At 39.0% G+C, this 112164-nt stretch overlaps 7 protein-coding genes and 1 long non-coding RNA gene across 21 annotated transcripts; 3 read left to right on the top strand and 5 right to left on the bottom strand.

The window, feature by feature from the left end:
- Positions 1 to 1784: 1784 nt before the first annotated feature.
- Positions 1785 to 11178, bottom strand: LOC146450608 (endoplasmic reticulum membrane-associated RNA degradation protein-like). 2 transcript variants are annotated; one of them, XM_085100180.1, is made up of 7 exons: positions 10786 to 11178; positions 9397 to 9847; positions 7277 to 7531; positions 6942 to 7074; positions 5707 to 6387; positions 4531 to 4730; positions 1785 to 4036 (listed from the first exon to the last, which is right to left on the bottom strand). In XM_085100180.1, the coding sequence occupies exons 1-7, from the start codon at positions 11111 to 11113 to the stop codon at positions 3883 to 3885; spliced, it is 2202 nt and encodes a 733-aa protein (XP_084956306.1). In that variant the 5' UTR covers positions 11114 to 11178; the 3' UTR covers positions 1785 to 3882. The 2 variants fall into 2 exon arrangements, with proteins under 2 accessions (XP_084956306.1, XP_084956307.1); XM_085100181.1 differs by having other exon boundaries at positions 10757 to 10892.
- A 331-nt stretch (positions 11179 to 11509) lies between these two features.
- Positions 11510 to 20932, top strand: LOC146450607 (uncharacterized). 3 transcript variants are annotated; one of them, XM_085100168.1, is made up of 5 exons: positions 11511 to 11877; positions 12923 to 12985; positions 14570 to 14662; positions 15265 to 15327; positions 16089 to 20932. In XM_085100168.1, the coding sequence occupies exons 2-5, from the start codon at positions 12965 to 12967 to the stop codon at positions 17022 to 17024; spliced, it is 1113 nt and encodes a 370-aa protein (XP_084956294.1). In that variant the 5' UTR covers positions 11511 to 11877; positions 12923 to 12964; the 3' UTR covers positions 17025 to 20932. The 3 variants fall into 3 exon arrangements, with proteins under 3 accessions (XP_084956297.1, XP_084956295.1, XP_084956294.1); XM_085100171.1 differs by lacking the exon at positions 12923 to 12985 and having other exon boundaries at positions 11510 to 11877; XM_085100169.1 differs by lacking the exon at positions 12923 to 12985 and having other exon boundaries at positions 11510 to 11877; positions 14567 to 14662.
- A 2998-nt stretch (positions 20933 to 23930) lies between these two features.
- On the bottom strand, positions 23931 to 33183 carry LOC146450606 (uncharacterized). The gene is made up of 7 exons (XM_085100167.1): positions 32896 to 33183; positions 30269 to 30412; positions 29336 to 29418; positions 27959 to 28119; positions 25961 to 26046; positions 24918 to 25658; positions 23931 to 24200 (listed from the first exon to the last, which is right to left on the bottom strand). Exons 1-7 carry the CDS (start codon positions 32975 to 32977, stop codon positions 24082 to 24084), a joined length of 1416 nt encoding a protein of 471 aa, XP_084956293.1. The 5' UTR covers positions 32978 to 33183; the 3' UTR covers positions 23931 to 24081.
- A 556-nt stretch (positions 33184 to 33739) lies between these two features.
- LOC146450605 (3-oxo-5-alpha-steroid 4-dehydrogenase 1-like) lies at positions 33740 to 39488 on the bottom strand. 2 transcript variants are annotated; one of them, XM_085100175.1, is made up of 4 exons: positions 39147 to 39488; positions 38127 to 38395; positions 37164 to 37314; positions 33740 to 35565 (listed from the first exon to the last, which is right to left on the bottom strand). In XM_085100175.1, the coding sequence occupies exons 1-4, from the start codon at positions 39461 to 39463 to the stop codon at positions 35499 to 35501; spliced, it is 804 nt and encodes a 267-aa protein (XP_084956301.1). In that variant the 5' UTR covers positions 39464 to 39488; the 3' UTR covers positions 33740 to 35498. The 2 variants fall into 2 exon arrangements, 1 of the variants encoding a protein (XP_084956301.1); XR_014860256.1 differs by lacking the exon at positions 33740 to 35565 and adding an exon at positions 36433 to 36609 and having other exon boundaries at positions 37092 to 37314.
- Positions 39489 to 39503: 15 nt separating this feature from the next.
- Positions 39504 to 49874, top strand: LOC146450604 (CDAN1-interacting nuclease 1-like). Of its 3 annotated transcripts, none has more exons than XM_085100173.1 (10): positions 39504 to 39660; positions 40754 to 40799; positions 40999 to 41063; positions 42181 to 42320; positions 43511 to 43584; positions 43689 to 43738; positions 44958 to 45025; positions 45826 to 45891; positions 48237 to 48342; positions 48450 to 49874. In XM_085100173.1, exons 1-10 carry the CDS (start codon positions 39569 to 39571, stop codon positions 48583 to 48585), a joined length of 843 nt encoding a protein of 280 aa, XP_084956299.1. In that variant the 5' UTR covers positions 39504 to 39568; the 3' UTR covers positions 48586 to 49874. The 3 variants fall into 3 exon arrangements, with proteins under 3 accessions (XP_084956299.1, XP_084956298.1, XP_084956300.1); XM_085100172.1 differs by having other exon boundaries at positions 39506 to 39660; positions 43511 to 43593; XM_085100174.1 differs by lacking the exon at positions 40754 to 40799 and having other exon boundaries at positions 39567 to 39660; positions 43511 to 43593.
- LOC146450603 (uncharacterized) lies at positions 49179 to 54786 on the bottom strand. Its single transcript, XM_085100176.1, has 2 exons — positions 54134 to 54786; positions 49179 to 50170 (listed from the first exon to the last, which is right to left on the bottom strand). The coding sequence occupies exons 1-2, from the start codon at positions 54273 to 54275 to the stop codon at positions 49848 to 49850; spliced, it is 465 nt and encodes a 154-aa protein (XP_084956302.1). The 5' UTR covers positions 54276 to 54786; the 3' UTR covers positions 49179 to 49847.
- Positions 54787 to 57308: 2522 nt separating this feature from the next.
- Positions 57309 to 101958, top strand: LOC146450601 (homeobox protein Meis1-like). 8 transcript variants are annotated; one of them, XM_085100206.1, is made up of 11 exons: positions 57309 to 57402; positions 74999 to 75210; positions 93594 to 93796; positions 94130 to 94271; positions 94470 to 94520; positions 94767 to 94817; positions 95176 to 95337; positions 96353 to 96476; positions 99592 to 99740; positions 100441 to 100517; positions 100792 to 101958. In XM_085100206.1, the coding sequence occupies exons 2-11, from the start codon at positions 75028 to 75030 to the stop codon at positions 101405 to 101407; spliced, it is 1758 nt and encodes a 585-aa protein (XP_084956332.1). In that variant the 5' UTR covers positions 57309 to 57402; positions 74999 to 75027; the 3' UTR covers positions 101408 to 101958. The 8 variants fall into 8 exon arrangements, with proteins under 8 accessions (XP_084956332.1, XP_084956331.1, XP_084956334.1 ...); XM_085100205.1 differs by lacking the exon at positions 57309 to 57402 and adding an exon at positions 60162 to 60282; XM_085100208.1 differs by lacking the exon at positions 57309 to 57402 and adding an exon at positions 60188 to 60276.
- LOC146450602 (uncharacterized) lies at positions 79569 to 87681 on the bottom strand. Its single transcript, XR_014860271.1, has 2 exons — positions 85300 to 87681; positions 79569 to 79791 (listed from the first exon to the last, which is right to left on the bottom strand). It is a non-coding gene; the product is annotated as an uncharacterized LOC146450602 (long non-coding RNA).
- Positions 101959 to 112164: the final 10206 nt, after the last annotated feature.

Below are 112164 nucleotides of genomic sequence, written 5' to 3'. Positions count from 1 at the left end.
AATAATGCTTCATGCCTTTGCCTCACTAAAATACTGACTATTGAATGTCCGAAGCTTTGTCGTACACACACTCTCCTATTAAGGGGGGGGGGGGGGGGGGAATCTTTTTGGTCTGAAATACAGAAATGGGTATGGATATTACAGACCAGATCCCAGTAGTTCAAAGAATGAATAACTCTATTGAGTGATAAATTGCTATTCGGAGGATAAAATGTACTCTAGCCCACACTTTTTTATTTTTATTTTTTCTCTTTTACACATGAAACATATTCCTACAGATCTATTATTTGGGTAACATTAGAAGATTATTATGGCCCTCACCCTAGGCCGTTCTGTATGAATGAATTATCATAATTAAAGTGTTGTGTCATGTTGTGCTCTAAAATGGCGTGCTTACTGAGACAAACCATAAAGGCACAATTAAGCCCAGATTTCAAAAGCATACATACTGGTAAACACTGACATAACAAGGCTCTGGTGCAAATAGGTAAGCTCTTGCAGTGGAGTATACCCATACTGTGTACATACATTGTACCCTCGGAATATATACTCTCGAACTAGTTTTAGAAAGCATCATCAAAGTGACCATCCCAATTTATAATAACAATAATAATAATAATAATGATGATGATGATGATGATGATGATGATGATGATAATAATAATACTAGGATGTTCATTTAAGGTCACAGTATTTAATTTTAATTTAATTCCCCAACTCCTCATCCTATCATATGAATGTGATGCTGCTATTGTCGCATTTGGTCCCAAGCCTCAAACAGGCAGCTCAGCTTGCTCGATAAATGCAATAAGGCCTAAAAAAGAGGCTGACATACCTGACCCTCATGAAGGAGAAAGTAACAGCTAGTGTTCATTAGCTTTTTAAGCAACATCATGTTAAGTACCCAAGGATACCCTTTTTCAGTTAGATCATAGCAGGCTAGGCTCCTTTTGATATATCAAAATTCAGCTTGATAATGAGGCCAAGAGGACACAAACAAAGGAAACTGAATAATCATGTTTATTCATTCATTGAGGCAGTATTTGTTCCACTTGTTTCTTTGTCTTTTTTGGTCAGTTCTTCAACAGTGTTAATCGTTGTCAAAAGGATCAACATCACGAGGGTCTTTCTTCTATTTGATCTTTCATCTGCAGTTCAAAATATATGTTTTGCACATTTACAATCATTTATTCATCCTTCACGGGTATATTACGAACTCACAATATGACCAGCTCCCAGTTGGCTTGATAGCTCAGTTGGTGGAGCACTGCACCGGCATCGCAGAGGTCATGGGTTCGAATCCCGTTCAAGCCTGAATTTTTTTCAGGCTTTCTTTTTGCAACTGTCAAGGATCTTTCTTCTATTTGATCTTCCATCCACAGTTCAAAATATATGTTTCATATATTTACATTCATTTATTCTTTTCTGTTGTTTGTGTCCTCTGGACCTCAATGCCAAGTTGAATTTTAATATTTCGAAAGGAGCGTATTGACTGCTCTGCTGAAAGCCAATATTAATACGAACATGCAAAAAACATACAGTACTTGAGTAGCATCTACAGACTAGATATCACCTCTCGATAAGAGGCCAGTTTTGGGATGGGAGCTAAAAGTTTTTGAACATCATTAGTATCATTATCATTATGGTGAACATCTGTTTGATGCTGATCTGCTTGGTGAAAAAAAACTGTCTTCCCAATTGTCTGGAAGTTCTTGACAAATAGGTGAGTCAAAGCAGCCTGCCACTGTTTTTCTAATTGAGGCAGTATTTGTTAAACTTGTTACTTTGTCCCTTTGGTCAGTTCTTCGACAGTGTTAAGTGTTGTCAAAAGGATCAACATCACTCTTGGCAACTTCCACTGCATTGGCATACCCCTCAGAATTTTAAATTCCTCCCTTGATGACTGTTGATTCAGAAACATTGTTTCATCCCATAACAGCCCATGTTATTGCCTAAAGAACATCAAAAGATGGATAAAGAACTACTTGCATCCATTTTTACTCAGCACATGAGTTATAACTGCACAGGCATTTGCAGTACAATTAGTTTATATACCTGTATTATCCTGAGGTCAAGTGGCTGCATAAAGGAAGTGGTGTTCTTATACTAAAATGATTCTGATCTACATGAATGTGCTGCCAAGTTCTTCTGGTGAAATGGGGCATTGTCCATAAATAAAGATAAGGATTCTTTGATTCTCTCTTCTTAATCACCCATTGACTTAATCCCTTAACAAATGAATGTGAATTGTTCATTCCATTGACAGACTTTCCATATACTTACACTGGAATTTTGCCATAAGCTAATTTAAAGTTCACCTACGTTAAAATAAATATTATTGACAATTTGTGGGACTCAGTTTTCTCCAGTTTTTGACAGGCTCATGAACCAAACAAAAAAGAGACAAGTTCTTTCAATTACCATATAATATATTTTTAACTTTCAGGAGAAACTCTCAGTTTGAGAAAACGTTTTCCAAACATGCATACAATTAAATCTTCAATAATTTGCAGTGTTTTGGTTTGGATTGTATAAAAATTAATAATGTAGCAAAACTTAGCCCACGTAATACAGTGTAGCTTCTGTTGTGACCTGCATAATTTATATATAGTTCTATAATATGTATAAATATCTATTTAAAAGTTGGCTCACATGCTCAAACGGATGAGAGACCAAGGTAGCCCAGTCAGTTTCTCTCCATGTAAACAGGGTCTAAGATGAATAATATTGGTGAAGTCATAATAAAATTTATTATCAATTTCAAGCAAAAGTAAGGTCATGTAAAAACATTTTATTCAGTTCCTAGTCATGTTTTTAAAGAACGGACAAGAATTTTGAACTGTTCACATGTGTTAAATTACTACTGACAACATTTTCTTCCTATGGAACATTTGGTGTTGACAGTGTCATAAGGTTGTAAACAACAGACCGATGGCATAAAAATTGTATATGTTTAACTTGTCAGTTTGTGTTTGATAGAACCAAGATTACGTAGAAGTACTTTGAAGACTGCTTTGGCTGGTAATCACAGACAAAACATTGACATTATTGAGAAGATGGAACATTCTGATAATATATATTTAAAAGGGGATTAGAGTATAAAATTTAATATATATTTATTGAAGTTAACTTGGAAATATTTTTTACATCATTTAATGATAAAATCTAAAATATAGTAGTTGACTGTTACAACTGCTGTAGTGTTGAAGTATTTTAGCAGTGCTATTTGAGGACACCACATATAAATCACTGAAAGAAAAAAAGTCCCAACTGATGGGAAGCAGACCAGTTGGCTAAGTATTTACTTAGCATGGCCTTAGATTTAAAAATGAGTTTACCACAAAACAAATCCAAGTGGTCAGAATGGGACTCGAACCTTACAAGTCCTGCTCTCTAACCACTAGGCTATGGCATCTCCCATACTGACATAATTTTCCACATAAGGTCCTTGAGTAACAATCATTATTATTATTTGATGCATTTTCCTTCCTTTTCATTGGCCGAGAACAAACCACGTGACCTGCAAATAACTGCCTAGAAATAATGGTCTGCTCATGCGCAATACTGTCCAACTGTGTTTTGCTGCGAACAATATTCTGCTCATGCGTAATTGAAACCACGTTCTCGAGTGAAAATGACAGATTGCCACCCTGAGCTTAGTACTTACAGCTTCCCGAAAATAAACATGGAAAACATACCCGGTGATCGAATGATAAAACAGTTATGGTATTGAACAGTCTCGGTTTTCGCAAATATCATGATTCGTCAGTGTCTCGCAGATCAATTATGATATTTTGCTCAACCTCATTGAATAAATGTCAATAATTACATGTAGTATGCATGCACGGTTATGTTACTTTGTTTTTCTCAAGACCATTACCATCATAATACTGATTCATGTCTGTATTTAGCATAGTAATGTTCAACACTTTCCACCAGTGTTTTACCACCAGTGCTACATTCAACCCATCGGTTTTTGGACATACTGGACAAGGATTCCATGTTCTCACTACACTGAAGACATCGCTTTAAGAATCTGTTTTTAAAAAACAAGATAAAATGCTAAATCAATCAATCAATCAATCAATCAAATTATCAATCAATCAATCAATCAATCAGTCAGTCAGTCAGTCAATCAATCAGTCCTTTTTTTACCCATTACCCATGTAACGTCAAATGAGCTAAAAGCTCGTTCAAACCACATACTTGCTGAAAAAATATAAAAATTAAATGTAAAAAGAAAAAAGTCATTCCAGTTCTGCACACTGGCCATACTACTGACAGTTTAAACCCCATTCGTATGGACACTGACATTAAGAGGGGAATGACCTGGACCAAGACAACCAACTGCATGTCATAACAAGGGTGTCAGTAAAATGGGGTTCCATTGCATTGTCAAAGTAGTTTTTTTTGTAGTTTTAGGTTTCTACTGGGTCTGTCATGTGCATTTCATTTTGACTGTATGCCCATGAATGTCCGAGTTTTATAATTTTTGTAAGCTACTTTTTTTTATAAGAGTAGTTTACTTACTTAATCAAAGCACTCCTGTCTGTTTGTTGTGTGCTCTTTGGGAGCTCAAATAGTTCTGTGATTACAACCACCACCAAAAGCTGTAAAGTAGCAAATATGGCTGGTATCTGTGACCATAAGCGTTTATAGTTTGCCCTCTGCCGCTGTCTAAGCTGCCTGCTTTTCCACTGCTCATACCTCAAAGTGGCTGCTTCACAGATCTGGTTGTAAACACATTTGAGCCATCAGCCAGATTTTTCTTTAGGAGAACTTACAATACCTTGTTGAGCACACATTAGCTGATTATCATTATAATGATAAAGGGGGGCATGGGTTGCTGTGAGAAATTAAATTCTTATCACAATATAGTCAGGAACTTGTAGACTTTCGTGGTGTCCAATTACAAATACAGAAATCTAATTCCTTCAAGTCTAACAATTTTCAAATTACAACAACAAGCACAATGTTTAGTTCACCATTCAGCATTATACATGTATTGAGCGATGGTCAATTTGACTACATCCCCACCCTGCAACCACCAGGTATTCATTCATAGAAAACTTGGCCACATAGGGTCAGTTATTAAAAGACTTTTTTAGACGGTGTTTAAAAAAACCACGTTCTAAGCCATTTTCAATTTTGCCAACAGTCATATCTAAATATCTTCAGCCGCTGCTGACCTAACAAGAAGGCTTGCATCCCAGACTAGAAAACTATCTAGTAGTAAGTAAAATCAACCACTTATGAACACATTTCGAGGCCCACCGATTGTCTTATTAAGCCGCTCCCTAAGTCAGACTTTGTTTAAATAACTGGCCCGTAGTCTCATCATTAGTAATCAAAGGGTTTGGTGTATAACTGACTAATAGTGTAATTTAGAACACTTTTTGTTGTTTTAGCTCACTGATCCACCATTTTTTTGCATGTTTTGGCCTTCAATTCCTTCAGGAAATGTATGTTACCCCTATGTTTTATCCAATGCTTTACACTTCATTTGAAAAATAAAAACATATTATGGGCAAAAGTTCTATTTATATGAAGTGTAAAACAGTGGATAAAACATTGGAGCAAAGTTTTCTTGAGGAATTCAAGGCCACATGCAAAACTCCAGTTATGCACTGAACTCTTCAATCACTGTTGATGATGATATTTCCTGTTCATATTATATCATATTATTATTAAGATGTTTCTTCTTGCCTGTTCAGAAACTACTTTTCCATGCTGTGCAATGCTCCTAAGTATGAGTGTTATTTCCATTTCACCTTTTGGTCTAAACAAGGTAGGAAATGTGCAGGTGTTCAAGATCTGTGCCACAACTTCAACAAATGCATTAACCTGATCCACATCAAACTGGCATGGCAACAATTTGAACACATCATCTACAGGTAAAGAGACTGATGCCATCAACTCTTGAAAGGCTTTCCTGGCACCTGTTATTAATTGACCTTTCAGTTTATTGCCACTGTTCTCCAAAATGTCAAATTCTTCCTCCAATGGTCTAGGTAAATCGTTCCATTTTAAGAAAGACACAGCAACTTCCCTCAATGTCTTTGTCAGAAGAGAAATCGGGTGAAAGATTGATTTGTAAGTCTTTGCAGCTTCACAGATTCTGCCAGTGACTGGAAATGGGTCATTCCCATCACAGCAGGTCTTGTCTGGGTTGATATATAATCCAGCAAATGCAATGCAAATACATAAAATGTGATTGGCTGATTCCTGTGATATTTCACTCAAATCCACTTCCCCATGACTGATGTGGTCTCGAATCCTTGGCCCCTCAGGATGAACAAGAACATCAAGCAACATTTCCAAGTGTCCGTCTCCTATTTCCTGTCTCAGAAGGTTTTCTGAGCCATCTTGTAAAACAGGAGAAAGGATCTAAAGAGAGGAATGTGCTTCTTAAAGCTATGGTACAAAGACGTTTAACTGGAACAGCTTATACAGGAAATTCTGGTATAAAGGGACCTGGCCCAGCCACTCCTAACTTCAGATGTCAATCAGCCATGCATCAGAGTGTAAACAGCTGACGAACAACATGCATCTTTTCGTCCTAACCTTACTGATAAAATTGGCTTTAGTTAGTTTTCAGAATAAATCCAGGTTGATAACTGAACTAAATTGTTAAATATATTTCTGTATAATAATTGAAGGAACTCAGTGCATAACTAACCTGTCACATTTCAGATTGCTTTGTGTTACTTTAGCTCAGATTCACCAGAGTTTTTACATGTGGCCTTGAATTCCTTCAGGAATAGGTTTTCATTGCAAACAAAGCACAAAACAACAGATAAAACATTGGAACAACGTCTCCTGAAGGAATTTGTGGCCATATGCAAAAACTTCTTTGAATCAGTGAAATGCAACATAGGTTGGTTATGCACTCAGCCCTTCAATTATAAATTATATTATGATGAGGAGATGTGAGGTTCTACCTCATCAAATGTTGTGTATAACACTGTAGACTCTGCCGTCAGTGCTCTGTCTGGACAGTTATTGACACAGGCAAACACTCTCCTTAGGCCATGCTCAAGTTGAGGAAGCAACAGTACAATGCACAGGTCAAATCTGCAGTGAGATAAAAACCATAAGATTGTAAACAGTATGAAAGATAATTGTGCGGCTTCAAACTTCAATCTGATAAATAATATAGAAGCTTGGCAAAGGAAACAAAAAGATATGTGTAGGTCCAATGACGAACTGGTCATTATGTTTTGAACCATGGAGCACTGGCATGGCATGAGACAAACTGTGGCTAATGCACATTTACCTTCTTTGTATTAAATAATTCAGTGCTTGGAGCCATAGAGGAAGCATGCTTGGAATGATGAAGAAACTTGATTGAAATAACCTGAATATCTCTGGCATGTCTGATGGATTCAAAGGAGAGAAACCATTGTGTCGTTTCCCAGTACAAGTGGGCAACTTCAGTGAGGGTCTTCTCTTTATTACCCTCGAGCAAAATGGTGTATCTTCCAACTTGTTGCTCATAGATGCAGTAATGACTAACAGCAGTGAAGCATACCTAAAGATATTAGACAATACACAAACTAATTAAACTCATCGTTAGTAGATGAGCTTGGGGGTTGGTGCCTGAAAGACCGGTGGTGCCACAGGTGAAGTGAGCTAAGCGAGGTGCAAAACCATGGCAACCCTGTGAGCAGCAACCACCCGGCACCTTCACACTGAAAGATCAGTGGATATAAAACAGAGAGTAACAGCTGAGAATACAAATAAAAATACTTACCACACGCACCACAAACCATACTTACCAAAGGGTGGGAGGGACTGGGAGCAACAAACTTAGATAGCACAAGCTCCGGCAAGTGAACAGATGCGAAATGAATTGGTACAAACATGTGAGCTGTAAGAACCCAGGGGCCCCTACGAAATGGGGTGGCCGCCCCCGCATGTCCCGGCCATGCGGGCACCGCTGACCAGCACTTGCCTCGATTTTAACTTTGCCTAAAATTACATTTAGCCACATTTAAAAACACATAGAAATCAGTGAATTATTACATGTACAAAGTCACGTACAATGTAGGCCTAGGACTGCGAAACCTAAAGACACTGTTAAGGCAATCAATATTTTCTGCAACTTGCGATTATATAAACATGGAGAAAAAAGCATTGCCCTGCAAGTTGCAACATCAAAAAGTAAACTAGTCAACTTCTCCTGCAACTCAATGCAATTTTCGGGTGTGCGACAATTTGCCAAAAGGAGCTGTTATATACACATTTTCATTTCCATATTGTCCTGTTTTAAAATCTATAGGAGGTACAGTGGTATAGTGATGGTTACAGTAAGTTATTTTGAAATCATAAACACATTCAACCACCAAATGCAAGAACTAACTGCAGTAAAAAAGTAATGAGGGTCATTAATTCAACAACAACTTCATTTCAGTATTTCCATCTGTATATAATATAATATCCGATTTACTTACAGTATTTAAGAGAAAGAAGAAAAACTACCTGGTAATATTGTTAAGGTAAAAATAGTAAGTTTAAATTTTAGAAATATTTGTTAAAATTAAAGAGTAAAATAATTTAATTTGCTCTTTTTTCCATTGGTTGGAAAATAAAAGAAGCAGTTAGTCTGCTAAATTATATAGGGATAAGCATTGTTGAAAAGAAATACAATTTTTTCATGAAAATTAAAGTTTGCAAATAAGCTGACTACAGTGGAACCTCAGTTTAACGAAATGCCAAGGGACTAGGGAAATAGGTTTGTTATACCGAGGTTCTGTTCCATGCATTCTAAAAAGCCAGGCTGGCGAGGAAAACTGTGAGCTTCGAGCATATTTTTGAAGTCAAATGGAGGCTATTGTGGTTATTATCCTTCAGATATTTTTTGCAACATGTAGCAACGAGCTTGAGTATTTGAACATTTTGTTTAAGAACAGTTTACCATCAAAAACGTTTAGAGCGTATTTTGTTTTCTGATACTGCTTTATCGCCCAGCAAGTTTATCTCTCGTTCAGTCACAAAAGCAAACCGTTCCCCCATCTTGACATTAATTTTAATTGTAAACTTGACGCGCCTTGAAGTTTTTGAAATTGGGGAATATCACTTGAGAAATATCATCGGATATTCGAGCGAAAATATTTGATGGATTATAATGTTCGAAATACCAAGGACTTTGCTACATAGAGGTTCGTTAAATTGGGGTTCCACTGTATTATGTTCATTGATTTTGTGAAAAACAGTATTTCTGATACCGTCATATACCTGCTATAAAAAGCGCAAATAAAAAAAATAAAAAGTGCATTTCATTTCATCTTCAACGGTATCAAGTGTACAGTGCAGGCAGATTCTTAGATATTCTGGGGTTTTTGGAACAGTTAATCTTCCAGTTTCAAAGAACAACAGTTTTAGTTTTATACTCACTGGATGGGAACCTCACTGGGAGCTGCAAATCCATGCCAAAGAACATTTCTAAGATTCAGACTGGAAGGCAGACCAATCAAAATGTGCAACAGGCTGATAACAGTTTCTCCAAAGACATCCTTTAGCTCACACGTTGCCAACAAGTCTTTAAGTAAAGATGGACACTGTGATGCGCCAGAGTAAGAAAGATATACATCACCCAGAGCATGCTCCAGGGAGGATGTTAGAAGTAACAAGCATAAGTTATGATCGGCAGGGTTTGATGACTTGAGAAGACTAAAGCAGTTGGCAAATACATCATTGCATCCAGTCCACTGTAAACTGTCTCTGTATTTCTCTTCAAATCCATGTTGCTCGAGATTTATGAGCACTTGGTGGATGGCTTCACACATTGGTTGCAATCTTTTCACAGCATCATAATAGTCACCATTCTGAACATTTCTGATTATACCTAAAAAAAGAAATCAAATTGGGATTATTTGGCCTTCACACACTCTTACCTCAATCGTTACATAGTGTCTTCTTTGACTTTATGCAGAGTGAAATTTCTAATAGAGAAACTAAAAAGCTGTAATTTTCAGGGAGATGTTGGGGATAAAAACCTATGACAAGGCAAATTAGTATATAAATTTGTTCACCTAAACTCAGGGGATGATGATGATGATAATAAGTGGGATTGGAGTGAGCGTGGATATTGAGTTACTGCAGAAGGCTATGTCACTTGGGACTGCAAGGGTTTTGAGAAAAGTTCTTGTGGGCTTAGGGTGTAGGTCACAGCCTGCTCTCAAATGATGAAATATTGGAGTAACGACCAGAACAATATTTATAACAATAACTAAAACTTGGCTAGTATTTCCCCATTACAGATCTCATGCTGCTTCAATAAGACATGTAGCTTCGGAGTAACTATAGCAACTAGGACTACTTCTTACCATATACCAGATGAGCCAGCTTGTTAGGCTTGACAGTGTCAGAAGGTATGAATTTGGTGGCTTATTTGGCTCGTTTACTTCCTCAGCATCAACTAGGCAAACAAAGTGGTCCTTCATAATCATGTAGACAGAAGAGGAAGTGGGACAAAAAGAGTAACTAGTGCAAACTAGCCAGTCTCTCATAAAATAAACAGCAAACAAGCAAAATGAGACAGCCCAGTAAAAAGTGGTCCTGCATGCTTCTCTCACATCTCTATTCCCTAGGCTTGATTTCCGCCGTTCCCTCGGGACCTGCTTACCCCCCATCCCCCCCCCCCCCCCGGCTGGCCCCATGTCTTTTATCACTCTTCTACCTTCTTACTCCCCCGAAACCAATTTACGACATGCATCGTGGATCACTGTCAATGCCTTTTTGAAATACACCTTACCCTCTCCCCTCCCAGATCCAGATCTGTACCTTCTCCCAGCGTGCTTTCAATTTTCTTCCATATATCCAAAACCTCGAACTCATCCTTAGTAAAAAGAGTATTCTGATTTAGGATTCCGTGGGCTGCAACACCAGAATCAATCTGTTTAAACGGTTCGCAGATTAACTTATGAACATTTCCAGAAAGTGAAGTCTCGCTGCGGCTGATAGTGTCAGCAAACCTGTCCTTCAATGACTGTGGTGGTGTCTTCTCCATCTTGTAGGCCGTTTGGAATGACTTTCCATACCAAAATGACTGAACTAAGGTACTCTGCGATTGCAGTTCAGATGAAGGGTTATTTCTGTAAGGATTTTCCATAATTCTGACGGCTAGGAAACTTCAAAACGAACTACAACAAATTCACGAATGTTTGACCGCCATATAACCCGCCATATTGAAAATTGAACTTGTTCCCAGGGTCTCTCCGGAGGTGAACGGATAACTGGGGCAGAACGGGGCTTGACTTCCTGCAGGAGTAGGGTAAGTGGTAATTTATCTCGAGTTAAAAATTTGTTTTCCTCTGATCTGATATCTATATCAATATGGTTATTATAAAATATTTCTACCCTAAAATATTTTTTCAATAATGTGCGGCAATGATAACAATAAAAGAATTGACAGAAAGCGTTGTATAATAATTCCTTTTTTTTTTTCTTTTAGTTCCCCTACCCTACCCCCACTTAGGCTCAGCTCAGTAAAATATGCCGAAAAATGCAGAATGATGGGAATTTCAGTGAAAAAAATTGCTATCAGTTTGTAAATGAAACGCAGCACGCCTGTTTCATTTATCGTTTCCCATGGTTAGAATGAACAGAACAGAACAGAACAGAACAGTTGACCAGCATAAGGTGGTGCTATTTTTGAGGACACAGGCTAAATCGTTTAATTTTTAAATATTTGATCACGCGAACGAATTCCTCTCAAATGGGCGAGTTTTGTTTGGCGTGTTATGCTAGGCGTGTGTTTATCTCGTGAGCGCAAACGACTTTTACAAACTTGACCGATTTAAACAAGCTTTTGATGACGCATTCATATTCTCAACATCGGAGAGGCAAACAGGAATTCCCATTAGGGACAAAAAGGTGAGAAATATTTGACGTAACTTTCAGTACTCCTGAAGCTAAACAACTTGGTTTATTTCATCCAGCTGTGGGCATTTCGCTAGACAACAGAACTTTCCGAATAAGCCAAAGTCTTATTTGATCGAAACTGGAACGTAACTTTGTCTTTCCCTTAACTTGCCACTGGGTCTTAATTGATCCATAAACCGAAAGAATTTTCAGAAGTCTGTGGTTCGTAGACAGAGCTGCGTTTTAATTTCGTGATATTGGGCAAAATGCTTTACCGGCTTGACTTAATTATGCAAGTCTTTATGGCTGAAATGTACACAGGAACACGAAAGTGGTGAAAGTGAAAGTCTAGCCAGTGTCGTATATATAAGTAAGATAATTTCCAGCTTTAGCCGTAGTTGATCAGCTCCCACGAAGCAGTTGATTAAGGGCCTTAAAAAGGGTAGGTTGTGGTGGGTATTGTCATCGGTCGATATTTGTATTTGAAATCCTACAAACTCTTAAGAAAATGTGGACAGGAAGCATGGAGTTTATACAACTTTTTCCGGTCTGATGTTGTTTCTTCCGGATCCCGGCCCCTTCTTAGTAAATTAATCAGTCTGAAGCGATTTTTTTGGTGATTACTCAGTGCAAAATAACCAGAACAACTAAATATAAGAAAAATGAATGACTAAATTTATACAGAATAGCAGCCACAAAGGTCTTGCATCGCCCGGTATTTGAGAAACACGAAAATGAAAGTTATCCACAATGGCTAAATATAAGCTTTAAAAGAGGTTTCAGATCCTCTCAAAACATTGAATAAGGTGAAGAACATTGAACAATTTTTGGTGGGATGGATGATTTTATATAATATTGGAAGAAACTGATCACATTTCCCTTCTTGCCGGAAATTATGTATCCACAAGAAGAGATTAGGACTACCAGACAAACTATGTGTTTTGTTTTTGTTCCAGAATAGCTCTAAGAAGTGGATTTTTTTATTGAGTTGATTATAGAATTTACAAATGCTCAATTAATGCTTCTGTATACTCCTTTTGCTCTGTTTATTTATTAGGGCATGAGCTGTTTATAGCAGTTGTGGTGAGGGCAAAGAAACATGAATAATCAACCAGGCAGAGTATGTTTGGTTTTTATAGTTAATAGATAGTAAATAATTCCTTTCATGCAGCTGATTATTATTTGATGATAATGCCCAAGGTTGAAAGAGAGTCTACAAAATGAAGAGTTGGCTGAGATGATGATGATGAGATTCAAAATTGAGAGGCCAACTGTAAAATGTAGAAGATAATTTTTCAGTCAACCGTCAAACCTCTTTTTTACGGACACCAAGGGGACAGGAATAAGTGTCCGTATTATAGAGGTATTCGTTTTCGAGAAATAGGCTTTATATAGATTTCGGTCTCTTAGGGACCAAGTGGACTGTCCGTTATACAGAGGTGTCCGTAAGGAGAGGTTCCACTGTATTAGCATTGTCTTTCAATACTGTGTTTAAGCCAGAAAGGGGCTTATTTTATAAACCTCCAAATAAGCCTTATCAGAGTTTTTTGACGTGTAGGCAAACACATCTTGAAATGACAGTGTTTGTATGGAAATCCCTTAATTGTCAAATAATTTTCATAAAACATCGCTTCTGTAAAATTTCTGAATTGGAAACTTTAGGCACTGTGCAAAGGATTTTACAGAAAATAACTGAGGAATGTAGCTGTGCTAGAAAGCATCTACGCTGTAGTTTCATTTTGACATTTTCATGCATTTGTCTGTATAACAAACCAGCCGTGAACTGATACTAAAAAATTAGTTTGCGGGAAAAAAATACAGGGAAATGTATGGAAAGTTCAAAACACGACTAGACACTTTCTGGCACAGCAAAATCCCTCCAATTTTTTTTCTAAAAATCTCCTTTTTCTACTGCCAAAAGTTTCCAATTCATGATTTTTTCAGAAGCCATGTTTTATGAAAATTATTTGACATTGGATTTCCATACAAACACTGTTATTTCAAGACGTGTTTGCCTACTCATCAAAATGGCTTCCAAAACCATGATGTAAGGGCCATTTATGTCTGTGTTATGTATAATTTTCATTCTATAACCCACATGTTTCAGGCGTTGATCCAGACCAGTTTCCATCGTTTTTTGGAACATGAACACGAATAGCAGAATATACAGAATTCATCAGTTCCCAAAAGAATGCAATTCCATCTATATTTCCCATTAACATGAAAACTTGCCAAAAGAACGTAATTTATTCCGACTCCTAATTCTGAGTAAACTGTATTCTGTTTGTTGTGCTATCTGAGGCAGAATATTATTCTTTTCATTTCAAAAACGGAATAGACAATTTATACTTTACCAGCTATTAATAAAATAAATTGTATTCATGAATATAATACAACTGCTTACTGTACTTCACCACATTTTTCACTAGATCTATAAATAATTATATCCGTTATAAATACTTCAAAACCTTTGACACTGTCATTTTCAACTTGACATTGCTGTCATGAGGAGGGCAAAACATTGTTCACTACTAATTTCTGCAGCAGTTTTTATTTTTATTTTGCTGCCCGAAAATGTCGTCTTTTCCATGTATTCCTTTTCCAGAATATTCCCCAAAAAACATATCCTAAGTTAAATCACGAAATATTTAAACTGGTTGGATTCAAAACGTCAACAACACACTTTCCTTTCTATACTGAGCAGATGGCTGGGAATCATTCAAAACTTACTGATAAATATATCGCTGGACGAGGAAGAGCCCTTAAGGAATTTGCAAGGAGAACTCTGAAAGCAGAGGTGAGAAATTTTAATTATTTTGAAATATGGAAAATAAAGTTTAGGAAGGTTAAATAGCTGTGTGCTAACAACATGCAGTCCATATAGATTTCAATAAGCCATTTTTATGATGGCGTCATTTGACTACAACTATTAGAATTCATTTCGTTTTCCTTTTCAAATTCAAATTTTGTAATCCCAGTGGACAGCAAAGAACAATGGCTCTAATTAGCACGAGAAAACAAAAAACTGTCGTATTTAATCTTAAATCATGCATGATTTGATATAATTTATATAATTTATAGTTATGTAAAAGTGGCACAGCAGCAATCAGGGCATGCATTATTGATTTTGTTCAAATTTAATAGCAGTTCTGCAGTTCCAGAAAATATCCATACTACCCCCATAGCAGGTTTTTTTGTTTTGCACCCCCCCCATCCCCCCAGAAAATTCCAGTTTAGCTTCATATTTTCCTTTTAAAATTTTGACTTTTTTTAAGACCCCCCTCCCCCTAGGAATTTCCAATGACCTTCCATGCAGTGGGTGTGAATTTTTTCTTGAACTGCACATTGTGTGTTACTAGCTATTCTGAACTAACAAACTGCTTATTTTTGTGTTTGTAGGAGGTTGAAAAGAGAAAACAAATACAGCAGTTAATACTGAGTGGAAAACTCACGCTTGACAAGGTAACCAACATTTGTAGAACTTTTAGAAAATAGCCATACATGTCATGGTCCAAGGGATTTTTTCTTCTTCCTCCAACTTGAAAAAGGTACCCCTTTTGGACAAAGCCTTCAATAAAACCCATTATAGAGAGTACCCCACACCCCATACAATCCATATAGAGAGTACCCCACACAATCCATTATAGAGAGTATCCCCCTCCCCCCACAGCCTCCCATATAATCGATAGAGTTCTTAAGTGATGACGTCTTAAAAACTAAATTTATGAAATTATGGGATTTGTTAGAATACTCGGAAAGCGCATGATGAAAAATGCCTACTTGCCAAAAATCAGCGTCTTATTGCAAATTGGGGGCGAGATATTAGCTCTGTTATGCCCTCATGACTCCATACAAATCCTTTTAATCTTGTCTCAGTTCCAAACTGAACTGAGACAAAATTAGAAGGATTTGTATGGAGTCATCACGACATAACAGAACTAATTTCTCTCTCCCAAATTGCAATAAGATGTTGATTTTTGGCAAGTAGGCATTTTTCATCATGCTCTTTCCGAATATACTAACAAATCCCATAATTTCAAAAATTAAAATATTTGTGATGTTACACTTTAGAACTCTATTGTAAAGGGCTATCCCCTCCCTTCCCCGGGCTTTTATGTCACTTACATGTAGCAGTGGCCAATTTATCATTCAACTCTGTTGATAAAACCTTGATCATTTGCTTTAGGTAGAGGTTGACTGTATTTTCTTGGTAATTTTTGCAGGAGACAATTGAAAAGCACCTCAATACTGGCAAAAATGGAACTAGGTCTAATTACACAGCATCATCTTCAAGCCAGTCACAACTTGTAGAAGACAGTGAAGATGATAATTGGTCAGATTTAGCCAGGGAAAAGGCATGCTCAAAGGCCCCAGTAGGATATTGCCAGTTGCAAGGGCAACTGCAAGCTGAGGCAATTAATCATAACCTGGAAAACCACGTGCAAAACTTGAATGTTGGTGACGAGAACACAGATTCAGGTATAGATGATAGAATTCCCCCAAGATTCCGGAAGACCCAGTGGAGCAAGAACTTCAAGAAGCAGTCAAATAAACCCTGGATAAAACAGCAAAAGGAAGGTGACAATAATAGCAAATCTAAGATGGAAACAGGTTGGGGAGTAGGCCAAGCTGATAAGGTAGTGCGTTATGCCCAAAAACCTACTTCATCTTCATCTGGCACCCGTCAAAATCAAACGGCAAGTTCAGATCCATGGAAGGACTGGGAAGCGTCCGTTGTTGTGCATGGGCCGATTGATGACGATGATCTGGAAGAAATTGTGCTTGTTGACGATAATGATAACTTGGATGATGTCATGGTACAACAATATGTGAATTCCTTACATGAAGAAAATTCAAACGGCAGCAAAGAGACTGGGCCTGCATCTTCTAAAGTAACCCCCAGTCGCATTCAAGAGTTAGGAAACCTTAAATCAACAACAAATGCAGATTGTTACAAAGTTCCTCCGGGTACAATTCCGAATCCTCCAAAAGGCCCTGATCGCTGGGGCGGTAGTGAACTCAAAGATATCAGTGAGCCAACAGGGTGGGGTGATGTCGTTGAAGACACAGGGAATTGGTATGATGATGGGACATCAATGCTCTGGGGGGCTCCGTCACTGCCGTATGGCCCCAGTGGCGGCTGGAGTTGGAACAGTTGACGTGGTGCTCAGTACTTTGATGTTTCTTCCAGAGGGCTGATTTAGATGGTACAACTTTTGCTTACAGCTGTGATGTGCAACTTGTGTGGTGTACGTGTGCTGTTTTTTTTTTTTATGCAAAAGAATCGTACCTAATGTTCATTCGTCTTTCCATGCTGTCTAACCAAGTAATTACGTTTCCTGAGTCAAATCTGGGCCTGAGTCAAATGGCTGAGCCAGTCACGTGCTTAGCCATTTTTAATTTGTTTGAAACTGTAAAAGATGCCAGCTTTTTTTTACATTCAGCGTAATAATTGCCTTGCAAAGCTTTAATATTGTTCCAATGTTTTGACACTACTGTACGTAACTATTGCCTGTTGCTTGTGGTTAATTTCAACGTTACTGTTAAAGTCATCGCCAGAGATGAGCCTTGGGATTCAAGGTGCTGCAAGGTGAGGGGGCATGCGGCATCCCAGGTGCTTGGAGGTAACCATGGCAACTTAGTCCGAGCCCCCACCCATGCACCTGTTACACTGAGAGGCTCGGTAGAGAACCTATCACACTTAGCACCAAGTTATACTTACCCCACAGTGAGGGAAAGCAGGGTGCAAAAAAAAACTCAAAGGAATAGCAAGCAGGAATGCAAGCAAGCAAGCAGTTTTCCCTGAAATTTCCTGAGGACACCCCCATAAAACTTTGCAGATGGACGGCTGACATGATCCTGGCTCAAATTTAAGTTACTAAGCCTACAATGTAAATGATATTTAGCCACAACAAAAAATTACTACTGGAAGCTACCTAGCACTATCAACAAAAAGTCCATTGTGTAATTCAAACTGCGGCAGTAGTTTGACTAATAAAGTGAAATGTGACCAGAGTTACATGTTAAAGGTAAACTTAAATTTGCCTTTAGTTTATTACTAAAAGTCTGAGCAATTCTACTTCAGTTTTTTAAAAAAAATCCTTTTTAAAATCTTCATACAGTCTGCCTATACTTTTGCAGTTTGAAGGTTTTGTAAAAATTATGCAAATTGTGCTTTGAATGTAAAGTCACTTTTAAAATAATGTAAGTTGTAGATGTTGTGATTTTCATGGACAAAATAGTTTTTTCAACTGGATATAAAATAGAATCTGTGAGAGGTAATGTCATGCTGCTCATTTCAGCTGACCAGCCTCTGGCTTGAATTTAGCTTAGCCTAAATGATATTTGGTCGGAATTAAACTCATCGCCAGGAGTACCGTGCTGTAAGGTGAGTGGTGTGCAGTTTGTAGTATCCCGACAGGTGTTCAGGGGTAACCATGGCAACTCATTCCGAGCCCCCACCCAGACCATGCCTCCAAGTAGCTTGGAGAACGAAGGAATCAGAACAGAGAGCCATGGACCTCCGAAACCCCCAAAATACACCCCAAACTTTTGCAAGAAGGTAAAGTAATGCAAAAGGAATGCATGGTCAATGGCAGTACATACCAGACACGGCAGGAACCACCGGGAAGCCAAGCGTGCAGAGAGATGAGCAAGGACGTCCGCAATAGAACGGTAGGTTTTACTGCACCTAATGGCCCAATGCCTGAATCTGGTGATTGGGAATGCCATTGCAAGTGGTTGTGTAGCAGCCCTGTTCCAGAAGCTATAGCTGGAGAAATTTCCCGCAATGCCCACAGCTGAAAGGATCTTGTGAAGCCAAAAAGTCAGGACAGAGCGAGTCAATGGTTGACCAGACTGAAGGGGAAATAGAGCTCCAGGAGAATTACCCCATGCCAACAACCTAAATGCAGCATCATTGATTTAACTGTATACAAAGGAGGTGATCCCTGGTACAACACCCTTCACAAAATGGGTTGGGTTGGGTTTTGAAGCCTTTATCCAGACATGCATGGATGTGGGTAAAGTTGCACTATCAACCTCAATGTGATGAACAGAAGCTAGCCAATGAAGGTACCATGAACTTGGCTGAATGCAGGAAACCAAAGAAGGTTAAAGTGCAAGATGCCCAAAACCTACAATGTTCTGGGAGGGAAGTGTCCAGCCACTCAAAGATAACCCTCATGATGTTGTCTGTCACTGCAACTGCTGCCGGTTAGTAGAGCCCTGAGTATTCTTAAATGCCATGCACCATGCGTTGTAAATGAAGGCATCCTACAAAGGGGTCAGGTAGCCCCTGCTTGATATGAAGAGGGCAAACTAGGAACGAATTCCACAGCATCCAGACTGTTCCTTGTGGTACAAACCATGGTGCTTCTGTATGAACAGCAAGAGAGAGAAAACAAGAAGGCACAGGGTATCCTTCAGGATAATTTTGAGAAAAATTGTACATTTTAATCTTGTATGTGGTGAATTTTTATTTCTTCATCAGTTGGGTGAGTTCTCAGGACTGAGAACTGTAGATGAGCAATAAGAGTGAGTTTTTTTCAGTATACTTCTGTGTGGATAACAGTAGAGGGAAATTTTCTGTTGATTTGATCATTTGAATCACATTCAGACCTGACTCAGACTCAGATTTGACTCAGTCATCCAGTGAACTCTTGCCTAACCAATGGCTGTCATAGGAATTCAAAATACTAACAGCATTTTGCACATCATGTGGGGCAGTGGTAGGGAAATTGTAGGTTTGATTTCACTAATTAATTAAAACAAGTTGTATTGTAGGCTTCGCATGTTGCAAATACAACAAACTTGTACCTTCTAAACCAGCCTTTTACTGGGTAAAAAAGGGTCACAGAAAAGTACAGAGGTCAATGTAAGATTTTGTCCAGACTCAAAATTTAGATACACCTTTTATAAGAGAGAGGGTAATCTTTAATGAGGATGCAAAAGTCACAAAAGTGGTTTACAGAAGGGTCCTCTAGCATATAAATCGCACCACAGGAAAGTATTGCTTATTTATAGCTTTCATTTCAATGGCCGCACTCTTTGGGATTTCACCAGCACATTCAAAATTAAGCCACATTTTACAGCATAAAAACAATACCACAGGAAAGTACTGCTTAGTGGCTCTCATTTGAATGGTCACACTTAAAGAGCCCTAGTCAGCCATACCTTTTTTTTTGTTTATATGCGAGAGTTTGGCTATTATATTTTATTCGAAGCATGTCAAAATGAGCGAAATCACTGTGAAACTACTAAAGATAATGAAATATACTTTCAGGAACACAACTTACAGTAAAGCAATAAGATTTCGCTTCACCATGCAATATCAATAATTTCGACAGCATCGAAGATGGCGGAGGCTGACTAGGGTCCTTTAAGGATTTCATCCACAGACACAAATGTACAGCAAAACAAAAAGCACCACAGGAAAGTACGGCTCAGTAGGTTTAATTTGAATGGTCACACTTTAGGATTTTTCTCTTTGTGTGGCATTTACTCTTTATTAGATGTCATCTGTGGACGCAAGAATTAGAACCATGCTGCATAAGACAATGTTTATCTCAAATTATGAAGAAAGGTGTTAGGAATTCTAGGGGTTCTTTTTGTTCCTTGAATTAGCTCAAGTAAATAATATTAATATTTAGTACTGTAACATTGGAGATGCTGTGATCCTAAAGGGATCATCATCGACAAGCGGTGAAGGCATCAAAATAGAGTTATAAATAATAATAATTTTACAAAAATTTATAGCTAAATAAGTCGTATTTTTTATGCAATGCAACATGTATTAATTTTTTTCAAGCTTGTCAGAGTTTAATGGGGCTAGTGCGCCTCACTCTTGTTCTTTAGACCAGCAGTCTATAATGCACATTGTTTTCTTAGATCAGAAATTGCATGTTGTTGTGGAGACCATTGTCTCTCGCCCCCAGTGGGAACTCCCTTCCATAACTAATAAGCTATACTGATATGTGCTCTTTTAAAGGGTGTGATGTTTGACCCATTTTAATCTGAAAATGGTATTACCATTTTGGTCTGAAATATGACTGGTTTTGACATCTGGTCTGAAGTTGGGAATGGTTTTTCAGCTGCAGGTACCTACAAGAGTTTATATGGATAGTTGTCACTTTTGGATTTCAAACTAAGGAAAAAGAGGGAAAAAACAGAAAGAGAAAGACCAAGATTTATTAGAGCTTGATTTGTCAGCACTTTACCAGCTCTGAATTTAAATACCTGGCCCCAGTTGTTCAAAAGGCGGATAATTTTATCCACTGGATAGTTCGCCATCCGGCAGATAAAATGTGTGCAAGATTTTCCCGATAATCCTATAATTTGAGAATAGAGTAGAAACATAATTATTTTGTTTTGTTGAAATGCATTGTCAACGTTCCAAAACGTGTTGACAACGTTTTCAAAACGCATTATCAACGTTTGAAAATGCATTGCCAATGGAAAATGGTTCAACGGTCATTTACGTTAAGGGTCGTTTTCGCAAATAGGGTCACATATGTCAAAATTAAGAATGGCATTGTGTGGAAAACTTGCCAAAAGCATTGGTTGGAGTACATTTGCTCTGCTGGATAGTGGCTTATCCAGTAGATAAAGTTATGTGCTCTTTGAACAACGGGGGCCTGGGTCAGATTCACAAAGCCGCCCTTAGTTACAGTCAATCCACATCACGCGTGAACGATATTTTTGAAATTTGAATGGAGTTTTGAAATTTACATGTCAGTTTTGAAAATCACCAACGAAATTTCAGAGTTCCCGAAGACATTTCCCTAGTTTATTGATGGCATAAAGCTATGAACTTTTCTTTACATTTCAGCATAAAGTATTTCATTTTTTTTTTTTCGGAAAGATTTCCAGAGAAATGTTCAACATTCCATTCACATGTCAGACATTACAAAGAGAAATTCGAATGTTCATTTCATTCCCTGAAATACTGGTCACGCGTGACGTGGATTGACTGTAAGATGTGCCCTAAGTTTTGCTTTTTGACAAACGTCTATTGGACTCGCAATAGCCTATTGTTATTAAGAAAATTGGTATGGAAAATGACAGTTTATTGTGAAATATGGTCAGGGGCACACACCCATCAATGAATCCAAGGAATACCTCCCTTTCCCCATTCTACATGTAACATTAAGTTTAATTTGTGACAAATAATGAAACATTGGAAGGATAGCAAGCATGACTCAAAATGCACGAGAAAGAAAGACTCAATAATATTTGCCTCTGTCCTCCCTTGACCATCACGTCGTATAAACTCTAAAATCAATGGGAATGTGTTGTTCCTTAAATATATATTTATACCTCCCCCTCCCCCATGGAACGCTTTTTGTATTGGACCCCACCCCAGTCCTCTTGAAATTCCAGTTTAGCTCAAAACTTTCCTTTAAATTTGGCTTTTCAGACAAACCCCTCCTTTTTAGAGTTTCCAGTGATCTTGTGAGGGGGAAGTATGGATAATCTAAGGAACCACACAATGTAGTGAAAATGCACGGTACTGCCCTATTTAAATAGCTATTAATAATAGTATATGCCACCTCAAAGAGTATGGTTTATAAATAAATTTTGATGTTTCCAAGACTAGAGGATACATTTGTACTGATCTTAAATTAGGTAGGACAATTTAAATTTTAGTTTTAGCCTAAAGGTGGAGAAGAACTTACTAGGAACTACAGTAATTCCAATTTTTAAAATGATACCGTTTGCTCTGAAAATAGTGTAAGGGTTTTAAGCTGTTGGTGGGGGTACTACCACCTAACATTTTAGAGGTACGTGACTGTATCCCCCAGCAGGTATAAGGTCTACAGAAATGTATTTAAGGTCATAAAGTCAAAACTTCCTTGTGATACAATGTGTTATTTTGATTTTTTATTGTGTTGTTTATTTTTATGATGTAAGTGAAATAAAGATTGTCTCATGCTTGATCGACTGATATATCATTACTTACTGTCAGAAAGAAACAAGGGACAGATTCACTGACGAAGCCCTTCTAATGTTAGATGTTTCATAAGAACTGACTCTTAAAAATAGCCCATCGTCATTCCAACAAGGGAATATCTAATTCATAACTTAGGAGGGCTTGGTAAAGCTGGCCAGGATTTTTTGGGCTGGGGAGGAACCACCAGACCTTTGTTGTGGCAAAACCTGTCTATCAGAACTGATAGCTCTGTACATAACAGACGTCAACAAAGACCGTGCCCTCCTTAAATCGTTGGCAAAACCGTATAGATATATGACAAAAATCTAGCCACTAGTTAGATTTTTAAGAAATTTTTTGGCATTTTCTACTACTGTTCCAACTTTCGCCATTACGTAATGGCAAAAAATCCATACCCTTTTAAAGACTGAAATGGTTAAAATCTATACCCTGTTTCAGACCAAAATGGCTCAAGACCCATACCCTTGGGCACGCACATATCTATATGGCTTATATAGGGGAAGAACCCCTCCTGGGCTCTGTACATAGCAGACACGGACGAAGACCACATTTTTCTTCTCTTAAGGACGGTGCCTACTAATACCGAAGTATTTTTGTGCGGTTTATGACTATGAGGAAAAAGCAGATCTTAGCAAGGGCTATTGGAATCCAAAAAGAAAATTGGGGGTAACCATGCATTTTTCAGAGATAACTAAGCAATAATATCTCTAAAAAGCGCCAAAATATAAAGCAATGCATGGGATTTTTTTGCTAAATTGAAGCTTAATTATCTCTGAAAAATGCATGGTTACCCCTAATTTTCTTTTGAGATACCAAAAGCATTTGCTAAGTTCTGCTTTCTTCGTATAGTTTTAAACCGCGCAAAAATATTTCTGCACTAGTAGGCACCACCCATAGGAAACCCGAGTATCTCAAGATGCGCAGAACGTATGCGCAGTAACAATAGTAGGCACCGTCCTTAAATCGCCGCTGGCAAAACCAGGCCAGGGTCAAGGAGATGTGAACTGTTCGTTGATAGAGCAGGTTGAAGAGTGACTATGTTGCAGCAATAATTCCGCCCCCACGAGGGATAAAATGTTGTGAAAGCAGGAAGAAAATAAAACTCATTAACGCCTTCCTTGTTAAATCAACTTCATTTGCCAGTAATACAACTTATGTACACATAGACCAGGACATAAACTTTTGAATTCTTTTTACATGTTATGTACACTCACGAGAACAGAACGGCTATATAAAATAATGATTTCAAAAGAACAGTTGAGAGTCTACTTTTGATTCTTCTGTTTTTGAGCCATTTTCTGCCTACGGCGATTCTGAGCTTCTAGCTTTTTTCTTTCAATTTCTTCCTTCGAGTATCTGGACGGCTTAGCAGCAACAGTTCCTTCTGCAAAGGGAAAATCAACACATTTAATTAACAAGTAAACTGTGACATCTTTTATAATGTTTGAAGACTGAGTGAACAGCCTTTTTTTCATTTCTTGAGATGCGGAAATATGGCACAATTGGTGAGCAAGACACTAGTAATGATGCTGAAAGGCTTATGCCTTGCTTCTCTGCCTAATAGTGCTATACAAGACAGTTAAACCTGGCTTAAGTAGAGAAGGCACTAATCTTGAAACATTGACGTCCCAGTAAAAAAAGAAAGAAAAGGACCAGAACTATGTGTTGTCTTTATGCTTGTTCTGGTACCTACAAGAACTCTTTTGTTCCACCAGAAAATTTCTCACCTAAAAAGTCCCCAGTTCCTATTAAATTTCAAACACAGAAAACACCTATTAGTAAGCAGCTGCCCATCGCTAACATACCTGAGCATCCCCTTGGCAATAAAACCAGGGCCTGGCTGTTCAAAGAGCAGATAACTCTATCCAGTGGTTAATGTACTCCAACCAATACATTTTACCCACTGGATAGGGACTTATCCATTAGAAAAAGTTATCTGCTCTTTGAACCACTGGGTTTGCGTCATGAGTTGGCCATGTGTGCCTGTTGTCTGCCTTTGCATTTTGACAAAAAAATATATTATTAATGAATTTAGGAAACAGCAAAGCCATAGATGCCTTTTTTTCTCATTTGAACTGGAGTTCGACAAGTGCCTACTTACTTTGTGGCGTTGTTTGTTTAACATGTTCCTGCTGCCGTTCTCTCCCGGTTCTCTGGGGCACATTGTTCGATGAAACAAGACTGTTGGTGCTCTGTAACTCAGGATGTTTCTCCTGTTCTGCCGTGCCTGCAGTAAAAACGCTTTGGAGCGTAGAGCGAGGTACAAAAGAAAAGTTTCCTTTTGGTGGACACTTTTGGCCTGCCACTAAATTCTTTTGAAATGCAGAAGAGTTGTCCTTTGCTCTCACCACAGCTGCTATTGTTTTTGGATTTTCTGTGGATAACAACTCGGTATTACACGCATTTGTTTCCTTGTGGAATGCATTAGGCTTTACATGCAAATGCGACACCCTTCGTACAGTAGGAACAGTCACCTGTTGCGACTTTTCAAAATCCTCCAGAGCAATTTCAAGCATGTTTTCGTCATCGCTTCCACCAAGTTCATCTACAAAATCCCAACTCTCTGTAACAATGCTGTCATTTGTGTCAACAGTTGTGCAAGTCCCTTGGTCTTTTGAGAGTAATGTATTCTGCGCAATATTTTCTTGACCAGTTTCTTCACCACTGCCAAGCAATTGAGTATTTGTCATAATTTGAGTTTCTGCGATGCTGCTTGTAAAGCAAGGGATTTCCACTTGGCTGAGAATCACGTCTTCTTCATCCGTGTCCAATCCATCAAAAAAGTTTATAGCATCTCCAGATGTGGAAATGTTATTGCAATTTTCCTTCTCAACATCTTCCTCTAGAAGAAACAAGAAAAACATTCACGTAAACAACAGTAAAATGGCTAAAGAGAAATGGCAACATAAAATTTAAAAATATGCCACCTTATGTACAATCATACACGTACATGTATTAAAGGTGCATGATACCATTTAACAAACTTGTGAGTACACAAGCAGCGAAAATTAATGCCAAATTATCTGTTAGGAGTCTTGCAAGAAGTCATACTGAATGATTGAAGTGAAAAGTACATACGGTCTGGTCAGATAAGTATCAAGTGATATTCTGTGCAATTTTGCAGGATAATAGTTAAATATTTACCTGTTTTCTCCCACTGATTACAGAGTAGTTCAATGTCCTGTTTCAGCAGTTTCATCTTTGACTTGTTGCATTTGCGGAGAACTCGTCTGCCAAATACAAATTACACGTAACACTTGTAAACAGACTGTAGTTTCACAAACATTAACAGCCAGCCGGGATTTCTTGATCACAAATTTTCCCAAGTTGGCATGAAAAGGATGCTGTCAGTTTAGGACAATACAGTTCAATATTATGGAACTTTCTTGGGAATTTTCAGCAAATTCCAAAGGAACAACCTGGGCTTGACATAGTACTGCATGTTCAAATAACATATGAAATGAGGTTTTACTATGCTGCAATATGCGGAAGTTAGTTACTTGTAAAGTCAAAACTGGTTTGCTTATTAAAAAGGCCATATGTTCATCCTCTTTGTATTCTTCTTACAGTTTTCTTTTTTACTTACCTTAGTTGTAAGGTTAAGTTGGTTCAAATAAATCTCTCATTTGATGTTTTGGGGTGTACATGTAGTTAGGAATTTTTTACACGGAATGCCCGCAGGGCATGACGTGTCTAGGTTTCGGTCGGGTATCTTTTTTTTCATCGGTGTCGCAAATGTGCACATTAATTTATGCATTAAACTCTGTCCTCCCCTAGTAAGGATATTTTGTTCTGATTGTCTTCAACAGAAGCAGCCCAATCAAAATCTATTTTTCAGGCACATATCACGAGAGAGGGGACCCACTCATCACTTCTGTGTGACGTCAAATTATCATTTGATTTATTCATTAAAACTAGATTAAACTCTTCCCTCTCCCAGAAGGGATCTATTGTTTTGATTGTCTTGAACAAAAGCGGCCCAATCAAACTCCATTATCTGCGCGTATATCACGAGGGAGGGGACCCACTCATCTCTACTTGTGTGACGTCAAAGCAAATCATCATTTGGAAAAGTTGTTTTCGTTCAATGGCGGCCACATGTCTGAATTTAAGACTCCGGATCTGCCGTTTTCAGAGAGAAAACCAACCTTTTTCAAGCAGTAAATCGAAATAATAACTTCTAGGTAGTACTCGACAGTTGAAACGGCGGAAATTGGGAGAGTTCACAGCAAAGAAAATCCGCTTTAAAAAACAGATCGAATGATCAACGCGAAGGATTAGAGCTAGAGGAGGCCAGACCAGTTCAGCGGGGTCATGACGTTATTGCATAGTTATTTCTGGTATGATTCCTAGTAACACAACGATAAGTATCACGCAATATATCTGAATAAAACCATTCAGACAATTATTTCAATGGCCAAGGGAGGATATTTTTTAAATATCTACGAAACATACAATGGGGAATAATTGGGGCTACATTAAGCATTCCGTGTAATGCCATTAGAGGGGCATCTTGTTTTGGTTTTGCAATATGGCTTGTATATAGGTTTCCATTGTTTCCATTGAATCACAGCAAAATAATATAATAATTATTATAATCAAGTATTTACAAGTCAGAGGTCAGATTACCAACAATCATGCTATGACCATCACTGGAACAGCCATTTTCTCTTTTCCACAACAATGCATACATGCACATTAAAGAAATTAATCAGAGAGCAATAAAATTAATCCCTTTATAGTTTGCTGTATGTCAAAATCAATGACAATGCTCTCAGCTGAAGGATTGCCCTAAAATTTACTGTAAGTTACCCTTGCTTCTCAGCCAGCTGTTTATTTTTCACACAATCTTTCAGCCTTGGGCATTATGCTCTGATATTCCAGGGGTTTATTCACCTACTACTCACAATATTTACCTGTCTACCAGGCTATGAACTCACAATATGACCAGCTCTCAGTTGGCTTGATAGCTCAGTTGGTAGAGCAGTGCATCGGCATCATAGAGGTCATGGGTTTGAATCCCGTTCAAGTCTGAATTTTTTTCAGGCTTTCTTTTGGCAACTGCTTCAGTTGCATAAATAACTGCAAGTGTCTTCTATTTAGTGTTTTTACCTAGAAAAACTGTTAAAGTAAATAACCAACCTTGGTCTTCTGGACGGTGTTTGAAATTCCTTGCTCTTTTGTTTTGTTGTACTGTTTTCAGTCACTGTTCCATTACCACTGACCATTTGTACAGTTGTATTTGTTTCTCTTGCCATCCACAATGCCAGCAAGGGACGATTAGCATCTGGTGTCTGACCGGACTAAAAGAAAAGGTGGAGTTTATACAGAATAAAACTATGAGGATTTTTTTTTAAACTTCGAGGCTAATTTATAATTATGTACAGTCAAACCTCTGTAAAACAGACACCTCCCGTAGGCACACACCTCTCATGAGCGGACACTTTTCCTGGTGGTGTCCACTTACGGGAGGTTCAACTACTGTATACTTATTTATCAGCCCAACTAGTAGGTTCGGTCACATGAGCCAATTTCCATTTTACAATAATTGGAGAGGTTGGTGCATAACCGACCTACATATAGAGTACAGATTTTAGATCGCTTTTTCGTGTTTTAGCTCAAGTTCACCAGTTTTTTTGCATGTGGACTTCAAATCCTTCAGGAAACCTTGCCCCTATTTTTTTATCTGTTCCTTTATGTTTTGTTTGCAACAAAAACCAATGATTATGGGGAAGATTTCAGTTTTTTATCACAAAACAAAGCAAATTTGAATTTTTACTGATGTGTGGCTAGTTGGCTACTGTTAGTCTCAAGCCCTGAGGATGTGCCCAGAGACAAGTTGTATAAACTTAAGGCTTTAATCCCCATTATTAATACACAAATTCTCCTTTGTTTACCGTATTTATTTGCCCACCTTTGAATAAGCGCCCACTTTGAAAGCCCAAAAAGTTAATAAGCGCCCACCCCACCCCACCCCCTCCCAACAAAAAACATTCCTGTACTGGTCCAGCATGAAGTAAGAGAAGCATCACTTGTGTTCCAAAATTGGTTTTAGATAATGGTAAGTCAATGAACTTTTATGTTGTTTGTTAGATTTTGCACTTTGTTTTGTCTTGCTGAAGTGAAATGAACTTGTTATCCCTTGTTTTCTTATTCTCTAAAAATGTCCTCGCCTGCTAAAAATGTTGGGAAAATAATATGCGCACACCCTTGAATAAGTGCCCATCTTGAATCAGCGCCCACCCTCATGGGCCCAAAATTAAATAACCACATTCAACACAGTTGTTGAACCAAATGTCGGGGGCATTTGAAAAGGTCGTTCAACATTGTCGATAGCTTGCGTAGATAAACATAATTATGATTGTTAAATTAACATGTAAATACTGGTAAATAATACTAAATTTATTTAATACTTATTTACACATACATGTATTAAATGCACGTCTTATTTGGAATAACATAGTTATATTGATTTCTTTCTTTCAACACATTAAAGAAAGTGAGAACAGTTCCACCTACTTTGTCAGCTAACTTTTGCACCAGATCTGAAATTTCCCCGCCGCTACTGCTACTATCACTGCTATAATGCTTCTTTCTTTTACCTGTTAATATAATATTATTGATAATTGATTACAAAGCTGCTTGTGTTTATAACTCTGACTTTTCAGTAACTTGAAACAAAAGTACACAGCAGTGAATAAAGCCTGGTTTATAAGACCAAAAAAACAGAACAGCACAGCACCCTCAAATTTAGTACTGTGCCCACATTACCCACGTCGAGACTACCCCTGGCTCACCTAAACTTTCACTGAGGCATCAGTGCCATTATCATCTTAAGAGTGTTATGTTTATCAATGGAAATTAGAAGTGCTGTGCCAAAAATTTGATGGTACCAAACTGGCCATAAAAGTTGTCTCAGCCTGTTGTCTTTCTAATCCCTTGAATCAAACTTTAACTTCGATGGAAGTAAAATATATGGATACATAATTAAATAGATTACTTTTGAACTGCAGATAGAAGAATGAGTAAATGAGATCATCGCAGTTATGTACACAACTTTCAGAGCAGTTGTGAAAACAAAAACCTGAAAAACTTCATGCTTCAACAGGTTTCAAACCCATGACCTCTGTTACCATATACTGGCAAAGTGCTCTTACTACAACTGAGCTATCAAGCCACCTGGCAGTTGGTCATTTCTGACTTCATAATATACATGTACCTGTAGAGGTGAAGAGAACAAAATATTCACATAATGAACGGCTCCAAGTTGACTTGATACATGTAGCTCAGTTGGTAGAGCACTGCACCGGAATCGCATTGGTCCTGTTCAATCCTGTTCAAGTCTAAATTTTTAGGCCCGCTTTTCGCAACTGCTTAAGTTGCATACAAAACTATGATGGTCTCTTATTTATTCATCCACTTTCGTTGCTACATTTATACGGTATAGCTCACCTAAAGACAAAGTTCTAGCTGGTGAAGGGGAATTATTATCCCATACAATCTCCAAGGACTGATCTGAAAATGAGTTGTTGCAGCTGCTACTGGTAGGATGTTGAGGAGTATGTGTCAGTCTACCAACTGGAGATCGGAGAAATGCTGCAAAGATAATGACAAAAATAAACAGATAGATCAATGTCCCTTCACCCCTCATATTAAACAAAGCATTCTAAAATATCGGCAAGATTTCCGCACAGCCCCATACATTTATTATGCATACGGTCTTTGTTCAAAGGAAACAATAGGGATAACAATACTGCGCCTTTGGGATGACTCCGCTTTGTTCCTCTTAGTTTTTGTATTTTCTTTCTAAGTCTATGTGGGCTTTGCCAAAATCTTCAAATTTTAGGAAAAAAATACGGAAAATCTAAACAAAATTTGACAATTTTAACAATTTTTACGCATTTTAAAATGTCCACGTTTTAAAAATCTTCAGAATTGAGTGACATGTTTTTCGCATGGGCCGTAAAAAGAACGGCAGATTAACCAGTGGTTTTTAATTGCGACTGCCGTAAACTATCAAAAATAATGTATTTCGTTACCTTTCTTTTTGTTTTACGTTCTATTTTTGCTGTTGTCGTTCCTAAAATAAAGCCAGAGGTTCTCGCTTGCATAGACGTGCGGGCTTCATGTGTTACCGTATCTGATATTTCGTTTTCCTCCGGCAAATCTCGAAGTGCGCATAGAGCGTTACAATGCTTTGTCAGTCCTGGTGAACTTCGTAAAGGTTGGCATCTTACAATATATGCCAATATTGCTCGTCTTTAGGGCTTTCTTGCACCCAACTGGCGGACATTTCACGGACGACGCGTTTAGATTGTGTTCGTTGTACTATTCTGTTCACCATTCGTAATCCGCAAGGATATTAGGCGACTTTAAAAGGTGATTAAAGGCTTGGCACGATGGGCGAAGGTCAGTCAAATTACAGACGCAGTAGCATGGCATTGACGTAGGGGAAGCGATGGACGAAACATCAAAGGACACAAAAATAATAAGACGACGATTCGGAGCATAAGCAATAACTAAAAAAAGTGACGTCGGCAAAGGCTCGTTAACGCTCTACAACTCACTATAACATGGTTGCATGGGGCTATGACTAGGAGAAAGACCCAAACCAAGACTGGCCAATCAAGGGGTGAAAGTGACGCATTTTTCCATGAGAATTGCAAGGCAAGTGCAACGCACAGGAAAATTTTGCCTTTGTATCATTATGTAGATTTTTAATGGCTTTCAAAAAACAAAATATATTTATTGAGGGGTAATTTCCAACAAATTCCTCGTAGTCTAGTGGTAAAGCAGATGGACAGTGAATCCAACACTTACAGTACGGCTTCAGTTCAAGGCATGGTATGGTAGGTAGACCGAAAAAAAGAGAAAAAGAAATAGAAAAGCGTTAGGGGGCTGGGGTAGAGAAATAAAGAAAATGGGATTGGGAAAATGGAGAGAGAAGTGGAGAAAAAGTCATGACACGACGAAATCCTATTTTATTGACCCAGTAAGTATTAATTGCAATGTATATATGCAAAACACATGGGAATAGCTTATTGTCTTTAAAAACAATGAAGCGCATACATAATTAATACATCAGCATGCATAATAAATGTATGGGGCTGTGCGGAAATTTTTCCAAAATATCTAGTATCCTTCACCCCCAACACTGCTAAAACTGAATATTTGTCGTCCTTAGTCAACAGATATCCTGCAATATTAAGTCTCCAGTTTTTCTGCAATATAACTGTGCTTTGTTAGCAATGTGTTGAATAATAAAACAATCATCCTTCTCAATTTTGCGGAATTTTGCCTGATTTTAGCCAACAACGGCGCAGGCCAAGTTTGTTAAAATCAGGTGATGACCTTCTCAGACAGTTTCCTATGGAGCCGTTATAAACTAGGATCGTCACACAATCACAGAGGGGAGCAGCATTGCATGAGGAGTAATAGACTTCCTCAGCCGTAGTTAATCAAGGATTTATTGTCATTGCTGGTGAACGTCTCATTTAAACTTAGCTAGCCACAGTATCAATTGGTGCAAATCATGAGGCTGTCAAATGCCCAGCGGTAGAGTATAAACGCCTGACTCCTGGGACGTACACAGTTGAAAAATGCCTAGCTAATCGGACTGCGGGTCATCAAGTGTTTTGAGGATGTTGACCAGCAGTTGACTTCATATTCTATGCCAAGTGCAAACAAAGCGTTTGACTTGAGAACTATAGAGCTCTCTTGAATCGCTTAGGAATTTGTCCAAGTATATCAGGCTGCCGGTAATTTAGTGTTTTAGAGACCTTGCCCGGCTACCAGTCATTTAGTGTTTTGAAGACCATGACCGACTACATATGCAGCGTTTAAAATAACGCTGGAGAAATTTATGGCACAGAGCTGCAGAAAGTGGGCTACTTTGCATAGAAATTAAGCTTCAAAACTGAAAAGGGAGAGCGGTTTCAAATCAAGGAAACGTTTATCTGTATAAGTGACTACTGTAAAAAAACAAAAAACTGCATCCAACGTGTCAAAAAACCAATTTAGGGAAAGAAAGAGACAAGAACTTTTCAACACGCGGTCATATAAAACCTGATAAAACATACCTCTAGCGTCACCATGCGAACGTCCGGGAGTCTTTTCGAGCTGTCGTCTTTTCCGCATCGGAAAACACTCCGTAATATTCATATTTCCGATTTTAACTTCTTGAAATCTACCATATTTTTGGATTCAGACTGACACGACTGATATTCGACGTTCACGACATACTCAAACATGGCGGCAGATTTTCGAACAACTTGCCTCGACTCCATGCAACCTTTTGATTGGTTGTTAGGATTGCAACAAGAAACGGGTATTCACGCGCGTTCCTCGCGCGAATATTTCCAGACGTTCGTCCAGTACGACCACTTTTAGTACCAAATATGAAGAAAGTGAGTAAGGCTGATTCCATGGTTAGGGTATTTTTTCGTTCCAACGATACACAATTACCAAAATACCGTGGCTCCGGTAAGCAGGCATGATCACTTTTGGGCCTGATGTTTGAAATTATTCATTGTTTTCAACCTCTGACCTGGGGCCCGTTTCTCGAAAGTCCCGGTAACTTACCGGGCCCGATAAGTATATTTTTAAATCGTTTTTTCGCCGATTACACATTGATTAGAGACATGGTACTTGGCCAATGTTTTCATAGAATTATAAGATTTTAAAATTTAGTATTCAAAGCTAACAAAAATTGACTTCTCTTAAGAGACATTTATCACCGAAGACACTTATCCGGCCCGGTAAGTTAACGGGACTTTCGAGAAACGGGCCCCTGATCGGTGTCCTTTTACAAATTAAAAAATAGACCAAACCTTTACGAAAAGGAAAAAAAAAAGAAAACAAAACAAAACGATTATAAGTTTTCGTTGGATTTTTCAACGGTTATCGTAAAACATTTACAACAGCCACGAGGTAAACTTCATTGGTTCTGCTTTTGGTGAGGTTACTAAGTCTACTAAACCTTGATTGGGTCACTTTGTTCCCACAACACCTGAAACTCTCTAAAACGTTCATAGTTTATTTCCAAGCAACCACATCAATTCTACAATTTTTGTCCAGTATACCATATAATTAAAGCAATAATTATTGTTACAGGTTCTTTTTTCTAAACTTTTTTTCTTGCAATTTTTTTTGTGAGGGAACAGCCTATAGCCAGTAAAATAAAGATCAAAATCCTTCAGTTGTTAACAACAACAGCAAGGATTAAAATGCACCAATCACTGAGAACTATCATGTTCCTTAACGTGATACACAGCCAGTCAACAACATTTCTTGATGAAGTCTCGGGCACCCAGTTGTTTATTTTGGTGACTACTATATGTTTGGAAGCACCTCAGTGTTTGGATTTTATAGTTACAAAGGAAACCTAAAGTTTTTTTCGGCAAAACATCAGCTCAAAATTTTGCAACACTAAAAAACTAATTCCTTTTGTTTTTGGAGAAGCAAAAATGGTATTAAAATGTGGAATAAAGTCAGGTAGCATTTTTGTAACAACAGCTCATGAATTTGGAGAATAAGATTCCGTTTCCTCAAACGTTCTGCAACTTAAAGGGCATTAGTATCACGGGGTTTTGGTTTCTTTTGTTAAAAATGATGAAATAAGACCTTCAATCAGCTGCCAAATAATTCTACAATGATGAGAGGAAACAAATCAACTCAATTCTTGAAAATAACAACTTGTGATCTGTTCTAGCGCATTTTGGAAACAAAAATGCAAGAACATGAAAAACATTAGCTCACATTTTTCAAGTTTCAATCCATTCTGAACTACTCTGTCTCTGGCCAGAGGCATTAATCGAGAGTTTTATTGCACTGGGGTGATAATTTATAACAAACTCGACAATTATTTCTTTGCTTCTGCTGACAGGCAAACATTTTTGGGTTTTGAAATGACAGCAAATTTACATGATACTTCCCCTTTAAATTTCAGCTCATGCATCCGCACAGATCAAACCGTATTAACTTACAAACATACGTCTTAAAAAAGCCACAAAATGATCTGGGAACACATTCAGTGCCCCGGAAGTCTAGCAGTAAGTGATCAAAACATACTGATCTATTGCAATGTGACTGTTCCAAATGTCGTGCTACTGCCGTGCCAAACTAAATTCAAGAATTGAATTCAACTTAAACATGGCAGTAGCACAATGTTTGAAACCATTTAGTACGGCAGGCCGAATTAAGTTCAGCACGACTTTTTACAGTGTAGCATGGCAGTAGCACGGCAGGCCCTGTCGTGCTGCATGGCAGTAGCGCGGCTTGGTTTCAAACGGCGTGCTATTGCCGTACCGAACTAAATTCATAAATTATTTTAATGTATTTTGGGTTAATTTTGTCGTTTTCTATATTTTCTATATTTTAGAATTTGGCATGACTGAATTAAATTTGACATTTGAAATGGCTGCTGTGCTATTCTGCCATGCCACTGCCGGGTCAAATTGATTTAAGTTCAGCACGGCAGTGGCACAATGATTGAAACAGGCCTAAGTCGTGAGGCAATTGACTAACAAGCTACCAAAAATTGATACTGTTTTGCAGACTGGTGTGAGAATTAAAAATAATTAGGCCCCACCCGCCATCTTGTTGCCAGGGGACAAGTGAATTAATGCCCTTTCAATAATTTATTGATAATTTATCTCACTAGGTTTGTATTTTTGTAATAAAATTATAACACAAATGGAATGAGAGCTTTACGGGACTTTGGATAATCCTCAAACTTGTCCAGGTACCACCTGTAAAACAAAATAAAATCATCTGTGTATTACATCACCATGGCTAAATGAATCCAAAATGAATTCTTCAGTCAGTAACACGGGCATACTCGGAAAAAGAAATCCTGAGTTCTTCTAACAGGGGTTGAACCTACGACCTTCCAATATTATTACTAGTTTGGATAGTCAGATTTATATCATATACACTTTAATTACATGTGGGCTGTGCCTACTAATTCAGAAGTATTATTGTGTGGTTTATGACTATGCTGGGAAAGCAGATCTTAGCAAGGGCTATTAAAATCCAAAGAGAAAATTGGGGGGAACCACGCATTTTTTAGAGATAATGAAACAACAATTATAATTCTACAAAAAACAGTAAAATACAAAGCAATGTATGTTGCGTTTTTTTTTTTTTTTTTCAGATTGAAGCTAAGAAATGCATGGTTACCACTAATTTTCTTTTTGGATACCAAGAGCACTTGCCAAGTTCTGCTAAGTATAGTACCAGCCATAGGAACAACAACAACAACAACAATCTTTTATTTGTACCCAGAAATTATATAGTGTTAACATAAATGCAAGAAAGAAAAATTACTAAGGAAGAGAGCACAGCCACTTAGAAATAGCAAGCTAATTGAGCTTAGTGGCTGGGCCAAGTGGAAAAATTTGCAAATACCCTACATTAACAAAGAACGAAGGACACGTGATGAAAAGAAAAGCATTCACACACACACACACACGCACACACAAAAATCAATAATAAACAAGGGGAAGTGCACACACAAAAACTGGAAAATAAAGTACATCAATGAGCCAGTCAGTAGTTGGAGATAAGCGATTCTTTTAAAAGGATTTTGAAACAGGTACAACTCTTGCAAACCCGAGTATCTCGAGATGCACAGAACGTATGCACAGTGACAAAAGTAGGCACTGTCCTTAAGTTAACTCTTTAAGCCCCAACAGTGTTCAACATCTAATATCTCCTAATGGGATCACCGCTTGTTCAAACATACAGATCACAAGAATAGAGCTGGAAATGATCACCATGCTGATGTTTTAACCCTTTAACCCCCAAGGCAAAACGACATTTTCTCCAGATCCAAGACTACAGACTCAATGTGCATGTATGATATACCATTTTAAAGCTGCTCATGAAGGTAGTTCATAACTGATATAATTATGAATGAGAAAAGTTATGGCTTTGAGATAAATGGCCTTAAAACGTAAAAATTTTAAAGTTCAAAAACGTCCCAATCCTTGTGTATATTAGGTATACCTCTAAACTATAGCTCATTTTGCAATTCTCAACACGTTCATTAATGTGAGAGATGTACTAAGACCCACAACTTCTAGGGGAAAAAAGTTGAAAAGTTATGGGGGTGGTCAACATATCACATATGGGAGGGGGTTAAGATTTTATCCTTTTAATGAGTAGATCTTCACAAGATCATCTCTGTGTCAAAAATTCATAGAAATCTGTCAAATATTGAAAGAGTTAAGGAATTATGTGCCAATTGGCACTCTTGGGGGCTAAAGGGTTAAACAAAATCTCCCAGCCACAAGATATGCCATAAACAGTGAAGAAAATATACATGTTAATGTTGGGTTTCACTTACTTGTGGTGTTGAATTGCTCTGGGCCCAATGTTAAGAGCAGTAAACACGGCAAATGACAAGCTAGGAAGTGACCAACAGGCCAATGCAAACCCACTCCACTCTACAATCTCGCCAAAAAAATTAGCACCGGAAACATAAGTGAACATACCCCCTGAAACAGAGAAAGCAGTTAGAAAATGAACAACTTACTACATAAAGAGAGAAAGGGAGGGAAAGAAGATCAAGTGTTGATGAGTCCAGTGGCCAGCAATTGCTTTAACCTGGTTTTTTGTAGCAACAAGCAACTATAGGAGCATTGCTACTTCTCCCTGGACTGGATGCTAGTCTATCAAAAGATACCCAGCATGAAGTGATTAAGAGTATTACTACCCCCACCCCTCTCTCCCAACCTACCTCTGCCTGGATGGAATGCTAGTCCACCACAGGATACCCAAGATGGAATGACCCTCTCTCTCTCTCTCCCTGGATGGAATGCTACTCCATGACAGGATACCCAGCATGGAGTGACTAGGAGTATTCCTTCTTCCCCCAGCCCCCCTCCCCCTCCCCCGCCAAACCCGGATGAAATGCTAGTCCACCACAGGATACTCAACATGGAGTGGCTAGGAGAATTACTACTCCCCCACTAACACCCCTGGGTGGTATACTAGCCCATCACAGGATATTGCCCACATGGAATGACCTCTCATAATTTACCAGCAATTGAAAATTTTGCTATTTACACATGATGGTTTGCAAAAATCTTCCCCAACACCCCTTTGCTATTCCTGTCATACAGTTGCCTACTAGGTAGGTACAAAACAGTTTGAGAGTGTTGTAAGTGTAGTGAAACTCTTAGGTGACAGAACCCTTTGACTAAAAACTGCTTCAAACAGGACTTTATGAATGCATCCATTGTAGTGGTACACTTTCTCACAGACATTAACTAGCAACTGCATTTTTATGAAAACTGGATAAACCTACCTTTTGGAATCTTGTAGCCTGTTTCACCAGGTTTCCTCAGATTGCGCAAAGTATGATCAGAGTGAATATTAATTGCCATTCCCATGAAAAACAGAACTACACCACAGATAAAGCAGGGATTAGACAACCAAGTCATCTCATAGTAAGCAAACCTAGTCAAATATCTTGCCTGCAGGTAGCCATTCAAAAGACAAAAGACAAAAGCCATAGATGCCAGCAAAATAGGAGTTGGTTTTCCACCTTTGATGAGCCAGGGATAGATCAAAGACCTACAAAAATGGCAAGAAGTATCACATGGATTTAAACTCAAGTCCATCGATGACCCTTGGTCATTACCATTTGTTGAAAATAAATGCTTATATCCAGTGGTTAAACGAGATGTTGATTTCCAATTCTTTGTTTCTGGGCTTACAACAATTCTAATGTCAAACTAACAATTCTAGTGTAAAACTAACACTCAGATATGTCTTATTTCTCAGTATTGTGGCAGTAGAATTGCCAGAATTGACTCATTTTCCTCATATCACCTTCATTAATAGGTTTGTCCTGTGTCTAAGTACGTATGTGTGTTTATGTTATATAATTATTTTTGTATGTTTTTTTCTTTTGTTTTCTTTTTCAAAAAAAGAAAAACAATTTCTCCCTTACATCATTTAACCATCTTTGTAAGTTAAAGGCTAAAAATTAGTTAATATTCTTTTGCCCTTCCTTTTATACATTTACGCTATGTTTTTTTTTCTTTTTTTTTTTCGTCAATAATTAAGATTATTTTTGATGTAAATTATGTGTGGAGATCATTGAATAAAGATGTATAAATGATTCTGATAGCTGGTGGGAGTCCGGGAAATAAATTAATGTAGCCTTCTTAACCTAAGATGTATCCTAAGCACACCTACTTGTTGACATTTACTTTCTGAAGATAAATTTTCTTGAGACCCCTTCGGCCCCCATGGCCCCATTCCCACTCCACCCCACAAAAATCACATATTAATTAGTAAGCTCATCGTTACAGTTCTTTACCTGTGTGTATAATGCAAAAGCAGTAAGGAGAGCAAAAATATATTTGGTGTGAGCCCAAAGATATCTTTGCGAGCGTAACACACCAGTACACAAGGTACCACAAACGCCGGCAGTTCCTGCACGAACCAAGCAACTCTGGCGTTCACTCCAAAACCGTATTTTTGCGTTGAATTCGCAGAAAAGTATCGTCCGTATTCGGCTTTTAGAAAAATCAAGCAGACCACAACGATCAGTGCAGTAAACATCATCACCATAGATGTAATGTTTATAAGGTTGAGCTCGTCCAAACCTTGAAGAAAAGAGAAAAGGTCCGCCATGTTTTTTCCCCCCCTTAGGGAAGAGGCGGGGTTACTCAGTACGTCGGGAGGTTACCCAGTCTAATGGCGGGAAGTTATGATCAGTTTCACGATTTTTAATTTACAATGAAGCTTGAAATTTACAACCAGATCTTAGCCATGATGCATACTTATGGCTCAAGGGACTGTTTGAAGACCATAGCTTTGCAGTTTCCTGGGTGAGTTTGGCATGTATCTGCTTAAAATGTTTTGTTGTTTACAAGAAACATTGACGTGGGATTTAAACCCGCGAGTATCGGTCGATCCTATCCTGGCATGGTAAAAACATAAGCTTAAACCCAACCAAGTTTTCCTGTGGAGATCGGAAATGTGGAGACTTACTTTTGGAGCGAATTATCCTCACAGAAAGTAACTGCAAAGTCTTGTTTAAGTGACAATTTTATTGTAAAATTTCGGTCGTAAGCTTGGAACATATGACCTACATGTGGTGCTCCCACACTGTTGATTGTGGGGGAGGAGGGGGTAGGGGGCAAGGAGATTCTGAACTTCCTGTTTCCCGTGCCTTTTACTCCCACTTCCTGTCCCTTGCTAACAGGTTCCTGCCTCTTTGCACAAACTATTTTGCGATATTTGGGAGATTTTGCAGTTTTGTCCTAGTAACCACCCCCTCTTCCTCTACCACCCAAAGACCTCTCATCCCCTCTACTCACAGGTTTCAGTGCCACTGCCTCTCCCCTCCCCCCAACTAGATTTTTTACAATGTATCATGTGTACTTTTTAATTTTTTTTTTTTTTTACTGTACATGTCTCACTTTCACCACTGAGAAATTGAATAAAGGCACTGGAAATGAGAGAATTTCCATACACCCCCCACAAAAGGTTTTCTGTTTTACACCCCCTATCCCCCCAGGAAATTCCAGTTTAGCTTCATACTTTGCTTCTAAAATTTCGACTTTTAAGACCCCCCTTCCCCCTAGGAATTTCTTATGACCTTCCGTTGGGTGGGCACAATATTACTCTGTACTTTATTAGAATGATCTGGTTACAACATTAATGTCCACTTTAAGCCTGGTTCACAGTACTAGTGTCAAAACAACATGGTCACACAAATACCAAAAATACTTCACATTTATGTCATAAGGCAACATAACAACATAACAGAACACCATGACATAGACATGTGACATAAGGATAAAAATAAAAAAATAATCTTTTCTTTATGTCATTGTCTGTGTTGTTTTTGTTGTGATGTTGAAAGTGAGAACCAGGCTTAGCATAAAAATTATTTCCATTTTGTGATTTCTTTTGCAGTGTTACCTATAATACACTTGTTAGTATTTACTCACAAGATTATCAGGTACTACTAAAAACTTAAATTTAAGACACTCTTAACACAGGCTATTACAGTTGTATTTGGTACACGTACACGTACTTTAAGTAAGTATATACAGTCATATGCATATATGAAAAGTCTCTAGATACTTGCATTCAATTTGCCCTGCTAACAATTATTTGTTTTCTGGTTGCTTTCTGATAGTATCATTTTGTTTTGCCAGAAAAAGACTCGAAAAAACCATCATAAGCACCACAAGTTAGAAGTGATGGAAAACTACTATGAAAGGTTGAGGTCTTAAAATTACTAACTTTATGATGACTTCAACTCAGGTTGTTGAAACGTCAGTCAGTGTCACCTCAAACAGTCCTTCTCAGGACTATACTCACATGGATGATAAGAATATAGTATTATGTACTTGTGACATGACTCCTGGGTTCAAACCATTTACAGTACCTTTATGCCTACAAGAAATCATACCTCGTGCAGAAACATGCCATGATAACCTGAAATCTGCGAGCAGATACATGTACATTGTTACCTGTTTGCTATTGGGTGTGTAGATGTCCATAAATAGGAATTGAGCACTTGAGTAGCCAATGAGAAAATTGATGGTGCTAATACAGCGTCAGTTAGGCAAAGTCTCGGTAAATCCATGGCATGATCTAAGATACAACTAGGTCTTTTAATAATGTAGGACAATAACAAATGAGCAAAAACCAACAAGAGGAAAACAGCTGACAATACAGGCCCACAGAGCATCAAACTTGTACCCAGAATCCTGAGGCTTTTTGGTCAGCGGATAGGCGCCAGGAGAGACTCTGGAGAATTCGAAAAAATTTAAATTTTTTGATTGGCTGTTTTGTATAAGCTCCGTAACCGCTTCCATTGTTTAACCACAGAAATCCTGTTGCAGCAATAAAATTCCAGTACCCCAGAGTCTCTCCTCAGTCCTGGTGACCAACCGCTGGCCAAAGAGCCCAAGGACTCTGTGTATGAGATTGACAGAGCATGCACTTAACTCTTAGTACTGCTGACCGGTACTGGCGCAGCTTTCTAGAAAAATCCCAAAGTATGCCTCATTAATTTTGGATGTAGCAGTGTTCTATCCTCTGTGTGCCAATCCATTTACCATATCATGACAAATGTGAAAACATTACAAAATTTCTGTCAGTTGAAGAAATTTGCATGAATTGATTTTTTGTAAATAAAATTCAAAGAGATCAGGTTTGACCTGACAGTTTTTTAACACACTACAATGTTATTCACTATGATATCGTTACTTTTGGAAGGTTGCTTCTTTGAGGATTTGAAATTTTAAACTTACAGTTGTCAAATTTTACAGTTACTTTTGGAATAAATTACAGCATTGATAATAATATTAGTTAATCCAAACTGTTTTTAGGTATCTGGCAGGTGTGGCACAGGACTGCAGGGAGCCAGTTTTATTAAGGATAGCTGAAGAGGTGGACTTGTCTCATTCACTTCTGGCAAGAATTGTACTAGAACGGCATCTCTCCCACACCTGTTACCGCGGAGAAAATCGTAAGTGCTATAAAATTTAAAATACTGTAAGTGTTAAGTTTCAGAGGTGAATTACAGCTGAACCAACGGAGCTCCTTACTCACAAAATGAAAAATGGTTGTGCAACTGTCTTTGAATTTCCATACTGTTTACTCCGTCCATCCGTCTGTCTGTCTGTCTGTCTGTCCGTCTGTCTGCCTGTCTGTCTGTCTGTCCATCTGGCTGTCTGTCTGTACGTCCGTCCGTCCGTCTGCCTGTCCATCTGTCTGTCTGCCTGTCCGTCTGTCCTTCTGTCTGTCTGTCTGTCTGTCTGTCCTTTCTGTCCATGTGCACTTTCCTTCTGTCCATCTCTCTGTCTGGGTAAGACCATGCCAGTAAGGTTAACTGACAGTTATAATTATATTATTATATTATATTATATCACTGTAAATGGTTTGAACCCAGCAGCCAATTGTCATTAGTATAGGTACAAATTATGATCATCCAGGTGAGTGTTTCTTTTCCAGTGTTACCTAGTAACACTGACATCAACTGACATTTCACAAACATGAGTGGAAGTCCTCATCAAAGCCAAGTACATCTACTGATGCTCCACCATCTACTTGACTCTACTAGTTTCGTTTATGACAGTCGATAGGAACACACACAATTGTCATTTCTTGTGCTAATTATTGTTAGTTAATCTCTAGTCTTAATTTTTATATTTTGTAATTATCACACAGCATGTCTGAAAACCAGCTTGCTGAGCCATTTATCATGTTTAAATAAAGTTGATGGATTGATGACTTCCATTCAGGTTGTTGAAACGTTAGTCAATGTCACCTCAAACAGTCCTTCTCAGGACTACATGTACACGCCACTAGATGATCATAAAAAAACTTTACTTCATACTCCTTCGACATGTATAAGAGGTGCCAGATACTTCTGTTGGTAACCGTGTTATCGAGTAGTATCTTGTCCAGGGCTCTCTTAGTGAAATGAAATTTCTTGGTGCTTCTGCCCTACAGGCCACAGTTTTGGTCTAAAAATAATTGGGTCAGCGGTGGGGGGTGGGGGCTCTCCTAGATTAGCCACTTCTTAGTTATCTAATGCTACAGAAGTGAGTTAAGTGCTCATCATATTGACCACCTCTGGCCTAGGTGTGACCAACCTTTTTATTATAGTTGGATACTGCTAACCTGGTGGTCATTTTTCCTTTTCTCTGATCTCAGCTCCAAAAGGAATTGTAAGCCAGATGATGAAGGACCCTCTCTCCTGCATAGAGGACAAAACACTTGCTAAGGAGGTGCACCAGGTAACTATTCAATGTTAAATGATTATCATAGAAATCACAACTTTGTGACTCCTAATGTCAAAATGTTGAAAATGTGTTTTTTATTGATTCTTCAGTGCATACTCAACGACCCAAACTACGGACCTCTGATGGACAACATCAAACGGTATCCTTTACATTTGTTTGGACCACAGTAGACTAAAAGCACTCCCTTATCTTTACTTAGGGATAATGAAGTGAGCGAACCACGCGTGCGCGCGTGAAAATTGCCTCGCGCGAGGAGACGCGACACGCGGAGTACAGCGAAAAACAGGGGACCTTTATTCTTCGTTTACCGCAGCGTGTTGCGTGTCCTCGCGGAAGCAATGTTCGCGCCCAGTCGCGTGGTTCCCTCGCTTTAGCATCCCTAAAGGGCGATTTACACGGTACGACTTTGTCACATGCGACAAGCTTACGACAGGCTTACGACACGAATTGTTTCGTGTAAATCAAACCTACAACTCGCTTACGTTTAACGTGTAGGTCATAAAAAATGTCGTAGGATTTGAAAACATGTTTTAAAATGTTTTACAATCCTACGAAAATCGTACGTATGGGCAATGTTGAATGACGAGAGTTGTGTGCGATTTTTTGCATGACGCGAGCAGCGCGCGCTCTAGAAATGGCATGCGACAGTCGTAAGCAGAAGGGACTGCTCATAGTCTAGGACAAAGAGAATTTGAAAAGAAAGTTATATACGCCATTGCAAGTTTTCTTGAAACAACATTTATATAATTATGATAGACGTACTTTTTTCAGTCAGTGACACAGGCATACTCGGAAAAGGAAAATTCGAGTTCTCCCAAAAGGAGTCGAATCCGTGACCTTACGATTGACAAGTTCGGATGCTCTATCACTCAGCTACGGGAGACTCGTGGGAGCTGGGCCTTTTTTTCGAGTGTGCCTGTGTGTCGCTGACAGAAAAAATACATCACGAATCGCGTCGTGTAAATCAACCTACAACATCCTTACGACAGACGCACACAACACGAAAAATGTCGCAGGATTTTAAAACATGTTTTAAAATCCTACGACAATCCTAGTTAAAGGCAATGTTGAGTGGCGAGAGTTGTGTACGATTTTCACTTGACGCAAGCAGCGCGCGCTCTAGAAATCGCATGCAACAGTCGTAACAGAAAATCGTACCGTCTAAATCGCCTTTAGACTTCGAAGCGCAATTGTCAGAGCTCGAGAGAGTTAGCGCGGAGCGCGAGCGAGAGAAGCAATGAGCAATGAGAAGCGAGCGAGCGACTTTGAGAAAGTCTAGCACAAGGCTTTAAACATAACATCACATTTCTTTCAGCATTTGTATATGGCTTGCATATTTTCCTTTACAAATGTTGCAGGTCCGTTGGTTATGAATACGAGTTAATACTACGAGAGAAACTGCAAAACCGGGGCATACCTTTCCTTGGTTAGTCTAACAAAATAAACTGAATTTTTTCTCTAAATAAGACTGCAGGCAGTTGTCACCTCTGTTCAGAGTAATGTGCAATAATGACTCCATGATGCATTACAGGTGCTTTTGTTTACTGATATAGAGCGCATTAAATTGTACCTACTTTCTCAAATCCTAGCTACATACCTTCCGAAAGTCTCCGGTTTATTGTGGCCGAAAGAACGAAAGACACACGATTCCTTTTTTACCTGTCCCACTTATGTTTTTTCGTTTGAAAACGCAAACTTAGTGTTCATTCGTTTTTCCTGTTTCCGTACTGAAACAATGGAAAACGGCTTCGGTGATTTCAAAAGTCTCCGTTTTTAGCCGTTCACACTAAAGTTTCCAAAAGTACGCGACGTTTTCTCTCGTCCACTCTTAAACTCATCTGTTTTCAAAACGATGCTTTTTCATATAGCTTCAATTCTCTTCTTAACTCATTTTAAAATCCTTTTTTCGTTATCTTTTCGACCGATCATGTTAGTTACATTGGACAATAGGGAAAAAAGCCGCGCACGCATTTGGTGGACGGCCAAAGGTTACATAAGGAGTTTTCTTCCTGAAAACAAATCATTTGTCTAGGCGCCATGCCAAGTTGTCAGGTTTTGTTAATTTTAATTTATCATTATCTCAACCACGAGAAGTCTGTTATTTTTCTTAGGGATAGTAAAACGAGTGCACGCAAGGAAACGCAATGCGCGGGAGGCGAATTTTTGCGCGAAATCGCGGGTTTCACTCTCCAAGTAATTTACTTATATATCCGCCTCGTTTTCAAGGTGAGGATGATATGAGAAGTCGCGGATATGACAAAACACCCGACTGCAAACTTGAAATTCCCATCGGTAAGTACTCTTACGTTTCTCTTCTACTGTTGGATACATTTACCCCAACAATTTTGATTTCAGGCATTAATTTGGTGTGGCAGTACAAACATACGCCTGATGCGGTTTCTGTGGCTCCCTTGCGCTCAAAGAGTTTGAATTCTCGTCATCTCTTGTGGGCAAGCAAAGCTCTCTATTACCCTAGTTTTAAACTCTGCCCGGGAAGTGGTCAAAACTACTATACTTGAACGGGACCCGCCAACCACAAAATAGATGGTGGTCTCTGCCTGCACCCCATTCCTCAACCTCAAAAGATGATGTCTTTATTGAATAGCCACCCCTCTATCCAGCAGTAAAAAATGACAATGAGATTCAAACCTCACTTTTCTTGTTTAGGGACCGTTCATTTTTTATGAGCATGGGGGGGCTGGTGGGATTTGGTTAATTGCCACTACGAAACTGTATGACCCCCCCCCCTAGCATGCAATTTTTTTCCACATGGCCCCCCCCCCCCCAGCAGAACTATTTTTTTCTGATGACCCCCCCCCCCCCCCCTCCCGCCCAACCAGAAACAAAAATCATAGTCCTAACTTTAACAAAACGCTTATGTACTGTTTATATCAAAGATAAACGTAATTGTTACTGTGATTTCTTTACAGTACTATTAACAAGTAACCGTTCTCTACTTAGGTAAAGATTTCTCTTGTTTAAAAAAACGTTTTATAGATAGCAACACGTTTACGGCAACGACAAACCCTAAATTTCCATTTAGATTCTCAAAGAAACTATAAAAATTAATCAAGCAAATGGTTAACGTGAAATTACTCCCCTTCGAGTAGAAACAATTAATACACGTACAGATCTGACTAACAAAATACGGATCGAAGCATACCAATCAACGATTACGAGTCATATTAAACAGAAAAAAACAGCGGACGCACAGATATCAGTCGCGTAGGTAAGGGTTAGATAGGGGTGTTCGTTGAGCCCCAAATCTTGCTTACTAGGGGGGTCCGGGGGCATGCTCCCCCGGAAATTTTTGAAAATCTAGGTTCCCAGAAACCTCATTTCCTGCATTTTGAGACCCATTTTAGGCAAATCACAAATTTGTTTTACAGCAGCTTTTTGAGCTATATACATCATTCCTACGGCATAATTGTTTCAACTTAAACAAGAAAGTTCAATGTACATTCCGCGCCCTGTCGAGTTCTGATAGCTATTCGATCTACTGATAGTCATACACCAAGCTGGTAAACTGCATCATTCTCGGGTGTAGGCCTTCGAACAAATTGACTATCTCGTCAAAATTGACAGGCATATCATATTTGATATGCATTAGAACCTGGGCAGACATTCTACTCTCTCGCATGGTACACCTCATGTAATTGTTCAACCTCCTCATTAAGTGCTTTTTCTTCCGCCATTACTGATCTGTAAAGGGGGTTCGTTCGAACCCCTCGAACCCCCCCTCCTACGCGCCTGGATATTAAAGTACTGCCATTAAAAATGACAGTTACAAGCTTTTCTGAAGATGGCTTACGGCTCAGATTTACCGTCAACTGAAGTCACCAACAACAGTTCTATTATTAAAACTAATCTGGATGTTCACACTAGGCATACTACTGAGTCTACTGATACTCCTGGGTTCAAATAATTTACTAATCAACAGTCTTTATAAAAGTGAGTACTATTAAAAAGAACATTAAACAATCTATTGATATAGTTCAGAGTACAACCACTTTGTAGAAAACTACTCCCCCAAGGATGATTCAATAGTGAGACTGATACGTTTTTATATTAATTTGAACCTGTACAAACATAGGTGTCTACCTCAGTTTATATTCATTATTGCTTTTTCAACAGATATGCTTCATTTCCTCAGTTGTTGTTAATATAAAATGCAGATTTCGACCTCAGTATGTAAAACAAATTAAAAGTTGTTAGGAAAATCGCATTAAATAAAATTGAAATAATATTCAATTTCTTCATCTGTTTCTGTGTTGAACCACTTTCAATTTCCCCTACTAGCCAATTATTTCTGGTGACCCCCCCCCTCTTTCACTCATTTTTTTTTGGTAGCCCCCCCCCCCCCTTTAGTGCCATTTTTTTTCTCGTGGCCCCCCCCTAAATCCCACCAGCCCCCCCATGCTCATAAAAAATGAACGGTCCCTTATCTGGCAATGCTGACTCTTGCTAGCTGAATATTTCTGTGTCAACTCAAATTTTAAAGCCAATAAAATTTTGTCGGTAATGTTCATGAGGCAGGTGGTGTCTTCGATAACCCCCCTACCCCACACAAGGTGGGTTACCTTCGAACAAACTTGTTATGACCAGTTCTATAGTGATGTTGCCTTTTTTTTCTTCAGCTGTTGATGGTTTCGTTGTCAATTGGATTGAAAGCAAAGCGTCTTTTGGAGACGAGTACAATCATCAGACTTACTTGAAAGACCAGTTCTGGAGCTACTGGAACAGGTAATGATAGAAAGATACCATTTGTAAATATATTTTTTTTATTAGTCCAGTGGGCAACGTTGTTAGTCAAGTAATAAGAAAATCAAATGCCTCATTGTATTTTCCAGGTTTGGTCCAGGAATGGTTGTATACTGGTTTGGTTTCATAGATGAACTGGATTGCAATAAAGAGCGTGGAATCATTCTTAAAGACGACTTCCCTACAGACATTATTACTTTGGACTCTCTATTGGAGACGCCGTGACCGAGCTAGCAAACCAGGGGACTAAATCCTTCAAGGTTAGTTTCAACGGTAACAGTAACACTGGCGCGTGAGACTCGAAAGACGAGTCCGGTAACGCGACGCCCGCGCGTGAGGTCTCACGCCAGGCTGGTATCGATTCGTTAGAAAGAAAGAAACTGTTGTGTTTAAATGCGATCACTTCTGCATCGATCCCAGGCCCCACTTTTTTTTTGAGCGTGATGGGCTTGGAATAATGGTTCATTTGATTTCTTATTAACGTGGGGGTCGATATGGAAAATTAACATGAACCGCCCGCCATCGTGGATTTAACAGAAAACGTTTGTCCAGCGTTAGCTCTTGGTTAGGCCCAATGGGCATGGTGCATACGTGTCCTTCAATGCGGTTTATTCCACTAACGTGAGACATTTGCAGTTAAAACAAGTGAACGGATGGAATGAGGACGGGGAAGCGCGAAAAGATGATTGGTTAATCAAAGTGCCCTTCAGCTGACTGTGTTTGGCCCGAAAGAATTGTTCAACATGTGCGGTCGGAATGTGGAAAGAAACGTGTCACAAATCCTGAGCGAAAACAAGTTCAACAAGAACAAAAACAGCAACAGCAACGTCAAAATGTTTATTTAGACATGGTTTCTTCAGTGTTGTGTAGGAATGCGGTAGTTTGTTGCGTCTTGTTGGTGTACGGCGACGGAAACTTCAAAACCACAAGATGTGTGACTATATTACCTGCTCTATCGGTCATTCGCTGCTAAGGAAACTAAGGAGGAAGTTCGGAATGAAAGGGAGAGTGAACTCATTGACACTTCAACAATTAAGTTGGAGAAGAAACAGCTTTTTCAACGCGGACTTTTTCACAGAGTTCAGCTTGCTGGATTGTAATGACGCTCCACTTAATCAGCTCAACTCATCAATTTGGCTTTAACACAAGTGGATGGGGTTCTTTTGACATAAGAAATATTCTAGTCTTCCCATTGGTTCGTTATGTATGTGTTGTTGGCAAGCTGGGAAAATTGCAAACTACCGTTGGAACGAGTATAAAAGATAAAGAGAACAATGGTCGTGATAGTGTTGTGAAAATGTGTGACATAATGCAAGGAAACCTTTGCGATCCATTTGGTTCTTGGGTCTGTAGATGGAGTCCGAAAGTGTAATCACTCATAAAGCTATACTAAGTTTCCGGTGAAGTGTTTTTAAGTTCCTTCTATTAGGAATCCAAGACGTTTTTTTCAAAACTGTACTTTGTAATCTAAGAGTTGAAAAGTTGCATTAAACAGGTGAAGTTGGTTCCGCAAAGCTTTTTCTTTGTTTTAATCTTGCACCCTTCTTTCCTCCTCTACTGGCCGTGCTTCTGTTCGCTGACTGCTCCTGACTAGGTCCTCTTTCTGCCACCCTGGCTCTGTACCCTTTAAATTTGTCGCTGGGACTTTGTAGCAGGGGAACATATTGGACTTCCTGAGAAGGTGCCTTTCCATTAGGGTCATTCGATGGTGAGATGACGGTACGTTTTTCCACCAGAACGTAGAAACCTTTGGAGGAAAGATACTTGGTCGCGTACTCGTTTTTGTGGTTTGGGAGCTCCAAGACCAGACCTGGTGGTAGAAAGAGCTTTCTTAAGTCGCGGCTACGCGAACAATTTCTTGCCCGTGCAGAACACTGTTTTTTTTTTTTTTTAAATTCTCGCGTTGCCAGGGCGCAGTGAAAAATTGCAAGTGGAACCACCCTCGTTCAGGCGATGTGCAGCGAAAAAGAAAAAACATCGGAGAAAAAAAGATGCGAAAACTTCAAACAAACTGAACTTTTCGCCACAAACTTTGGCCCTTGACGGAGGGTGGTTACACTTGCATTTTTTGCCCCTTGTTGATGACGGAACGCGTGGCCTTTGAAGGCAAAAGAAAGAAAGAAAGTGTAGCCTCGGTCTGAACTTTCTCTGTTAGAACCTAATCTTGGGACTTGTAATTTTGTTCAAACTGTTAAGTGATTTATCAATGTGGAACCCTGAAATGGTGATCCTGAATCTTTCTAACCTGTTTAGCTGGCGGTAATGTTCATGCGCGAATATAAAGTTTTGACTCTTCTCCATACCCCTCGCGGTCCTTGCGACTCCGCTGTTCAAACTGATTTCGCCTTCGCCCATCATTCCGCCAGTTACGCAGGCTAGAATCCTAGAATCACGTGAAAGCCCAAGATATGCTTCATATTTATCTAAAAGTTTGCAGCTTAATTAAGGACGGTGCCTACTAATTCAGAAGTATTTTTGCGCGGTTTTTGTCTATGCGGGAAAAGCAGATCTTAGCAAGGGCTATTGAAATCCAAAAAGAAAAATGGGGGTAACCACGCATTTTTTAGAGTTCTAAAAAGCCGTAAGATACAAAGCAATATATGGCGTTTTTTTTCCCAAATTGAAGCTTTATTATCTCTGAAAATTGCACGGTTACCCCCAAGTTTCATTTTGGGTACCAAGAGCACTTGCTGTGTTCTACTTTCTCCGCTTAGTTTTAAACCGCGCAAAAATATCCCTGCATAAGTAGGCACCACCCATAGGAAACCCGAGTATCTCCAGATGCGCAAAACGTATGCGCAGTAACAATAGTATGCACCGTCCTTAACAGTTATTTTACATAGACTATAAAATAAGAAGCAGCCTGCTTAGACTGAGGCATGTAAGCCGTGATTTACCTGAAGGTTTTTTTGACACTGAGATTTCTGTTTGTGTCATGTTTAAATATGACAATTTGGTGAAGCAAGTCATTCTACAAATTATAGAAAAAATTTAAAGCGAAAGGGCAAATATGGAGCTTCTTGTTGTTGTTAATAAGCAGCATTGCTTATGTTTATAAATTCAATATGGCGGCAGCTGTTATGTAACGCCAGCGTTACAAGCTCTGCTAAAGTGCAGAAGAAGAAGAAGAAGAAGTTTTATGTGCTCTCTGAATCTAATGACAATTTTGCAAATAGTACTGTTTAGATGAAAGAAATAAATTTAAAATAATGCAGAATAAGGCGATACCTCGGACGATAAACGCACGCCAAAACGCGGCTTCACGTCAGCCGTAAAAGCGAACAACGCGGTGCCATATGTCTCCAGTACAAATGCATCGGGTTTAAACGGGAAAAGTGGCGGGAAAAAGCATGATTAATCACGTGGTTATGATGCCAAATTGATCATTGCGTAGCGAGAAGGGTTTTGTTTGTTTGTCGTTACGGAGCTTAGTCAAGAACTGAATTGGCCATTAGTTCACTTAATCCAGGATATTTTTGTCTTTTGATGCTTAATCCTGCCTTTTATGTCTTTGTTTACCGCGTATTAGTCTTCGCTGTAGCAGATAATATATTGCTTACTAGCGAAAGCTTACTTGTGTAAATTGCATTCAGTTCTAGTTGCTTCTAGTGTCAAACATGTTTGAAAACTTAATTAGGCTAACAAAAATGAACATCTTGTCTATCTGCGGGAAAAAAGGGACACTTAAGTGGAGTTGGTGGTTCTGAATTGGCCGAAATAATTTTCTTCTCGTTCCTAATTGCTCATAAGCTGTGCGTAATACGATTTTATACGGCTGTAAGCTGCCATAGTTTTGCTGTGGTTAGGCAGCTCCAATACTACCTTTATTACAATCGGCTTAGAGGATTAGTACCGCTAACTCATTAATTAAGAGGGCGGTGTGTACTGACGTTGTTTTGTCAGCCTTCAAACTGCGTCCGTCTTCCAAATTAAGAGGCATTTAAATTTCTTAAACAATAGTGTCTAAAATCATCATTCGAGAAAATAAATCCACAGTTTCCTTGTGGTTCACTGTAAAACAGACAGGGTCATAGAAGAGCATTTGAGCATTTGAATAGTCGCACTTTAGGATTTCATCCACAAACTCAAAAGTTGAAAAACGCCTTGTACAGCATAATAAACAGCACCACAGGAAAGTACTGCTCAGTAGCTTTCATTTGAATGGTCACAAGAAAATTTACACACGGTTCAACGTTTGCCAATGGTGGTGAATACGTTCTGATTGAGGTTTTCTCAATTTCCATAGCAACACGAGTTTTGTTTAATGGTGATCTCAGCCGAAAAAATGTCTTTATTTCAAGATGTTTGGTTGCACAGTTTACCTGTGGTGATTTATTGTGCTGCGATACCTGTCTGAATAAAATCCCAATTCTGACCATTCACATGAAAATTATGAGTCATGGAGCAGAAGTTTATCTTTAACTGTTCTTTCAAACAGTACATCCCTGGAGCTGTTGTGTTTTTGGAATCGTGGTTGGTTTACATTGTCATCTTTCATTTGATTTTGCCCAACTGATAAACATTATGTGGTTAGCGGTTTTGTGTCTGTGACATGTTTTCAAGCTGAAGACCTTGTTATTTAAATTTTGCGCACTGTTCGTGTACTCCGACAATTATAATTGAGCCTTGAGGCCATGCATGCCAAAAGCTGAAATTGAATAACATGTTTGATTAAAAATTTATACAGACGTCTAGACTACTTATTAATTCAACTTTTCCTCTATCTCTCTCCAAAATTCAGGCGATAATGTTGGTTCTTTTATCGCATATTGGTAGCATATTCGCGAAAATTTAACTGATATGGTGCTCCGTTGTAAACACGAATTTGTCATTACTTTGGCCTGTTACTTCGCGCGTTGTCGAACTCGAGGTATCGCATTTATCTCGACTTGGCATGCACATTGCAAGTACTGTAGCAAGCGTTGAAATGTTTCAGCGGACAGTAGCACCAGTTGGTTTCAAACAGCCAGTGCATGTAGCTAGCGGTATTGTCCGCACGCGATGATAATAGCGCGCTGCTTCCCTACAGAACTTAATTCATAAATTATAACTACATTTTAATTCATTTTTGGGAAGTGCTTCGCCGCCCATCCGTAGGTTAGTGTGGTGATTAGTTTGACGTTTATGAGAAGTGGTGTTATAGTTGAGCGAACTTGGCAAGGCAGTAGATCACACTTTGAAACAGGCCAAATTCAGTTTTTCAGAAAGGTCGGTTCCAATGTGTTTGTATATGATATTGGGGTTACCTGTCCACGTTATACTTTAATACTTATACAGTGAGCAAGACCTGAATTGACGAAAAAAGTCAATCAGGTGGCCTATGTAAATTAATTCGTGATGTTTAATAAATTTAGCATAAAGAATAAAACAGACTAAGAATAGCTCAAGATAATTTTAGTTATGTTTTGAGTTGATTTCAGGCTGTCGTTAACTTTTCCCTTGTAAAGTCAAGTCGGGTATAGTGTTTCTTTGGTTCAAACTGATCCTAGACTATAAATCACACCGTGATGAAAGGTGTTCAACTATACTTTCCTGTGGTACTGTTCGTTTTTGCAAATTTTGTCTATGTTTTCAAAACGGTAATCTTGAAAATTTGTCAAATTTCGCTGTACTTTAGCCTAAGACTCTAGCTTTCATGAAACGCAACTCCAGTACTTCCTGATTGGAGTGGAATCTTTGACCGGTCCGATTTGCTTACGTCTAGCGCTTTCAAGAGCGAAAGCTTTCAGGCGTTTGTCGCTCCATTTACCGCTGTTTATAAGCCATCACATACCTGTCTCGTCTGTCAAATCCAACACTCGGTCCGTGTCGCCATAACCGCACCTCTCCTTGATGGAACTCAGCAGATTCACCACCGAGCAACTTGGATTGAATAACAGTGACTTCTGATCCCCGTAATAAATCGTTATGAACATGCTAATATTCACTGAAGTCTGTCATAGGCAATTGTCTCAAGAGGCAATGAACGCAGGGATACCCCTTCTCTTCCAAAACTCGATCTTGATGTCAACTTTCCAGATTGCTGATCTTTTATCGCAGTTGCGGCCTCGAAGGCTTTCAAGTTAAGGTATCTTTCAGACGTTGCAATATGCACGGCGGCTCCTTCCGTTCGATGTCGACTCGTGCCGCTCGAGGCGATTTTTGCAAGGCTCTCAACAACAGCTGTCGAATTAAACACCAGTAAATTTCTTCAAAACCTCAGTCACGATAAAATATTCTAGATGCTTAGATCTAAGAAATCGAAGCGATGCCAAAAGAGCATTCTCTTGTGGCGTCTTGAAGAGCGCTTCGCTCGAGTTCCTGATGCGCAGACAATTGGTTTTAAAATCGCCTCGTTGTCGCGGTGAGTTTTTTTTTTGTATGGTGTGGCTAAAATTCATCCGACTAATGTGACAGCTGATTATCATCATTCCATGTTTTAGCAATCAATTTAAACCGCAGGAATAATGCGTAGACTGTGTACAATTATCAAGTGCGCTCTTCTGTACTGTATACATGTAGCTAAAAACTGGTTTCCTGCTGTGATGTGGAACAGGAATTTTGAACTTTCGTACGCGTTCTTTGTTTTAGCTTAGAATATTTTAATTACGTTTAGAGACTTTAAAAAGTAATTTCTAAGTTAGAAATAATCTCTTTGATTCTGAATGACAACCCTAGGGCATATATATGTTTATCCCCTCCAAACAAGCTAAGCGCATAAGCCTAATCCCGGCCTGTAAGAGATACAAAACCTAAATTAAAAGGTTGTATATCCTGATAGCACTTTCGCTCCTAACATCCCCTCCGGGCCGGGAGATCGGAAGTGGGGCGTGAGATTTTTGCGAATTGAAGGCCTCCAACACTAAAATATCCTTTTCGTATCATTTTTGCCGTCTGCACTAAAACTCTTCTTCATATTGTGCTCGGAAACGCTAGATAGACAGTGAATCTTGCGCACATTTAATACCGTTGTGACCTCTACGTTGTCTAAAAAGGTCCATTTTCGCTAAAACACTAAGCCGGCGTTTTCAAATTTATCAGAAAGAACCGTTTTCGGTGGGAGTTTTGGAAATCTTTTAACAACTTACTGAAATTATAGTTCCCGCGAGAAATTGTTCCCGCAAATTTTATTCGCAAAAGATATTTCATACACACCATTTCATAATAAAAGCGCGTTGGTCAATTGTGTATCAGGGGTACGTCTACTGGAACGTTTCTTTCCCTCTAAAACAAGGCTGTTGACAACACGAAGCTGTTCACTCCCCCTTGCTTTTACAAGTGACCACAAAAATGACAGAGGTATTTCTTTCGACTAAAGAAATTTTTCATGCGTCCTCTGAATTTCGTTCCAAATAGCTATGGTAGTGTTCAAAATTGTATTCTCGACTCGCTGTATCGCAGATATTGGTTCACTGCAGAAAACAGTAGTATCTTCAAATTGCAAAAATTTCCTCCCGCAAAACATGCACACACACAAAAACAGCCATATCTGTGTCACTCCCGCAACAATTTCAAATTTCATGTCAAGGTTGACTTCGGATGTGTCAGCTACCATGCAGTCGCCAACAAGCGAGTTCACAGTTGCAAGACAGATGTTTCAGTCAAGTCTGGCCACTAATCTCAAAGAAACTGTCATGTCAATCAAAAATCAAATGTCAAAATACAGGTGCGATTGCTTTCCGAAACTGTCGGGCACGGCGACAAATTGTAGCTCGTAAACCAGGCTTTTACCAAATAGTACAGCTCGTGAAAGCTCCATTTTAGTGAAAAATCAATCAAAACTTTAAAAACTGTGAATTTCTCACCCTTGTTTACAAGAAGAGTTACTGGCAACTCCTTCGTAAAGAGTTAAAATTTTACCGGGCTTTATGCTCCAGGGTACGTCACGCGTGAATACTCTCCTCAAATAAGCCAATCAGTGCGCGCGTTATATCAGCTTCCAACTCCGACCACGTGGTACTGATTTTAAATCGGGATAAAAAAAAAAACAATTGGTCCTTCAAAAATTCACTGTTTGAAGCCACATTTTCGCACTGGTTCTAATGGCTGACTGTGTTCTTAGAAAATGACAATTGTCAGTTATATTGACTTTTAGTTTACATCTCGAAATTTTGCCAAAAGCGAACGCAGTGAATGAATATTCAGCTATTCTATACCCAAGTAACGAAGCGAGATTCGGAAGAATGTTATTGTTCGTGTTTTCTAGAAGATATTAAACAAGCAAATGAGCGTTTTCTAAACAATCAAAATCGACACTGCGATTATGTGCCGTGTTGAAAAAATTGCGCCTTTACCAAAATACACCTAACATTCCTTCACCTCCACTCTGTCACACTTTTGTCGCCCAGTTTCAGCAAATAATCATAATGTGGTTAAAATGAAAAAGTTTACGCAGAGGTCGCGCTTGGAAAGTGCTTTTGCCAGAGGCGTTCTTGCTTAGATGACGGTTTCCAGGAAGGATGAGTCTGAAAAGGCCATGGAGCTCACGGAAAGCCGATCTTCCCTTAGCAACTTAGAAACGTGCTTTTAAAAAGATTACGTTAGCTATTCTAAAGTTTGTCATTTCTGTTTGAATTCTTGTAAATTGTGGATGAAATAACCAAACAGAAGTTCTTAAAAAAGTCATTCTATTGTATTGTAATCTACCGTCACTGTCAACTGAATACTGCAGGTTGTAATGAACGATTCTCCAATCATGTTAGATTTATCGCTTTGAAACAGCCATGTCGAATCAGAAGGATATTTTTAGAAATATGCCCTCAATTTCCGCAATACTAGGTCCTTTTTCAGTGCCTTTTCGGTAATCAACCATTTGGAATGGGACAAACTATTGTTTCAGCGAAGAAACTAACTGAATCATTCCTCCTTAGTAACTCTAATCAACCTATCCCCCTCTCCTCCCCCCACTGTGATGCTTATATGGTCGTGTAAGTCTTATTAAAAGTCTTGGTGTTTTGCATTTTGATAGCTGTTGATGGTGGTTTAAGTCTCGAGAAACAGCAGCGTCACGCCGGATCTCACGCAGTTTATGAATTTCCACGATACCTGGACTGCCGTTTCGAGGTTCGTATAGCTTATAAACCTAGAGCAGATTATAAATTAATCCACTGTCGCGAATGCCACCTGACACAAAAACAGAACTTGTCAAATTCTAATTAGGACTGCGTAAACACAACGGAATTGAAACGGTATCGAAATAGTTACGACTTCGTCAGTATGTGGGAGATCTGTGCCAGCTTTGTGATAGCGTTCAGTTTTAAGACCTCGTTACCGCATTATAACTGTCAGCGATAAATGGTTTACCGTTTAATCTGAAAAAATCTTTGCAACGACAGCAAAGAGCATGAAGCCTCGAAACGTGCACGGCCGCATTTTGAGGCTGAAAATTTTGACACGCACGTAAAGTGTATGTACCAAAGTTTCTGTTACTGCGATGAAGAGGTGATATACCGGTGGAATAACAATTTGTCGTTGTCTCTGAGATGTCCGCTGAGGGATTGTTCCGAAAAAGCGAATTTTATATGCACCTTTCCCAGAGCGTTTCTTTTATATCAAGCCATAGCCTAGAGATATAATGAAGTTAAATAATCAACGACTCAGTCAGCAGTGTCTCGGTCTTGGACCATTTTTTAATAAGTAGAAAAAATTGCCCCTTGAAATTAAAAACGAGGACTGAATTCGGTTTGGGGATTTCTGCAGTTTGAGAATTTTGTTATTTATTTGGACTGAACTTTAATTGTTATGCGATAAAGTTTTGGCTCTAGACCAAATGAATTCGTCCGCAGTATTGAAAAACAAAGATCGATTTTTATTCGCGGTAATGTCCCTGTTATACCTGCTTAAAAATACGTAAAAACGCCTCTTACGTGGTGAGGTTTACAAGGCTTGCGCTGAACGTTTGAGATAAACAGCTCGAAGACGCCGTCAGAAAGGCAGTGATGCTTCAATGTTATTTTATTCGACACTCGAAATAAACCCATCAGCCACCTTGGTTTATTATTATATATTTATTTATTTTTCGCTCGTTTTACTCTAATTTCTCCATATCCAAATTTGTGCATAGCTGCGTGAAGAGTTAGTAACAAATTGAAGCAATTTTATTCGTGTCTAATTTCAGTGAGACATCTCTTCCTTTCCCTGATCCATGTTTTCCATTCAGCTCAGATAAAAACCATTAAAATCATTGAAAATGTCAATTACTCTGGGTTCGCGTGCAAGCGTGCCTCGTGTAAAGTGATGATATTTTATTGTTTACGAGCTTTTTGCGTGAAGGCCCAATATTCCTGTCTGCAACTGACACCACATGTTCGACTTCGTATCACGACACTTGTGAACGACGAGTATTTTGAACATCATTAAAACTAGGCCTTGTATTTGTACGTTAATAGCATATTTGTTACCAAGATTTCTTTTTTATTTCGACTAAAATAGATCGAAGGTTTTTTTTTGCTCTACCAAAAATAGACGCTTCCCACCTGAAATACCCCTTTCCGCTTTTAAAAGGGAAAAGCTAAGAATTCAGCTTAGCACTTAAATACCAGTTTCCCTAAATGCTACGCTGAAAGCGTTTTAATTATTCATGTTGTTCGCTGTGGGAATAAAACAGTCTTTTTAGTCAGTACTTGTAAAATGCCCTTTCCTCCTTCGCGCCTATTTCTTTTTGTCTAAACGGTTGCGTATCAGAAAATGTTACACTGCAAACATTTTCTTCATTTGAAAGCCACTCATTCAAACTTTGAGTCACGGAACTTATGTATCTGTAAAGGAAATCCTAAAGTGTGACCATTCAGACGAAAGCTAGTCATCAATACTTTCCTGTAGTGCTGTTTATTATGCTGTACAAGGTGGTCATAACTTTTGAGTCTGTTGATGAAGTCCTAAAGTGTGACCACTTAAATGAAAGCTACCAAGCCGTACTTTCCTGTGGTACTGTTTATTATACTGCACAAGGTGGTTCTAACTTTTGAGTCTGTGGATGAAATCGTTAAGTGAGACCATTCAGATTAAAGCTACTGAGCAGTGCTTTCCTGTGGTGCTCATTGTCAATGGTTATGGACCGGGTTGTTTCACCTTTTGAGTCCGTGGATACAATCCTAAATTCTGACCATTCAAATGAAGTATTTTCTTGTCGCGTTGTGTATTCTACCGTACAAAAATACTGCACGAAATCTTAAGGTGTGGCCATTCAAATGAAATGAAAACTTGCGACCATAGATTCATTGTCGTGTTATTTATTATGCTGCACAAGGTGGTTTAAAAGATTTCAGTCTGGATGGAATCCCAATGTGTGACCATTCAAATGAAGGCGGTCGAGCGGTACAATCTTCTTGCGCTGTTTGTTATGATGTGCAAGATGGATCTAGCTTTCAATCATAAAGTATAGTTCCTGTGGTTCCGTAGTTAAAACTATCATCAAGAATGTGGAAAAATACCAAAAAGATGCATGACCCATTAAAATGAAAGCCATTTAATTGTACGTTTCAGTAATGTTATTTGTTTTTGTATATATTTATTTTGAAAATGATAAATGTTTAAAAATAAGTTTTGTTTCTGGGTACTCTTGGCAGCTGTTTTGTAAAACTTGCGATATAAAAGGAACAGCTCTATTCGTTTGGGTCAAGAACCGGATTTTTACTTATGCGTCAGTGACCGTTATAGGGTTCTCTTTGAGGCTAAAAGAGTTTGAATTATTTATTTATAAATGGCATAGCGTGCTAATTACAGCTTACAAGTTTCCCCTCGTGCACGCGATCAATTTATTTTCACGCGAGACAATAGACAAAGTTTGTTATGTAAATAGCATTAAATCAATGCAATCTGGAGGGCGGAGACATTATGGTCAAAACTGATATTTGGATATCACAACGAACAAACACTGGAACGTCTTCAACCGAGTTTGTCTGGTGCGACGAAATTCTAAAGGCAAAAGTTTGCGAGGTAAAGGTAAGCTTCCTTCTACGATTGATATTTTTGGTCATTCAAGGAACCTATATTTGGACGTGTATATATTTTGAAAGTCTCAGCGGGTTGAATCCCCCAAGGGAAAGTGAAATCTACTTTTACGGAGAGAGACAATCAACATAGAAGGATACTACTTTTTAAGTAAACAGCTTATTCCTTCCGTCCTTCGCCTTAATCTGAGCCGCTTCACGGAGCTGAGTACGCTTTAGCTCCTTTCTTCAATTTGCAGTAACGCTATTTATAGAGGATAGTTGTAGAACAAAGAATTTGAGGATGGTCATAAAGCGATCAAGTTAATGTCTTCTTATTTGCTATTTTGAAAGAGAATAGTGGCTTATTGTATTTGTTTAGAGCTTGTGAGCTTAACTTTATCGCGTGACTGAAAGAACGAATGCTAATCACAACCACAACTGTCAACACTGGGCTACTATAATTTAACTCCTTGAAGTGATCATTGTCTAATTTCTCACAACAAACTCAGCACATGTTCAACCAGGTTTAAGAACGAGTATATAGTATAATTATAATCATAAATTTACAGATTTCAGTCGTTGGCGCAGGCTCCATGGAGGTATGATCACCTGCGTCTTACACCAACACCAGAACTTTAAGTAAAACCTCGAGAAAAACAACGATGTCGGTGCGCAGCGACCAAATTCCTACAACTATCCTCAAAAGGAATGCTGGGCAATCTTAAGGGAGATTTGCTATTTCGATCTTTCAACTGAATAAGGGAAGATGCGAAAGCGTAAAATACACGAGAATTTAAAGGACAAGCTCAAAACTCAAGCGGGCTGAAGCAATTTACAGGCATGACCAATAACATTTCATTTTCGGTTTTTATTTTGATTGAGGTTTTCATCTCAAAAGGGCTTCAGTTTCAACGTTTGCAGTTTCCACTCGTGGATTTCGAAATCGAGGATCGAAATTTAACCTCAACCTGTTTGAGCGGGTTCTCTATTGTTAGCTATCGAAGGCAGGTAGAAGGACTCGCAAAATTGCTTGGTTTCCGGACACTCGTAGCGCGAGGAGCTTAAACATGGAGGACTATCAGTTGGAATCAAATTTGAAAACAACCTTCATGAGATATAAAAACTGTCAGTGCTTCTGACAGCACGTTCATTCAAATGGTCACAAGATATGGTTTATCTCAACACCATCCGATTTGCAAATTGCTTTGACGTGTGGAATCCAGACTGAACGTCCTCAAAACCTGGAAATTTTGAGCGACGTTTGAATCTCTCCGGGCGACCACTCCCGTGGGAGGGGAGGGTGTGGGGACTAGAAGCGGGACCCAAAGAAGCGTTTGGTTGTGGTTTGCCGCCCCATTCTACAAATCCTTTGGTCCGGCGCGTTTGTCAAAACTCCCGAACAATTTTCATGGCCTCGCCCCACAAGTGTTTCTCGTACCAGTTTTCAATCGATTGGTGGTAGTTCCATAATCGTGCAAGCTAACCTAATGTGCTCCTTAATTCGGTAAAGTTTTCAATATCTTGGCTTTCAAAGTAATTTAAAATCAAATTTGTGATAGTGAACATTGGGCTCGTAAACAAGTTTTGGGGGCCCGAAATATTCTTGGGACTTTGAGAAAATAACGCGCGTTTAATTTCTCAAACTCCCGAAGACATTTCGGGACCGAAAAACTTTGTTTTACTTACACAGTTCCAATGTTCATTACCAGAACAATGGCCGTTTTTATGCTAGAGATGTTAAAGCATCTGATAGCGGCCTTAAGCAGAGGCGACTACGGCGCCAACTAAAAACGGAACTTAAAAATGACATTCACGTTTTCTGAATAAAGACGCGATATTTTTCTACTCATTTAGTTTTTGCAATGTGGCCGTACTATCCAAAAACTAAGTCGTAGGGGCGGCTTTAAAGTTCAGAGAGAGAAGGAAAATTAATCAACATGCGTTCACGTTCTCTTTAAAACCTTGATTGTGATCATTTCAAGTTGTTGTTTTGCAGAGGACGTCAAAGAAACGTACTAAAGTGTATAATGCACCTGCAGAGCTAGTGTTTTGCTAATTGAAACTATTGTTTTCCGACGTTCTCATTGCCGTCTCGTCGTCGCTGTTTGTCTTCCCTAATGTCGTCTTACGACAACAGGAGCTTAAGAAGCAACGACGGCAACGGCAACGGCAGCGAAAACGTCACCTGAAAATATAACTTTATTTCATTCGTGCTACTTCGCGATTATTTCAAATCGCTCAACTTCTACAGAAACGGCGAACTATCCAGGAACCATATTGATAGGAGTGGCGTTGAAGTTAAGAAAGAAAGTAAAAAATTCACCGTCATGTCCTCAAGTTCTCTAAAAAACTTACAATTTGGTCATTTCATGTTGCTGTTTTGCAGAGGACATCAAAGAAATGTAACAAAATGTAAAACGCACGTGCAGAGCGATTTTTGCTCATTAAACCTGTTGCTTTGTGGCGCTGTCGTTATCGTCGTTGTTTAAGCTCCCTATTAACGTCTAGCATATAAACGGAAAATATGTCAGACGCATTTATCTTCTGACGACTTCAACGTCCTCTGTCAAGTTCGTCCCAAATGTATAATGCGTCTGTCATAAAAAACGAGACGCCCTTATCTGGGACGAGTTTAGCCCTCCTTTGCTCTCTTGTTCGCCACCACGCACAAGCCAAGCTGAGTGCTTAGCTCATATCGTGTTGGTAATTTTCGTTACATCGATAATGGGGGTTAGTTTTTGAAGAAACTGTGGGGCTGCGTCGATGGAGGAATGAAAACAAATGTTTGGTGTTATCAACAGATTTGACGGCAAGATAATTTGGAGATTCGAGCGTTAGCCCTTCGTCAGGGCGCATACCAATTTCCTCGGCTGATTTTCCTTTTGATTTCTTGTCTTTCTCGCCTTCTAGAAAGACACTTAGGAGCTGCGAAGTGAGCAAAGTCTGGCCATGTTTTCATGTATGTCGATTTGAAAATTCTTCTATTTGGCGCCGATTTTATCGCAAGTCTCTTCCGAGAATAGGAGTCTGTCTTTTTTTTTTTTTTTTTTAAGAAAAACTTGCTTTTTTTTTCCTATTTTGCCGTCTACTTTTAATGTCCAGTTTTAGCACTAGACGACTTTCAGCCCGAGACGTTAAATGCATCAAGATGTGTTATACGTCTATAGTATAATCAAAGCACTCTCTGAGCGAACTCGTGAATTAAACATATGAATGAAATGATACAAATTACAAGGCCGAGGACTTGCCACGACACCAACCCGTCAACATTGTCCAAAGGTTGAAAAAACAAACAAAAAAAACGTGACAAAGTGGATGATATATGCTTACTATACTTGCAGTACTAACAATTACACTACTTACAATACAGTACCTACACTACTTACAATACCTACAATAAATACACTTCTTACAATGCTAACAATATTTACAATACTTACAATACTCACAATACCTTGATTGCCTAACTATTCCCTAACTGTACATTGTATGGATCACAAAAAACCGCAATTGCAGTTGCAACAACCAAGATGCTATTTCGTAGTTAACACTAAGTTATTTTCTTAGGTGTAAAATCCATATCTGTTTTCAGATCCGACGTTTGCCTATCAGAAGCAGTAAATCGCGCTAAAATTGTGTGGAATTATGTCTTTTTGACTGTACTTCTCGTCTCTCTGCGCTCCAGTGAAAATTTGCATTTATATCTTTAAGTCCAAATTTCAACTCGCGTACTCTCCTTACTGATATCCATGTATTCCTTATAGAGCGGTTTCCAATTGAGTGTCGTAACACCAAAACCAAAGTAATTACTCTGGCCAATCGCAACAGATGTAAAGAACACAACGAGCCAATCAGAATTCGAAGCAAATACATGTAACTGGCGCCAAGCGCGGGAAAACGCGTGCGGCCAAAACACGATTGGTTTTGGTTTGGATTCCCATTGGTTGAGAAAGTGGCGCGATTTTTGTTAACCAATCACAGAGCGTAGTAATGCAAAACCAAAGCAAACGCAAAACTACTTTCGACACTCAATTGAAAACCGCTCTAACACAAGTTGGAAGAATTTGTTTAATCATCATAAGGCATTTTTTTCTTTTAATGATCAAATACTTCTTTCTCATGACCAGTGTGCTTGATCAAGTAGTGATTTTGTATGGAGAAATTAGATTCTGGTCACGATTGGAAACTGTGAAGGTTAAAATTAGATGAAATAAAAGTGCCACGTTTTTGATTAAGTGAGGGCCAATAGGCCATTTCCGAGTTGCTTTGAACCTCATTGTGAAAGCGAGGCTAAGTGCAAAGTTTTTATTATGAAAATTAGTTTTCATTCATATGCAAACAAAACTAATTTTCACATCAACAGCTTTGCACTTAGCCTCGCTTTCATAATGAGGTTTACAGCAACTAGGAAAAGGCCTATTGTTTTGAGCTTTGCTCTTAAAAATCAAGCCCATACTCAGCCAGAAGTCAAAACCACACCTAATTTAAACCAAAATGACAACTGTTAGGCAAAAATGGCTCAACAAACCATACCTGTGGGACGCGGCACATACTTGTATAGGTTGTCGCTACAAAGTTTACGTCCGGAGGGGGGTAATCAGGTATATTAGTGACTTGGGGGGAGGGGTGCTCCAACCTTCCTTGGGTTAGAAATTGGCGATTGGAGACTTTTTCGGGGCTAGAAATTTTCTGGTTGGACATTTTAGCGTGGGAAGATTTCGGCAGGAACAACATTTCGGTTTTATTCAGTGAAGAATAGACTTTGGGGTTTCGCTCTAGGTCGTTGGATGTCAGTCTAATGGCTTTTTTTTGAGAAGGGAGTGGTCTAAAAACTTGGCCTTATTCCTCGCAGTCAAAAACTTTACTCGGGTCTATCCTCCATGTCGCTAGTAGGAAGAACTGGTACTTTTTTTATAGCGGTGATTCCGCTGTCATCAAACCTTAAATTTTTTTTGTTGCACAATTGAATCCCGAAAAGTGCTCGTTTACAAAAGATCTAAATTTAGAGTCCGGAGACAAATACCCCATTTGCTTTAACGGAATGAAATCGTATACGAAGTCCTATAAGTGCATTCATTAAAAGGGACCTTGGCGACTATACGAAAGCCACAGAACGAGACTGAACGGCGTAAACAAACGTATAAGTGAGCTAAACAATATGCACGTGCGTTTACATTTTAGGAAATCTCTTTGCCATTCTCTGCAAAGTGACCACGCGTTCAATAAGCAATTTTGAGGCTTAACGGAAAAGGTGAACAATCGATGGTAAAGTTTCCTTGCTTCTTCTAAACTTGAATGTCGTCCCATGCATTCAGAATTCATCCTCTGGATAGTTCGTCCACCTAACACAAATTGCTAAATCGCTAAACCGTTCTCTGAAATAATCTTCCCAAGGAACTTAGAACAGTGCGTTTTAAAATAGGCTTTCAGTTCTACGGATCGGATTCCAACACGGCCCCTGCATATGCAAACCATGCAGGTAATATAATTATTTTCAGTGCAAAAACTGATATTTTGTTTTCAACGTGTGTAAATAAAGTTTTTGTTGTAGTTTATAGAACGAAAACTGATGCTTTCGATTGCGTTGCTGACGAAGGTCCACAATGTAAGATGTCGAGCAGTCCACTCTTGTATAGTCTTTTATAACTCTTGAAGCCTTCTAGTCCTATTTTCAAATTATAGATAAATGTTCCGCTTTTTAACTAGTTGAGAGTAAACAGGTCAAATAAAATGCAGAATAATTAAATCGCTATTCTTTAAGCCGTACTCATTTCTACCTTTTGTGTCCTTAATTTGTGGGTCTTGTGGTTTAGTCTTCACTGTATAATTGCAGTGTTTAGAGGCAAATAGAAAATGTTTGCAACTATGGATCTTGTCCACTCTACGATGAACTAAAATTTTATTCAGTTATGCATTTGCACGGCTTGCCAAGTCTCCTTGCATATTACTCCTAGCTGATATGTTTGAAACATCCTTTCCGCTGATTTCGTAACAAAACCACGCTACTATCGTCAAACAAATTCTTCATTTAAGTTAGCCTAAACGATCTGAAAAAATATTTCTGCAAAGTAAACAGGAATTGTTTCTATAAGCGGAAGTTTTAAAATTTCCATAAGTTGTTGTCTTCATCGTGTTTGTCCCTACAAAGCATCAGGAAATGCACAAATTATCACAAAAATATGAAAAATTCGCGGCTTAGTGTGGTTAATTTCTTTTCTCCGTGAATTAACTTTCTTGGCTATATTTTCTTGGCTATATTCCATTCAATTAACATTTAATAATGGTATTGTTGCGCTAATATTAATATCCATTAAACATTTTGATGTCCAAAATAATTTACAGTTACAGGTAAACGTGATAAAAATAAATAAATCATGGTAGTCCCGTACGTCTACTAAATAGTTCTTCTTTTTTCTACTCGAAAGCCGGTTGAATCAGTTTTAAGCATCTTCCAATCGAAACGATGTCCATTGTGTCAACTTGAATCAAGTTATATATATCCTCTTCTTTGTCTGCTAATGAAACAATTTGACAGCGGAAGTCGAAGGGTTATTTATTCAAATAATTGTTTTTCGTATCAACTCATCGCTTCGCGTGCAACATAACTTAAGTCTTCTGCCGAGTAATACGTTGTCACAGAATGTTCTAAGCAGACTGATCGGTAGTTGACCAACAACTGAAGAAAGCAATCTAGACGCGACGCTGTCACTTGAAACAGTCGAGGTTTGTTTCTTTCTGTCTTTCATTCCAGTATATCTACAGTTAGATTTTAATTCAGCGTATTTTATAGATCTTTGAATAGGCGGAAGCCTTCGGTCGAACATATCAGTAAGGAATAGGTCAAGTTTCAAAATACGCCGTTAGTAGTTTGAGTGATTTAGTTTGTCCGTTTCTCAGAGTACTAGAAGATTATGAAAGATCATCTTGTTGCATCATTTTATTTCAAAACGAACTTGACCACAGAAGATTTTTACTTGGTACCTTCAGTTCAACTGGGGTGAAACGTCAGGATTTCAACCATAGACTAAAAACCTAGCACCTTTCACAGCATAGCAAACAGTACCACAGGACAGTACTGTTTAGTAGCTTTTATTTGAATGGTCACCCCTCACGGGATTTCATCCGCAGACTAAAAATTTAGAACTGCATTGTGAAGGGTAACGAACGGCTACTCGTGAAAGTATTGCTCAGAAGCTTTCATTTGAAAGGCTAAGAATTAGTACACAGACTCCATCCGCACAACATTCCTCTGGGATTGAAGAGAAAGCATTAAAAGGCCATTAATTTTGGTAGCATTCGTGACTATGGTGGCCGGACAGTCATTTTTATGCTCTCTTCTATTTTTGAGACTCACAGCTTGTTATTTCGTTCTGTTTGTGCTGTTGAATAAATGCACAACCAGCTAGTTGCGAGATTTCAAAGGCGTTCCGGCTTCTCGGGGTGATTTTTAGCGCGACAGGTGGAAAATAGGTATCATTTCAGATATTCTGTTCAAGGATAGGAATGTCGCAATTATTGCTGTCGAAGACATCCGAATCGTGGAATAATTGAAAAGCTGGTGTGAAGCATTGCCACTTGAGCCTTCACTCAACTACACTCTCCAACAATTTCGCCGACATGTGACAGGTTTTTATTGTCAATCTTTAGATTCTTGATCCTCGTGTATTTAGCTTCGCACAAATCAACCAAAAAAACAAATAAATAATCACAAATATATCAATGAATACTGATATTCGATGAAATCCACATTGGTAAAGGTTCGTCTAAATTTTGTTTGGTTTCAATCTATCTATCAATTTGGAGACCTTTTTCTTAATAGATGACAGTCTGCTATGTTATGTGCAGGCACGTTTTGCATTGCGGAAGTGACAAGCAGATGGCCTCAAAGTGGTTAACATCCCTGTATTTTTCTCTCCATATATTAATACTATGTTACGTGGGCAGATGGAAACAAAAATTGTGTTAACATATCTATCGTAACCAGAAAATCAAAGGTACAATGTATTTTCAAACCTTTTTAGATGTATTTAGAGGAGAAAATCAGAGTTCTTCCGACAGGAGTTGAACTGATATTTCTTATGGATGCAGATGCAGTAAATGTTTGTAAATTAAATAATACTTCTCACAAAGAAAGATTGAAAACTAATATTTTATATTTGAAAGCCTTGGAGGATGAAAGTGCATTTAAAGTCTGCTTGTCTCCGAGAAAAGTAGAGGGGGTGAATATTTTCAGATCGCAGATAGTAATAATGATTAGTGTTGCGGGGTAAAGAATAAATGGCATCGTTAAGTCATGTACAGGAAGATACGATTTATTGAATGAGACTGAATATTTTTTATTTGAATTTGTAACATGCTACTTAAGAAATTTAACTGTTGGGAAAAAAAGGAATGAATAACTGCCAAAAGAAAACTGAAAAAAAATGAAAACTTGCATTTTCTTTTAAAGTTTGACTTTTATTTCTGACATTGACTTCATTTATTTCTATCACTTCGAACTTGATAATGGCGTCATGACGACCCCGAAACGTTGTTCGGTTTTATCGTTTATTTTCACTTGTCTATGTATAACTTTCAGCCCTGTCAGGAATAACATGTATAGTCTTGGAAGAGACTCTATACATCTGAGTGTTGAATCTTATCTTGCCTATACATAAACGAAGATATAGGTTTAGAGAAAAGCAACTTTAGTTAGAGATTGTCATACTGTGTTACCTTAGTCATGAAGGTAACCTTTTGCATGCTGTTGTAAACCGGCATGTATCTTTGCTTCTTAGCACGATTAAACACTGAAATTCGCGGGTTTATTAGCAGAAATCTTCTAGTGTACTTTCCTGTGGTTAGCTGTCCTTTCTGTCCGTGCGGAAACCGACATAAACTTTAAAAAAACCTAGAAGTGATATGTTGCCTTTTGTTCGTTCAGTCGGGCGTGATCAGGGGTTTAAAATATTTTCATAACCAAGAGCAGGGGCTTGAATAATTAGTGTTATTTAAGTGGAACATGTTTGGGAGGGAAGAGGAAGTGCTTTCGTCTCCAGGAACAATTGACATTTGCAGTGCGGAGGTGTCTTGATTGTATATCCCGCTTAGAGAGAAACCTTGATTGAAAATGGCCTTTAAGTTTTTGGACCAAAATCCTTCTCTTGGTTTTTATTCGAATGGTGACACTACCGGCATGTTTTACAAGGTACTTTTAACTTTTGAAGTCTGTAGATGAAATCCCAGAAATTTGACTGTTCAAACTGTTTAAAAATTTGAATAGTCAAAATCTTTCCAGAAGTTCTTTCCGTGATGTCGCTATTTATTTTTATTCAGTATTTTTCCATCAGCTTTCTTAGACAGCGAGGTTTTTGTTGCTTTAATAAACCAAAATGTTTGGGCGAATAAACTTTCGGACAAAACCAAAGGTCAGAAAATTTTTCCTTCACTGAATAAATTGAAAAAGCGGTCATCCGAACATTCTCGATAACCGGTGTGTATATTTGAGTAAATGTGCTAATTGCCGCAATTTTTAAACATTTTACAAAAAGTGGCTAAGGCTTATTAAAATGTTCCACAGTGTGACTCCATTCGTTAAGGCTAATTCACAAGTACTGATCAACCGGGCCTTTTTGGCCCAATTTGACAAAGAAAATGAGTGCCGGAGCTGAGGAAAATCAGCCCGATTTATAATAATCTCTGCTAGTACTATAGATGTCTCTGTTTTTGAATGTGGCCGATGTAAACCCTCGCTACACCAAAAGAATAGGAATTGAAATGGGCCGACAAATTGTAACGTGTTCATGGCCAATGCGACTGAACTACTATATCAGGCCTTGGTTGTTCAAAAAGCGGATGACTCTTATCCAGTGGATAAATCGTTCTCCAGCGGATAAAATATCCTCCAACTAATGCATTGTATCCGCTGGAAAGTGTTATCCGCTCTTTGACCAACTGGGGCCAGGCCGGTAAATCGGTACCTATAAATCAGCCTTTTGGATAACAAGTTTAATTATCGTCTTCTTCAATCTAAATACCAAACCTTAAAAGTCGGCTTCAGTTGTTGGAGTATCATCCAGGGTTAAATGTACAGGCGTTAGAATTCACACACTGTTCACTTTGTGTTTTGTTTTTGCTCAAAGTATATTGTTTAGTTTGTTGCATTCTAATTGAACAGACTGTAGATGGAAGTATATTTAATAAATTTATACGCTTTATGATATCGTCTCAGTGTTTCATCCGAATTTCAAGAAAACTGAGTCCGAAGTTTGATGACAAGAAATCGCCTTCCGTAGTTTATCGTTTGAAAGTAGTAAACCCAAACATTTTCGTTGTTAATTAAAGTGTACATTAAAGAACGTTAGGGCGACTTCGAAATGCTCTAGTAGTTAATGAAAGTAGTAAACCCAAAACATTTTCGTTGTTAATTAAAGTGTACATTAAAGAACGTGAGGGTGACTTCGAAATGCCCTAGTTTTTCCCGCTTGGCACACGGAAAAACTCGCCACAAATTGTCAAACAGTGTTTCACAAGTGATGGACCAGAGCATTAGCTCAGTAGTGTAAGTTAGAGTGCTTAATCCCAAGAATTTCCTACTGAGCGTTAGCTCTAGTAAGGAAATGTGAGACCACACGAGGCAAAGAAAAAAGTCTTCCAGCTCGGCGGGAATCGGACCATTATCTCCGGATTTTGATCAACCATTGTTCTACCGACTGAGCTATTTTACTTAGCAATTTAAGTTCACACTACAGAGTCACATTCTCTAGTCCATCATTTGTGTCGTTCGTTCTAGCGGCAAAAGCACTCATCAGTGCTTCACAATTGACAGAAAGCTGTTCTACAAAAAAAAAAAAAGATTGTTAAAGATGATGTGGGTTAACTGTAAAGGATAATTACCGGACCCCTTTGACCAGCTGCATGGCACATAAGACTAAAAGCGTCGAATTTTCCTTTTTCCAAATTTAGCTGGGAACACTTACTTACCTGCAATTTACTTTTACTGTGAATACATGAGGGTTCAACTTCCACTCCCACTCTATATAGGTTTGTTCTCAATTTTACGTGCCGTTAGCCCAAAATCGTATTGTAACAAGGAATTGCTTAATTATTTATTTTGAGTCACCCGCATTTTAACAATTCTGAACGCAGTTAATTGAATAGCAATTTTCTTGACACAGACACACACACCCTCCCACTTGATTTTAACGTTTCTAAGTTTGGCTTGGAACTGATTTAGCCTGGTGTGTTCGCGTTGTCACACGGAATTATTGAGTTTAAGGCTACAATACAATCACCAGTCACCTTTACAAAGTCGTTTTGTCACGAAGAGTTAAAGACCTGTAATATGTTAGGTTCAACAATTTCCTTGCTGCTACTTCGTCTTAGTTTTTTCAAATTGGAAGTTTTAACTTGCGACGATTTTTTAAAAATCTCATTAAGTTTTTAGTTTATAAACAATCTCACCCCCCTGCCTTCTTATTGCAGAGGGCCAACCTCTGTACTACTCTTTCTAAGTATGCTTATTCATTATCATCGTTTTCAAAAATCCATATCTTTACTTTTGCTACTTTTCAAAAGCGTATGAGTATTCAATCTCATATGTAGCATATTTGGAGAACGAATGACAAACTCTAAAGCCAATCACTTTGCCTTATTATTTTAACGCAGTTTCCGCGCGAAAGTTCAGGCGCGCTTTGTTCAAAGTGGCGGGTTTTTTAAATCTGGTTAGCAAAAATGAAGTGATTCGCACGCCGTGGGCGCGTGTTACACGTGACATCTCTCATGAGTTTCTGTTAACTTTGTACAAGAAATCCAAGAGTTTCCTTGCAAACAGTGACCCCCACTTTCGCCCAATTACGTTTTTCGTCTCTAAGTTTGGTTCACAACTGAGTTGGCCCAAGTCATGTTGCCAGTAAGTTTAAATAATTTAGTAAGAGGCTACATTCCAGTCATCGTCATTTTACAATTCTGGAAACTGTCAGTCGAAGAGCATTATTCTACATTCTCACCTCTTAACTGCTATCAAGCGTTTACTTAGGTCTTTGTTTTCGCTGATTCGCGTGCCTCTCGCGCGTCAGAAAATGACTGCTGTTATCCAGTGTATACGTCCTCCCACACACAGCAACTTACCTGCTGGGCGTTTAATACTCAGTAGGGACCCCTCGCTGGTGGTCATTTTCAGCTTGTAAGGTGAAGGAGAACAAAAGACACTGAAGACACTAAAGCAGCAGCACACTTCTGACCTTTCATTCTTAGAGTGCAACATACCGGCTAACGTTGGAGCGTTTCAATGTTTTCGTTAGTGTAAAATTCTGAAGTGTTCAAGTGTGAAAAGCCTTAACTAGGGAATAATTGCCTTGATCTACCTTCAAGCTCTCAGAACCAAAATCTAAAGAGACATAAGGTAACCAGAGAGGAGAATTTAGTTATTACTTGTCAAGTTGAGTTGCTAACTGAGGTAGGTTGTGGAGAGTGTGTGTGTGTGCAGTCGAACTTGTTCAATTAAGGAGGCAAACTATCCAGTTCAGCTTCACTTGTTTCTTTTTTCTTTTATTTTTAAACGGGAAACAACTGCCGATAGCAGCATCGCTGTTCTCCGCTATCATTTAATTTTACATATCTTTACATCTATCTTTACTTTATAGTCTCTTTTCCTAGGATACAACGCTGACTCAGTTTCTTCAGCAAAGGCAAAAAAATCGCCGACCATTCTGTGGAAGTTGAGTCAAACGTGCTGAAAGCAAGACCAGCGCTTTCTTCTTTTATTCTCACAATTCGATATTGGTCGAAAATTGGTTTAAGCATTTCAAAGATCCTACTATGTCAATACTACAGCGGAACTCCATTCCTTCGCGCGCCAAGTTGCATTTCCCGTCGAAACTGACTTTGGAAGTGCTCTATCTATGAATCTGTTGGCAAAATGCTCAAGTGTAACTACTCAATCGAAATCTGTTGATAACTGCCTAGCGCTCAAATGTTGACAAAATATGTATGTCGTGTGCATGCTTGGGTGTGGTGATGTGGCCCACCAACTGAACATGTCGAGTAACGTAAAAGTCCTGAAATTCAAACCTCAAAATCGTTCTCGATTATTAATCAAGACTCAACGAAACTTCACAGTCTTCCTTAATTTAGTGAGGCGAATCTACAGTATTCGCAATAATTATTACGTTTTACACTTAATCTAGTTTTTGTTAAGTGAAGGGGGGTAGAAAGTGCGGTGGTGTAGTGGATAGCACGCTGGATGTCGGATGTGGAGGTAGTTTAAAGCCTGACCTCTTCTGTTGAGTTGTTTCGTTAAATAATTAAGAAGAGTTTTAGCTCCACATTGTCTGTCTCTACCCAGATGTATAAATGCGACGTAATGCTTGGGGTAACCTGACAGTTGAACACCTTTATTTAAACGGGGTAGTCCCTTCAGGACTTCCCTGCGACGGACTTGCATCCTATCCAGGAGGGAGTAGCAATGCTCCTAGTTGCTTCATGCCTGGTATCCTGTGATAAACTAGAATCCCATCAGCCAGGTTTAGCTCCGGCCGTGTTGGTTGCTTGTGGGTTGTGCGCGACTTAACCTTTTTACCTACCAGTATGGCAACAATTCATTAGGAGCAGTATACAAGTGGTCAATAGAGTTGAACAGGCTTTGAAGCGCACGGCAATTGAGTTGTCACTGATCTTCATCTCTGAAGAACGTCAAAGGAAAACAGTTTCGGACATAAAAAAAGGATGTCACCAAAAACTGGAATAAGAAAAAGCTGAGGGTAAGGCGTCAGGAATCCTGGCCTACGCTCTAACCCGTTTGCCCATTTCTGGTTCTAGCAACGTTGATAAAAAAAGCCAAATTGACCGAACTGGAAAATTTGCAAAATTTCTACAAAAGAATTTGCGATTTACATGGAATAGCTACATAGTAAAAGGTTCTCTGAATTCAGTTTTCAGTAAAGGTAGCTTGCATTTGATCAACCACACTTTAGAGTTTCAGCTTCAGACTCCAAAGTAACCCCAATTGCACGAGTACTGGTCCATCTCCAGGAGAGAACGGAGTTTGCTTTATACCTTATTGTATAGTATAAGTGAACGTCACACCTAGTTGTTTCACACTTTTAAGTTTTAGCGTGGTAAACGTATCTTTGTTCAGTTTGTCTCCTTTGTGGTCTGTTTCAATTCAAGTTCAAGTTTTCCAAGATTTTTTTTGGAGACGGGGGGGGGGGGGGGGGGGAGGAAAGCCTAAAATTCATAATACTATTACTGTTTGCTTTATTTAGTCACGGAGCGAGGATCTCAAAGATTGAGTATCGTTAAACCCCTTACTAAAAACTGAAAGGTTTTAAATGAGAGTGAATAAACGAAATATGAAATGATGAAAGATGTATAGACACTGAACACCATCGCAGTTATGTACACAACTTGAACTGAAGTTAAAAAAAAGCCTGGGAAACCTTCAGACTTGAATGGGGTTACAAATCGTAACCTGTGCGACATAATACCGGTGCAGTGGCTGTGCTCTGCCCGCAACAATAGGAATTCAAACCTTTTCATTACTGTGGGTTGAGCAAGACCGAATGTCTGAGGTCCAAGCTGTTGGACTAACTCTACTAGGTTAAGTGTCTTCTTGAATAGCTTTCTGCTCTTGTCTTGATAAATGTACCTTATGTTCCCCGCTTGTCGCAGGTAAATAAGTGGCTGCCAGATGTACATCTGGATACCCCTGCCATAATGTCTGTTGATATCGTTTATTTTACCCCCAGGTAAATAAGCGGTTCCTGGTTCATACGCCATGTATCTTAACATTCCTCCCGTTGGTCCCAAAGAAGTGTTCAGTCATTTTAAAGACCTTTCCTACCCGCTGGGAAAAGGCAGCAGTGATTGGTTCTGCAAAGACCTTGTTCAGCGATGCGAAGAACTAGTTCACAGGAGGTTAACAGCAAAAGAATTTTCTCCCAAGAAAAATGGAACAACGGTATGTTACGTAGATGTTAATGTCAAATAATTTAAAATAACCTAATGAACGTAATTACTCTGACCTAGTACGCTACAGCTCACTCTGTTGCTCAGTTTTTACAGGGAAACGCAAAGAATTAGTATTAAAAAAATATTTTAAATGTAGTCTTTTTCCACGATCGTTTGCGGGTCTTTACCAGGGATGTTAGGGACCTTGAGTAGAGACGACGACGATGCCAGCGAAAACGGAACATAATAATTACATTCGTGGGTCGTAACTTTTAGAAAGAGAAAGGAAAATGTAAACTCACATTGGGCAGCAATGTTTTCTATTTTAGAGTAACACTTTAGACATGAAATTTCTTTCGCGGGATTGTTCTTTTCTATAAAAATCTATGGATAAAACTACAAAGTGTTTCCTCCGATAAAAGCTATTGTGCGGAATGTTACAAAATGTACTTTGCTGTACAACATGGTCCTAACTTTTGAGTCTGTGGATGAAATCCTAAATTGTGACCATTCAAAGGAAAGCTATTGAGCAGTACCTGCCTTTGTTGCTGTTGAAAGTTGATTCGAGACTCCATCTCTTGATCTCACGTTGGGGCAAAAGGTGAAAACAACTCACACCAGCTGATACTCTTCCGAAGCACGTGCTCAAGTACGTCGTGAAAAATAGTCAGTGTCTGGAAAGAAGTGTTTAAGGGGAACTGTCACTTTTTGGTGATAACAGTGCAGCAATACATTCACTTAATTGCAAAATAATTCTAGGACACCGAGAGAAAGAAATCGACTGAATTCTAGAAGAACTCATGATCTGTTGAAGTGCATTTTGAGACGAAATGTGAGAACTTGAAAAAAGTTAGGAAACAATCCATTCTGAACCACTCCATCTATGACCAGAGACAGTCAGGACAGTTCAGAACGCTGGAGTGGTAATTTATAGCAAACCTGGACCAAATCTTCGTGACACTTCCCCTTTGACAGTTTTGCAGATGCTCAACTCTCTTTCTCTCCAGGGATCATCTTCATGAAACCCTCTTTATGTAAGATGTATCCAAAGTTTTGTTGGTTGACAATAGTTGCTTGTTGGCAAACAATAGGGTATTGATAAGAAAGAATAGTCATACGTGGAAGGGTTTCGTGAATTTGGCCCCTAGGGTCGAATTTTAAGTTACAAGTGCTTAACAGTCCTTGGAAACATCCAAAAAGCGACCGGTTAAATGAAAGCGATCAGGACTTGGGCAATACATTTCCATGACACTGGTTAGTTTGCTGAGCAAGACATTTCCTACTTTTGATTCTGCGGCTGTAGACTATTCCACCATTCGTACTGTTCAGTTTGCAGTGTAAGGTATCTCTTACTCTTGATTCTACGGGTGTAGACCATTCCAATGAAAGCTATCGAGCAATACTTTGTTGTGTTGCTGTTTGTTATGCTACGCAAGTTGGTTCTTTCTTTTAATTCTGAGGATGAATTCCTTAAGACTGACTATCGGTGGGAATTAGGGAGAAGGGCTTTGCTGTGGCACAGCTAATCATGTCGTACAAGGTGTATTCTATGGGTGCGAACATTAAGTGTGACCATTCAGGGGCGGATCCAGGAATTTCGATTTGGGGGGTCCAAAGCATACCTTTTACGCAGTAGACACTTCGGAGAGTTCCTCTTACAAAGATGTATTAGCAGGTTTTAATCATTTTTGTACACTGTGCGAAATTTTGTCACTGTCAATGTTAGCAATAAGGTATATATTTATCAACTGAGGGAAACTTTTGTCCAATGCCAGAAGCAAGGAGTTCAAGGAACTCGATTAACTTTTCTGGTAAATTATAAATGGGCTGCATGTTGTTTCTCTTTAGTATGGACACATTTGATCATTTGATAACAAAGTTCAGATTTTAGAGTGGGGGGTAGGGGGAGTCCTGAACCCCAGATCCTCCCCCTGGATCCGCCACTGCCATTCTAATCAGCAAAAACTATCGAGCTGTTATGCTGTATAAAGCGGTTTTAATGAGGTTTCACCAGAAGAACGACCTTCAATCGAGTTTTACTTAGTTTATCTTACATTTAAAAGTGATAATCCACTTCCATCCTGGAAATCTGTAGCCAGAGACACTTACAAGTAGTTCCAATGCACTAGTTATAGTTTTGTAACTTGTAACAAAAGTGGGCTAATATTTTAAAGTTTAAATTGATGCACGTGTGTCTTTGGAGGTCGGTCGAGGTTCTTGGCAGATGGTTCCGTAGACATAACATTGAGGCATCAGGTGGATCCTTGAAGTGTTTCAGTCGAAAAGTTGAATCATAATTTTTTATTGCTGTTTTGACCAATCTGAAAACGCTTTTGTCATTGATCCAAACTACGAGTTTTGTTTTATTATTCTCAAATGAGAATTCCTGAATCGTTTTGTTTTAGCCAGTATGAAGTTGCATTTTGCTACTTATTTGGAGAAAACGGAGTTCTCTGGACTGTTAATTGTTTTGGACAATTGGAAACGTATTTTGTTACTAATGGTTGGGTTGTCATGTTTTGTTTTATTAGCTGCAGTTATTAGTTCAAAGTACGAATTTTTATCACCAAAATTGAATTTTTTTTTGCATTTGAACGTGTTTGTTTTGTCCCTCAAATTTGCACGGTTGTGTTGCCACGTTTCGAGTTTTGCAGCTCTAACTGTTTCGAAATAGGAGTTTGCTTTGCAGCTTTCAAAACTGGAATTCTGTAGAACGCGTATCTCCAAAGTTAGGTTTTTGTTAACTTAAAAGATGCATTATTAATGTGGGAAAACAGTTGACGACCTCGTCATGAAAATATAGTAGCCGTTTTCACAGTTCAGTATAAACTGCTTCCCAGTGGTGAACACTGAAACCCTTTGGTAAATGAAAAATAAGCGATGTTAAGCTCACTGAATTATAGTGCAAAACACCTCTGAAACTTCATCCACAAACTCAAAATATTTATTTTGTATCGATTACCATTCATTTATTTTTAAAGGTCTGACAATTTGATGTTATGCTGATCAAACAATACCATGTAAATGGCGATTTGAAACGATTTTTCAATGTCACTGTATGCTTGACAATATAATGTATTGACGGTTCGAAAAGAAAATTGTAAATCAGTCTTTCACTCTAGGAGCTGTCTGTTTAATTTCCATCGCTCTCTTTGCTCTAAGAAATCCACCTGCCTCAGCTGCTTTCAAAATTGCTGAAACATGGTGAGACACGAAGGCGACAATTTCGTTGGTGTGTATTTCAGTACTGGAATTTGCACGACAAATCCGTGATGTAACGGTTAAACTAGTGGTTTTTGAATTTACATTCTTTCTCTTTCTCTTACATGACGGGTTCTTTCGAGTCTCTCGCTCTTCTTGAACGGAAACACATTCCCCCCTGGATACTGTAGTACGCAAATTTTAACCGATTGTCCCTTATCCCCATTTTTTCACCACTCCTTCCCTTGAGCGTTCCAGATAGAGGTTCAACACTGGTTTGAAGAATTGCCTTTTCGCGAAGGCCATGGTGGACAAGGAGCAGATTTTCATGTCACTAACTGATCACGCCATCTTTTATGACGCTCATCAATCCTTGCCACTAAATCGAATTCAAATCTTAAAAGTCCATCGAAAGCTTGGACGACAACATCAGAAAAAACTTAACATGGAAATAACAAAAATAAACACTATACTTTTTAGCTCACAAAGGGCACGCCTTAACTACCTTAGCTTGTACATGTCTTCCGTCGGCCTAACCGAAATTCAAGCTAAGATTGACAGAATCCGTTACTAGCTTTTCGACTGTGTTTAGTCTGCAATTTCAGCACGTGCTATGTTGCATGTCTTCGGTCGACTTTAAAACCAATTTGTATGCTATAGAATCACACACACTAGCTTGGACAATCCCCTTTGTTTCCCAATACCAAACTGAAATGCAAACGGCAGGAAACTTGTGAAAAAGCTGTTGTTTATCTGGTGGGTACGATAACAATAAAGTGGATAATGGTTGGTATAACGATGTAGTCACTTCAATCAGTGAAACGTAGATCGCGGGTCTCAGTCCAGAATGCTCACTGCTAGTCATGCCGTGAGAGAAAAAAAGTAATGCCGCTGGAAATGAGGAGCTTTCTCAACTTAAAACCATTGTAAAATTTAGCAGAGAATCTTTTGCCACCCATCTTTTAGGTGTTTGTTTTGATGGCTATGTTCAGCCCGACTTGCAATCATTACTTTAATGCAGTGAGGAAGAAGTTACTTGGATTGTTGACTGGGCGTTTCTTTTGATAAGTGCATTTAATACAAAACTTTTGATTACGAGAATAATGTTTACTGCCGCGTTGTAGTACACTCTAAAAAATAAAAAAGCAAAGAAAAGAACACAATTGCTCAATAATTTTAAGGTTTATTACTCAATTTTGCTCAGCTGGCTTTACCTGGTCCACAGACCAAGCTACGTTGAGTTAGTTCTCACGTTTTTCGGGTAAATTCGACTGTGTTCAGACTATTTTATTGCCAGTTTATTTCACCATCGCTTCACTGCGTCTGAAGCCTCGCTGTGCTTTTCATGAAGTGCCCGTTGAAGCGGCAATCGTAGATTCCTTGGCGTACACTGAAAAGTAAAGCAAAATGTTATCCTTGGTTTTACAGTCGTGAATTGTCTAGCGTCTCAACTAAAAAACCTTGCCTTTCGCTTGGTGTAAATTAGTTCCTCAGTACAGTAAAAAAAATTTCAGCGTTCTACAAATGAGTTACTTTAAGTTTAAGAAAATTAAACTAAGATAACTAATTTCTTGGCAATGAATGACCACATCCGCCCAGAAGTGATTTTCTAGTGAGAATAGTATTCTTCAGGCTAAGCAAAGAAAACTTAAATGTCCATCGCCTTGTTGACAATGCATGCTTGGTATATCCATCCCTTCAAGATACTCGAACAGTTCTTTCCTTCTGGATTGAATGTTCGGCGGTTTTGGTCAAACGCTCCGGCCATGCAAGCCTCTCTCAGTTTTTACTATAATTTCAATTCAAATATAAGCTAGAGGGGACCGCCCTTTTAAACAACAAATCCATTCTCACAGTATTCCCATATTTTACGCTTGCATGAGAGAACATGGCTTATGTGTTCAAGAAATTCAAACAGTTCTTCCCTTCAGCTCAGAATGTTCGTTTTGATCAAACCGTCTCATTTTGGTTCTATCTCAACTCCAACCAAATAGGCAAGAAGAAACTACGCTTCCAAAAACACCAAACCATTCTCGCGGTCTTCCTATATTTCATACTTCTTAAACTTCCAGACGCGGTTGCTAACTCAGTCAGGCTTCAAGGTTTTTTTTTTCTTCAGTCTGTGCGCGTTTATAATTCAGTTAACGCGAGGAGTAAGATGGATATAAACGAAGTATTATTACATTGTGTTCAAATGTAAAGCTGAAAGCATTGCAAAAGAGTTGCCACTGTAGAAACGTGCTCTCATTGAGTCATTTATACTGCGACTCGTACTTTTAGTGAAATGCTCAAATGTGAACATTGAAGTAAGGAGTGTCGAACAGTACTTCCGCAGGATGCTTAGTTTTCGATTTTTTCGAAGCGAAATGTTAAAAATTTTTCTCAATATATTTTTTGTCACTCTCAAGAGCTTAATGGTTTAAGACAAATTTATCGCAGATAGTTCGAGGTTAGACTGTTTATCAGAGATATTCAAACGAGCTAAAGTTGTTTTGACTTATGAAAACGAATTTTTAGATCATATCGCAATCATCCGACAGCAACGACAAGGAGATGGTAAACTGCTCCTCCCAACGAGAAAAGCTAAGTCAACCGCAAAACCAAAAGTAGCTCGTATCTTGGAAAAAAGGAAGAGCGACCCAGACTAGACGGCAGCGCGGAGTTTGCATTTTTTTCCCGTAAATTTGTTGATGTCTATTTTTTTCTCATCCTTCAAGGCTTCCATTCATACTAACAAAGTAAAATTCAGTGTCAGGCGACTGAAGGAGATCGAAAACACTTGATCAGTTCAACTGAAGGACAGTCAAGTAATTTTTCCCCTCAGGACTCGAATAGTAAACTCATTTTAAAATGTAGGGAGGCGAATAAAGATTGCAGCGACCAGTGTGATTCCATTTTGGTCTTCCTTCAAACAATAAAACTTCAAAGCAGAACTTTCACTCAGTCGAGTGGTAAGTTAACCAGCGCTAGCTTCTACGAATTGAATTCGCAAACATAACTACGACCAGTTTGGCTTTCTTGTTTTCGTGTACTACCTCGATATTCGCATACGTATTCCTCACCAATAGATCTGTACATTCATCCTTTCATTCACCATGGTTCTCTTATTTGGCCCTCTAGGCGACTCACGCAATTTCAACACAAGAGAATTCCGAAGTAAAAACACTTCATCTGGACCCAAACGTCACCCAAAAATCACAATTCCTTGACATAGTTTTCTTTGAAAACGATTTCTAGTTTCCATAAAGAGTAAGGTTATGAAGAAAAAATAAACTTAACCCAAAGACACGCCTTCACATTATGACCAAACACCATTACTCTGACAAGTGTATTTACGTTCTTTCTGTTGACAAGAGAGACTTCGACCACAAGCAGTATTTCTCAGTTTTACTCAGTGAGACATGAACATTTGTAAACTATCCCGACTACATGAACATTTCTGTTTAGCCAATTCCCTAGACTGAGTCTACGAATTTGAATGACTGGAAGTATCGTCGAGATCTTTCAAGATGAAAATAAAGCAAACTCTAATTCGGATGGACGAATTTTTCTCTAAGTCATGTCTAACTTACTCGGTCACTAGAGCTCAGACGAAGAAGACGATTTCTCCGTATTGTTTTGTTCTCATATTGAGTTCATGGTACTCTTCAGATATAAATGTTTTGGGGGGAAATTTCAAATTAAGAAAAATTATTGACAAACGAGTGACATAACGAGTAACAGTAACGCTCGATAGCTTTAGGCGTTTGTATGTTCTACCTTTATAGAGGATTTCGTTCGGACTCAAAAGATAAAATCAAATTAATTACTAGACTAGAGATTTTGAATCAAGAAGAAGAAGGGTTTACGGCAAAAGAAAAAAGGAAAGAAAGCTGTTTCATAGACCGAGATTGCATCCTAAAACATCTCAAAGCTGTCGTGATTCTGTATTTTTAATCTAAACTACAAAGAAACAAAGGTATTCTTCATTAAATAAACAAAATTTTTATTTATCGATGCTTGAGAAGCGAACAGACTAAACCAGTAAACCTCTAACCAGGCGCCGAGGAAAAGAAATAGACACTAACTGAAGTCAGGAACAATTCTGGCGCCAAAACGTTTGATATGAAGTGGAGGCGCATGGATGAAATCCTGCCTGTGAAAAGAGATATCAATCAAGGGTGTTTTTCATATACACGTGGTGACCAGCTAAATACACAGCTTTCTTTTGCTGCCGAAGTTTTATCTTGAAACACGATCCGAACGTTGCATCCCAACACAATACACTCCTGCTTAAGCTTTTAAAGTGTTTTCATCGACTTATTGGCTACAAATATGATTCCTGTTTTCACACGTGCACTTGAATTTAAGGATACCGATGTCACAGTAACTGTAATCAGGAGGTTTCGCACATCCGATGCCTTGGATAAGTTCTGAGAAGAAGGCGAGTAGATTCGCTAACAAGACGGTGTTTTTGGAAGTATTTTGATAGCTTAAATGCTTCGAGTGAGATGACTATCTGATATCGAAAACACTGCCAAACTATCCGACAGTCACTTTGAAAACGGATTTACAGTTAAACCCAAAGCACACCAAGTAAAATACTCCAAAATTAAAAAGCACACACAACAGGCAAAAGATTACATTATAACAGTGCTACTGGTTAAATGTAAGCCTCCACATTATTTGAACCAACTGGTACTAGCATAGCTGTCTACAGAGATGAGACAAAGACATTTTGAAATGTTCTCTTTTCGCTGACGTGGATTAAAGGTTCACTTCCTAAGTAGGCCAAAGTACACATCCGACAAATGTTTTACAGTTTCGTCTTGAGAAAATTAAAACAGAAAACACTCCTGAAAAGGGTCATTCTCACCAGTTTCACTTGAATTTTTTAAACTTTTGGATTTCATCCAAAAATTCCAGTTTCCTAAAAATATGTTGCATGAGTCAGCGTTTCACTTAAGGGAATACAAAAGTACTGAGATTCACACTCCAAGCAGTTCAAGTATCAAACGTTTAACTGGCAGCACGAGTAATTTCCCAAATACCCAACATCTTTGTGTTTAAGTTTCCTTCGCTCGTAATAATATTGAAAATCCGTTTGCTATGATATTTTAAACGAGAAAACAACACGAGCTATCTAGAGAATGCTCCTTATTAAAGATTCAAAACTGGGCGTTGGAGAGGAGACATCGAGAGGCAAGTTTACCGGTAGCAGTCACTCAAGATTCCTTCCTCCCTTTCTTGAGCGTTTATCAGGGTCATTTGGTAAAGAAGAAAATTACCGACCTGTTTACGTGTAAGTCTAAAATATTCCAGTCCAAACCACCAGTAGGTTCTCTTATCGAACTTTCAAAACACAGGCACCTTAGAATTTCATGTCATGTCGGAGGGAAGGATCAGTTTATTAACCAAAAATTGCATGACTAGTTGTATCATGCGTGATAAATCCAACAGTTCTTCAAAAATAATTTTAGGAATTCACAAAACATTGCTCAAATCCCAGACAAAAATAAAACTATAAGGTGATTAGTAGAAGACACTCGAATTCTTTGCTCATGATTTGTCAATGGACTCTTACTCCCAATTGCGGTTTTTGAGTTCGCGTGAAGAGTCATCACCTGAAAGTGTTTACGACAAGAAAACTTGGCAACAGCTGAGGCATTTGATCTCGGTTGTTGACCCATTTTTAGCGAAACAAGATTTCGATAAAAATTATTGAAAGAAACAGAAGACTTTAAAAAAAATGAATACGAAAGCAAATCACTCCAATATATTTTGAATTAACAGATGGGCGAAGTCTCTCTTCAACAGCTTCGAAACCAAAACATATCAAAAGCAACATGCTTCATCAGCGAATACGTAGAATATAAATGGAAAGCCCAAAGAGCTATAAATGTCTCTCGAGATTCACCTTCTTTAGAAGAGTTCAATCGGGCTCTGAACGGGGATTCGACAGGACCCAGCGGGGCCTTGATTCAAGCTACCCAATCGCCTCTTAGTCACGACAATTCCAGTAGTACCCTCCGTGCGTTGGGAGCGCGGCAGTCGTCCACCAGACTTCAAATATTACGGCTCAAGAGAAAAACCTTCTGTAATAGTGATACCTATTAAGCAGGGTAACAAAATGTCGATACTTCCTTTTCAAGATCTTCAAGCATTGCAAAGTTTAACAGAATCTTCAGTACAGTTCGACGACAAGGGGGTGAGTCTTAAGATGGCATCTAAATCGGCAAAGCAAAAATTGTTTACATGATATTTGGATAACACGAAAACTTCCCGCAACGCGAGGAGGCAATTACCCTCGCAAAATGTTCTTTATTAATGCTTATCCTTGTTGTGGTGGTATTATATCGGGCATTAAAAAGCGCGTAACTGACTCGTGAAATGAAAAGATGGATAACATTTTCATAATATTCTGGTGTCGGATAATACTGATTTACGGTTTTTCCCTCGTTGGGTCCATTACACACTTGAGCGTACAACTCTAAAGTACAATTGTCGAAGTATCACTTGTTGTCTATGATCAAGAATTTTTCGGGAAATGGTTCCGTGACGCATGGCGTAGATCCCTCTTGTGTAAAGAAGACAAGATGGTGGAAAAATTAGCAAGTTTGAGCCGAAACATCCACCGGATTACCTCAACAAAGTAAAACAAAATTACTTAAATCTTTTACAGGTTTATAGTACACAAAGCACAGACTAATAAACACTAAGCTGACAAAGCATTCAAAAATGATTAATGTTAGATTGACTTGCTCTAGAGCACTGTTCATCATGTAAGCGAACTCAGTTCGAGGTACTTTGATGGAGCTCCAGCTAAAATCAGTTGTACTCGAGAACGAGTGCTAGCTTGAGTTACTGGCATTGCCTAGACCAAACAACCCATTATGGGCCAAAAGGAATTCTTATTTACCTGACTTTATGGTTATTTCTTCATCACATCAGTGTCGCTGTTGCGATTTCAAGATGAATAGCTGAGAACAGCTAAGTCCTTTGGTAGCATCGATCGATTCACAAAAGTTGACTCAGTCTTACTACCAATACATGTTGGTTGAGAAAAAATATCTCAACTATGCTTCAAAAGTTAAAAAGCAGTGTGCACAGGTTCCAGTTGATTGCAAGATTATTGTAGGTGAAAGGGTTGTACAAAGAGCAATCAGTGTAAAAGCGAATTCATATTTTCCACATTTGCTTGGTGCTTTTGGTATGTTAAGTTTGTTTTCGGTCGCCTTTCATCCGCTTTCTTCAAGCCCGTGTTCTGATGGACAGATGTGGACACTTTGGACAGCTAGTTCGCTTTCCATCGCTATCAAATGACCAACCTCTCGAAACATACAACGTTTGGACTGCCTATCCAGTTAAACACTTCAAGAAAAGGAAATATACGCCGCCAAGCCATTTCGCGCCCACTGTGAAGGGAATAAACTAGATTGTACTTCAGAATAATTAGTCCATATTTGATGCTTTAAGCTCTCCAATTTGATCCGAAAAAGTCTTGCCTCCGACCAAGCTGCATTGGAATAAAGACAGCGAAACCCCTCCGTCGCGAATTCGTGTAATTTACGTAGTGCCGCTAACATTTTCTTTAAGACTGCCATTTTTTATGAGCGTGATCTTTCCATTAGTGTTTTTCCTTTTTTTTTTTTTCCTTCTGTAAACAACACCGGCGTCATATATTTTTCGATGTCTTCAAAGTTTTCCTCTGCTTCTCTTCTACACGAAAAAACCGACAGAATGCCTCGCGAGGTTCGTTGATTTAAAATACACACACTCTCCGAGTCTCGGGCACTTTGTGATTGTGCGGTAAATGTGCCGATTGATCGGTGCTCTGAAGAAATGTCACAGCTTATAACTCAAGGCCTTTTCAAATTTAAGTCAACACAACCGACACACGGCATATTAATAGTCATGGCGGCATCGACAGTCGAATAATGGAATAAAACTATACTTGAAAAGCGAACTCAGACGCTTGAAAAGGACCGCGTGTTTTTTATTTACTTACTTCAAGGTAGTTTCTACAGCGCAAGGCATGATAAGAAAAATCAGAAAACGAGCTAGGGCGAAGACACAGATGCAAGAGTTACAAGGAGGAACGCCGGAGCGCTGTTCGCTGAAGTGCTATTCAAAATCGATGTGCACTCTTTTTCATTCCCCTTTTAGGGATTATAATGAAGACGCATCACTTAATGTAAAATTTATGGCGATATTGGCTCAGGAAAGTGGACTAAAAACACTTTGAGAAACAATTGCAACAGGAAGGAAGGGATTGTGCCTTGCTGTAAGAAAAAGAAAGAGTACAAATTGGAAGCCACCTGCTCATCCGTATGCAGAAGCCGTGAAGATAAGAGATAACTTCTAGCGAGCCGGCTTTCGTTCCAGAGGTAAAACTCATTCAGGGCCGCAACCTAAAAAGATTTCCGATTTAGAGATTAAATTCATACCCAAAAGACCTGCAGCATTTAAAACAAAGTTCATTTTAGTGCGTTTTTCATAGCATTTTCAGAAGCATGTTTTGTTGACAGACATCTACCCACATAGATTAAACAGCGGCCAAAACTAATTATTCAAAGGAGGCCCACCAAAGAGCCTCTAAAAACTTTTACAGATTTCGAAAAAAATCAGTTTATAAAAAACTACAATTTTTAGAGGTGTCAGTGAAACTTCTTAATTCAAAGGGATAGGCATACTCTTCACTTGTTCCTACTGAAATTTCTAGGCAGCTTTACCCAGTTGGTTATCCCAAATTTACACAAAGATTTGCGCCTTGCTACTTGTTCGTGTACAAATGAGCCAAAATGACCTGAACCGACCATAATAAAACATCCGTAAACGATAAAACACTCAGCCAAGGTTCGGTGACAAAATACAACATGTATTGTAGCTCAGTTTTTTCGAGAGCTATGATGCGGAAAACGAACTGAAGACGGACCGATACTTGTCACGAACGCTATGTGTTCTCAGTATCCTCCACTTGCGGTTGCCTCTCTAAGCTGTTTAGCAGATTTATTATTGATCGAAAAGCAAACCCGTTAATGGTATTAAAAGTTTGTTCGATTAAAACATGCTTTTGTAAAGTGTGTCATCCGGTTCGTGGACGGCTTATGTGTTTGACCGTTTTTGGATGCACCCCGACCCGTCGTTGATGATAATCGTCTGGTGCTAAACGCTCCCGGACAGTAGATTGACAAGTCCAAAGCTTTTCAAAATAAACCCAAGTTAACCTTATGTTTTCCGCCTGTCCTCACTGGGATATTAAATTAAATGGGCCAGTGCAATGCTGTTAGCAGTACTGAGCAGTTTAGCCACCGAATCTAGTTGTCAAAATTTCAAGACCAGCTGATTGAAATGGCAGAATGACGACCCAAGACTGAAGGACTAATACAATGAATGATGAATTGATTCCAAGAAAATATATCACAAACATGAAAGGTTGATTTGGCACACCAATTTATTTGCATAGTTTGTTTAATTCTAGTAACACATGAATGAAGCCTTGTATTTAAAGCTAGAGAAATATACCGAAAACAGCCACTCTAGCTAAGGACTTGAGTGTACAGGATCATGTCAGCTGCAGTCAAATCTATGAAGCATTGCATGTGCCGGATAATTCCATTTTCAAAACCTAATCTTTGTTCAGTTAGTTGTCTTTCTTCAGGTCTTTCTGACAAATAGGATTTGTGTGTAAAGAAGAAGTGCAAAGATCAAATTGAACATGCCTTCGTTTCCAAAATCCAATATGGAGGGCATATGTCAAGACTGCAAAGCATAAGTAGTCTTTTCATCACCATGATGTACATTCATCTAAGCCGTTCTGAAACACTCTTCTGAAATAGGTGCGGAAATTTCAATTTTCCGCCGGGATTTTCCATTTTAAGCTAAATCCGTGTTGATTGAAGCATGTCCACAAACGGATGGGCCTACTTATGGGCGATACTCTACAAATTCTTGAACACGGCATGGGAGCCTGCTCCCGTCCTTGGCACAGTATTGTACAGTCTGGGTATTGCATAAGAATCCACTGTTGCTTTTAGGGTCCAACGAACTGGAACACGATACAAGTGCACCAGCTTTGCAACTAAAAAGTAACTTGATTTCGAAGCACGTTTCTTCCCTTCACGTAAACGATAGCACAACCATCATTGAACAACCACATTATCCATGCACATTCACCTCGACTGATCATCACTTTCAGTGCATTTCAAAAACCTCTTTCCGTCTATACGACCTAGAGTACTTTGCAATTTTCGACGGCTTGAATTTTTCCATCGAAGACACAAGTGGTTTATTCTTAGGCGCTTGAAAAAATCTCTTTCGCGATTGAAATTCGCACGGAAAGACGCGATTGTGTAATTCTAAACCGAACCACTGTCTATAGAATATTGAAATCACATGCCGCCGTTTGAAGTATCTAGAGGTCGATTCGAAACAAACTGCAGACGTTCAAGATCAAAACACAGGCACACAAACGTAACGAAAGCCCCAGCTGATTATTTGGAAAGCGAACAAATGATTGTGTGAAGGTGAGGAAAGTTTTATTGGTACATTTTGTCGTAACGAGACTTTTACAGCCTTCGTTTTTTTGCCACTTAATATGCAAGGTTGTATCAGGGTCGTCATCACAGATTTGAAAATATGTGTGGTAAATTACTGCGGCTGCCACTGAAGCCTGATAAGAATTCAAATGAAGACGATTTGCAACAAAACCCACGTTTTCAAACAGAAGGGAATTCGCGTGAAGTGTGAATTTCCGAATTAACAGTGTAAAGTGATTTGCAACCTCACAACTTGTTTTATGATGCTGTTCAAACAAGGCAAGCAAGCGGAAAAAGCAAACGTAATGCAAAAGCACACTTCCTCGCCAAGTGAACAAAGGCAATACAATTAACGACGTATGGTAGCTAGTGAAGGTTAAACTGTATGTTGTCAGGTCAAAGTTTCGGTTAATAAACTTGCGACATCGTGTTGTTCTCGAAATGATTTTATTCGCGACAGGGAGTTTGATACCAAAACAAATCAGGGCCGCCACAATAATTCGATTATCAACCACACAAGCCATTAAATATAGCTTCTGGTGCTGCCTCTCCTTGCTAAAGCGATGTTTGAGTCGCTCTCTTAGTTTTCAGCCATCTGAAGGTATTTTTTAACAGAGAAATGCATTTCTCGTGCTGACATGTTGATACTTGGCCATCACAACATATCCCGCTTTATACTCCCGCTTACTTTAGCCAGATGTTTTCCAAAGCTTGCTTCCCAGATTGAAAGGAAAAATACGACTGACCTACTGTCTTGTCACAAGTTCCAGAGCCTTCTAATCATCCATGTCGGCGTGCAGGCTATAATTCCTAGTATCTGGACTTCAAAGAAGGCTTCGTTCGCACGCACAGACCTCTGAAACGCGTTTGATTGATGCCATAGCTAATCCCGAGATACGTTACCCGTTTGCTAACCACCAAGTGTTGTAAAGCTTTTAAATGGATACGACATAGTTGTCATGCCTTTGTTGTGAAATTGAAGTATGGGCTTTATTTTGAGACAAATCAAGGCTGTTGTGTCGTTTTCCGTCTTGTTGAATGCCGACTTCTAAATGCGCAGGCAGTTTTTAATGGCTATTAAAGGGGCAAAGGTTCTTTAATCCGATAACACAAACAGCACTGTTTTCCCCCACACGGCGTCAAAGAAAAGCGTAAGCGAAAGAAATAAACAGCATGACAAAACTGACACTTGGCCAATGCTTGTAATGACAGATTTTATTGTGCATATTGGAGAGTCATCGTAATTTCATGCATGATATACAAACTTCAAACAGTCTTTTCAGGGGCAGTCAAGTGTGGATATCGTGTTGTCACCAATCGTTTTCAGACGCTTAGTGTTGAGCGACTTTACTATCAGCCACAAAGGAAACATTTACCAATCTATGTTAATTTTTATTACACGGTTGAAATGTCTGCTTGCATGGTAAACCTTGGCCTCGCGCCCAACTGAAAGGGTCGAGAGCGCAGGTTTGTTGAAATTTTGGAAACACGCTGTTTATTCTGTTTAACATTTTGTTAACACTACAACCTTAGCAGAAATTGCTAATTCGAATAATCGTTTAATTTCCTCAAAGAGCAGAAACTGTGTTCAAAGTAGAACTGCCAAATATTTTAAGAGAGAAGAACGAATCGAAAGAAATCGAAACCCGTGGCAAGTTTGTGGTGGGCAAGATGGAAGTACTTTCTGCACTTTAGCCATGCGTGACCAGACGAATCAAACGGGTCATCAGTCCATGTGTTATTATAACGTGTCAAAACTTGCGCCGTTTTCAAGTCTCGCTTGTCACATACATCAACCTTTCGTGGCTAATAGTTGAGCAGTTATCACCCTGTCGAACATTCTCATTTGCTGTCTTTCATTTATGCGTTTAAGCAAAACAACATGTCTAACCATAAACAACAGAAAACAACCCTCTTACATTCTGATGAATGGAAAAATATCGGGCCTGATAACAATGGCCCGCACTGTAGCGCAGATAAGTTATTTTGACGGAAACTTTTTCTAGAAAGGAATGCGATTTGCGGTTTTCATTCTGTCGTTTCAAAAATGCTGTCTGTTTAATTTCAAGCCACCCAAGTTATTTATTTAAATTATTTACGTTCCTTGCTTGTCCGCAAAGTTGGTTTCTTGAGCTGAAAATTTTTCATCTCTTCCTTTGTAAAACATTGAGGTGCGTAATGGTTTTAAAATTATTTTCATGTGGCTAATGATTATGTCCTGCGTTGTGAGATAACTACGAGGATCTAATTAGCAGATGTCAGCTTTTTGGATGAAGGTTTTCGCCAGAATGTCACTTTCTTGACTGAATGCTGAAATGTTCGACATCTTTAGTGACAAACAAAATTTTAGTGATCAGATGTGATGTTTTCGTACCGCATACGAAAACACATCGGCCAAAGCCATAGCAAAAGCTTCTTAAATTACACGTTCGCTCTGTTTATTGTAAAAAATGAAACCCGATGTGCATGCCAAAAAAGCTAAGCAGTGTGTTTATAAATTGCATAACAGTTCCTCGTATTGAGAGAGTTTTTAAACTCGAAAAATTCACATCGCCTGGGATTAATTTGATAATGGTAAAAATTATGCTCACAAATTTGTCATAACTTCATCTTTCAATGCTAATGCTCGCGCCATCTGGTCGCGATGCCTGCCGTGCCGTTGAGTGTTTTGTTTTGTTGTTCATTTCAGCCCATAAGCAATCGAAGGAACGCGAAAATCGCGCGTTTATGATTCGAAAAATCATATTACAAAAAGCGCTATTTAATTAAATTCTTGATTCGAGGCTATTCAGGAATATTTTTCCTCACCCTCCGGGAGAATACAGCAGTGTCCAATTTCAGTTGCTAAATATACACACAAGCCCTGCGTTCATCTCTGGCTCTTTATACCCGCGACATCACGTATTCGGTATATAATTTACCTGGCTAAATCAGATACTTCGAAGATTAAGCGGCAACAGAACGTTTAGTCTAGGACACTTGCCGTAGTTGTAAACGAGCTTTTGAAGAGTGCTGATGATAATAGCTTGCAAAACGACAGGCAGACGTTTGGAGGACAAGCGCGTAAACATTGCCTGGCATGCGGCGGTTCCTGTCAGTAAACACACGAGCGCGATCACCTTGAATTGTTTAGGATTATGCGCGAGGATGGTTTTTGAAAAGCGCGCAACCTTAGCTCACTTTAATGACAATGGACTTCACAGCAAGCTCTGACAAGTACACAGTATCTAATGCGGTTTAAAGGAGATTCGAGTGAATGTGTTGTTTTCACCCGAATGTCGCTGTACTCCGCCCTCATGACAGCTTTTGACAAAAGGCGTCACGTTTCTTCGTTATCGAACAGACAAGGAAATTGATAGTGAAATACAATCCGTCAAAATTACTTTCAATTTACACCAAATTCAATAACGGCAACCAAGAGTTAGAAGAATGGTGCCGGTTGAGAGTTCAGTTGATTTGTAAAGAACGATTTTCAAATGCAAGCCAGCTAGCTTCGTGTAAGATTTCTTTTTGTTTCAGCTGTATTTGAGCTTTTAACACATTTATTAAAGTTCATTTTGTGTTGTCTTGGGCAGCCCTCTTCCCCAGTCAAGCCAATTAACAGCAGGTGTTAGAAATGCTGTCAATCATACACGACAATCAGTTGTTTTACATACTTCCCAACGCATCGAGACATTTGTAAATTGTTTTGTGTTCTAATTAAATGGGGGTGTGAAATGCGAAACATGCAAGCACGGAAACCAAGCCTTGAGCGAGCCTCGAGCGTGTTGTTAATAAACTGCCATTCATCTGAGGCTTAGTAACACGTTCAAAATTGCACTCGATTACTTTGTTATATGCCATTGAAAGGAACGACACGCCCCACGTCCTGCGTAAAGAACCACGATGGCTTAGACAATGGAAATTGAAATGTTTAGACACATTATTTGGCTTGGCGGATGAGCTGTCTTCTGATTGGTCCGTCAACCTAATTGGTTCCACCAGGTATTATTGAAAAGTGGCTGGTTTTTATGAACATACCCAGGAGAATTGACTAATGGCTCTGCCTCCGCTTCAAAGTACTTTACGTTGTTCTATTTTAAGAGAAAAAGCTTATTAATGTTTGAGATGCCTTGTCAAGTTTAATACTACCCTAAGTCCTTCCTGAATAAATTTGCGCGCCTGAAATCGACCACACGAAAGAGAATTCGCGGCGAAATGTTCTCTGCCATCCTGATCAAGTTTCGAACTCTCTCTCGGTCATTACGTGACAAGAGTCCATAGAGATTTTGAAAAGTGATTGACAGACCTGTGGCCAAAAGCCACGAGACAGGCTTGACAATTCGTTACTAGTTGTGTTGACGGCCGTACACATCTTTTCCTTACATTGAGTTGACGGGTTGTAAGTTTAGAAAGCTATCCAACTGTGTTAGCCCTAAACTGATTGTCACAATTCAGGATTAAACATTTGCAGCAATTTTACGATAACAATCCTCCACAGAGCGGCTCGTAACCCTGGAGCGGACTGAATACGCATCGTATGGCACAACGGGTCAGTAGCCGAGCGTTCCGTTTGCCCGTGATGCCGGCCTGTGCTGGTGTGTGCGCATGAAGTTTTGCCTGTTTAGCGCCGCTGTTGTGCACTGATTTGCAGAAGCGCTTCGCAAACAGCTGACAAAATCGTTTAATTTTGCAGCCCTATGATGAAGTGGGCCCTTACTCAATGGACGTTGCAACTTCTATGTACGATCACAGTCGTTCTGGAGCTCCAATGCAGCATATGAACCATAACAGTGCTACATCACCGTACCATCACCCGCCTGCCGCAGGAGGAGGAGTGTCGAGTGCAATGAGCGCCGTTTCTGATATTCACAAGAGAGATAAGGAGTTAATATATGGGTACGTACGTTACATACGATCAGCTCCCTGCTCAGATATTTGATTTGCATGTCATGCTAAATGTATCACTCACTCACGATCGACTGATCTATCTGTGAATCTCGGTGATCACTCCGGTGCTGTCAAACTTCGCATTAGCTTGAGTTACAGTTGATAGTTACAAGGACGCACGTATTAAAATTTCTTTCAAGCAAGACAGCTAGCGCCAGCAAGCTATCTAGCTAGTTAGCCCTACAGGATCGTGATCACCGGCTTTTTCATTGCACTGCATTAAATGAACGCTTATTAACTGAACTCTATTCATTAACATGTATGCTCTAATTCCACTGTCAGGCATTCGCTGTTCCCTCTCCTCGCGCTTATCTTCGAGAAATGCGAGCTGGCGACGTGCACTCCTCGTGAACCTGGAGCTGTCGGTGGAGACGTGTGCTCCTCTGCTTCATTCAACGAGGATATCCAGGTTTTTTCGAAACAGGTACATTTACACTTTATTGCTCAGTAGTTAGACTTCCCCCAGGCCTGCAGGGGACGGGCAATCAATGATATGTTAGTCTGACGTGATCGTTCAAAATCGTTTCTTGAACTGCTACAGTTTATATTTTTCCAAGTCACACACAGGGTGATCAAGTGAACGAAATCTCATAATGGTTTCCGTTTATTGTTGTGTTTTTAGTTCAGAAGCGACAAGACGATTTTCTCGTCCAACCATGAAGTCGATAGTCTGGTAAGTATTGTTTTCCTTTGGCCAAACCGTAAGCTATCATTTCAAAGGTGGACGTGTTAAAATATTAATACAAACCCGGTTGATTGAATTTAAATAACACAAAATGTTGCCACATGCTTCGCCGCCTTTATACGCTGATTTATACACGCACAGCAGTCACTCAGTGCCTTGTATACCGTTGATTGTACGACTCATAACATGAAGGAATCTGACTTTTGGCCGATGTTTTGGTTCTCTCGTTTCTAGATGATTCAGTCGATCCAAGTCCTGAGATTTCACCTACTGGAACTAGAAAAGGTACGAAAATGTTTATTTAGCCTGTGATGTTTCGGGTGGTGGTTTTAAGTCAGCCATGAAGTTGACCTATCGATTAAAAATAACGCTGCAAGAAAACACGACTTCCATCAGATCCGAGATGCTCTCAGTTCTGTGTATATAAGCAAGAACCTCCAGACATTTTTCAGACGAGAATTTGCATAATGCATACATTACCCTTATCTTTAGTTAGAAATTTAATCTCGCGCTGTCATTTGCTTTTATTCGATGGATTTTTAAGGTATTTCTTGGTGCTTACGCTAACAGTTGAGTTAAAATTCAGGATGCTGTTCACGTTGTAAAACAACGAAAATCCAACACTTCTTGTTTCTCCCTCAAGGTGCACGAGCTGTGCGACAACTTTTGTAAGCGCTACATTTCCTGCCTGAAGGGTAAAATGCCCATTGATCTTGTTATGGACGAGAAGGAAAACATAGGCAAAAGCAGAAGCGACAGCGATACTCTGGACATCGATTCACCGCCAGAAAGCGCCCTACCACAGGTACTGTAACCTGGTGTGTCATCATGAGTTGCGAACGAACGCCACGCTAGCGCTGGGTTATCGTTTGGTGGCTGTTCATCTGGTGGGCGATACACGTACGGTCTTAGCCTTTTGGAGGTGTAAATTTCTCTCACAACATCACATTATCATCTAAGTGGATGAATGGTTATTAAGTCTCGAGAATGATACCGCCGCACTATGACCGTTAAGTCTTCGCAATCCCGCGATAGAATTAGGAAGAGCCTGCAGCGCGTCTCAACGGCAAACGGTTACCGATGAGGTCGCATAACCTGATTGATGAACGCTGACTAGCCAGTGTTTACCTTGCGCCCCGCGGCGATGTTTTCAAAACTATCATTGTCCCACGAGTTGAATTGATCTCAATGGGGAAGTAAAAATAAAGTGTTGTGTGGTTACTGTATTAACGACGGCCCGTATAACAACCAGCCGTCAGCAGAAGTCACAAAAAGTCATGTAGTCGAGCACCAATTGGACACTTGTGATGGCGTTATGCTTTGTCATTATTAGAAGTTTTTATTGCACCTAGACAGCCTTTTTGGCGGATTGACGTGTTGAAAAAAGTTCTTTGGTGCCACATACACTGGGACATTTATCTAAGATCAATTTCACACCTCTACGTTTTGAACCTGACAGAAAACGCTAACAACTCAATGGTTACCTGTTTTCACCTAAGACAGGTAAAACAAGCGCGCTCTCAGACATCCAGCGTGCGGGATACAAAGCCTCAAAAGATTTGGCGGATGAACTTATAGAGTTATTAGCGCGTCGGGCAATTTTCTCGTAGGTGGGATTTTCGTCAATTATCCCTTCACAATCACTTCTGACAAAAATTACGTTAAATGTCGAAATTTCTTACACCCGCGCTTTACTTTTCTTATTCTTTTTATGTCAACTTTGTCGAAGGATTCCAATTGTTTTCTTTTGGTTTGTGAGATAGCACGAGAGCAGAGCACGCGATCACTTATTTTGTTTTCTTTCGCTTTGTTCCCTCCAGCCACCGAATCCTCAGACCTGGCAGCCTGGGCAGGGAGATGAAGCGACCGGTTCGGGATCCAACTCTCAATCATCATCTCGACCGCCATCGAATTCTGGGGTAGATGGGCCCACGACTCCGGAAGGTGAGGAAATGGCAAAAGCTTTTATTAAAAGCGACATTTCTATCACTTCTTTATTAAATTGTTTCCGTATTCGATGTCTTTTTAATAATGTCTTCAATAATATATCACTAAAGGAGAATTTATCGGGGGGTACTGTTTTATCTCTCCTTTATTATGCTAAATGAGTAGCTGTTGGCCATTGTTGTGATCCACGTTGGCAATTATATAAAGAGTGGGACTGAACAGTGAAATTATTGGTTCAGCCTTACGTCTATTCTTGTGGCCTTTTATTGAGTTGAAAGCTTTATGGCTCTGTTGACACAGCTGCACAAAGGCTTTCTTTCTGTTGGTAATTAAAAAGAATATCACTTTACGCGTTTTACGACGAGAATAAGCCATATGTAAATTTCGGTTCGCTTTTCTCATATGCATAAAGTTGCAGTCATTATGTGTCGTTTGCTAGCACAGGCACAACATTATGAACACAGGATGTTTTTTCCGCTGTGGCTTCGTGATTTTTTTATCCCTGCGAATTATAAACAGACAGGGCGCGATAATGAGGCTTCGAAATGAGCCGTAAAAAGTTCGTGGATAACTTATCGCGTGTTTCTCACTTAGTGAACGCCTTCTTTTGATTGCGAAGTGACAAGAGTATTTTCTAGTACAAACATGACTAATTGTCAAAGAAAAGTTACAATTAAGGCCAAGCGAACGGAATGAAATTTTTTTCTCAAAGCCCAACTCGCCTTGTGCGATCAAACAAAAGGAAAAAATCGTTTGAAGAAATTATTTTGACAATAGAGAGACGATAAAATTAACAGCTAGTAACAGATGTGCCATCTTCGTTTACAAAGTGTCAAACATCCAACCTTTGAAAAGCGAAAACTGAAGAAATCGTTTCTAATGGATAAAAGAGTATATATAAAAGTGTCTTTGCCTGTCAGAAACAAGGGTTTTCTTGAGAGCTTTGGCTTCGCCACCAATCAGCAACTTTTTTCGCCCAGGAATCGAGCCAAATGTTAATTAACCGCTGGGCCACATAAGGTTATTCGGACAATTTTGACAAGAGCTTCGTTCGTTATGCGTTCTAAGTTTTCGATGTCAAGATTTCATATAGCTCACTTAAGTTGGAAAATGTGTGTATTTTAAAAATATTGAAGCCGATAATAGCTTGCCTTTCATTTAAGTGCATGTGTACCATCCCTTTCTGTCGTTGTCTTAATTCTTGACAGTATTTCTTGATTCTTTGATAAATCTGACAAGATAGCCTCTTGCAATTTCCTCCAGTAATTTCCTGAAGTAGTGTCAACCAATAATTCATTATGCTTTTGTCGTCACTTATATCTACAATCTCCGGGGTTTAGTTTCGGGATTCTAGAGGTGAAAAACAAAGAAGAACGAGCTCTGCCAAATTAGTGCACGCCACTTCTCTGGGAGGTCCACTTTTGCGTCTTCAATCGTTAACTTTTCAAAGACTTCGGCTGTCAAGTGGTTTTGGAATTTGTATTTTCTATGCCCTCTCGAAGATGCCTCATGGAAAACAGTTTCAAGAGCTTTATTGCTGTCACGAGCGCATAACAGGTGAAAGAAGAGTAACATGAATTAGTATGACTAAGGGCTGCAGTAAGCATTTAAGTGAACCTGATGGATTTTGTCAGCGTCAAAGTGTTGGGAGTGTCAAGTTTCAAGCACCTAGCTGTTGTAAATTCTTCTCAGGGCGGTAAAGCTCTAGTCTTTTATCTGGGAAATGCTCCTTGACCAAATTAATTAAGTTCAAATGACTCGGATTTTAAGGTTGGTCGGCTATTCGGTGTCTTATCGGCTTGTTGAATGTAGTTTAAATCGTGCTCAAGTTTCCCATCTTGGTTTTTGGCGCTTTCAGAGATAGCAGACAAAGCCATAAAACGCGCTGATAGCGTCCGATTAACTTAATTGCTTCTTGTCAAAGTATTGAACCAGAAAAACCCTCCACAAGACCCTCTATCGGTTAGAAAAGCTAAAAAATTCCAATTTGAATCCGCTATGAAATTTCATCAATAAGGCAAAGCCCCCGCTTTTAATAGAGGAGTGAAAGTGATCTTTTTAATCCTAATTGATGCGTGAAGAATGTTCCTACTCGTGTGACAAATACATACGTGTACGCTAAGAAGGATTTATTTTTTCTGCCATTATTAATCCTGTTGGCTTAAGCGCGAACCTTATTGCCTTTCGGTGTGGTTCTCGGTTTGCGCGCTCGAGGCATCGCCATGTTATGTTTCGCCTGCCTTCAGCTCTTTTCAATTCGCGACCAGATGTTTGCTTGTGATTCGCCTCATTTTCATAAAGATGTCATTTCGAGAGAAAAGGAGTTTGACTTGGAGTATTTAGCATTCTTTCGTGATGTTTACTTAATCCAAGACACTGAGCTAACATTTCCTCCTTTTTCCACCCACTATTTGCATTGTCGGTTGTAAGGGGCATAATGTGGCATGCAATCGTGTGAGAAAAGCGAACGGGGTGGCGAGCGGTCCATAAATTCGTTTAAAGGGTGGGGCCTTGTATCAGAAAAACAAAATATTTTTCGACTGCGATATAATAACCGGCAAAATAAAAACCGTTCCGCCTTTTCCATTGTTTGGCGAGAAGTCTAAGTCAACAGGCTATAGGACATCGCTCTTATCGATATCATCCTTTCGATGGGAACTTGGAGTGGTTTCACTAATTTGTGTTTGGAGGAAATGGGTTGTCTTGTGTTGACTGACACCAATAACGCTATTGCGAAAAGCTTTGGAAAAGTGTCAAGTACGTCTTTGTGAGTTTTTGACAGGAAACTAGAGCAGCAGGTGTTGCTATAAGCCTCTCCTCTTTGGCATCACCCAGAGAGTGTTAACCTTCAAGCCTTCACAAGAAAATTAGGCTCTCACAGCGCTCTTAATCCTCCGCGTATGCAAAACTGCCAGTCCACGCTATTAGATCTTTTCAAGTGCATGAGGGGATAAAACTTGCAAATGTGATCGCCTTAACAACGTGTCGTATCCATTACTGTCTACTTCAATATTCTATCAGAACATGCGACGTGTAACAGAATAAGGTCTTGAAGTGCCTCTCGGTAACGACAGTATTTTCTTAAAAAACATGGCGTGCCTCTTTATTTCAGACCCTTCGTTAAATACGTCTGTTGGCTCCGAAGATGGTACGGGTGACAACACGGATGATGAACAGTCAAAGAAAAGCCAAAAGAAGAGAGGGATCTTTCCTAAAGCCGCCACCAATATCATGAAGGCATGGCTTTTTCAGCATTTAACGGTAAGCGCTACTCCAAAACACCAATGAACCTCTTTTGAGATTCTTTAGTTTTGCTTAACTGAACAAAAGTTTAGTCGATAACAGCATTGACATTGTTGACGCAATTTATGACAATATTTTACAATAAGTGGCAGGGTTGTTTAGTGCTACAAAGTAAGTAGCAGACCACAACAGGGAAATTAAAGCAGTTCATCCACATCACGAGAACGGACGTAATAATCTTTGAAGAAAGGTCTAGAGGAAAGACAAATGGCTCCAATTTGTTTTCTTTTCTTAACTGAACGGAACAATAAATCGAACAATTGAGCGAATTCTCAAACTCTTCTTAAACTGCGGGGGTGCTTAAATTCGTCAAAGCATGAAAACTCAAAATGCCCTATTCTGGTGGAAACATTCATCGTTAAAACACCAGTTCGCAACATCTTGCACCCGCCTCACGCAATGTACCTTCAGATCTCAAGAAATGCACTTTATGATTTGATCATCAGAGTATTTAACATTGCGTTTTCCTAATTTTACTCAAGTTTGTCGCCCCTGTCTTGGAGTGAAATAAATTCTTATCTACGTGTGGAGTGTTTGTTACTGTAATTCCAAAGTTTTTCTTGGTGGTTACGGTTTTTTAAAATAAAATGTATTGTTCTTCACGACAATGGCCTTTGTATTGCACTGAGTGAACGATTTTTTAATAACTTGCTTTTAGCACCCGTATCCATCCGAGGAACAGAAGCGATCTTTGGCTCAAGAAACCGGCCTCACTATTCTACAAGTTAATAACTGGTGAGTGGATTTTTAGGCCACGCAATGAGATATAATCAACAGCATAGGCGTATAGAATCTTTATCACCTCGCATAGAAATGAACAAAGCGAGATGGATTAACATTTTTTGTTAATCAGGAAAAGAAGTTACCCATTGAAGGGTTCTATGACATTCGATTCGTCATGTTTTGGCTTTTAGCTTCCTTTCTCACGCTTTCCTTCCTTAACGTTTGTCAACAAATTTCTACAGATATTCAGTAGCAGGACGTTGAAACTGTTGCATTTATTTGGCAGGTTCATCAACGCAAGAAGACGTATTGTTCAGCCAATGATAGATGCCTCAAACAGAGCAGGAAAGTCACCGGTAGTTACGGTATTCAAGTCAAGACGCCGGAAAAACTCGCTAGGTCAAGGTCTTCCTTCACCGGGGCCGAGATTTGGCCCTCCAGGAGCACCCCCAGGCTATTACCCAGACCAGCATCACCCGCCTCCACATCCGAATTACCACATGGATGGTGGAGTTCCACAGCCTGCACATTTTGGACCAAGAGGGTACATCCAAACAGGCGATCCCTCAGTAAGTGGAGTAGGCACAATCCCTCCAATGTCTGCTATGACAGCAGGACCACATTCGATGCATGCCCAAATGCCCGCTCACGCCTACAGATCGCCAATGCCTCCAACGTCAGTCCACCAAGCCCAACCAATGTACATCCCTGGACATCCACATGCCATGATGATGCCCCCACCGGGGCACCCCCACGCACATCCCCATCATCCCGGTCACCCGGGTCATCCAGGACATCCAGGATCACAGCTTATACCTTCCACGCAAACTTCACCCACTTTAATTTCCTCTGAAAATGTGTTGTCAATGTCACAGCCCGTAATGGATATGCACTCGAGTTAAAAGTTGGAAAAAACCCGAACAATGTTAACTGATAACCACTAGCTTGTTTTGTTTCGCGTTGACGGTCGATAGCGCTTAGCGAAGTATTTTTAGACACTCAAAAACCCAGAAATAGATAATTATTGATTATATTCCCAGAGAGTTTGTAAAACTTTCGGTTTATGAAGATTTTATAGGAAAAATACAATGAATAGAAATAACGTGTTATTATAGAGTTCTATTAAAGTTGTCTTCCCTTCGTGTGTTGATTGCCGCGCCTTCTTCCTTTCAAAAAGGAGATTTTGGAAATGAATGAACTCAGTTTTTGTATGATTTTAGAATAGTCTCTTCCAAGAAAGGTGTTAATGTTGATATGATGTACGATATTTGAGTAATAACGACAGTTTCTTAGTATTTTTGTTTATACATGTGATGCTATTTTGTAAATGCAAATAGATAGACTTTTAAAATTAATCCAGATATATTATATATATGATGATTCAAATTATGTATTTGTTAAATGAGAATTGAAAGAAAGAGAAATATAAATGCTCGCTCAATGCTGCACAGAACTTGGACTTTTTAATGACTTTGGGTGTCTGTCTAATTTGTAACTAAACAACTTTTCATTCTGTGAAGAAAATCCTTAAGCGTGACCAATCAAATGAAAGCTGCTGAGAAGTATTCTTTTTGGGCTGTTTTTCTGACAATTCATTTTGAGTGAAAACTGGAGAATATACTTATCTTGACACCTACTGAAATTAAAGGGCTTAGAAATTAAAATCTCTAGATCTAAAAGATTTGAACATTGAGTAGCGCAACGGTAATTTCTTTTTTCGTGGTTGTGCTTGCATGTAACAACGCCTCCTTTTCTACAATGCTTCCCTAAAACAACCCGTATAGGATAAACAGTTGGCAAAAGAATGAACAATGCATTTCTCGAGTAGTCTAGAGAGAATGTTTCAACAAAAGCGCGCAGAATTTCTAGACTAGAATACAAAGCTACTCAAACTTCTACTTTCGGTGGAAGTCAGCACGCATTGACGTGATCCATTTGTTAGGCTTCGGAGGGTATTTTGTTCATTAAGGATCGTTTTAACGAGAGCGTTCAATGTTGATAATTCGTCGCAGCCAAAATAACGCGCCGGGTAGTGAGCAATCATAAAAACCCGCGAACACGCTTTGGTGGTCATAAAAACAACACTGCTCCGTCCCTTTGTTACGCCATAGACCACGAAACTTCGCTGTTTCTCGAAAACTGGCCAAAATGTACCTATCAGTGGCTTTTATTTCAATGGCTGTACTTAAGATTTTATCCACAGGCTCGAACTGAGTTTGATGTACAATCCTGAGGAATAGACAATAAAGGACTCAGCGGGAAAGTCTGGATATTTGTATCACTGCTACAGCTGCAGTAAACAAAGCTTTACTGCTTGAGTTCTGAGAATGTGAGCACGTGAGACCTGTAGCGAGGAATTGGGTAGACAAAATGAAATGCAGTGCAAGTGCGATTCTTATTACTACAAAGTCATAAACAAGAAAACGCTCTTTAGTTTTCCAGTATAAAGGTTTATTTTTATTCAAAACAATTCTTGAAAGTTCCTTCTGGTTATTAAACAACCCAAGCATCCGATTCGCGGAACCAGGTTGTAGCAATTCACTGAGTAGTCTTGTATTTGTTCCTCATAACAGTCATTAGAGGGGAGAACGAGTGAAACTATAACGACTACACTTCCCATGCAAGGAAAGGGTGTTCTCCTTTGTGTTGTACTGTAGTTCTACCTTGTTAGCTCTGTAAATGAAATCCAATAGTGCCATTCAAATGTCAATGAAAGGTTTTCAGTGAACAGTACTTCCCTGTGGTACTGTTAATTACGATGTATAAATAACAAGTCTTTTATTCTCTTAACCACCCTCTTGGAACAAAAGGCTTAACTGTTTCTACGCACAAATAATTCAGCCACTGGTACGCCACTTTTTGAAGAGGAAAGTGGTCCAGATGGAACGCTGGTGTTTTGACCTGTCTTCCTTGTTGCTTCCCTTAGAAATGGACACCTTTCGTGAATAGCGAATCAAAAGCAAACCCCAAGACAAAAGAAAGAAATTGCTTTGCTGACAAGTTTCGAGCTACTGACAATTCTGTCAAAACAAAACACTTTTACGGTTATTAATAACGTGACAGCACATGCACATAGAATTTAACTTGCTAAAATAGCACTATGAAGAAAGTCCCATATTCCAATTCGAGTGAAGAAAGCAAATCAAAAGTCTTTTTCACATGTTCAGCCACAATATGCTACAGCTTTATTATTCCAAATCTGTTGAATTAAAATGGATTCTTTACAGGATGTTTGGTGAGTACTTTATGTTACGTTTGAACAGAAATATTACGTGATAATCCATCAGTTCATTTAAAAAGAATAAGCCGACCGTTGACAATTGTTGACGTTCAAAAGCGATAACTGAAAACGAAGATAATTAGCAAGCAATTACACAAGTTTTCAAATTGAACGAAAAGAGACCTTTCCAGCCCTTTTCCGAAGATATTCTGCTATCGAATAAAACAACTGCACTATTCAGGGTCAATAGCTTGCACGTGTTTAATTGACAGTACGTCCATAACAACTTTCATGCAAATTGATTTACGGTCTCTCAAAATAGAGATCTTAATCATGGCAAGCGTTCCCTTCAAAACTGAAATACATGATGTCAATTTCGTTTGCTAAGGATCTTAGTTTTGGGTGAAACTGAAACTGCAAAAATGTTAAGTAAGTCAAAGCGTGAATTTCATTATTGCTTAGTGAGCTTAAACCGATATAAACGACATGTCCTTGATATTTGAAGGTATGTCAAAAGAAAACAATTCTCTCTGGTTACTTAGTAGAAACTGACGTGCGAATTAACAAATGGGGTTTTAGATTTTCCTTCTGAGGATTTCAATTTCTGATCATAGGTTCTAACCCTAGAAATGCACTTTTGCGTTGTACCCTACTGACTTATAAGTACGTAAGGTCTTTAATCCCAACGGAGGGAAATTGAAAGCTGTGATAATTGTCAGACTTTTGAGGGATTTTGAAGGAAGTTAATTAGAACTTTCAACATCTATTTCTGTGAATATGCTGTAAGGTTTTACCACGAAACGACACAACTGGGCATCAATGGCGTGTCTTCCAATGTTCACTGAGGTCCAATACTTTTATACACAGGGAATCGTTTAGTTCCAACGTTTCTAAACTAGGAAACAAACATCACGTCCTTAATAATACAAGGCATATAAACTGAAAAGAGACGCAACTGTTTTGTTTTCGTCCCTTCGGTCATCGTTAAAAGAGGATTCTCTAAGCATATTTGATGGGTTAACTGCACCACCAAAATCATCGATATTATTTTTGTTCTTAACTGAAGAATTTAAAAGAACAAAGGAAATATCTGCTGGTTCTTGAAAGAAAGTAAAATACAAGCATTCGCAACGGTTTTAGCGCACTACACCAGCAAGATTATATGACAACATAACTACGAGTGAGGTTGTTGTAGACGGTTTGACATTATAAATTGAAATATTTTTGCTCTAGCGATGTCAAAGTCCTTGTTGACATTTTAAAAGCATCGAGGACAAGACTATTCACAAACTTTTTTACGACTGAAATTTCAGACGAAAAGAAAACGAGAATTTCAACAGTTCAAGGACGGTGTAGGGTACTTTGAAGATGTCATGTTTGATTATGAGAAGGTATATAATTTCTAGTCTTCGACAGCGTGTCGCTTGAGTCAACTTGGCAACAATCAAGCGACTCTTTTTCCAACAAGCGTTATACTATTTAATTTACAAAAAGCTAGTCTTTCTCTAGTGACTGGATTTGATAAATACCGCACCTGTTTTCATCAGTTCTTGAAGGCGCAAAAGCGCCGGCAAAAGCACGTAGCTTTTCACCTAGTTACAATGACATATCAGTTAAGGAAGTCAAATGTTTTCGCCCGACCCTTGTTTTATTAAGAATTCTCTTTCGTGTAGGTTATAATGTTTAGGCTTATAAATCATCACAACATATCGCAATTGTCTTGACCTTTTTTCTTTCAAACACTGAGACAACTGAAAGCCTACCATTAGGGAACTTGTAGTTATAATAAGTTTGTTCGAAGAGGACCCACCTTGTCTGGAGTAGTGGACTTTAAAATTTGAGTTGACACATATATTTAGCTAGCAACAGTCAGCATTACTAGATATTAAATCTCATTGTCATTTTTACCGTTGGATAGAGGGGTGGCTCTGCAACAAAGACACCATCTCAGTTTTGAGATTGAGAAAGAAGGTTGTAGGCAAAGACCACCATATTTGGTGGTTTAGTAGGCCTTGTTCAGGTATAGTAGTTTTGACCACCGGTTTCGCTTATGGTTTATTACAGTTTCAGGTGACATTTTACGGCAAGGCAAAGTGGATAGATTTTACCTTTTAACCGCTTGGAATCAAACCCTTGCGTGATGCTGTGTCATTCTGTTTTTTGAGTTAAGAATGACCATTCAATAAGAGCTACTGAGCAGAAGTTCCTTCGGTTGCATTATCACTCTTTGGAGAAAAAAGATGGGGAAAACGAAGCCTATATCGGTAAAGTTTAAAAGGAACGTCGGTTTATCAAGCACGCGATCGGCGCCGAACTTTCCAACGGAACGTTTTTGAAAATTTGTTTAATGGATTTTTTTATGCTGGTAAGCAACTGGTGGTGAACTGTCACAAACAACCCATTTAAACCCTTACATAATTTGTGAACTTTCATGGTCAGTATTTTCCATTTCATTTACAATAATTGGTTTCAAACTTTCAAGTCCATTCATTTTGTTGTAAGCTATTTTAAGCATCTGAATCTGATACTTTTTCAGTTTTGTTGTGTAAGTTTCGAAACGCCTGCAGCAATGTGTCCTCTGAGAGAGAAGCACGCTAGTGTTTTCGCTGAGTGGACAATAAGGCACCAGAAATACTACACCTGCTCTGCCGTGAAGTTCCGTTACTGAGTTTGCTGGCATGTGGGCATATATAAAATGGAAACCGATTGTTGCACATACGAGATGTCCCAGTTGCAAATATTTTTTCTTTCGGTAAGAAAAATAAGTCGCCCAATTTAAAAGGTCTCCTATCTGTGCATTGTTCTGTGACCGATGTGCCTGATGGCATTTGAAGACTTGAAACATGCTAGACGACATGTGGAATTTGTTAATAGGTTACCCTTACCGAGAGAAAACCAACCTCCTTTGTTGGAATATTCAGCTATAAGAGCATAACATGAATGCATGACAATGATGCTACTATATTCCTTGTCGGGTAAGAACGGAGAACGGTAACAAATGCTCTTGGCACCTGCAAAAATATTGCAAACAGCTTTTCCCTCCAGAAAAAGGTATATTCTTTGTTTTTTGTTACTTTACGTCACTAAAATGAGGGAATTGGGCGGAAATACTATATGGAGAAAAATCGACCTTAACACTAAGACTTCCTCCCTCAACAAAATAAGAATAACGTATCTGATTCTCAAAACTGACATGAACAGGTAGTAAATTGTTCTAGACAACAAAACATTTTTAGTTTCTTTCCCTCCCACAAGAACAATGAACTTTCTATAGTCATCAATTCTTCAGTGTTGATTTTCAACGAATGGGTGCCAGTTCAGTGTGATGGCACGTGTACACTCTTAGAGAGCAAAATTCGCTACTCCCAAGAGCTTTTCCAATCCTTTTCAATCTCACCAAACACCAGATTTTACTGAATTCTTTTTTTTTTTCTATTTGCTAAAGATGGAATTAATGTCATGTGGGAGTAAGCATAGGTACAGGAAAGCCATTGCAATACACGCCAGAAACAGACGCAAGTTTCTTTCTTCACTGAATTCTTTACCCTAAGTGTTCTTCACAGTTACGGTTGCTTTTCTCTTTCACTTCCTGAACTATGTGCCTTACTCTAAACTCGTATTAATTGTAGGTCGTTTATCTTTCCAGAAGTAATTAACTTACTTTCTCGATGAAATTAGTCTTTTTAATGGTACCTAAAGATGTGTCCAATAGTAACTGATGGAAAATGGGAGCAGAAACAGGAAGATAAATAGTCTACATGCAATAATATTTGTCCTGACACAAACATAGATAACGTTCTCAATTTCCGTTTTATTGTTTGAGAACTGGTCTGCAAACAGCGACACATTATCCAACTGTTATGTAACATGTGCCAATCGTTTTCCAGTAAGAGAATTTAATATTTCCTCTTGACTTGCATGCATGTGATGACATGTAGGTAAATATAAAGTAAAACAAATTCCCTTTACGCCAAAAATCTTGCCAGTCTTTTTTCTCACGAAACGCAAACAACCGCCTTTATTGAAGTTTCACCCTCGCTGTTTCTTCACGATACGTTTAAGTAAGGGTAATTGCTGGTACCGACAAACAAAGTCTTTGTAAGGCGGACAATTTCCTCAGTAATACTTTTGCACCCAAGAATAAAATCTCCATTAAATCGTTTCCTTTTATTGTTACTTGAAGACCGCGCATATGAATAACACGAGAGGCGTTCTTCAGAACATAAATAAGCCGTGAGATTTTGAAATCTTCCTTGTCCTCCGTTAAATTTCTTCCACTATATAATGGGCATGTGGGCATATGACCAAAAAAGAAATTCCTTTACTCGAAACAAAGAAGCTTTTGAAAACTATAATTTTCACCTTTTTATGCTCAGTTGTTTTATTAGTGAGACCGGCAGCCGATGGACAGGTGGGAACAAACAAAGTATCGGTAAACAAATCACAGCACGACAAAGCCGCTTCCCCTCTTATGAATATTTCTCTCCAAACGAGCCACTGAAATACCGTAAAGGCCATAATATTGCAACTAAAAATGTTTTCTTTTTCATTGAAAGCCACGGCGGAAATGACTAGATTTCAATTCAATTTGACGTGATTTCAATTCAGTTCGTGATGGCATGTGGGCACATGCATGGGTACCAGTAAAAATGTATCAACACGGCTGATTTCTTCCCTCTTTTCTCACAGTTAAATGTAACAACTTTCTTTATTTAATTCTCCACCCTTTTGTTCCCTTGAGATGTGTCTACAGACATGTGTAACAATACAAAACTTGCAAAATCCTTTTTCCTGCCACACGTTATTGAAATTTCGATTCAGTGTTTTATTGTTCCATGGTCTTTGAAGTGTTTTGATAGCAAACGAGTTTATCAAACGGAAGAATGCTCTAAATGACAAGCGCGACCAAGGTCTCAAATCCTTACCACACGAAAAAACGTTTGTTCAGTTCAAAATTTTACTTCTTATTGCCTTTATTATACAAACAAGAATATGAAAGTTCTACACCATAAACCTTTGGAATTAAAGCTTGTTTGTGTTGGGCAGGGCATTCGCTTTCTACCACAAATAAGAAAAACTACTGGCACATGTAGATGGATAAAGTAAAATAAATAAATAAATGAAGCAAATTTTCTACACGAAATATGGCGTTAATCTCGCTAAAATAAACTCTTTGATCTCTCTAGCCTGAAAAACAATCAAATGTTGGTGTTCCACCCATTTTACAAAACTAAAGCTTTCGAAAGGTATATCTTTTGTTCAAAGAGACAGAGGAATGTTTCTTTCGTCAATCAGCTGTTATAAACCGACCTCTCTGGTAAACATCCATGGATGGATCTAATGACCAACGAAAGCAAATTAAGTCCGTGTTGGGATTTTCACGCAAAGGGCCTTCATAAAAGGAGTTTTCAATGCTACTATCGCTGAGTTCTCAAAACACTCCTTATGGACGGATTACAAAACAGGACAAAATGGAAGTGACAGAGCATGAAATTGGTAGACATCAAAAGTCCCGAAAGATACTCGCGAGTTTTTCTGTTTGGGTTTCGAGCGCAATTCCGCACTGACGCAAAAAGCTAAACGGCCAATGTTTTCGCATCTCTTTGTACCAAGGAGTCTTTGCTCATTGCCTCAATTTGCAGCGTCACCTCTAAATTGAGTAGCTCCCGTTCAAAGGTATCTTAGATGACGCATTTATGTGGGATACCTGAAAGACGACTGATGAGAAAATATCGCTGTTAGCAGGCAAGTTTTTGTGAAGTATATTTGCCCGGTGGTGCCCCTTTTCTTATATTTTACGTCAATTGCCAGTTGCAATTTAAAGGGGTTAAAACTGGGAGATTTTCTCAGTTTATACAGTGTTTAGTCTTTTACCTGTTTTCCAGAAATCAGTAGTACGTGGTTTAAAGATTGCTTTTGCCGTTTCCACACGGCCGGCCCTCACTCTCTCACCATCCGCTGATTTGTTTTGCGACATATACCGCTCCTTTAAGGATTTTAGTTACAGCAGCGGTGGATGGCCGGCCAAACTTTAAACCGAAACATTTTCCACAACTTAATTCAGTTAACTTCCAAAATATCGAAAAACAGAGCCACAACGCCGGAGGAGAGTACCCCTTGGTAACTTTCAATTCACTGTTTATACTTCGGAATTTTCGTCCTCGCACTTGACGGCCCTCTGGTCTATTCATTTCTTTGAAGATTACATTCAAATAGTTTTTTGCAATTCTTATTTTGAATCTCACGCACGTTTGAAACGAGGAAAGCTTGCTGCTGACTACGCGTTTACGTTACAGAATTATCTTCTCTTTGTTCCTGTTGCCAACATTTAAAACGTGGTTAAGAGTTCCAGTATTCTAGACAAAGTCTGGTAATCATGAGTTGCAATGTGCTTTTCAATCCGGCATGACAAAGTCAGCACAGCAGTTAACTGATATTGCTTCTTTCCAACATTATTCATGTAGAAAAAGAAAATTTAAACTGATGGCGATGAAATAAGCAAACGAACTCTTTGAGGAGACTGAGACGTCTTACGTTCAGTTGCCATTCATTTACCTCTACCCCTTTCATTTTCAGGATTAAGCGATTTTAAAAGCTAACCTAGTGCTCAGTGAAGTTGTTCAATTTTAAAAAAGTGTATTATAAGTATCACTTACTACTGATAAAGGACCGAACTATATAATCTATTGTCACAAAGCAAGCTATGCAAACTCTTTAGGTGGATTTTGCTTCATCCTTTTTCTGTCCATTGCTTTCGTTGCGGCTTTCAGTCCGACATAAAAACAATAGTGCAACTGAGTTCTTACGAACTCGTTCGATGCCAAAAAAAGACCATCATACGCGTCGCAATGTACATCTCAAGCATTTTAAAAGTCTTGCATTTGATTGTTTCTCCTCTCGAAGTACTTAACACAAACAGCATGGCGGTTTAATTGCATTGTCATAAACAATGGAGGGTCTTTTCAGGTAAGCGGACTACAAAATTTGTGTACTGGTTTCAATTTGAGACAATAAAAATGTCGCTCAATGTAATTGCTACTTAAATTCGTTAGAATACGTTGCTCTCATACTATAAAACGGCCACAAAAATTGTATGAACACGGCCGATTTCAAGGATAATTTTTTGTTATCATGTTCGTTACATCGTGGCTCGGCTTTACAATGGGTGTATCAGGAATGATACCTATCTTTGTCTTTGAAACTTAATTAGTTCTACAACATAGAATTGCTTGAGATCACACCAAAATCCCATTCGTATTGTTTATTGTACGCGGTCAGTTTGCGGGAAACCGGCGAGAGAATGTGCTTGTTTGAAATCATAACTGATAAGCTACATGGTAATGTCCGAGATGGCTGATAACGGTTTTACTGGAAGAAATGTTGTTGAGACTGATCCCTAAATGAGCTTAAAGTAACTCCTAAATAACGTGGTTCTGCATTTCGTATCGAACGTGTGAAAAGTATCATGGTTTTTTTCTTTTTCACTTATCGGCCAAGGTCAAGTTCAACTGGCGACTTCTATTTTATTACCGGTCATAACATAATGCCATCATTGAAATGAAAGGGCCATCCTAAACATTCTTTATATCCAGTACCGGTTTCTGCAAGCAAATACAGGCAGGCGTCCTTTTCACCGTTCCAACCTTTGTACATGTCGCTAAATTCCAGTGTTTGGCCATATAGAAGTAGCTTATACGGTCGGTCAAAAATCTGATTTTTTAGGAGAGCGGGCGACTGTACCTAACTGAAAGCTTCTGAGAACTAAATTTCAATTCCTTTTGCCTCTCAATAATTTCAAGGTAAATACATTTCTTTCAGTCTCAAAGCTAGCACTTTTGGAAAGGAAAACGTAAAAAAAAAAAAAAAAAAAAAACCGCTTCGTTGTCTTTTCACAACTGCCCACAAACCACATTCTTCTCTCCGGCGTGTACATACACAGCGTGGCAATGTTTACCCTCCCGCTATTTGTGGCCGTGCTTCTATTCTTACACCTGGACGTTAATTGAAATTTGTTTGTGCTTTGTATATATTGTGGTTACTTCAGAAATGAGAAGAATTTGCCCGGAGGGCAGAAACAAAGCTCCCAATAAACCATTTTTATCATTGAATGTTTCAATAGAATCCACTGATAAGGACTACTAAACACTCCTAGCTTCGAAAGGACTCAATTTCAATGATTAGTCACACAAATAACTTCCGCCGGTACCTACTCCTCAAACACTCAAATTTTCAGTTAAATATATTTGACACACCCAGAATGGTTTGAAGAATACAAGAAACTGATATCTTTTGTCTCGGGCGAAATACAATGCCTTACAATCACCACTTCTCTCCTCATTAATTATATTCAGTGCTCTTAAGTGCTCACCGCTAATTCCGGCCACGTTTCTACTGAAAACTACTTCTATTTTTGAGAAAAGCACCAACAATTCAATAAGT

Source organism: Pavona decussata, unplaced genomic scaffold (genome assembly GCF_977016875.1).
Source record: "Pavona decussata unplaced genomic scaffold, jaPavDecu1.1 SCAFFOLD_438, whole genome shotgun sequence".
Taxonomy (NCBI): Eukaryota; Metazoa; Cnidaria; class Anthozoa; order Scleractinia; family Agariciidae; genus Pavona; species Pavona decussata.
The sequence above is the reverse complement of the archived record's forward strand: the minus strand, read 5'-3'. Positions and strand labels throughout refer to the sequence as shown.

What these genes read in the sequence shown, in the direction of transcription:
- LOC146450605 (XM_085100175.1), bottom strand. Translation starts at nt 39,463, where the DNA reads ATGGCGGACCTTTTCTCTTTTCTTCAAGGTTTGGACGAGCTCAACCTT. An exon ending in AGGCTACAAGATTCCAAAAG is followed by an intron (nt 37,315 to 38,126) that starts GTAGGTTTATCC and finishes TCTCTGTTTCAG; the next exon opens with GGGGTATGTTCACTTATGTT. An exon ending in AGAGCAATTCAACACCACAA is followed by an intron (nt 35,566 to 37,163) that starts GTAAGTGAAACC and finishes TTTGTTTTACAG; the next exon opens with GTGGTACCTGGACAAGTTTG.
- LOC146450606 (XM_085100167.1), bottom strand. Translation starts at nt 32,977, where the DNA reads ATGAATATTACGGAGTGTTTTCCGATGCGGAAAAGACGACAGCTCGAA. An exon ending in TGCAAAAGTTAGCTGACAAA is followed by an intron (nt 28,120 to 29,335) that starts GTAGGTGGAACT and finishes CTTTTCTTTTAG; the next exon opens with TCCGGTCAGACACCAGATGC. An exon ending in TAATCAGTGGGAGAAAACAG is followed by an intron (nt 25,659 to 25,960) that starts GTAAATATTTAA and finishes TGTTTCTTCTAG; the next exon opens with AGGAAGATGTTGAGAAGGAA.
- LOC146450601 (XM_085100206.1), top strand. Translation starts at nt 75,028, where the DNA reads ATGTATCTTAACATTCCTCCCGTTGGTCCCAAAGAAGTGTTCAGTCAT. An exon ending in GATAAGGAGTTAATATATGG is followed by an intron (nt 93,797 to 94,129) that starts GTACGTACGTTA and finishes TTCCACTGTCAG; the next exon opens with GCATTCGCTGTTCCCTCTCC. An exon ending in ACCTACTGGAACTAGAAAAG is followed by an intron (nt 94,818 to 95,175) that starts GTACGAAAATGT and finishes TTCTCCCTCAAG; the next exon opens with GTGCACGAGCTGTGCGACAA.
- LOC146450608 (XM_085100180.1), bottom strand. Translation starts at nt 11,113, where the DNA reads ATGGAAAATCCTTACAGAAATAACCCTTCATCTGAACTGCAATCGCAG. An exon ending in AATTATTTAATACAAAGAAG is followed by an intron (nt 7,075 to 7,276) that starts GTAAATGTGCAT and finishes ATCTCACTGCAG; the next exon opens with ATTTGACCTGTGCATTGTAC. An exon ending in TATACACAACATTTGATGAG is followed by an intron (nt 6,388 to 6,941) that starts GTAGAACCTCAC and finishes TCCTCTCTTTAG; the next exon opens with ATCCTTTCTCCTGTTTTACA.
- LOC146450604 (XM_085100172.1), top strand. Translation starts at nt 39,569, where the DNA reads ATGAAGCTTGAAATTTACAACCAGATCTTAGCCATGATGCATACTTAT. An exon ending in ATAGCTTTGCAGTTTCCTGG is followed by an intron (nt 39,661 to 40,753) that starts GTGAGTTTGGCA and finishes TTTCTTTTGCAG; the next exon opens with TGTTACCTATAATACACTTG. An exon ending in CAAACTTGAAATTCCCATCG is followed by an intron (nt 45,892 to 48,236) that starts GTAAGTACTCTT and finishes TTTTTTCTTCAG; the next exon opens with CTGTTGATGGTTTCGTTGTC.
- LOC146450603 (XM_085100176.1), bottom strand. Translation starts at nt 54,275, where the DNA reads ATGTTCATAACGATTTATTACGGGGATCAGAAGTCACTGTTATTCAAT. An exon ending in GGATTTGACAGACGAGACAG is followed by an intron (nt 50,171 to 54,133) that starts GTATGTGATGGC and finishes TTCTACCACCAG; the next exon opens with GTCTGGTCTTGGAGCTCCCA.
- LOC146450607 (XM_085100168.1), top strand. Translation starts at nt 12,965, where the DNA reads ATGAATAATCAACCAGGCAGA. An exon ending in TGAATAATCAACCAGGCAGA is followed by an intron (nt 12,986 to 14,569) that starts GTATGTTTGGTT and finishes TATACTGAGCAG; the next exon opens with ATGGCTGGGAATCATTCAAA. An exon ending in GGAGAACTCTGAAAGCAGAG is followed by an intron (nt 14,663 to 15,264) that starts GTGAGAAATTTT and finishes TTGTGTTTGTAG; the next exon opens with GAGGTTGAAAAGAGAAAACA.